The sequence below is a fragment of the Mesoplodon bidens genome, assembly GCF_964165515.1.
Source record: "Mesoplodon bidens genome assembly, chromosome: 16".
NCBI lineage: Eukaryota > Metazoa > Chordata > Mammalia > Artiodactyla > Ziphiidae > Mesoplodon > Mesoplodon bidens.
In genome coordinates, this window is record NC_138173.1 from 76,568,232 (window position 1) to 76,706,239 (window position 138,008).

The 138,008-nt window shown below is 63.2% G+C and overlaps 2 protein-coding genes across 4 annotated transcripts; one reads left to right on the forward strand and one right to left on the reverse strand.

Annotated features, from left to right (window-relative positions):
• Positions 1–23,765: 23,765 nt before the first annotated feature.
• Positions 23,766–93,208, forward strand: ADGRB1 (adhesion G protein-coupled receptor B1; the record flags this gene model as incomplete). 3 transcript variants are annotated; one of them, XM_081258445.1, is made up of 30 exons in its annotated part: positions 23,766–24,537; positions 34,992–35,153; positions 36,053–36,163; positions 36,518–36,682; positions 36,827–36,991; positions 37,351–37,515; positions 37,826–37,990; positions 38,204–38,305; positions 39,872–39,978; positions 40,184–40,378; positions 40,522–40,590; positions 41,279–41,387; positions 44,387–44,530; positions 44,990–45,065; positions 45,170–45,272; positions 46,158–46,201; positions 64,758–64,899; positions 70,982–71,085; positions 72,350–72,452; positions 73,191–73,341; positions 73,788–73,857; positions 75,305–75,371; positions 77,529–77,614; positions 82,781–82,952; positions 85,866–85,961; positions 87,613–87,667; positions 89,749–90,437; positions 91,903–91,938; positions 92,121–92,228; positions 92,797–93,208. In XM_081258445.1, the coding sequence occupies 30 exons, from the start codon at positions 23,766–23,768 to the stop codon at positions 92,992–92,994; spliced, it is 4,731 nt and encodes a 1,576-aa protein (XP_081114571.1). In that variant the 3' UTR covers positions 92,995–93,208. The 3 variants fall into 3 exon arrangements, with proteins under 3 accessions (XP_081114571.1, XP_081114570.1, XP_081114572.1); XM_081258444.1 differs by having other exon boundaries at positions 87,613–87,652; XM_081258446.1 differs by having other exon boundaries at positions 73,788–73,839; positions 87,613–87,652.
• A 38,083-nt stretch (positions 93,209–131,291) lies between these two features.
• ARC (activity regulated cytoskeleton associated protein) lies at positions 131,292–132,503 on the reverse strand (the record flags this gene model as incomplete). The annotated part of the gene is made up of 1 exon (XM_081258617.1): positions 131,292–132,503. Exon 1 carries the CDS (start codon positions 132,480–132,482, stop codon positions 131,292–131,294), a length of 1,191 nt encoding a protein of 396 aa, XP_081114743.1. The 5' UTR covers positions 132,483–132,503.
• Between the last annotated feature and the right edge of the window lie 5,505 nt (positions 132,504–138,008).

The following is a 138,008-nucleotide window of genomic DNA, read 5'->3' on the forward strand; positions in this document are numbered from 1 at the left end:
TTCAGGAGAACAGACCCCCGGGCTGGCTCTGCTCTGCCTGGCAGCGTGATCTGGGCCTGCGTGCTGGGTCGTGTGTGGATGTGGGTGTGTGTGCACAAGGCTGAGACCAGCAGTGAACCTGGGACCAACAGAGCCCTGCGGGCCCTGTGGAGCCAGGTTCTAGGACGAGGGCAGAGAGGGGCAGGAGCAGGTGCCTGCCTGGCCCTGGACATGGTCATGGGCAGGGTAGGGAAGAGGGCCACAGAGTGATGGGAGCTCTTGGGGTCTAAGGAGCTGCTCCCTTGTCTTATTGTATCTCCACATCTGGACTCATTCAGGCATGTACTCATCACACATTGGCCAAGTAAGGCAGCTCCTCGAGCTAGGGGCCAAGATGGATGAAGAAATAAGGATGCCCAGGCCATGCCACCCGAGTGCTGAGAGAGACAGCACAGCCTGAGGGGGCTGCCTGGGAGAACAGGATATGGGGAGAGCCCTGAGAAGGGAGCAATTACCCCCCCTCCCAGAGCTCCAGATGAGGAGGGGATGGTGGACTAGCCACAGGCAGGACAGAGGCATTAAATAAGCCAGCCACTGGCTCCAGAATCTTCGAGGAAAGAGGCACACAGACTCCTGACTTCGTCTTCATGAGTCATCCACACCAGGCAGACCCATTCTCTTCAACATCATCAGAATCAACACTGTCCTTACCATCACCATTATGATCACCATCACCACCACCATCACCAGCACCACCAGCACCATCACCACCATCACCATCACCATCATCACCATCACTATCACCACCATCACCGCCACCACCATCACCACCATCACCATCATCATCACCGTCACTATCACCACCATCACCGCCACCACCATCACCGCCAACACCATCACCACCACCACCATCACCACCATCACCATCACCACCATCACCGCCACCACCATCACCGCCACCACCATCACCATCACCACCACCATGACCATCACCACCAGCACCACCACCACCATCACCACCATCACCAGCACCACCAGCACCACCAGAACAAGAACCATCTCCACCACCATCACCATTACCACCAGCACCACCACCACCATCACCACCATCACCAGCACCACCAGAACAAGAACCATCTCCACCACCATCACCATTACCACCAGCACCACCACCACCATCACCACCATCACCAGCACCACCAGAACAAGAACCATCTCCACCACCATCACCATTACCACCAGCACCACCACCACCATCACCACCATCACCAGCACCACCAGCACCACCAGAACAAGAACCATCTCCACCACCATCACCATTACCACCAACACCACCACCACCATCACCACTATCACCATCACCACCACCATCACCATCACCACCACCACCACCAGCACCACCAGAACCATCTCCACCACCATCACCACCGTTCTCCTCCCGCATTAGGTTCTGGGTAGAGGACTGTGTAAGTCAGAGCAGGCAGCTGAACAGCCAGGGCTATTGAGGAGTCGGCTGGGAAGAGCGGGAGAGGATTTGTAGGATCCAGATCCTTGCCGGGGTCCTTGCTTGTCATGTGACCTCGCACAACTGACTTGTCATTTCTGAGCCTCAGTTTCCCCCCCCTTTAAGAGTAGAATTATGCTCCATGACCCCTCTACTTTTCGATGTTGTTTTGAGAGTGAAATAAATTGAACTATTTGAAGGTGTTATGTAAATTTGAAAGTGGTGAGCAAATGTTATGCATTCTTCTCAGCAGGTAGAGTCCACTCCCAGCTGAGCCCCTCTCTCTGCACCCCCTCCCAGCAACCACACACTTAGCAGGTCCTGGGGGTGTGCGGTTCCAGGAACCAACCCCAGGAGCTGGAAGATTGACGCCACCTTTGACTGGAATGCAAACAACATGCAAATAAACAAGCAAATTCCCTCTCCTCCTTTGGGAGAGCCCTACGGGGTCCTGGTTGGGCTGCCCTGCCCTGGCTCTTGTTCAGGACAGATGGTGGAGGGACAGGGCTGCGGGGTCTGGGCGGAAGGAGAGGCTTGGAGACACCACACGTGACGGAGCACCCGGCAGGTCAGTGTTCCCACCCTGTCTCTGCTCCACAACATACCCAGGCATCTTCCGGAGCTGCAAGCTTCCCTCCCTCATCTCCAACGTGGCATCCGTCCCCGTCACTCCGCCCTCCTCTCTCCTCCCTTCCGTCCTTCCTCCACCTTTCCCTGGGGGCCCTTGCAGGCCCTGGACTTGGCGTCCACCACCGGCACTTGGGCTCCAGGAGAGAGACTAACAAGAGGCCATGGGGGCTGCCCTGGTGGCGCAGTGGTTGAGAGTCCGCCTGCCGATGCGGGGGACACGGGTTCGTGCCCCGGTCCGGGAAGATCCCACATGCCGCGGAGCGGCTGGGCCCATGAGCCATGGCTGCTGAGCCTGTGCGTCCGGAGCCTGTGCTCCGCAAAGGGAAAGGCCACAACAGTGAGAGGCCCGCGTACCGTAAAAAAATAAACAAATAAAATAAAAATTAAAAAATAAAATTAAAAAAAAGAGGCCATGGCCCCGCAGTCCCAGCTCACAGTCCAGTGTCACCCTATGGACCCCCGGGGGTCTGAGGCCACTCCTTGAGAAACCCTGGCATGGAGCTCTGTGTCTACCACCCTCCACACGTCTGTCTGTCTGGCCACCCACCACCCAGGCTGTGCTGTGTCCTGGGGTGCCAGCTAGTGAGACCTCCCGGTGGGGCCGTGGGGATGGGACATCAGAGCCCAGGGGGCGGGGGAGGACCCATGTGGAGGCCAAGGTGGTGTCCAGGGTCCCTGTGGACACCTGGGGCCTCTTTGGCACTCAGAGGTGGTGAGAGTGGGGTCGTGCACCTGTCTCGAGGGCCTGGGCAGGGCACCGGCTCGCGGGGGAGAACTCGGCCTGTGCCTGCAAGGGGGCCAATGCCTCATCCATGCCACTTGGAGCCCGCTGGGCGCCAGGTGTGGTGGGCAAGTGTGCAAAGCCGGCTGGGCCGTCTCGAGCCTCAGCTCCCTTGGCTCTGTGATCCCTGCCATTGTCTGCACTGATTTTCACTGCACGGTTTATTCAATGCTTAATCTCCCTCCACTGAAAGCTCCCAGAGCGGAGCGGCGTCCTCACTCCCAAGGGCCTGCTAAGCCCAGGGGAAGGCCTGACGGAAGCCGGGCGGCTACTGGCACAGGCCCTGAGTCTACATGGCCTCTGCTCTGGGAACCGGGGCGGCAGGAGAGGGGTGGGGACCGGCCCAGTGTCAGCAGGTGCCAGGCCCATGGGAGGCACCCAAGGAGGCCGGTCAAATGGCTGCAGTCGATAGTCATCCTCGGGGGTGACTGGGGAGAGTCAGGGCTCAGTCTGTGAGTATGGATTAGGGATGAGTACGCCCAGGATCAGGGCTCAGTCAGGACGCCGTGAGGACTGGAAGTGGCGCTTCAGAAGTGTCCAGGGCCCGAGGCAGGAACTACATGTAAGGATCCCAGCTTCCCTTTCTGCCCTGTCCATCTTGAAGACCCCCTCTGAAGAACCAGTCCATGACTCTCGGTCGCACCTGGTCGGAGTGAAGGCTTTGGTGTCAATCCTAGTCCCCGGCTGTGTGAGCTTGGGCAAGTCACATCGCCATTCTGAACCACGAGATTCCCAGCTCCAGGATGGCACCATGCCTTGCAGCCCTTGGAGGTTACAGATGGAGATGGGGCATGCAGTGGGCTGGCCAGCACAGCTGCTGAGGACATGTCAGGAGGATGCCCTTCAGGCTGCCCACTTGCAGGGCCGTGAAGGCCCTTGGGGGTGCCCAGTCGGCCCCCACCCTGGACCCCCGGAGCAGCAGCAGCAGCAGCAGCAGCAACAGTGCCAGTTGTGAGCTGGTGCCACCATGCCTCTCCCTGACCTGTATTTCCTCTGCCGGGCCCCCTGCGGGGTGGGGGGGCAGGGAGGGAAACCCACCATTCGTGCCTGGTTCTCACCCAAGCGTTGTGACAACGAGTGGTTGAAAATAGTCTGAAGCTACCCCGGCCTCCTCCCCAGGGAGGGCAGGGCGGGCGAGGGGCGCCGAGGAGTGGGCAGCACGCTCGGGTTACATGAGCTCGGCGCCCCGGGCTCCCCCCGGGAGAAGGCAGAGGACTCAGCCCCATGGCCGGGAAGCCAGGTGTCCTGGGCCTGCGGACGGGTCCTGCGGGCAGGGCATGGGCTGTGGGCCCTGAGAAGCTGCGGGGGACGGTTGGCCGCGCAGACTTTCCCGGGCCTGAGGACCAGGTGGACGAAACTCTCCGAGCCCTTGGTCCTGAGTCCCCCAAACAAGTGCCCCATTCCTCCTCCTCCTCCCAGAAGCCCACCTGAGTCCCGCCCGATGGAGACCAGCCAGCGCCTTCGCCTCTCTGAGCCTTTCCCGAGAGCTCAAAGAAATGACGCCGCCCGGCTGACAAGGGCAGCCTCGGCCGCAGAGGCGGGCTCGGCAGAGTCCAGAGTAAGACTGGCCGATCTGCCCCTCACCTCTGCCCACCTGCTCCCTCTCTCAGGAGGCATGTCCCTCTCCTGGGTACCCACACCCCAGTACCCCCATGGCTTCGATGCCATCCGCAGAAGCAAGCGCCCTGCCTGGCTGAAGGGAACTCTGTCTTTCCAGGCCTGGTGTCTCCCCGAGTGACGCGCAACCTGAGATTTCTGCATCAGGTAGGCCTGGTGTTCTCCAGGGCCTTAGGCAGAGGTGGTGAGCAGGGATCAGATGGAGGTCAGGGGCCCACGCTGTAGCAAGAGAGCTTAAGGTCAGGCATAGGAGAAACTTCCAAGGGGTGAGGGTTGTAACAGCTGGAATCATGGGGCAGCTCCTCCCTCCTGTCTCCTGCCCTTCCACTCCTGAGGTCCACCACTCAGCCAGCCAGCCTGGGCGTGGGTGGTGGCCCCGGAGGGGCCCCGGGGCCAGGGCCACACTGAGGGTGTGCACAGTGGTCCATGGGAAACTCGTTCCTTGGCACTGGGGGCGGGTGGCAGGAGCTCAAGGCCTCGGGGCCAGACAGGGGACAAAGCCGTGGGCAGTCAACCGCCATCTGCTGCCGTCATGCCGCCTGACCCCAAGGGGCTGGAGGGAGGGGGTCCTGTCCTGTGGGCTGGGCTGAGTCAGTGCAGGGAGGCAAGCGGGAGTGGGGCAGGAGCTGGGCCCCAGCCAGGAAGCTTGGCACCAGAGAGCAGGAAAATTGGGGCTCTGGCGTGGAGCCCACACCGCCATTGGTATCCGCCATCTGTGCCAGGCCCTCCTTGATTGACTCATTTAATCCTGACAAAGACCACATAGGTGGTACTATTATTGTCCCCATTACAGATGAAGCAGGCACAGAGGGGGTAAGTTGCCTGAGGTCACACAGCTAGAAAGGGGAGCAGTCAGGACACAACCCAGCCTCCGGTCTGGCTGCAGCCATTGCACCAACACGCCCTGAGGACACCCCACTCTCACCTGGAGCCCCGATGTGTGGAGGGGAGTGGTGCTGGGCGGCTCACCAGCTCTGCGGCCGAGCCTGGAGCCGCAGGTCGTGTGCTCGCCAGCGTCCAGTTAATGACAAATCTCAGGCACCCTCCAGCCCAAGCCCTCCCAGGGGAGCCTCAGGACTCCTGGATGCCAGACCCCGGCAGGGATGGCCGGCCACAGCAGCAATAGGGCAGCCACCAGCCACATGTGGCTGTTTAAAGGGAAATTAGTCTAAAGTAAGTAAAATTACAAATTCAGTTCCTCAGGCACACAAGCCACATTTCAAGGGCTCAGGAGCCACACGTGGCCAGTGGTGGATGTGTTGGACAGTGCAACACAGAACGTGGCCACCATCCATTCTATTGGACAGCTCTGTAGGGCCATCTTTGGAGACCAGCCTTCTCTGCCCTTTGCCACTCCTGCCCCTGGCCCAGGGGTGGGCAGCCTGGGGAGAGGGGCAAGGGGAGGGTGGGAGGGGAGGTCAGCCTCCCTGGGCCCTCTCACTGCCCACCTCCTGGTAACTCACCCTAACGCTGGCCCTGAACCTAGTCTGCTAGAACACAGACCACAATTGGGTCGCTGCTGTGTGTCCAGGCCTGGCCTGGGCTGGTGAAGGATGATGGTCCACGCAGGACTGTGGACTTCACGGAATGGAAGCTGGCTGCACATCTGCCCAAGACCCACCGTGTGCTGGCCCAGTCACCCAGCTCTGGGCTGGCCCTGGGGTGCAGAGCCCCCTGTTGAGGGTCCCGTCACCGTCACTGGGCCCAGGGAGGGTCTCGGACTGTCTGACTTTGTGGATGGGCTGAGATGTGTCTGGTGTGTTCCCGGGATACAGCGAGGGGCCATGCCTGCCAATGAGGAGGTCAACGGGGAGGATGGAGGACTTCCCGGAGGAGGGGCCCTTCTGAGCTTCATCCTTTAGAACCCGTGTTTAACCAGAGGAGCTGGGAGCCCCTGGCCTTGCTGTCCTTCCTCCCCAAGCATCCCCACTCTTTTTCCTCCCCTCACAGTAGCACAGCCTGAAGGGACCAGGGCTGAGTGGGGAGGGAAGGAGGGGGGACCCAGAAAGCAGAGCTACCACAGGGCGGGGCCTCGCTTCTGCTGAGTGGCAGTGCAAGTCCTTTGTGTCCTGGCTGGGAGGCTAATCATGGCATGTTGCATCCACAACTAATTATGTGCATGTGAATCAGCTAATTACTCACCATGCTCAGCGCCACCCCCCTCAACTCTGGCTGGCAAAGTTCACGGAGTGGTTGGAGAGGACCACGAATGTCCCCAGGCTGAGAATCCTGTGCAGTCCCCTCTTGCCCAGCCCCCAGGTGGCCTCTGAAGGCCCGGAGAAGGGTTGCCAGATGCTAAGGGCTCTCGCTCCACCTCTGTGCCAGAAGCCAGGAGTCAGAGAGCTTGGTTCTAGACCACCCTGCTCCGCACGCGACCGCAGGTGGACCCCCTTCTCCCCTGAGGAGAGGACTGTCCTATATGAAAATGCTTGGAAATAGACAGGGCCTCCAGGTATGCTTCCTGCTGCTCCACTGGGGGTCCTCCCAGCCCCCAACAAAGTTCCTGTTTCTCATCCCTCAGGGATGCCTTAGCGTGTACACTCAGGCCTGGGAATAAAGAACTGGATGGGTAAGACTGCCATGAGGACAGGGCTCAGAGTGGGACCAGGGTCGGGGCTCAGAGTGTGACCATGGTCAGGGCTCAGCGTGTGAGCAGGGTCAGTCAGGGCTCAGTGTGTAACCAGGATCGGGGCTCAGAGTGGGACCAGGGTAGGGGTTCAGCATGGGACCAGGGTTGGGGCTCAGCGTGGGACCAGGGTCGGGGCTCAGCATGTGACCAGGGTCAGGGCTCAACGTGTGGCCAGGGTCAGTGATCAGTGAGTGAATGGCTGTGGTCAGGGCTTGGTTTATGGCCATGAAGAGGGCTTTTAATGTCATGCTCTCTCTGAATCTGGGTAAAGAAGTTCTAGAACCTGGATAGGGTTGACCTGGCAGGGGATCATCAGTTTCAACCTCCTGTGCTAAGGCCACCCAGGGTTTCTTCAAGCTGTGGCCCCGCCCTCAGGTGGCTGTGAGATGGTCAAGGGTTTGCACAAGCTTTGGTGGAGGGTGCTGGGTAAACTGGTAGCAAATATCTGGAAGAGTGGCCATTGGCTTAGAGTTCTAGAATCCTGGGGTGTCTGGGCTGCAAGAAACCTTCAAAACCCTTCTGTCAGGGGCTTCCCTGGTGGCGCAGTGGTTGAGAGTCCGCCTGCCGATGCAGGGGACACGGGTTCGTGCCCCGGTCCGGGAAGATCCCACATGCTGCAGAGTGGCTGGGCCCGTGAGCCATGGCCGCTGAGCCTGCGCGTCCGGAGCCTGTGCTCCGCAACGGGAGAGGTCACAACCGTGAGAGGCCCGCGTACCACAAAAAAAAAAACACCACCCTTCTGTCACAGTACTCATGTACCCATAGGGACACTGAGGCTGCAGCGGGGCCAGTGTGACTGTTTATTTCAGGGCACTCAGCTGGGTGTGGGCCTGGGGCAGTGGATAGAACCCCTGCCCTGGAATTTCAGGGGCCATGCTGACTTTGCTCCCTCCTCAAGGAGGAGCACGGGGGCAGTTAGGCACCTCTGCTTCTAGGAGGGGGAACTGTCTGGGGTCTGGATCAGGAACTGGGGCAAGGGGACACTTTTCTAAAAGGGGCAAGTAATGGAGGGCGGCAAGGAGTCGCAGAGCAGGAAGGGGGAGGCATGGCCCTGCCGGGAAGCCCCATCTGAGGGGACACCACCTTGCGCTGGATGGCCTGGGTGGAGGGGGTCCCAGCCTTGCCCTGGGAACCCCAGGCGGGGGTCCCAAAGCAGAGGAGTGGGATGGCTGCTATCCTCCCCTATCCACGGGAGAAGGGTTGGTGGCAAAGCAGCCGCTGAAATCCTGACTCAGAGCTAGCGGCACCCTTGGCGGGGCCTTGTGGCCTAATACCAGAGGACCCCTGGTGGCCACGAGCTGGTAGTGCAGGGAGGAGATGGAAGCAAGGGCAGCGGTGGAGAAGATCTGGGCTGGGAAGGGTGGGCGGCGCACACGGGGCAGCCCCTCAGCCCCACCCCGCCGGGGGCACCACCTCCACCTCTTCCCCCAGTTCAGAGACTTTGGGAAGAAGGTCCTTTCCCCGGGAGGGAGGGGGAGGAAGAAGGCTGCCCTGGAGGTTGACTGGAAAAGGGGCCTCCCCTGCCCTCCCAATTGCCTTGGGATCTGTGTCTCCCTAGCTCTTCCGACCAGCCCCCTCAGGACACCCCTAGAGGCTTAGGCCACAGGCTGGCCTTTCGAGAGGGACTGGTTTGGACGGAGCTCCACCTGATGAGGGGAGCAATGTGCGGTGACCAGAGATGGATGGTGCTGACTGTGATGGTGCTGTAGTGGCACTGTTTGGGGGTTACGGCAATGGTCGTGGGGAGAACAGTGTGGGAGTGGCTGCTGACATTCAGGTTGAGAATGGTGACAATGATTGCGAATTAATGTTTGATGGTGACAGTGATGACACCCTGATGGAGCCTCCTGGGAAGAAGCTGAGAAAAGCAGACAGTTGGACCAGATGCTGGGCTTGGGCAGCAAAGGCATTGGTGGACTGCTAAGATGATAAATGTGTATAGTATTGGACATTCAGGCAGACCCAAAGAAGATTTTGCATTCAGAGTGGACCACAAGTTATGAAAAAAGAAGCAAGGGGCTGGGAGGCATAAACATCCCGGTAGAGAAGGACCCTGAAGTAAGTTCCCTGAGGTCATTCCTCCAAGATTCTGTATTTCACTCTAGGGAGGCCCCCTATGGGTATCCGGCCAAAGGTCTCAGAAGAAGAGGGGCTGTTGTCACCTTAAGGTGGGAGATGAAGCAGCTAAAGGGGCCATCTCCATCAGCTTATGGAGAACAAAATCTAAATATGGGACTGGGATGTCCTCACTGTCACCAAGTCAAAGGAGGATGCCTGGAGGATGTGAACGTGGATGGAATGGCTGAGGCAGCTCCACAGGGTAAGTGGGGGTCTGGACCTCACTTCCAAACCCTTGGCTCTTCTCCCAAGCCCCTCCCTCAGCATCTCTCAGAACAGAGTGCCCCTGAGGAAAGACTGGACAAATCCAACCTGGGCAGTTCAAACTGGCCCTTCCCACATCGGCCAACCTCTGATCCTCTCGGATGGGGTCCAGAGTCTGTGCCTCCGACTCTGTCTCTTGCCCATCACTCATTCCATCTTCCGTCCAACCCGCCCACCCACTCTCATCCACCTATCCATGCATCATCCTTCCAACTGCACGGCCCACCCCATCTCTTCAGCCCTCCACTCGTGTGCCATCCATCCATTTATGCACCCACCTATCCTGCCCATCCTCACCCGCCTCTTTCCTCCATCCATCCACCCACCCTCCACCCTTCCATCTACCGTCCCACCCATCTCTCTAGGCATCTGTCCATCCACCCAGCCTCCGGAGCACCTCCTCAATCTACACCCACTTACCTCATCCACCCTTCCACACATCCCATCCTCTCATGGACCTTTGTGCATTGTTCACGCACAACGCCCTATAACTTCCTTCCCTCCATCCATCTGCCCTCTGTCTACCCATCCATCCCCCTGTCCACCCATCCACCCATCCATTTATCCAGCCGGCCAGCGGCAGCCACTCCTCGGCTCCTGGAAGAGGCAGAGAGCTGAGACCCAACTCTTGGTTTTCCTGCTGCATGGGGCAGGAGCTGGGCTTTCCTCGGTGTGCGCGCTTGTGTGCGTTTTACCCGTGCCCCCCACCCCGTTATCTCTCTCCCCTCCCCCACACCCCGCCCCCCCGCTCGCGTTCCCCTCTAATGTGTGATCTGGAAGCTCTATAAAGCCTGATGTAATCCGTAATGCAGTCTCTGGCTCCCGATTCGGGATCCAGTTTCAGAGAGGGAGAGATTGGGGAGCGCCGGCAGCCCGGTGGGGGGAAGCAGCTCGCCTCTCTCCTCCTCCTTCTCGCCGTCCTCGGCCTCCTCCTCCTCCTCCCCGCGCCGCCCCGCCCCCGGCTCGGCTCGGCTCGGCTCGCCCCCCCCCCCTCAGGAAGGGGAAAAAAGGCGAGAGGAGCGGGGCAGGCGAGAGGAGCGGAGCGGCGGCGGCGGCCGGAGAGGGAGCGGCGGGCGCAGGCGGCGGCGGGCGCGGCGTTGGCGGCGGCCCCGGCGGAGCGAGCGTGGAGCCGGCGAGCCGGGAGCACAGGCGGCCGCGCCGCGTCCTGGCCGGGCCCGGGCCCGCGCGCTCCGCATCGCCCGCAGCCCGGGCATCCGGACCTCCCCGGCGCCCGGGGGGCGCCGGCAGGCGGAGGGAGGGGAGGGGGCCTGCGCGCGCCGGCGGGTGCGCTCCCGGGGGCGTCGCTGCTAGGCCTGGAGCGGGCCGGGGGCGGCGGAGGCAGGAGGACCCCCCCTCCGCCCGGACGCCCGGCTCGGCCGCCGGCGACGCGGGGCGCTCCTGGGTATTTGCAACTCGCCGGATCAAGTCTTCGCCAGCGGGGCCGCTGCTGCCGGGAAGGTAAGGAAGGCTCCGGCGGGCGGCTAGGGGCTGGGGGCGCGGCGAGAGGGGGCGCAGCGAGGGTGGGAGGGGGCCGGGGGAGGGGCGGACGCCCGGACTTCTTAACTTCGCCGTTTGGAGCTTCGCAGCTCCGAGGTTTGCGCTCGGAGCTCGGGAGTTTGGACCCCCCCATCCCCCCGCCCCCTGCCTCCTCCAGCGGCCGCGACGGAATCTGGCAGGTCTCCGCGCGCCCGCACTGGGGGGCTGAGGAGGGGGCGACCTGGACGTGGGAGAGGCTCCTCGGCGCTGCTCACCTGCCCCCAGTCCACACACACGCAGCCTGGCCAGGGTGGCAGGCCGGGCTGGGGAAGACACCCCCTCCCCGTCACAGGCACAGACCCAGGGCAGGCTGGGGAAGGCGTTCCCGTTGTGTCCTCACCACATACGGACGCTGGCAGGGGCCTCAGGGAGCCCCAGATGTCCCCACAGCCACACGCAGACCCAGGTAGGTTCAGGAGGGACACCCCAGTGTGTCCCCCTTCCCCTCATCACAGCCAGTGCCCCTACAGACCTTGTAGGGGCCCGAGATGTCCTCCCCCACGCACAGTGCCTCCCTCGAAGCCTCACAGTAGACCCGGCACTGGCGGTGGACACTCCCCGGAGGTTCTCTTATCCCCAGATCGGGCGGAGGGCTACCCTAGCGCCCGTCCGCCCCCTCCACACACACGAACGCCCTGGCTCGTTCCGTTCTCGGCTTCTTTTCCGCTCGCTCACACAGGCCGCGCGGATAAGCCGCTCCGAACTTTGGGTCGGCCCTGCGCCCTCTCCGCGGGAAGCGGGGAGGCCAGGCGCCGGGCACTCCTCGGTCCCCATTCCCAGCGGGGCGAGGCCGCCGGCCCTCCGCGCTCGCTTGGAGCCGCGCGGAGCTGCCTCGAGGAATGAGCCTGGCCTCCGCCCCCTCCCGGGCAGGCTGGGGCTCTGGGCCCGGCCGGGTGCCCTCTCCCACTAGTCTCCGCGGCCCCCTGGGCAGGGCAGAACGCGTCTCGGGCCTGCCTCGGGAGGGGGCGGCGAGCTGAAAATCGCCGCGAAGCAAGGTGGCCCGGAAGGCTCGTCAGATGCGGCTCCCAGCCCCAGTACCTCTGCCGAGCCGCAGCGGCTCCTGCTGGGGTCACTTCCCAGGCAGCCTAGAGAGAGCGCCCGTTCAGGCACCCGAACCCCGGCCCGCTGGGCATCTTATCCTCCCCACTTTTATTTTCGGCTTCCAAGTTTCTTGGAGCGCAAGGAGCCAGGATGGGACCGGACGAGTCCTAACCCGCTCCTCCTTCAGCACCCTTTCCCTCCGCGCGCTCCCCAACACGTCCCATTCCCCCGGGTCTGGGTCGAGGATTCCTTAGCGGCAACTCCCGAGGAGTTGAAAGGTGTGCAGGTGTGTGGGTGGGCAGGGGGCGCGCTCCCACGCGCCAGAGGAGCGGATTGGCGAACGTGTTGGGGAGGGGGCCGGGAGGTCTGCGCTCCCAACCCACCCTCGGGACCTAAGGGGACCCCCAGTGCCTTCCGCCGCGACACAGACACACGCCCCCTACGAGCAGCGGCCGCGCGGGCGGTGTGGAGAGGGCAAACGGGAGGCTGGGGTCCCTTTTCACATGCGGAGGTGGCATACGGTGTATCTGGGGTCTGAGGAGGCGGCCAGAGCGTCTCCTAGAACCCTAAGCCTTCCATTTCTTGGCGACCCCCGCCGCCGCGGAGGCAGCGAGGGAGGTCGAGGGAGAGAGCCGCTCCCTCACCACCGCAGGCGGCAGCGAAACTCTGCGTCCGGACGCCCGGGTGCCGCCGGGTCCGGCTTTGAGTACCCGAGCAAGGTCAAGCAGGCGAAGGAGGGGGCGGAGGCTCCGGGGCGCGCCCCCGCCCGTGCAGAGTCGGGGCCTTGGGAGGGGGTGTGGGCAGCCCACCGAGTCAGCCCCGAGCGCCCGCCGCCCGCGCCCGGTCCCCGGAGGCGGACGTTGCGCGCGTTCCGGGATACCGGAGCGCCCCGCGCCCGGCCCGGCGCCCTTCCTCCCGGCTAGCTTGCTGGCGCTCGGCGCTGCTTTCAGACTTGTTGCTCCCGGATGCGGGGGGCGTGGGGGGGCCGGCCTGGGAGCACCGGAGCCCGGGCGGAGGGGGGCCGAGCGCGAGGCCGGCGGGAATGCGCCAGGGCGGCGCGCGGCTCCGCGGGCGGGCGCGGCGCGGAGGCTCGAGCAGGGAGTTTGCCTCCTCCGATCCCGGAGAAAGGCGCTTGTCCCCGCCATGCTCCCGCGCGGGGGCGGAAAAGACGATTCGTCGCCCTCGGCATAACGCCGCTCTCCTCCAGACCCTGGGCCGGGAGGGGACGCAGCCAAGTTGTAGAGCCCTCCCTTGTCCGCAGGCTCCGGCCCCTCTCGGACCTCTGCGGCCGCGTCCGTGAAATGGGGGCGAGGGTGGGGGTCTCGGAGCCCTTCTGGCTCAGGCCCTCGGCGCTCGTCCCGATGTCCAGCGTGCTGAGCCCGCAGCGTGCTGGATCTGCGGCGTCCCGACCGGCCGGGTCCGGAGGCAGCTGGGCGCCTGCGGACGCGCGGACGCGGGGACGGGCACGAGGCGGACCCGGCAAGGCCAGGCGAGCAGCGGGGCGCGAGCAACCTCCGGTGAAGTCCTCGCCCCCTGGCCGGCCCGCCCGGCCCGGCCCCGCCTCCGGAACAAGTCCTGGGGCCTAAGCCCGCCCCCTGGGGAAGCCTCCAGCTCAGGCAGGGGCGGCGGGCGCGGGGCTGCGGTGGCGGTGGCGGTGGCGGTGGCGGAGGGCGGCGCGCTGTCGCGTTCGGCCGAGAGAGGGCGCCCGCGCCGCCGGCCGCCTGCCCGCCCCTTCCGTCTCTAACGTGGCCCAGGCGCCCGCCCCATCCTGGGGAGCCCTGGCCGCCCCCGCCCTCTCGCCGGTCCCTGCGCTCTCGCGTCAGGGCGGGAGCGCTGTCACCTGTGTCTTCCCACACTCCCCTGGCCCCCGTACCTCCGTGCACTGTGCACGGGCGTGAGGAGCATGTTTGTGTACATGTGTGCTATGTATGCATCTGCGTGTCCGGCCGGCAGGCTGGCGGCATGTGTGGGTAGGCATGCAAACTGCCCCATGTGTGACTGTGTGTGGCGCGGAGCAGGTCTGTGTGAATGTGCGCCCTGGATGGCAGTATTTAACTGAACCACATTTTACCTGTGGCAGGTCCTGTAACTGGCTGTGTGCAAGAGGTGGACCCCTGGGAGTAAAGCTCTAACCCCGCCCCCCAAACCCCAAACCTGGAGGGTTTTGTTAACTCCATCCGAGGCAGCAAACCCACACTATCCCATTGTCCTCTGGAACCCTCTGGCCTCCAGCCTCCGTGGCTGCAGCTGCGCCATCGGTCAGAGCTGTGATTTCTGTGTAAACACACACGGCCCGGATACCCTGTGCACAGCCTGCGTGCACACACATACTGAACATGTGGGTGCCCACGTGTACACACTCGCACTAGTGGTGCAGTGTGGACGAGGCAGAGGGCATGCCCCCCACCCGGTGTGAAGGCTGGTGGGAATGCAGGAGGAAAGAGACCCTGCTCGGCTCAGTGAATGGACCCTGGGGGTGGAGGACAGCAGCCTGCAGGAGCCCAGAGGTGGGGCTCCCCGAGAGCCCTCCACAGGGACGCAACAGCTAAGCTGGGAGAAGAGCGGTGGTGGTGAGGATGACGAGGGTCTCAGTATGGGGCCAGCCATACAAAGGCCCTGTGGCAGGTGTGAGGCGTAGACAGGAGCTGGAAAAGAGGTGAATGGCAGGACCAGGGCTTCAGAGGGAGCGGGGCCAGACCGCAGATCCCTGTAGGCCTCGGGCTATGTCCTGGCAGTGGTGGGGGCCACAGTGGGGGGTGTAAACAGAGGTGATGACTTGGCCTGATGGACACGCCAAAGAGATGGCAGGTGCTCCTAGGGGCAGCCAGGTTGCATGGGGCTGCCCCGCCCACAACTGCACTGGACTCCAGACTTCACTTGTCACCACAGAACGGCCATCACCCTGACACCACCCAAGAGCCCCATCAGTGTGCACCACAAACAGACCCACAACACAGCACAGAATGCGAGTGTGCGCTACCCTGGAATCTGGGCCCGAGGTGGACATTCATGTCCGGGGACATGGCGTCGCTCCGAGGACCCTGGGGCCGCAGGGCACCGGGAGAGCCCCTCTTCCTGCCCACTGCCCATTTACAGTTGTTGGAAAAGTAAGGCCAGAGAGGCAAAGAGCTTCCTGTTGGAACTTTGATTCCAGGCCTTTGCCTCGGCCGCAGCTGCAGGTGACGGAGGCACAAGCCCTCCCCCTGCAGGGCGGGACTTCGCAGGGAGACCCCAGGGCCTGTGGCCTCAGCTGAGTGTAAACCCCTGGTTTCAGATCTCTTAGGGAGCCGTCCCTGCGTCCCAGTGTCCTCCTGGCTCCCAGGGTAGGGGAGGACCGGCGCTGCTGGGGAAAGCACACAGCAGGCGCACACAGCAGACGGGAGGCTCCTTCCCAGCTGCAGCCCCCGCCCCCTCCTCTTTCTCTTAGTTCATTTCTACTCATTGGAAAGTGAACTGCGATGGGGGCAGCACCAGAGGACTAGAGCGCAAAGGGAGTCTCCTTCCCTCCCCAGACCCCAGGTCCTCCTGTTAATGGGTCTGTGTTATCCTTCCACAATGTTCTGTGGCTCCACAAGCGTAACTGTGTTTGTCCTGTAAGTGCTTTGGACAAATGGAGGCGGTCTGTGTGCGCAGGGGCACCTGGCTCACCACCCACCGTCACCCCCCACCGTCTCATACCCCCCACTCCCCACCACTGCGCCCCATCCCCCCCAGCTCCCCCACCCTCACCTTTGGATCCGCACCAAGTTCATGCTGATCCCACCACCCACGTCCCTGTCCGTTGGGGTCTGTGGGCGTCCTCGACGGCTCACTTGGAGGGGGTGTAGATGGGGTCCCCAAGGTCCGCTGGGCCCCGCTGGGTGACTGTGGGACCGGGAGAGGCCTGCAGGGCAGGGGGTTTCCAGGGGCTCGGGCCGAGGTGGACAGTGAGATGAGACTCAGGCTGACCCCATCCCCTCATGCTGTGTCCGGTTTTGGGGGTGCTGACCCTCAGCTGAGACGTGGGCTGACGGGTCCCTGAGGTGGGAGGAGAGGTGGAGGCATGGCTGCAGGAAGAGGAGCTGAAGTGCTGGTGAGCAGAGGCCTCAGAGCTCTGCGCGCGACCCAGGTGGCCTGGCCGAGTCACTGAACCTCCCTCCTGCTTGGCCTGGGGACTTTGGACAGCACTTGCCTGAGGCTCAGAGACTTAGGGTAGGGAGTCCTGCCCAAGAGAGGGGCTGAGCGGGCGCCGGGCACGTAGGTGCCACCCTGGGGGGCGGGGCTGCCAGTGCAGGTCTCCGGGAGGGCCCAGTTGTCCCAGCGGGATGCAAGTGACTTCAGAACAGAGAGAGCACTGTCCCTGCTCCCCGCCAGAGCCCTGACCGTCTGAGTCCCAGCGCGCAGGGGCACCTCCGGAAAGCCTTCCGCTCACACACGTGCACACCTGCACACATTCACCCCGTACACGGCGACCCTCCCCACTGCCGCGCACACGCTCCCTCACGCACTGCACACGCGTGTGCATAGGTGCCCCCGCACGTGCACACTGGTCCCTCCGCAGTCCTGTCCCGGTCTCGGGGTCTGCCTCCTCCCCGGCGCTCACCCTGGGCCGCAGGTTGCCTTGCCCTGTCTCCTCCCGGCCCGCCCTCTGCCACCCTCGCTCACCTCGGCCGTCCTGGAGAGAGGGGAGAGGACACCCCGTGGGTCTCGGGGAGGCCCAGGTCTGGAGCCTTGATACTTCTGGGCACCAGGTACCAAGGTACATCTTGGGACGGCCAGTCCTGCCACAGCTGCTGGCACCATTAGGGTGGGTACAGGGGGCGTCGGGAGCCAGGAGACCTGGGTTTCCTGAAGCACGTCCAGGCTAAGCACCCCCTTCCTCTGTTGTCATCCCCCCTCTCCCCACTCCATGCTGTCAGGACCTCTGCGTCCCCACCTGGCCAGGCCTATCCGGGACGTCCCTGGGACCTCATTGTTGTCTGCCGGCCGCCAGGGCCCTTCCTGACAGCCTCTTCCGATCTTGTCACCGTCCTCACACCCTCCCCATGTGGCCTTGGACAGGTGACCTTGGATGAGCCCCTCTTCCTGGGAACCTCAGGAACGGATCCTGGCGTGGGGTGTGGGTGGGCATCACTTGTAGGCCAGCCGCTGAGCGGACGTGGAAGGTGTGTCTCCCTCTCCGGGAGCAGGGGCTTAATCTGGGTACCGAGCAGGGGGACACAGAGAGGAGAGGGCAGTGACGTATGTCACACCCAGAATTTCAGGAGCCTCCGCTCCTCAGGAGACTTCCCCGCTCCGGTGGGATGCCCCAGCTGATGGGGCAGACGCTCTCGCTGTCCCCTCCTGGGACTCTGCAGAGAGCGTGTCTGTGTGCACGCAAGGGCATCGTGTGCGTGTGTATGCAACCATGTGTGTGCATGCCCGGGGCGCAGGACGCAGTGGGAGCTCAGAGGGGGAGGGGTCCGGCAGGCTCAGGTAAGGCTTCTAGGGCAACCACCTGGCCCATGTCCTGAAGGACAGGTGGGTGTCTGCTGGGCAGGGGCCAAGGCAGCAGGGGCAGCCCGGGAGCTTCAGGGCACAGGGTGTCTTCAAGGCCTACAGGTGGTTTGGGTAACAGGCTCCTGGGCAAGAAGAGGTGTGATGAGGGTGAGGGTGTGTAAGGGGGGCCTGGAGCAGAACCAGAGGGCCCTCCCTCCACCCCCCGCAGTGGACCTGCCGGGGCACCTTTCTTTTTCCTCCTGGGGAGCTCTGCCTGGCCTCCGGCCAGATTCCCCTGGCAGCCCCTGTGCCCAGGCAGGCAGGCAGGCAGGGGAAGGAGGCCTCCCTGCCGGCGGCAGCCCAGCCCCGCCCAGGCGGCCCCTCCCCGCCCTGCAGGGATACCTCACTGGCGGCTCCCACCTCTCTGCTGTGAGTGGAACATGGCCGGGGCCTCCTTGGGGAAGGCCTGGGATGCGCCACACTCAGTCAGGAGGGCTGGGGGCAGGATCTCCTAGCGGCGCCCCCAGCTCTGCTCATGAACGGAGGCCTGCCTGGCTGCCTGACCTGCCACGGCCCAGGAGGGCGGCCCCCATCGGGTGGGCAGGCTGCCATGAGCAGGGCGGTCAGGTGCCCCCGGGGGGCCTCTCCTGCGTGCTCTCCCAGCCCCACCCGGCCGCCGGCCCCTTGGGCTGCCCTCTGTGCCGCGGATGCCCACCCGCCCCTCCCCCAGTACAGCCTTCCCCAGGACACACAGGCGGGCACTGTTTGAGGGCCGGGCAGGACAACAGAGTGCCTTTTGTAGCTGGTGTCGGGGGATGCCATTGGCGGCCTGGGGTGGGTGGGGAGGGAGGGAGGCAGGGCCTGGGTCAGGCCTGGGTGTTGGACAGTTGCAGGGGGGGATCCCACGGACTGAGGTGAGGCTGGAGACTTCTGGAGGCTGATGGGTGGGCGTCCAGCCCATGCCCCTGTGTGGCAGCGATCCCGAGGCACCCAGGGCTTCTGATGGAGGCCAGGGGCTGGATGGTCCCCCCCTGCGCAGATACGTCTGGGACGGTGGTGGGAGGAGGGCGCGTCACCCCTCAGCGGGTGACAACCCTGCCAGCTGCGAAGTGGGGCCGCTACTGCTCCTGCCTCCTGGGGTCCCGTGAGGTCTGAGACCGGTCCTGTGTGCGGTCAGCGCTCAGTAAAGCAGTCATCGTCTCCCTCTCTCGTCGCCGTGACTCCAGGTCCTCGTCCTCCGCCTGCCGTGGCTGGCTCTCTGGGGTCCCTCACCCCGAGGCCACCCTGCAGGCTCTGAGAGGCCGCGTGGTAGGTTCGGGGCAGACGCTGGCCAAAGGGATGGGGGCCAGACACCAGGAGGGTTTCCCTGCAGCAGGGCAGTTTGGCCCTGAGAAGGTGATGGGAGAGGCGGGGGCCTGAGGGGGCTTGGGTGCTAATTGGCCACCGTCCTTGGTAACCCAAGATGGGCAGGGGGCGATGGACGCTGCAATGACCCAGGTTGGGATATGGGAAGCCAAGACCAGACAGGGGGTCTGCAGCCCCAGGGAGACAGTTCCCCCGTGAGCACCTCTGGAGAGGAGCGACCAGCAACCTCGCTGGACCCCGGCACCGAGGCCAGGAGCCTCTTCCACCCCCCTCACCTGTGGTCGCCAGGCTTGTAGAGTTTGACCCCCAGCGGAGGCCTGGGCGCTGGGTGTGGCCGAGGGGAGGAGGCGTGAGCCGGCCCAGGGGAACCACAGCGCCAGTCACCTGCACCCAGTGTGGAGCCAGCCTTCTGCTGGTCTGGCCCTTCTCTGAGGCCCTGCCTTGGCCTCCGTGGGGCTCCATCCTGGCCATGGGCTCCCCCTCCAGGCAAGCACTCCTCTCCCAGCCCCAGTCCCTGTCCCACTGCCCTGCACATCCCATGATTACACGCTGAGCCCTCCTCCTGCTGGGAGCCTTGTACAAGCGTGCTACTACACGTGTGCGTGTGTGCAGACACAGTGCAGGCACGCACACGTGCGCACACAGAGACATAGGTGTTTGCACACGCATGTGCGTGTACATGTACGGGCACACGTCTGGTACCCCCAGCTCAGCGAGGGTCCCCACCGCCCATGGCCCACATGCTCAAGCTGGAAGCCTGGTCACCTCCATGACCCTGTTTGTCCTCTGACCACCCTCCCAGCCCAGACACCACACAAGCCTCCCTCCGGCTGTCCCTGCCTGTGCCCCCTCCCCCGTCAGAGGAATCGCCCTGGTGAAGATCGATGCTGTCCCCCTCATCCCAGGACCCTTCCCCGGCATCGCCCCCTCCAGGACACTATCCCTGGGTGCCAGGTGGGGTCAGGGGCTCCCCTGCACGCCCCACCCCATCTCAGCTCTGCTTGCCCGGGCCTGGGATGGATTCAACTGGTCGGCCTCCACCATGGCTGGGTGAGCTGGGGCCTGACACGGGTGTGCCCCGGACCAAGGCTAGAGGGGACCTCTGAGCCATTTATCCAAGGCCTTGTTGGAGTGTTTCAGGCAGGCAGTTAATGGGGATGGAGAGGCCTCAGCCTCTGGAAAGCATCTGTGGGTCTGTTGGGGGCGGGGCAGAGGGCAGGGTGTGCGGTGTGGGCAGGTGGAGGGTGAGTGACCGCTGGCAGGCACAGGAGCTGTCCGTGCTGAGGGCCTGGGCCTCCTGCCCAGCTCTGCCCCAAGACCCAGCCAGAAGAGGCAAGGCCAGGCCAGTTCTGCGGCACTCAGACTCAGAGCTGGGACAGCGTTCTGGCCGGCAGAGCCTTTCCCAAGGCCCAGGGCGTGGAGCTGTTCAAGGTGTAGAGGATGCCTGGCCCCCTGGTGGCCCGAGTGGTCCGCCCTGTGGAACCCTGTGTGAAAACCCCATGGGTGGGCTCTTCTAGGCCATCTCCTGGCCCCAAGAGCCTGTTGAAGGCTCACACCAGAGCCTCCGTCCCGGGGGTGTGGCGTCCTGACCTGCCACTTATCCCCCGTCCCCATGGGCACCTCCCGCCTCCCCAGGGTCCAGGCCAGCAATGTCCCCTCCACATCCCACTGCCCAGCCTGGGCTGGGGCCGGGGCCGCTCTCTTCTGTGTCCTGAGCGTCTTCGCCCCGCCTCCTTCCTCACCCCCCAGGCCAACCCCCGTGTTGCCACCCTTCTAAGGGGCAGTTCTGAATGGGGCGCTGCCCTGCATCTGATCCTCACTTCTCCCTCTTGCCCGCTGTGCGGGACACTGGGGTGGGCCTCGCTCCCCTGACAGGCCCTCAAGGAGCGGAGTGAGCTGGTGTGGATGAGGGCCAGCCGGCAGGGATGCTAGCAGGGCCCCGGCTCGGCCCAGCTCCCACGGTCCCCGGGACAGGGGCAGGATTAGGGCCAGTTCTGCCGGGCCTAGGGCAGTGCCAGCTCTCAGAGGGCAGAGGCTTTGTGCAGCAGACCTGGGCCCGGATCCTGCCTCAGGCACCCAGCACCTATAGGCCCCCACCAAGGTTGTTCGTCTGTGGCCCCCATGTGCCCATCGGCACAACTGCGCCATAGCAGGGGCCCCAGGATCGCTCCTGCGGAGACAGTGCCCCGCGCAGGATCGAGCCCAACGTTGGTCCCCTCCCCGCCACGAGCCCTGCTTCTCCTGTGCTTTCCCTCCACGCTGGGCCTGGCTGGGACGCCCCACCAGGCCTGCGAGCCCACAGGGTGGTGGAGGCAGGTGTGCAGCCTTGAGGCTGAGTGTCTGAGACACCTGAGGCCGGGTGTCTGCGCCAGGCTGTACCCACTTTCCAGACAGGAGGGCTGTGGTGTGGGCCGCCAGGGGCTGGGGTGGGGAGGGGAGAGTGTGGGCCCGGCCTGGGCCATCTCAGGACCCGGCAGGCCCCTCTGGGGGAAGGTGCTGGGTTTTGGGGTGGCCTTGACCCCGGGTCAAGGGGGATGAGTCAGAATGAGTCGGCTGTCGCAATCAGAGTTTCTGCTGGGCTTTGCCGACTTCCACCTGGGATTCTCTGGGGCATCGGAGAGGGTTTGTCCCGGGGCTGGGGCCCCAGCTGGGGGCCTGGTGGCTGCATTAGGTCCCAGCCTGGGACCAAGGGAGGGGGCGCTGCAGCTGGGGCTGGGGCTCAGGTGAGGTATCGGATGCCATGGCCACCCCTGCAGGCAGCCTCCTAGGTCTGGGATTGACTGTGGGACACTGGCCCCAGCCTCTCGGTTCCCACACATGGCAGTGGGTGGCCAGGGCAGGCGGCTCTGCTATGCTGGCGTCTGAGGCTGGCCCCCGGATGGCCTAGAGGCACGACCGGAAGAGGGGCTTCCTGGAAGCAGGGGCCAAGTGCAGGGTCTGCATGAGGGGTCTGCAAGTCCTTTCCTAAGGGGACCTGAGCGTTGGCCACTAAAGAGCCCCACAGGGCCACCCCTGGTGATCCAGAGCCCCTACCGCGGTTGCCTGCTGCTCCATCCCTGGGTAAACCCGCAGGTCCAGCGCTGACCTTATGCTGGGAGAGTGAGGCTTCACCCCCCACTTTACAGGTGGGGAGGCTGAGGCTGGGAAGTGAGGGCCTTGGCCGAGTCCACACAGCCATGAGTGGGGCAGCCCGTGTCCAGCCATCCTGGCCAGCCCGAGGCTGCCCACGCCCAGCTCCCTGCCCTGCCTACAAGGCCGGCCAGGAAGGACGCCAGGAGGGGACTGCAGAGCAGTGACCGACCTTCTGTCGCCGGCCAGCCGGGCCCAGACAGCAAGAAGCAGCGAGTCCCTGTGGGCAGGCGGCCGGCGTGTGCACGGTCGGCAGAGCCGAGGCGCCGGCACCAGGCCAGGCGGGCTGCGGGGGGGCTGCTGTGGCTCCCCCTCCTTTGCCCACACTCTCCGCTGCTGCCGGGACGACGCCCAGCAGGGGCTTTGGGGAGGGAGGGTGGGGAAGCTGAGGTTTAGGCAGAAGGAACTTTGCAGGGTCCACGTGGAGGCGCATCAGGATGGGCAGCGTGGGCTCCCTGGGCCCGGGACGGCTCTGCTGTGTCCCTGCTGACCCGGGCCGGGAGCTGCCCCCCGCCAGGTGTGAGCGGGCAGCACGCAGCCAGCGCCCACTCCTGGTGCAGTGCAGGTGACCCCAGGGCCACAAGGCGGGGGTCAATCGGGGGGAGCAAGTGTGGGTACTCCCGCCCCCGCCCTGTGACCCCGTCTGAGCCTTGATTTCCTCATCGTGAGATGGGAGGCGGGGAGCAGCCTGGCTAAGTGGGGAGGGGCAGGCCGAAGCCTGGTCCCGGTGGCAGCAGGTGACTCCGGGGGCGGGGAGACGGAGGCTCCCTGGCAGGAACATGGCTGGGAGGCCAAAGGGGGCACCTGAGTGGCTGTGTGGGCAGGAAGGGGGGGCAACAGGAGGTGGGTGGATGTCATAGTCACAGCCAGAGACCCAGAGACGGGGCACCAACCCTACCCTCACCCCCCAAAACTGGTCACTCCTGCTGTGACGCAACAGAAGTGGGAGGGGTCTCTGCACCCGCACCGGGCAAGGCCCAGAGGGGCGGGGTTGCCGGGAGCAACCGGGAGTGACCTGTGTCTCCTCTATTCCCCTGCCCTGCTTCCCCTCTGGCTGGGTTTGCAGAGTCTTCCCTGAAAGAGGGCTGGAGAGGCGTACGGTCAGAGAGGCCACAGAGGCCCAGGGGCGGAATGGCCTCCGTGGCCGTGCCAGGGCGGGCGGGCGGGCCCAGAGCCCGTGGAGCCACACCAGGCTGCCCAGCCAGACGGGCACAGCCTAGGCCCCTGTGGCCCCTGTGGCCTGCGGCCCTGGCCAGGGCGGCCCACCGCTTCCCGCTCAGGCCTGGTGGGGGAGGAGGGGCCCCAGCCCCTGGCTCCTGCCCCTGCAGGTGGACATGCTGGCAGGTGGCAGACAGACAGGTGGGCAGAGCAGGTGCCTGAGAGTGAGGCCAGGGCCTGTGTCGGGGCCCAGAGCCCCGGGCGGGCACTGCCCCCAGCGTGCCGAGTCCCAGCCTCCCCCAGGGGCTTACGTGTCCCCTCTCTGCTCTTTCTCTTCCAGCTGCTGCTGGCGGCCACAGGCGGGAACTGCGGCCCCGGATGTTAGGAGCCGCCCCTGCCCACTCAGTCGCCTGAAGCCATCTCCTCCTCCTGTCCTCGCTTGAAGGCCCTGCCCCTGGCCCCGGCCCGCTCTGCTCGCTGCCGGACCCTGGCATGTCAAGGCCTGGCCCGCGCCTGCCTGCCCAGCCGGCGGAACCCTGGCGGCCCCGCGAGCTAGGATGAGGGGCCAGGCCGCCGCCCCGGGCGCCCTTTGGATCCTCGGGCCACTGCTGCTGCTGCTGGGGCACCAGGCGGGCACGGCCGCGGGGACGGCCGCGGGGCCCGGGGCCGAGCCGTGTGCCACGCTGGTGCAGGGCAAGTTCTTCGGGTACTTCTCGGCAGCTGCCGTGTTCCCGGCCAACGCCTCGCGCTGCTCCTGGACCCTGCGCAACCCGGACCCGCGCCGCTACACGCTCTACGTGAAGGTGGCCAAGGCGCCCTCCTGCAGCGGCCCCACCCGCGTCCGCACCTACCAGTTCGACTCCTTCCTGGAGTCCACACGCACCTACCTGGGCGTGGAGAGCTTCGACGAGGTGCTGAGGCTCTGCGACCCCTCGGCGCCCCTGGCCTTCCTGCAGGCCAGCAAGCAGTTTCTGCAGATGCAGCGGCAGCGGCTGCCCCAGGACGACGGCCCCGCGCCCCAGGACGGGCCCCCCGGTCCCAGCGACGACTTCTCCGTGGAGTACCTGGTCGTGGGCAACCGCAACCCCAGCCGGGCCGCCTGTCAGATGCTGTGCCGCTGGCTGGACGCCTGTCTGGCTGGCAGCCGCAGCTCACACCCCTGTGGCATCATGCAGACCCCCTGTGCCTGCCTGGGCGGGGACACCGGCGACCCTGCCTCCGGCTCCCTGGTGCCTCGCGGGGATGTCTGCCTGAGGGACGGCATGGCTGGTGGCCCCGAGAACTGCCTCACCAGCCTGACCCAGGACCGGGGCGGGGATGGCGCTCCAGGTGAGTGACTGCTAGGAGAGGCCCTGGGGTGGCTCTCTGGCCATACGGTGGGTGGGAAGGGTCTTCTCTGCAGGGCTGCGCTGGCCACCCATCCCCCGAGCACTTCGGGGAAGCCAAGTGCAAAGAGAGAAGTTCTCTGCAGGCTCGCTGAGAATGGGCAGCCTGGGGTGCTTGCCTCTAGCCCCCAGGGTGCTGGGGTGCCTGCCTCATGGTGCTTGCTAAGTGCTCAGGGAAGGGAGGGATGGAGGGAGGGAGGGAGGGAAGGAAGGAAGAATGGGTCTGATTTCTCCCAGGATGAGGGAGTTTTAGATTCCTGGCTGGGGGGAGGGTCCCTCCCTTTTCGCACAGGACCATTCTCATGGGCCAGCAGGCTGCTGTGGCCTGTGGCCGGGGTCTGCAGGGGCCTCCTGGGACACGAGAGAAAAAGTGAGCAGAGTGGACTCATGTGGTCAAGGAGATGCAGCGTGGGGACTGCACGTGGTTACAGCCATGCAAACCATCGTGCAGCAGTTAGTTACCCAGCGCCTGTGAGGTGTTCTAGGTGCCGGGGACACGCAATGAAGACAAGAAACAACAAAAACAAAACAAAAAAGCCCCACTCTCTTGGAGCTGCCTTCTGGGTCTGGGTGGTGTTAAACGGCAAAGCACAAGAAACAGGCATGTCAGGTGGTGATGAAGACATCGCAGGGTGGGGGGGACCCTGGTGGCGGGGCTGCATGTCACCTGGAGGTCAGGGGGTCACTTGGTCAGGGGGGCTGTGTTCGAGGTTCTGGGAGGGGTGCGGGTGAGCCCCGTGCGGGTCAGAGGGCAGGGCAGGGCAAAGGTGGGGGTGGGCGTGTGCTCGGCTGGTCGCACCTTCTTAGCAGTTTGGGTTCCTCGGTGAGACGGCCACCTGCACAGGAGGGCGCCATCAGTGGGATGGGACACCTAGCGGGCCCCCTGGCATCGGGGCAGGAGGGAGACCCTGCGTGTGCTTGGAGCGGGACACCCAGGGTGTCTCAGGAGGCTGGGGCTGCGTCAGGGGACAGCTCTTCACCGAACGTGGAGTTTGAGACACCAGACAGCGTGCCGGGCGTCCGGGGGCCAGGCTGGGCTGGGCGTTCATGCGGGCAGGTCACCGTGGGACCAGGTGACGTGGTCCAGGGCTCTTGGTGTCTCCGGAGCCAGTGAGGCCGATGGATTCCTCCGAATAACGTCTGTAAAGGCATCAAAGAAGCTACGTGGGGTGACAGAGGAACCCAGCTATCCTGGAACATGGTTCTATTCATGGGCCCCGGGCCATGGATCCCAGATTAGAAACCTCCATGGAGTGGTGAGCATAGCTGGAGAGGATCAGGAGAGGAGGGAAGAGGCGGGCAGAGCCCCGGGAGGTGGAGGCGGGGTGGTGCCCAGGAAACCATCAGAAAACCCCCATCTTCTATCAGTTGTGCCAGGGCCCCCCAGTGATGGCGTGGGAGGCTGGGAGGGCTGACCTTCGGGCTGGGCAAGGTAGAGGTCACTGTGACCTTGGCGTGGGCAGGCCCCGCAGCGTGGTGGTGGGAGTGGTCCTCAGGGCATGGGGAGGAGGAGAATGGAGCAGAGATGCCGGGCCGGCGGCTAGTTTGGGAGGTGGGTGGATGCAGGAGGACCAGGGGGGCAAGGGCCTGGCCGGACATGTCGCTCAGCCACTCCCAGTGGCCACCTGCCCCTGTGCCTCAGCGTCTTCGTTGGCAAAGTGCTGACCGCTTTGAGGGACTATTCAGTCACCTCAGACCTGATTGCCCTGGGGCCTGGCCCACACTGGAAGCCAAAGCGCAAGAGCTGATCTCTATTAGCATCTCGGGGCAGTGACCGTGCCGGGTAGATACCTGGTATAGCTGGAGCCGTGTGGAGCTTACGGGAGAAGGTCAAGGGGACGGGGCTGGTGTGATACATGTGTGGCAAGTGGCAGGAGCTTGTGGGGCTGTGACATCGGTGCTGGAGGGGGCGGGGCCCGCTGCTGGAGTCGGGTGCGGTGGACAGGCCTCCCGGCCGGAGTTTGCATGTTATCATGAGAGCTGAAGGGCCATGGGGGGCTTTAAGCAGAAGGGTGACATCGCTGGGGCTGTAAATGCAGTGTCTGGCTCAGAGGGGGAATCGGGGCAGGGACAGGGCACTGCAGGCATCCAGGAGGGAGCTGACGCTGGCCTGGATGGGAGGAAGGGGGAGGATCTTGGGGGGGCGGGGTGTGGAGCTGACGGACTTGCTGATGCAAAGGATGTGGGCGTGGAGGAAGGAGATGGCTGGACCGCTGCCAGGTTTCTGGCCAGGAGTGAGGGCCTCAGCTGAGGTGGGGAAGTGGCAGGGAGGATCGGGCTGGGGAGGAAGATCCAGAGGGCAGAGTGGGACCTGACCGTGAGAGGCCCGTGGGTCATCTGCTGGGAATGTCGTTTGAGAGGGAGCCTTGGGACCTGGCGCCCCATGATAGGACCAGGTCGGGTTCAAATCCCAGCCCGCCCCACACTCGCTGTGTCCCTGGGCCTTGTCTTTAAAATGGAAGGAGTAAAAACATCTTCTTTTCTTGATTGTTATGAGGAATGAGAACTGGGGTGCAAGTGTTTCTAAGCAGAAGCAACGTCAGTGATGAAATGTCAATCTCTGTGTTTACTATGAGGTAGAGAATCTAGAGGGCTTGGGGGGCAAAGAGACAGATTGGAGGAGCGGAGCTGTTTGGAGACCATGGCTGGGTGCTTTGGGCTTTTGCACAGAGATTCTGAGAGTGGGAATGTTTGGAACTGGTGCTGGAAAGGGGGTGGGCAGGCGTGCGTGTGTGTGTGCATGCTTGTGCAATGCTTGTGCTCATGCATCCATGTGCATGTATGTGTGCAGTGTGTTACGTGAGCATGTGTGTGTTCATGCATCCATGTGTACAAGTATGCATGTATGTGTGCATGTATGTGTATGCATGGCATGTATGTGTTCACATGCACGTTGCCAGTATGTGTGCTGTGCATGCACAGTGTGTGTGTGCGTGTGTGCAGTGCATCGGGCATGTGTGTGAGTATGTGCATGAGTGTATGGCTGGTGTATACGTGTGTGCGTGCCTGTGTGCAGTGCATCGGGCATCTGTGTGCATCGTGTTTGTGCGCGTGTGCATGTGAGCATGTGCAGGTGTGCACTTGTGGTATGTATTTGCTGTGTGTGTGTGTGTGTGTGTGTGTTTAGGCTGGCTCTGCGCAAGCCAATTTCAGCAATCCTGACAAAGCACAAGTCAAGGCTATGTGTCAGGGCTGGCAGCCTCGTGGAAGACAGTTCGGAGGGCATGAGGGCTGGGGCTGCCGCCACGAAGCGAGGAGTTTGACTCCACAGGGCGGGGGGCACAGGACGTGGTCGCCCAGGCCCACTGGCAGCTTAGACCCCATGCCCGTGCCCTGGACTCAGAAGGTCCTGATGCTTCTGAGACCTTGGGAGTAAACGTGACCTTAGTAGTGGCAGTCGCCGCGTTCTGCGTGTTTCCTTTGTGCAGGAAGCACCCACATCTTCACCAGTTAGCTCTTGCCAGTTTCCCAGAGACGGGCTCCCCAGCGAGGCACCTACCTCCCTGCCCAAGGCCTTTGCATGGGCTGTCCCCTGGCCTGGAGCACTCTCCCCGCGTGCCCACAGGGCTCCCTCCCTCGAGTGCTTGCCCCGATGGCTGTGTCGCCTCACACTCTCTCTCCCCCTCCTTCTCTCTCTTCCCACACGGCATCGCCTGGGAACACTGGAGAATTTCCTGTGTCCTCATTCCCTGTCCCTGCCAGGACGTACCCACCACAGGGCAGGGGAGTTGGCCCTGCTCTCTGACGAAGCCCCGTGTGTGGACCAGTACCTGGCACACAGCAGGCCCTTGATTAATCGTTGCTGAGTGGAAGGAGGCACAGAGACGTTAAGGCAGCCGCCAGGGTCACACAGCTTGTATGGGGGAGACAGAGAGCAGAGCCAGCCCTTGGTCACCTGGTGGTCCTGCCTGGGGCTTCTCCTGCAGGAGCCCTGCGGGGAGGGTGTGTGTGTGTGTGTTCATGTGTGTGTAGGGGTGGGGTGGTATATGGACCAGAGAGGTCCAGCAGTAATTCAGAAGACACACAGCAGATCCAGACCCCATATCTTGCCTCCGCGTCCCCTCACGCATGCCAGGGGAGGCTGGCTCAGGCACGTCCCTCCATAGCCGTGGAGCCGGAGCCGGAGCGAGCAGGAGGCCCAGGCCAGGCCGTGGCCCATTTTCAGCCCTGCCCCCGCCCGGCCTGTCCAAATGCCACATGGCCACGTCACGCGTCCGACTGGCAAGCGTTCCTCAGGCCGGAGCAACTGTTCCCTCTGCCCCGCCGGCTGCCCCTCTGCGCTGCCTGCCCGCTCCCACCTGCTCTCGGGCTGTCCCTCCTTCCCCCTCCCAGAGTCTCTCTGCGTTTTTCTGCCTCTGGTGAGATGGTGCCATTTCTCTCAAGGGTTGTTTTAAATATTCATGTTTTAATTAAAGAATTTTATTGCAGAAGTGACATGTAAGATAATGAAAAAGCGGCATCCTGAGGGCTGGGGGCGAGAGTGCGTGTGTCTCCTTGTGTGTGTGTGTCCCTGTGTGTGTGTACATGACACTGTGTGTGTCCGTGTGCCCCCTCCATATGCCTGCATGGGGCGGGGGGCTGGAGCCTGAGCGTGTGAGTGTGTGACATCCCCGGCGTGTGCTGGGCTGCGATGCCGGCCTGGGGGGCCGTGACCTGCCCAAGGCCACACAACCAGTGGAGAGGCCGCGTGCTCCACCGCCACCTCCAGGCCCGTCACCTCTCAGCTGGGGCGCCCCCTGCCCTGACAACCCCCCCAAGGGCTTTGGAGTCTTTCCAACCCTAAATGCCCCACAGCTTCCCTCAGGGAGGCTGCTGAGCCCTTTCTGGGGCCTGCAGGGTGTGGAGAGGGGCTGGGCTAGGGGAAGTGGTGAATTCCAGGGGGATGGGCGTGTCTCTGGAGTTTGGGGGCAGCTGGGCGCATGGGGGTGGGGAGCAGGGGCGGGGCGGGAGTAGGAAGGGTGAGGGCCTCCCTGCCAGGCCTGGGTTTGTCATCCCAGCCGGGGGAGCTGCACTTTGCACAAGGGCCAACTTAGAAAAATCTGGAAACCAAGGTTTCAGGCTCCATTGTAGACAGCCCCCATTCCAGATGGAAATAGCAAGATGTGACCCCACGAAAACAGTAAGTGCACACGCGGGGCATCACCCACAGAGGACCTGCCACGAGAGGCCAGAGCTCACCCCACACCACCCGGTGGCGGGGGAGACCGGGAGTTGTGGCCCTGCTGGGGTCCCACTTCCCTAAAAGATGGGGAGAAGGGCTGTCGGTCGCATAGCCAAGGCTCAGGGAGGAGAAGAGACCTGCCCAAGTCATCCAGCGCCGAAGGGCAAAGCCGGGTGGGACCCAGGCCTTCGAGCTTGTAACGGGCACCCTTCTTGGGGGGCACCTGCCTGACTCAGGGAAAGCAGCATTGAGAAAGTGAGTAACCCTGCAGATGGGGCCAAGTCACCCCCCAGTTTCCCTTCTGTGAAATAGGGATGGGGCAGTACCTGCTCATAGGGTCTTGGCGCCTCTACCATGCTTGGAGGAGCCCTCCTTGTCCTCCTTCTCTGGCAAGTGGCCCCGTGGGCAGTGGTCACGGCTCTCAGCCCGTCCTGAGATCCAGGGGTGCCTGCGGCAGCTGGGCGGACTGCTGGTCACTCGGGCCCCGATAGTGGGAGCTGCAGGCCTTGGTGAAGGATGCACCAAGTCTGGACCTGTGGAGCCAGGGGCGCTGTGGACTGGGGATTGGGTTGGAGAGGGGCTTCAGGGAGCTGTCCAGTTTCCCTGTGGTCCTCATTTGCACATCCATGCAGGGGGCTGAGAGGAGGAGCCTGCATGCCGCAGTACAGACTTTAACTCGGCGTGGGGTAGGGGTCCGCACAGGGGCTGGACTTCGCCGAGGTAGATGTGTATGGAACCCAGCCTGACGGTCACGGTCCGGGGCGGGGCGGGGCGGGGCGGGGCGGGAATGGGCAGGGGCTGACCGCCCGCCCCCAGCCGGGTGCTGCCTGACCTGCTAGACTGGGGAGACCTCTGCTGGAGGAGACGGGAAGTGCACTGCTCCCCTCCTCCAAAGGGGACCCAGGAGGCGGGAAGGCCCAGCGGGAAGAGGGCCTCCCCCAGCGCCCTCATCCCAGCTGACTGGGGGCGCAGGGACCAGGGAGGCCATGGCCTGCAGGCTGGGGCACCAGGGTGGGAAGGGGGCCAGGAGCCCCCCTCTCCGTGTGCTCTCTCTCCTGGGAGGCCAAGGCTGCCTGGCGGCCATTAATTGGCTCTATTCATCCCTTAATGAGATGGAAATGAGGCTTCCAGACAGAGGGGGCATTGAGCCCGGGAAGAATGGCGGCTTCTTTCCGGGCCTGGAGGGGCAGCCCACCCCCCAGCCTTGCCCACTCCTCTGCTGCCCCCTCAAAGCCCACCCAGCCCAGGAGCACCGTGGCCACCCAGGAAAGGGTGGCCTGAGTTCCTCTGTGCCCAGCTCTGCGGGCCCCAGGAGCCCTGCCTGGGTAATTCCCTGGTCGTGGATGCATTTGCTTGACAAACATTTATCAGGTGTCAGCCGTGGGGGGGACACACGTTAAAAATAAAAATGGTAACAAAAATAGCAGCTACTATTAACTGAGTGTCACCAGTGGTGGGAGTGTGGCCAAGGTCAGGGTCAGTCTGTGACTGGGATCAAGGCTCAGTATGTGATAGGGGATCAGAGATCCTGTGTCTAGGATCAGAAGTCCATCTGTGAAGAGGATCAAGGCCCAGTGTGTGATCAGGGTCAGGAATCAGCATGTGACCAGGGTCAGGGCTAGGCCTGGGGGGCAGTCTGTGCTCTGGACCTCCTGCCTGGCCTCTCCTGATATGACCCCTCCTCTCCTCCCCCTCCCCCCACCACATCCCCACCACCTGGGTCACCAAGGTAACCAGCCTTGAAATTGTGGGTGTTTTGGCAGCAGAGGCCTAACCTGAGTCTATCCTGAAAGACTGAGCTCTGCGGCAGTTGCCATGGGAACCAAGTGGCATCCTCTGATTAGCCAGCTTGGACACCCTCTCTCTCCCACCCACTTCCAGCTTCCACGTCACTCAGGCTTCCGCGCGGGGGCTGGGCTGGGGCAGCAAGGGGGGACAGGCAGGATGCGCCCACCTTGTCCCTGCCGGCAGGCCTGTCTCCCTGGACTCCAGGCCTCCCTGTTCCTTTGTCTCAGTATGATGGGACAGGGTGGCTTCAGCAGGTGAGACCACTGAAGCCTGGAGCGCCAGGCTGGGGGTGGTCCTGGCGGACAGCCTCTGCCTGGGGGGCGGTGTAGGGGGGGGGCGCTTGGAATCTGATCATGAGTCCAGTCCCAGCTCCTCTCCTTGTCAGCCCGGTGGATAACTCGGCCTCCCTGTCTGCATCTGCCAAATGGGCGTGGTTGCGGGGCTGACGGTCCACACCTAGAGTGGCGGCAGTGAGGGCCCCATATCTGCGCAGCCTCGCCCCGTCACACCCTCAGAGCCGAGCCACTCACCAGTCCTGCCCACCAGTCCTGCCGTGTGCACCTGGAGGCTGCCCTGGGGGCTCCCCACCCCCTCCCCCCGGGGCCCTGGCCTGCTTGTCTCTCACCCCCAGGGCACGGACATTTCTGTCCACAACGAAGTCGTATTTGTATAGCGTCCTCCATACTTCTGGTTCTTACTCAGCCCTGGGGACCCTGGCCCCTGCCTTCTGAGGCTTGGGCCGCCATGCCTCCTCAACTCCAGGGCAGATCCTCCTGCAGGTGGCGGCGGGGGGGGGGGTCACCAGCCCCTGACTGTCTGGACCACCCCTCTTTGAGCCTCAGTTTGCTCTGCTGTAAGTGGGGTGAGCATCTGGTTCCTGGGTGGACTGGGACTCGAGGTTCCTGAGGCATCTGGCACAGAGTGAGGGGAGACAGGGGTGGGGGAGTCAGTACTCGCCTGCCCAGGATGCCGCCCTGAGAGCCGGCCTTGAGGGAAGCAACCGTCCTTGAAGGGTGTATGGGCCGGGTCCAACAACCTGGGCGATTCCTGGTCGGCCCCCTCGTAACTGGGGGAGCACGGGCATCCCGTCACTAGGGCAGGCCTCGGTCTTCCCATCTGAACAATGGGAGCAGAAAGGCCTCCCTTGTGGGAGCACAGGACGTCACGCCCAGACCCAGGAAGGGGCTCAGAAGCAGGCCCCTCGGCCCCCTGAAGCGAGGGTCCCTGCCAAGCTCAGCCGGGCTCCCACAGAGTGAGAAGCTCCTCCCTGGGCCGCCGCTGCACGGCTAGGAACCGTGTTACTGCGCGTGCGCGAGGGGCAGAGCCGGGTCCCCGCCCACCCACAGACGACAGCGATTAAGGTCCGAGCCGGCCCCCGCTACAGGTCCCTGTCTGGGTGCGTCGGCCCGCCCACCTGCCCCGCCCACCTGCGTGACCCACCAGCATGGCAAGTCTGGAGGACAGGTGGCCTGACTGTGCCCTCGGCCCCTTGATGCTCTCTCTGCCTCTCTGGGCTCAGGGGGAAGTGAGACGTATGGGAGAGTGGGTTCTGCAAGGGGAAAGAAGATTCCTCAAGGGCTTGGGGGCGTGGAGGGAGAAATGAGCCCCGCCTTCCAAACTGGGGGAATTGGGCTCCCTCCCCCGCCTCCCGTTCATTTGCTTCCGGCGCCCCCTGCTGGTCGGTTCCCAGCACAGGCGCAGGGAGCACTGGGAGGGGCTCTGGCACCTTTCAAGCGGCCCTCCACAGAACAGAGCACATGGACGCCCAACTTGCTGCAGATCAGAGCGAGATCTCTGGGATCGACTCCGACCCCAGTGACGCCCACACCTGTCGTCTCCCAGCCATTTCCTGCTATTTACCCTCACAGGCCTCAGCCCTAGGAAGTAGTGCCCTCATCCTCTGGTGAGGGGTGTGAGGCCAGGGCAGGGTGGACTTAACCATCCCACGGTCGTGGGTGCTGGGGCCACCATGTGAACCTGGTCTTTCGGCTCCAGTGCCCACCCTCCAGGATCTGCACAGTCCTCATTCTCACCCTATGTGCTCCCCAGATAAGCCAGGCTCCAGGAGGCATCAGGGACGCTCCTGCTGGGCAGGTGTGACCTGCCCTTGGCCAGCCTGGCTCCCCTGCTCCAGCCCCGGGTGAGCAGGCAGCATGGGGCAGTGGCCCAGCTCTAGTGCAGCTCCCAGTGCTTGGCAATGCCATCTCCTCGCCTCCTCATACATGGGTGCTGTGTCAGGGGGCTGTGTGCAGGGTGCCTGGCCCAAAGTAGGCGCTGGGTGAGGCTGCGTGCCCTTGTTGAGTCTGCCCTGACCCTGCTATGCTGGGAGTGTAGGGGCCCTGGGGTTCCCCAGGACAAATGGGGTGGCGGCACCAGAGTCCCTCGAGGCGGGAGTGATCTGGGCACCTTAAGCGTGGCCTTTGAACGGAAAGCCTGGATGAAGCAGCCCCTTCCTGAGCGAATCAGTGCGGCCTCCAGCTCTGGCCCAAGATGTGTGGCCTCCCTGCTCCTCACTCCTCAATGGATCCCCAGTACTTCGAGGCTGTTCCTCTTAGTGTCCTTGGTGGCACTGGGGCCACCAAGGGGCTCAGAACTTCGGGGGCACGAGGTCATGATGGTTGGGGGGCTGGGGCCGGGATGGAGAAGACCCTTGAGAGGGCTGAAGGAGGGTGGCCGTAGGGGCCTGGAGGCCCTCAGCAGCCAGTCTCTCCTGGGCCTGGGGGAGGCTCCGCCTGGCGGGGCCCTGGGTGTGAGACCCCACTCGGCTACCAGGGGTGGGACCTCAGTCACCTCTGGTGTCCCTGCGTGTGGTGGGGGAATGAGCACATGGGTCATGGAGGGTGATGGGGGGATGAGCAAACTGAGGCTCAGAGGAAACTGGACTGAGGACCATGGGGAGGGGGTTCAGCAGGGCATGAGGCTCGGTGCCAGGCAGGAGAGCCCTGGCAGGAGAGCCCCTCTGCCCCCAGCCCATCACCCGGCCCTCAGTATAAGGCGGCCGTTGGGGTGGGCAAGGGTGTCATTCATTCATTCATTCATTCATTCATTCTCCAGACCCACCTGGGCCTCCAGCTCTGTGTCCAGCCCCACACTGGGGACCTGGATTCAAAGCCAGTGGAGACCCTGGCCCAGGTGCCTGTAGACAGAGCCGGAGAGCACAGAGACTCCAGAGAGAAGTGGGGTGGGCCCCGGACCCCAACTTGCCCAGCACCTCTGCCCCTCCCTGCCCTGTCGGCCTCTGCTTCACACCCCATCACGAACCCCGTCCAGGCCCACACTTGCCTCCTAGCTGACCCTCCAGGGTGCTATGCTGGTTCCGACGCGGAGGCCTCTTCGCAGGGGCCGCTGTGCCCCAGATCCCTGCCTGGGAGACCCCTAGAGGTCACTCCCCGAAAGACACCGCAGCCCTTTGCCCCTGGCCCTGACCCCTGCCCTCTGGTCCCCACCAGGCGGCTGGAAGCTGTGGTCCCTGTGGGGCGAGTGCACGCGGGACTGCGGGGGAGGCCTGCAGACGCGGACGCGCACCTGCCTGCCCGCGCCGGGCATTGAAGGCGGCGGCTGCGAGGGGGTGCTGGAGGAGGGCCGCCTGTGCAACCGCAAGGCCTGCGGCCGTGAGTGCGCGGGCTGGCGGGTCCCGGGCGGAGCCGGGGGAGGGAGGGGCTCGGGGCGGGGTCAGGTGGAGGCAGGAACCCGGGCTGGGCCGGGCCGGGCGGGGAAAAGGGCGGGGAGGGGGGGGGGCAGGACCTGGCCAGGTGAGGGGCGGGACCTGGGGCAGGGGCGGGGTCAGAGGGTGGAGCCTTCCAGGGGCGGGACCAGTAGATGTAAGGGCCCAGGAGGAGGGGTGGGACCCGGTGTTAGGACTGGATGGGCCTTTCTTAGCACCTGTGGATTGGGAATTCTGGGGTGCACGTGGAAAGCCGGCTGTGGGGCTTGTCCCGCCACCGCCATCCCTAGCCCTGGCCAGACCCGACTGTCCCAGCCGGATGCTGCCTCCGGGATGTATTTCTCTAATAAGGCTCTCTAATGACCTCATGCATATTTTAGCTGCTTCCATAAAATTAAATCAAGTTATAATGAGATTGTCATTCTTCGGGTTGTTTTTTCCCCGACGAACTTTCTTGGGGAGAGGAGCTCATCTCAAGCCTGGAGAGGGCCCTGGGGTGTCGGGGCTGGGCCGTGGGGGGCAGGATCACTGGCGGGGTGCTGAGCTGCGGAGAGCAGTAGCCATTCAGACGTGCTGCCCCGCGGGTGACTCCTGCGGGCCCCGGAGGAAGAGAGGGACGGGCGCAGGGCAGGGGAGACTGGACCAGACAGGGATTGGCGCCAGGCCAGGGTGCCCTGGTCCCGAGTTTCCCACCTGTCCAGTGCGGCCAAGTGGCCCTGGTGCTGACAAGCCCGGGCCCCGCTGCGGCTGGGGACCGAGGGGCCAAGGGCCGAGAGCGCCCCTCTAGAGCTGCAGGGCGGGGGCTGCAGGCCACGGCCTGGACGCTTACCTGAACCTGCCCTGCAGCCGCCGGGCGCACCAACTCCCGGAGCCAGTCCCTGCGGTCCACGGATGCCCGGCGGCGCGAGCAGCTGGGCGACGAGCTGCAGCAGTTTGGGTTTCCTGCCCCGCAGACAGGTGAGTGGCAGCGGCTGGGCGGGGCTGACACGCAAATGCACTAAAACCCTGGGAAGTGGGGAAAGTTGGTTTAAGGGGAGTAGGTCTTTGGGCAAGTACTCTACGTTATTAATTGCTGTTGCTTCTAAGTAATGACTGTGATAATTTTCCATAATTAGACTAACCTCTCAGGTGCCAGGCGCTTGTCTCCAGGCGCACTGGGTTTAGGGGAAGTGGTGTGAGGAGAAGGGGACTGTCGAGAAAAAAAAAGGGGTGGGGTGCTCAAGGGCTTTGCTGCGGCCGCCTGAGGGTCTGACCGTAGCTCGGGTGCAGGGGCAGCAGCAGGCCTGTGATGCTGTAGGTCTGGGCCCACAGGTGACCCCGCGGCCGAGGAGTGGTCCCCGTGGAGCGTGTGCTCCAGCACCTGCGGCGAGGGCTGGCAGACTCGCACGCGCTTCTGCGTGTCGTCCTCCTACAGCACGCAGTGCAGCGGGCCCCTGCGGGAGCAGCGGCTGTGCAACAACTCCGCAGTGTGTCCAGGTGGGCGGCGCGCCGTGGGGGGGGGCGGGGATAACGGGAGCAGGGGGCGGGGCGTCAGGGGCAGGGGGCGGGGCGTCCGGGGCGGGTGACCGGGCTGCGGGCTCGGGCAGGCGGGGGTCGCAGAGTGCTCTGATCCTTCCGTAGTGCACGGCGCCTGGGACGAGTGGTCGCCTTGGAGCCTGTGCTCCAGCACCTGCGGCCGCGGCTTCCGGGACCGGACGCGCACCTGCAGGCCACCCCAGTTTGGAGGCAACCCCTGTGAGGGCCCGGAGAAGCAAACCAAGTTCTGCAACATCGCTCTGTGCCCTGGTAGGTGAGAGGGAGGGCGCTGGGTGAGGTGGGACAGGGGCGGGAAGGGAAGGGCCCAGTGGGCCACCGGCCAGCCCCGGGAGCCCCGCTTTGCCCGCTCAGACCCACCTGCCGGGGGGCTCAGAGGTTGGAACCTCAGGCTGTGATCAGGCTGAAGCTTGGAGACCTTGGGGAGTTCTCACTCGCGTACCGTGGCCGTTAAGGTGATGGGCCCTCTTGGGTGTCACACCCATGCCTCAGACTTCGTGGGGGTGTGGTGGGCCACACCTGTGGGGTGTTCACGCCTGTGCCCCAGGCTGGGTGTGGGCCCTGGGTGTTCACGCTGCCTTCCTGTCCCCTTCCTCCCCTGGGCCGGGCAGTGGATGGAAACTGGAATGAGTGGTCCAGCTGGAGCTCGTGCTCCGCCAGCTGCTCTCAGGGCCGGCAGCAGCGCACGCGCGAGTGCAACGGGCCTTCGTACGGGGGCGCCGAGTGCCAGGGCCACTGGGTGGAAACGCGAGACTGCTTCCTGCAGCAGTGTCCAGGTCAGGGCCGTGCTCCGGGGCCTGCGGGTGGGGGGATCTGGTGGGCGTGAGCCACTCGGGAGGGGTGAGACCTCGGGAGGCTCATGGTGGGCCCTTGTACACGGCCCTGGGGATGTGGGGGGCCGGGGGGGGGGACCGTGAGGGACCAGTGCACGTGAGGCATTTGTCTTATCCTGCATCAGTCTGGGCTCTGGCTTCCCCTCCCTGGGTCTCGACTTCTTTCTCCTCTTGGCTTCCTGCCCCTACGTCCCTGTGTCCGCACCCTCCTCATCCCCATCTTCGTGGCTCTGTGCATGGCCATGTCCCACAGTGGATGGGAAGTGGCAGGCCTGGACGTCGTGGGGCGGCTGCAGTGTCACGTGTGGAGGTGGCACCCAGCGGCGGGAGCGCGCCTGCTTGGGGCCCTTCTTCGGGGGGACAGCCTGCCGGGGCCCACAAGACGAACACCGGCAGTGCAGTGCCCAGCGGTGTCCCGGTGAGCGTCCCACACTCCCACCCCACGGCTGGACTCTGGGGAGGGGCCTCCTGAGTGGCGGGGGAGGGAGCTTGGAGCTTAGCTCTACTGGGAAAAGACTCCCCCTCGTGAGAGTAGATGTCTTGCAGGGGTCTTGGCCTTCCTGACCCTGCTGCCAGGTCTCGGTCCACCCCCCGTACCCCACCCCCACTCACATTTCTAGCCCCTTGGCAGAGCCCCATGAGATCTGTGATGAGGACCACCTGGGCACTGTGATCTGGAAGGAGACCCCGGCGGGAGAGGTGGCTGCAGTCCGGTGTCCCCGCAACGCCACAGGTGAGGGCCGACGGGGCAGGGGTGGTGCGGGGCCTTCCTCTCCGAGGTGCCCCTTCAGGCCCGCCCACGGAACTGTCAGCCCAGGGCCCGTGGCCCAGACCCTGCCCAGGCAGCCCTGTGCACACAGAGGCTGGCGCAGTGCAGGCGGGGGTCCGGGGCCGCCGCGTCCTGAGAGCTCACCAGGAACCAACGCCAGCATGAAGCCCCTTAGTGCGATGTCCCACAAAGTCCCCCATTTACACGCAGGAAACCGAGGCACAGAGGAGTTAACACACTTGCCCTGGGCTGGGGGGCCATTAAGTCGGAAGTCGGCTTTGAACACGGTCATCTTAATCCCCGTGCAGCCCTGTGGAGTGATGAGAGGTGTGGAAAAAGCAGGGTGCGCTCCCAGAAGGGGCCCGGCGCATCAAGCTTGGCTTGGTTTTCTTTGCCCCTCTTATCTGAGGAGTGCATGAAGTTTTGTACCCCTGTTTGCTGTGTGACATACAGGAAGTGACTTAACGTCTCTGAACTTTGGTTTTCCTTCAGTAAAACAAGTGTGTTGTGAGTTCCCCACCACCCGACAGGGCTGGTCCACGTGGTGGAGGCTGTGTATTTCCAGCTGTGGTTGTAGCCCCCCTTCCCAGAATAATACATGTTCTGGGTAGCGTCTTACAAATACAGGGAAGCCAAATGAATAAAATACAAGTCACAGAACGGTGTGACTTCTTTGGCCTTTTGTCTGCATGTATGACCTCTCATTTGGATTTTGCACCATGCTGTGGAGCAGGTGTCCTGTCCTGCCCCGGGGCACCTGTTGGATGACAGGCTTGTGGCAGTTCCCCAGGGTCATCACCGCTGTGTGTGTGCACAGCTGTGCCTGGCTCCCTGGGAGTAAGTTCTGAGTCATAGGCTGTGCCCGTGTTCCAGGCCGTCGACACCTGATGCCAGTCAGCCCCAAGGCTGCCCGGTGTCCGCAGCACACCCGGGCCATCGGGGGCCCCTGATCCCAGGGGCGAAGCTAGGCAGGGGCCAGGCCGTTGGTTCTCCCCAGGGCTCCGGATAGGAAGGGGCCCCAAGAGAGGCCCTGGGCTGAACACTGAAGCCCCTCACTCGGCCCAGGGCTCTGCCTCCACGCCGGGGGGATGCCTGCAGGTTTGGCTCCTGCCAGGTTCCAGTGCTTGGCCTGTGGCATCTGCTCAGAAATGCTTTGAGTGAGGGAATTCCCTGGTTGTCCAATGGTTAGGACTCCAAGCTCTCATTGCTGAGGGCCGGGGTTCAGTCCCTGTTTGGGGAGCTAAAATCCCACAAGCCACGCGGCCAAACAAAACAAAACAAAACAAAAACAACAAACAAACAAACATTTAAAAAAAAAATCTTTTGAGTGAAAGAAACTAAGGGATGCCTGGCCCCCACGCCAGCTCTGCTCTTGGAATGAGGGCACAGGCGAGTGCCTGCTTCTAGGGCTGTAGGGTCTCATCCAGAGGGGCTTGTGCCTGGGAGCCGGGGGTGGGACTCCCACTCCCACCCCGGACGTGGGCATCTACCAGAGAAGTGGGAGAGAGAGCTGACCCACCATCTCCCCAGGCCTCATCCTGCGACGCTGTGAGCTGGACGAGGAGGGCATCGCCTACTGGGAGCCCCCCACCTACATCCGCTGTGTCTCCATCGACTACCGAAACATCCAGATGATGGTGAGGCCGGCCCCGGGGTCTCCCGCCCCACCCATCCCTCCAGGGCTCACCTCTGCCCTCCGTCCTCAGACATAACCCTGTGTCCCCGGTGGCACGCTCTGTGAGTCAGCCATGGCCACTGGCTGCGGGCTGCAGAGGACCCTCTGGGCATGGGAGGTCCTTGGTACCTGCAGAGTCATGGCACTCATACCCTCCACCTCCCCAGACCCGGGAGCACCTGGCAAAGGCTCAGCGCGGGCTGCCCGGAGAGGGGGTCTCCGAGGTCATCCAGACACTGGTAGAGATCTCCCAGGACGGGACCAGCTACAGCGGGGACCTGCTCTCCACCATCGATGTCCTGAGGAACATGACAGAGATCTTCCGGAGGGCGTACTACAGCCCCACCCCGGGGGATGTACAGGTGGGCGCCCAGGAGGGCGGTCCTCCACCCCAGCCTTAGACCGAGCCCAGATCTCAGATAGAGCTCTGACCCTGGTCACATTCTGAGCCGTGATTCTGGTAGCTTATTCTCTGCTCACTGGCCTTTCTTCCTCTGCCTTTCAGAACTTTGTCCAGATCATCAGCAACCTGCTGGCGGAGGAGAACCGGGACAAGTGGGGGGAGGCCCAGCTGGTAAGGACGCCAGCCTGGGACCCTTGCGGCCAGAGCAGCAGGGGGGCCGCGGGCGTCTCTGGTGGCTCCCTGGGCCCCAGGCCAGCTCAGGGTGGGGTCTTGGGTTCAGATCTTTGAGGAGGTCGCTTATCCTTCTGAGCCTCGGCTTCCCCGCCCGTCGGAGGACAGTGGCTCACCACGTGGGGCTCGGGGAGGGGTGTGAGCAAACGTGTTGGCCGCGGGGTACACACCAGGACGTGGCGGTTCTTTTGCATCTGGAGAAGTTGGTCTGCCTCCCTCCCTCCCAGGCTGACCTGGAACCTGCCAATACTCCTGTGCCCAGGGCAGCACCCGGAGTGGGGACTGCAGTGGCCAGAGGCCCTCCGCTCTCCTCCCAGCTGGACCCCTGGCCCCCGGGCTGGAGTGCAGCAGCCCCTCTGGGCCCAGCGTTCTCGTCCACACAATGGCGATGAGACTCAGGTCCCCATCTGCTTCCCAAGTCAGGTCCAGAGCCCTGTGGGGCTAGAGAGTGACCGACAGGACCCTGATGAGGAGGGAACAGATGAGGGAAGGAGGCCGGCGGAGGCAGAGCGGGGAGAGGGCGTGTCCCTGCTGGGCGCAGGGGCCTTCGGGGACCCTGAACTCCGGGGGTCGGTGTTCTCGGCGGGGCCGCTCCCCACCATGTCCCCGACCCCCGCCTCCCCTCCAGATGGGCCCCAACGCCAAGGAGCTGTTCCGGCTGGTGGAGGACTTCGTGGACGTCATCGGCTTCCGCATGAAGGACTTGCGGGACGCGTACCAGGTGACAGACAACCTGGGTAAGCCCAGCCCTCGCTGCGCCAACCTCCAGGCCCCTGCCCCGCAGCCCTGGGCAGGGCGCTTCGGCCTCCATCTCCTTGTCTATAAATGAGCAGCGCCAGATGCCTCCTGCAGGACCCCCGGGCCGGGTTCTAAGATGATCTCTGTATCCTCAGGTGCACAGACCTGAGTCTTCTGATGATGGTCTGATGTGACCCCGGGAGGGGGTCGGCGTAGGGGCTCTCAGACCCAGACAAGGTCCTGGAGACCTCGAATCGTGGGACACACCAGGAAGTCCCAGCCACGGCCAGCCCCTTGCTTCCACCTCCCTGGGGCTGGGGGCCCACTTGTACTTGTCCCCACCCCGCCCCGGTGCCCCCGGTGCAGGGACCTTGAAGGCAGGACTACATAGTCCTCCGCTCCCAGAAGTGCCTTGTCACACGGGGCCTGGCTCCACCCAGCTCCATGGCGTTGAGCGACTCTCTCAAATGGGAAGGCAGGGGCGCTGGCCTTGTGGGTCCGAAGGAGCAGTAAGTGGGCCTGGGACCTGAGAGCTCAGTGGTGACCGTCGGCACAAATGCTACAGCAGTTACATTTAACGATTGTCATCAACGTCCTCTTAAATAGCTCTCTTGGGCCACATTTGTCAAGTCCTCCCTGTTTTGGGGCGCCTCCCCACACAATCTCCATTGTCAGGGTCCCTCCTCACAGTGGGGAACCAGGAGCGGGCGCTGGACCCGGCTGTGCTCCTAACAGCACCAAGGAGGGACATTGTCACATCCCTTGCAGAGACCCTCGGGCCTCTAGTGACATATCCTAGCTCAGCTGTGCTGCATCAGCACACACCTGGGGACCTGCCTGGGCCGGGACAAACGTTCGCTAAGCTGCAGGTTCCCAGAGTACTGGCTGGCCCTGCCTTTCTGCCTTTGAGCTCAGGACCCCAGAGCTGGGGAGACCTCTGAGGCCAGGGGATCAGGGACAGCCGTCATCTCGCAGGTGGGGAGACTCAGGCCTGGGGGTCAGGTGCTAATGGAGGTCACCTGGCAGGTGGGATCAGTGGTGGCACCAGGCCGGCTGGGACTTCCTTCCCTTCCTCGCTGGGCTGACTGGGCCTTTCTTCACGGTGAGATGGGAGTGGCCCAGAGAGGGGAGAGCTTTTATGCAGCCGTGCGTGAGTGGGCATGGGACTGGGTGGCTACTGCAGCTCTCAGCCCCCCTGGCCCAGGGCCTCACTGTGAAGTCTGGTTCCCCAGCCGCCCAGCCCCACCCATGGCCCCTGGAGAGGCGCTCAGGGCCCACCCTCTGTCACCAAAGGAGGCCCTGGACTCCTTCCCATTAGTCCTCATTAGCCATCCCACCCCACGCACCCTCACACCCCCAGTTACCTCCTAGCCCCCCCATATACTCACACACCCATGTACCCTACACGCCTACACACCCTACACACTGTGCACCCCATGCACCCACACACCCCATGCGCCCTGTGTACCTTACACCCCCAATTCACCCCCTACACCCCTCATATACTCACATACCCATGTACCCTACACCCCGTGTGCCCCATGCACCCCACACACCGTGCACTCCATGCACCCCCATTCACCTCCTAGACCCCACGCATATACTCACACACCCCACGCACCCTGCGCACCCATGCGCCCTACACATCATACACTCCCTACGCCCTGCTGCTGGAACACTTACCCCAGGAATCCAAGCAGCCTAACCTCCTCCAGTGGCCTCCAGAGGCCACCTCCTCAGGGAGGACTTCCTGACCACCCTGTTTGGAAGTGCCCCACCCAGGGGTCATCACTGCCCAGCAGACCGCAGTCCACCTATTTCTTCTCTCCTCGGGTCACTGTCTGTTGCCCCCGCTCCGTCAGCTCTGGGAGAGGGTCTCGCCTTCCTCTGCACCCGCAGCGTTAGAACGGTCCCAGGCACATGGTTGGGGCTCGGAAGCGTGTGGCGCGGATGAATTTGTTTATTCGTTCGGTCCTTGGTGAGGGCCTCAGCCACAGAGGGCCAGCCCCAGGGTTGGGGGAAGGCCAGGTGACAGCCGGGCAGGCGAGGCTGTTGGTTCCTAAGCCCCTACCCCTTCCCCCTACACCTAAGGCCGCCCCGGCGCAGACCCCGACCCAGGCCGCGGGTGCTGGGTGAGGGGAGCAGTGTCTGCCTGGAGTGGGTGGGCCTGGAATGAAGGGGCTTAGAGACGATGGGACCCCACCCCACCCCCTCCTGTCCTCCCAGGCCCGTCTGCCGCTTCACCTCTGGGAAGCCTGGGGCGGGGCTGGACAGAGCCCACTGGGGCTGGTGTCTTCAGGAGGCCTGCCGGGCGCCCACAGGGAGAGCTCGGGAGAAACGGCTACAGGCTGCCAGCTCTCCCTGCCCTGGCCTCTCCCCATACGTGCTGTGTCCCCACAGCCCGTCCCCCTCCACCCTGAGTGGAGCCCTTCCCCACACCCAGCGCCTTCCTTCCCGGGTCCCCGCTCCACCTTGGTCCATCTGTTGGCCCCTTTACAGTCCCGGCCCTGTGAGGGGGGATCTGTCCCTGTCCCTGTTACAGAGCTGAGCCCAAAGGGGGAGGGCTGGGCTCCAGTGTCCCAGGGAGGGGCACCAAGGTGGACACCACGCCCTGTGGGTCCCTCTGTGGCCACAGACCTGCCCGCAGAACCCGTCTCTGGCACCTCTGGGGCCACGGGGACTGGGTCCAGGCCTGGGTCCTCATAAGGGCCATAGGGCTCCTGCTGGGGTGGGAGTGTCATTTGAGGGCTTGGAAGGAACCAGGAAGCTACCCGTGCCCTGGACCTCGTGGAGAGGCTGGTGTCAGGCTCCCGCCTGGCTGGGTGGCCCCATGCGTGCTGCACCCACTCTGAGCCAGGAGCACCCCCGTGTCATGGTCCTGGGCTCTGGGGCCCACTCCCCGTCCCAGGGCCGAGGCTCCTCTCGGGAACCGGCTTTGCATCTCACTGTCTCTGTCTCCCTTTGTCTCTGTCGTCTCTTGCTCCATCCCAAACCCCAGTCCTCAGCATCCATAAGCTCCCGGCCAGTGGAGCCACGGACATCAGCTTCCCTATGAAGGGCTGGCGGGCCACGGGCGACTGGGCCAAGGTGCCAGAGGACAGGGTCACTGTGTCCAAGAGCGTCTTCTCCACGGGGCTGGCAGGTGAGGAGCCTCGGGGTGTGGGAGGGGCCCCCCAGAGACTGAGGCTCCCCCCGAGGAAGTTCCTTCTGGAGTGTGGCCTGCTGCTTCAAAGGCTAAGGTGGCGTCCGTTTCTTCTCAGTGTTCCCCAGCTTGCCCCCTCCTCCAGGAAGCCCTCCCTGCCCTCCCTGTGTTGGGAGGCTCCCAGGCAATCTTGGCTGAATGGACCAATGGACGCCCTCACCGCAGGGAGGGAGAGGGTCTTGCCTGGAGTCACATAGCAGGTGACTCTGGTTCCCAAGAAGATGAACTGTGCCCTGCCAGCCCCCGGGTCTCAGGAGTCACCCAGGGGGACCCAGGCAGTCCCCCCAGCTCCAGGCAGTGCTGCGTCCGCAGTCAGGAGGGACACACACTCCCCTTGCCCAAGCAGGGTCCCGGTTTGTGGGTGGCCGGGAGGAGGGTGACCGCGGTGCTCTCTTCCAGAGGCTGATGACTCGTCTGTGTTCGTGGTGGGCACCGTGCTCTACAGAAACCTGGGCAGCTTCCTGGCCCTGCAGAGGTGGGTGCCGTGGGCACGCGGGGTGGGGGTCAGGGAGGCCAGGCCTGGGGGAGGTGAGGGCGCAGGGCTCCCGACCCCGACACGGCCCGCCGGCTCTCCCCCAGGAACACGACCGTCCTGAACTCCAAGGTCATCTCGGTGACCGTGAAGCCCCCTCCCCGCTCCCTGCTCACACCCTTGGAGATCGAGTTCGCCCACATGTACAACGTGAGTGCCCTCCGTGTGCACGTCTGCGTGTGTGTGCCCCTCTGCCTGATCCCACGTGTGGTGTGTGCTCACACGTCTCCACCTCGCATCAGCCTTGAGAGAGGGCTCCTTTACGCCGAGTGACAGGTGGGGATGCAGGCTGGCAGAGCTGCGGGGACTTGCCCAGGGTCACCCAGCAGGGCCGTGTGGGAGCTGAGGCTCAACCCAGCCCCGTCAGCCTGGCCGTTCCCTCGGGGGAGAGAGAGTCATCCTCTGCTGAGAAGCGCATCTGCCCCGGCCTCACGGACCCTCCACACCCTGCTCCTTGGGGCTTTCCCTCGGGCCTCAGAGCAGCTGGAGCCACGAAGCCCTCGGACCAGCCGAGAGCCAGGAGCCGCCCCGGTTACCCAGCCGGGACAGGGCAGCGCCAGGCCAGGTTGGGGGAAGAGCCGGGCCTTCCTTTCCTGCTGTGTGGCCTTGGGCCTTGCTCCACCTCTCTGTGCCTCGGCTTCCTCCCTTACGAGTGGGAACCCTGCTCTTACCACACCACAGCCCTCGGGACAGGGGTGTCTGCTGAGCCCTACCTGTGCCCCCTGACCCCAGGCTTTCCGTGTCAGCCCATTTTGCATTCAGCTGGACTGGTCACCTGGGCATCTAGAGTTGAGCTTCGGCCGCTGCTGTCCAGCCCTGCTCAGAGAGGGGACGGAAGATACCCAAGGCCACACAGCAGGGGTGGAGGCTGAGCCAGTCCCTTCCCCGCTCTGGGCCTCAGTTCCTCCTCCTCAAACTCTGTCTCTGGGGGACAGCGGAGGGAGGGCGCCTGGCACGTCCACGGGTGGACCCCACAGTGACCCTCGGGTGCGGCTCATAGGGCGGCAGGTGGCCTGACCCCTCCCCTCTCTCCAGGGCACCACCAACCAGACCTGTATCCTGTGGGATGAGACGGATGTGTAAGTTCATCTGGGCTTTGTGGCCTCGGGCCCTCGGGGCAGACTTGGTGGGGGGATGGGGGAGGAGGCTGACCCAGTAAGGGAGGCACGTGGGCTTCAGGTTCAGGGCCTCCGACTGTCACCCCGACCCCGACTGTCAAGCACGGTCTCTCCCCGCCTAGTTCCGGCTCTGAAGGAGCAGGGGCCCGCCCAGCCGGCCTCGCGCTCCTCCCAGGGAAGTCCACGGTCAGGGGTCCCGAGGGCTGTGGAGGTCCCCTGGAGACCGCCGCGGACCGGGGCAGCTGGGTGACACCCAGAGGGGTCAGAGAGGAAGCAGAGGTGGGGGCTTCTGGGGTCCCAGGCCCAGTTCCCTGTGCAGCATGTGGCGCCAGCCTGTGCTTCAGCACGGCGAGTACAGGTGGGCGCCAGGCATTGGTCTAGACTGGCCGGGCTGTGATTCGGGGTCACGGGCCGTGTGGGCACCCAGAGCAGGGTGTCCTCCCAGACACAAGGAGGCGAAGGGAGGGGTGGGTGGGGTCTCGTGTAGTCCCAGTGAAGAGTTTGTGCAAAGGCCCTAAAGTGGGGGCGGCCCTCAGAGGTGAGGAGGGTCAGAATCTGGGGAGACTGGGCAGGAGAGAGCTTAATGTCTGGATCCTGATGGGCCAGGTGGGCCTGGGGAGGGCTGGGCCTTCCCCCCAAGGGGTTTGCTATCCGTTGAGGAGGGGGTGGTCAGAGAGCTGCATGTCATTGTCACCACCCGCCTCCCTCAGCCCTGGCACCGCCAGTCTTCAGGCCAGCACCTAGGCCAGGGGTACATGCGGCGAGTCCCTCGTACTACGGGCAGCGCAGTGACGGAGTTGCGTCCCGGGAGGTCAGGGGAGGCTCCGGAGTGGCTGACACTCAAGGAGGACACCTTTTCCCTGCAGAGAACGCGAGGGAGGGTCTCGGGCAGAAGCACAGTTTGAGCAAAGGTGTGGAGCTCGGAAGGTACAGGGGGAACATGAGGCGTGGCCGGGAAGAACAGGCAGCTAGAGAGGCACAGGGGTGCGGGGAGGCTGCAAGGGCCATGGGGCCAGTTTGTAGGGGCAGTGTGTCGGAACTATGGAAACTGCCAGGGAGGGATGTGATCATCATGTATCCATCCATCCTCCACCCACCCATCCACCCACCCATCCATCCACCCATCCCCCATTCATCTATCCATCCACCCACCCACCCTTCTATCCATCTATCTACCCACTTACCTATCCTCCCACCCACCTATCTACCTATCCACTCACTCATCCATCCATCCACCCCCCATCCATCCACCCCCCATCCATCCACCCACCCACCCACCTATCTACCCACCCACTCACTCATCCACCCGTCCACCCCTCATCCATCCATCCATCCACCCATCCACCCATCCACCCCCCCACCCATCCATCCACCCCCCCATCCATCCATCTATCCACCCATCCATCCATCCACCCACCCACCTATCTACCTATCCACTCACTCATCCATCCATCCGCCCCCCCATCCATCCACCCATCCATCCACCCACCCACCTATCTACCCACCCGCCCACCCTATCCCCCGGTGATTACTGACCACTGACAAGCACTCCTCTACAAGGTCCTGGCCCTCAGCCTCCTCCTGTGCCTGATGAGTAGGAACAGGAAGTTAGGAACGTATAGATCCCTGTGAAACTGTCAGGGCGTGCCACGTGCCAAGAAGTGGAGGCAGTGGATCTAGTGGCAGGTGGGGCGAGGTGCCTTTCAGAGCAGGTTCACAGAAACCTCTCTAGGGTGGTGTTTGAGCAGAGGCCTGACACAGCACTGTACACGTGGGTGTCTGGGGACAAGCATTTTGGCAGAAGGAACAGGCAGTGCAAAGGCCCCGTGTGTGCAGGGAGTGTGCAGGGCCATAGGGCAGACTGCACTGCCCTTTCCCACTCTGGCTCTGAGGGTGTGAGGACAGGGTCTGGGGCCGGGAGCTGGGCTGGGGGAGAGCTCGGGCGGACCCTGTAACCCTGGGAAACTGGCCCTCTGGCTTGGGTTGTTGTTGACTGTTTTTCTCTGGATTTCGCAAGCGGCATAAACTCTTCGTACAAAATGGGGTATCAGAAAAGGGTGAAAAAAGAAAAAACAAGAAAGAGGGCCCACGTTCTCACAGTACCCAGGCTGGCCCCCCTAGCCATCGTGGGAGGTTGTGCAGCGGCTGCAGTCCATCCCCGATGTCAGCACAAGCCCCTCCCCACAGCCCAGAAACCCTCCCAACAGGCTGTTCAAAGGCTGCCCGCAGCTCCCTGGCGGTGCCCGGTTCACCCAGTGCCCCAGCATCCTTGCTTGGACAGCGCTGCTCACATTTCTGGTTATTTCCTTGGCTTTGAGTCCCCCAGACCGTTTCAAGGTCTTGGTAGTAAATTGCTTTCCAGAGAGGTGGACCCATCCCCTTTGCTCTCCCAGGGCAGCAGGTTGTGAGAGGTCTGGCCAGCCCAGTGTCAAGTTCACTGTCCTTTGGGGCTGCATAGTCTGGGGCAGATTCCACCCTCCAGAAGCCTCAGCCTTCCATCCCCGTGGCGGAGTCTGCCTGCTTGCGTGTGAGAGCAGAGTGGGGGAAAGGACAGCGGCCAGGTCCATGGGGTGCTCACCCCTGGCTGTGGCCTCCACTTGCCCTTCCTCTCTCAGGTGTGGGGAGCCCACCCACTGCCCCAGGCCTGCTTTGCCCACTGCTGGTCACCTCTGGATAGATGAGATTGTAAGGTCTCTGCACCTCGGTCCAGGGCCCCGAGGACAGTGGGAAGGTGACAAAAGCTGTGCTGTGTTTGAAGCCCCCTGAAACGCATTTTGCCCACAAGCTCCCTGTTCAGTCCTGGGTGCAGCCCTGGGAGCCCTGCTGACTGTTCGTATTACCTCTGGGGAATCTGAGGCTCCAGGACTGTGGTCCAGCTCAGAGTGGGGACTGAGGCATCTGATCCAGAGCTGGACAGCCTGGGACCCCGAGGCTGACAGTGGGAGAGGGGCCACGGGGGGAAGGGGGCTGGCTCTGTCCCCCCCCCGCCCTCCCCCCTGCTCTGTGCGGGACAGCACCTCCTTCCACCGCAGGGCGGGGCCACTTCTCACGTAAATGGGCTCAAAGGAGCCAAGGGTTTCCCAGGTGAGCTGAAATGGAGACCAGGGACAGGGCTCCAGGTCTGTTTCCACCAGTGTGCCCAGAGATCAAGTCTGTGCTGGTGTGGGCTTGTGTTTGTGTGTGTTTGGATGAGAAAGGGTCTCACGTGGCTGAAGAATTGTGTGTGGAGGTGGGGAGTGCCAGTGGGGGGTGAGAGCCATCAGTGACCATCAGCTGAGAAGTAGTGATCTTCTGACCCATGACTGGGCCCTGGTCACTGAAGGAGCCTAGATTCCCAATCCCAGACTGAGCCCTTGTCCTGGTCCCACGATGAGCCCTGACCATGGTCACACGCTGAACCCTGACCCTGGTCACACGCTGAGCCCTGAACCTGGTCACACACTGAGCCCTGACCCTGGTCCCATTCTGAGCCCTGATCCTGGTCACACTCTCAGCCCTGACCCTGGGCAAACACTGAGCCCTGACCATGGTCACACGCTGAACCCTGACCCTGGTCACACTCTGATCCCTGACCCTGGTCCCATTCTGAGCCCTGATCCTGGTCACACTCTCAGCCCTGATCCTGGTCACACTCTGATCCCTGACCCTGGTCCCATTCTGAGCCCTGACCCTGGTCACACTCTCAGCCCTGACCCTGGTCACACCCTCAGCCCTGATCCTGGTCACACTCTCAGCTCTGACCCTGGTCACACTCTCAGCCCTGACCCTAGTCACACACTGAGCCCTGACCATGGTCACACGCTGAACCCTGATCCTGGTCCCACTCTGATCCCTGACCCTGGTCCCATTCTGAGCCCTGACCCTGGTCACACTCTCAGCCCTGACCCTGGTCCCACGCTGAGCCCTATCCCGTGTCTCATCTGGAGTCACTCGTGCATGTTCACATATAGTTGTTCACGTGTCATGTGTGTGGAGGGCTGCCTCCTCTTCCAGCCACACGTAACAGTCAACCATGTGACACAGGCGTCTTGGAAAGTCTGAGTCAGAGACTTCCACCCACAGGGCAGACCCTCTACTGCTTCGCCCCCAGTTGTACACACACACACAGACTCAACATCTATAGCGACTGCTCACAGAGAGGCTCAAGGCCGCCCCCTCACCCCCACCCACCTACGCCAGCCTGACCAGTGGCAGTGAGGGCCTTGGGAGCAGGGCTGTTGAGGAGGGAAAGGGGGACTTTGCAGAATTCTCAAATGTTTAGGGGGGTGGAGGATGGGTGGGTGGATGGGGGATGGGTGCAGGGAGGATGGGCTGGTGTGTGATGGGGGTTGATGAAGGCCAGGAGCACATCCCTGGAGTTAAGTTCTGTGGTTCTGAAAGGACAGCTCCCTGGATCTTTCACTCGTAGAAGCTGCAAATGTTTTGCAGTTTCTTTTTTTTTTTGCGGTACGCGGGCCTCTCACTGCTGTGGCCTCTCCCGCTGTGGAGCGCAGGCTCCGGACGCGCAGGCTCAGCAGCCATGGCTCACGGGCCCAGCCGCTCCGCGGCACTTGGGATCTTCCCGGACCGGGGCACGAACCCGTGTCCCCTGCATTGGCAGGCGGACTCTCAACCACCGCGCCACCAGGGAAGCCCTGCAGTTTCCTTTTTAAAAACAGCCAAGAGTTACATAGAGCATAAAAGTCAGAGCTGGCAAGATCCTCAGAAATCATTTGCTCTGCCCTCACTTGAAAATGGTGTAGCTGAGGCCCAGTGTGGGGACGTCAGGCCAGGCCAGGCCTGGGCCAGATGCGCTCCACGGTGCTCGTCCTGCTACGCCAGCGTTTCTTTTGGGAGGTGTTTTGCCCGATACCAGTCCCGCGTGGGCTCCAGGGAGGGCAGGGTTCTATGCCCACTGTGTCTGGTGCTCCCGGGTCCACACTCGAGTCAGCTATGAAGGCTCTGAAAAGTCCTGCAGCAGCCTCCTCTCCAGTCGGGTTGGGGTGCTTGGCACCCTTACTCTGTAACTTGATCCGGCAGAGCAGACGCTGGGACAGGCTGGTGGAGGGCGTGATGTTGCCACAGAGTCTGTGGGGTCCTTTCCTGAAGCCTGAGCCCACTCCAGGCACCCTTAGAACCCTCTCATTTACTCACACAAGCTTTCTCAGTCCGGCTGAGGACCGGGGCCCAGAGTGACAAGCCCAGGGTCGCCCCGTGGGTCCTGCGAGTCTGCGCTCTCTCCCCGCCCGTGCCGACCCCCAGCCCTGCTGGGTGCAGCTGTCCTGGGGGACGCTGAGGACCCAGGTCCAGCCCCCTCCCTGGTGTCCTTGCCCAAGTACATGTCCTGGTCCCTTTAAGAGCCTTGCTCCTCCCCCATCCTTGGTTTCCTAGGAGAGGGCAGTGAGGGGCCAGGCCGAGGGGGGCAAGCGGAAGGGAGTCTTGGCAGGGTCCCCAGGTCGCTGTCAGCGCCGGTTCCCAGCCCAATTTCTCCCACGCCAGCTGGTTCCTGATGGGGGCAGAGGAGGCCGGCTGAGGGGGACAAGGAGGGGGATAGGGTAGGAGACGGGCTCGACACAGAAGGCCTCCCTGGCGGCCTGGGTAGGGCCTCGGGATCCACGTCATCAGGGAGCACGGGAGGGAGGTGGGGGGACATGCTCTTCTCCCCCCACCTGGATGGGGGCTGGGGCTGGGGGAGGGGTGCAGAGCTGCTCCCAGAGGCGAGACCACCCACCCGTCCTAGCCTCTGCTCTGGACTCAGCCCAGCCCCTTCCCCAGCGCCCGTCCCTTCTCTGAGCCGCCCCCTCCTTCGTCCTTGGGCAGCAGGGGGGCTGGCAGAGGCCCACGGTGGGCCTGCCCTCTCTTCGAGGGGCGTCTGAGCCCCGGGCCTGCCTGTCCCCTGCCGGGTTTGGGAGCTGGAAGGGACAGACAGCCATGAGGTCACGGCCCAGGGACAGCAGCGGTGCTCTGAACCTGGGGCCGTGAGCGTCCCCACTGCCCTGCTGGCAGCCCAGCTCCGCAGCCACCGCCGGCCGCCCCACGGGCCCCCTCGCCACTCCCCTCTTTGGTGCCAGCTGGAACACTTGGCGCCTTTGTCCATGGTCCCCGTGCCCTCTTCTCCAGCCTCAAAAGCCACCTGCTCCTGGAGGCCTTTCTGCCTGTTTTTCTACATCCCCAGCCCTGTCCCCTTCCTCCCAGCTCTGACCCCCATTTGCAGCAACTCCGTGTACCTGCATGTTTGTTCCCCCAGCAGAGTGTGAGGCCCGCGGCGTGCAGGACCTGGGTCTCCTCATCCAGCGTGCCACCTCCCCCCCCCTCGCTGGGTACACAGGAAGCCCTCGGGAGAACTTATTCTAACGGCCCCTGCCCTCTCGCCCTCTTTTTCTTCCTGCTGGAAAGAGCACTGCTTGGCCAGTGGCGCCCTGGTGAGGCGCGTCTGGGGAGGGGGGCAGGGTCCGGTGCCAGGAGCACGCTGGGGGCATCACAGACAGGTGCTCGAGGGTCGGGGGGGGGCGCCTGAGCGTGGGGGGCTTTCCAGGGCGGAGTCAGGGCCCACGATTCTCCCGCTGGGCGTGTCCAGCTGCGTCCCGTCCCTGTGCTTTCCCACCTCTGCAGGGCCCCGTGTGTCTGGGTGCCCCTGTGTCAGAGGTGTGGGTGCGCACCCCTAGGAGTGTGGTGTCCATGGAGGCACAGGATGTGGCCAGCCCTGAGCTCCCGGGGGCTGCTGGACGGGAGCGGGGGCCACGCCGGGCAGTGCTGGGTGGCTCGGTGTTGGGAGGGTGCCAGGGTGCACCGGGCAGCTGCGGGTGGGGGCAGGTTGAGTCAAGCACGTTGTCTTCCCTGGTCAAGTGGCCGAGGGGTCAGCAGAGTGTGGCACCACCAGGGCCCCTTCAAGGCCTTGCCTCCTCCTTGCCTCCTGTGCCCGCACTGGTGATGGTGGCATTGGGGGAGAGCCTGGCATTGCCCTCAGGGAGGAGGGGGCGCCCACGGGCCCTGAGCGCATGGGGCAGTGCCAGGAAAGGGGGAGGGTGCTCAATTCCCTCCTCCACTGAGACCTGGGGGCTCCAAGAGGGGCCGCCTAGGGGGAGGGGGACAGCTGCCTCGTTGGGCCACTTGGTGCAGGGAGGGCGCAGGTGAGGACAGCGCAGGGGCCTCTCCAGGAAGGACCAGGCCTGGCTGGACCAGAAGTACTTCAGGCCGCTCCTGGCAGGGATTTCATGTCTGTCTGTCTGTCCTTCTGTTTTCGACGTTCCCGAGCTCTGTGTCTTCATAGTGACGTCAGCCCTCGGTTGAGCACTCGCCCGCGCCCGGCGCTGGGGCCCCCTTCGTCCTCCCAGGAGGAGGGGTCAGTGCGGGGGCTGCCCCTGCCCAGACCCTGCCACCTCCCGCAGGGCCCCGTCTGCCTCGCATCCTCCCGGGGTCTCACTCACCGCTCCCCGGGCTGCCAGGCCTTTGCCCTGGCTCCTCCCACAGTGTCACAGTGTCGTTCCCTCCGCTCCCTGCACGGTTGTGTCAAACGGGGAGGTGCTTCACCTGGCACATGTTCCGGGCCCTGTGTGACATGGGGGGCGGAGCAGACCTCTGACCTCCAGCCTGGACGCCAATCCTGGCCCTGTTCTCACTGACGGGTGACTATGGGCAAGCCCTTTAGCCTCCTTGAGCCTCAGTTTCCGCATCTGTCCAAGGGGCGGCTGTGATTCCTTGATGAGATGATGTGTTAAGGATCTGGACCAGGAAAGGCTCAGCAAGTAGATGCTGTCGTTACCTCCCCCCACCCCATTCCAAGAAGCCTGCGGGGGGGACAGCAGTGAGCCACTCAGGCAAAGCATGTGCCCTCAGGGGGCAGGGGGATGGAGCACGGCTGCCCCACGTGCTGGGAATAAGGGGCCACCTCTAGGAGTGGGCTTCCTGGGGAGGGGGAGCTTGGGCTGGTTGTGAAGGGTGAGCTGGAGTCCCGGGGCAGGAGGGTAGTAGAGGCCCCCCAAGCCCAAGGCACAGTATGTGCAAAGGCACCGAGGCAGAGAGCATTTGGGGTGCTGGGGTACAAGTGGCCCAGTGAGAGGTGGTCCTGGGGGCCTCCGCCAGCTCCTCTTTTTAGGAGCAGAGAGGGGTGAGCTCTCTGGCCTTGAGGTAATCAAGCACAGGCAGAATGGGGCTGTGTTTTGGAACAACAGAGTGACACTTCCTGGGCACCTGCTCTGGGCCTGGTCCTTCTGCCAAAAGCTCATTCCAAGTTCAGACCAGGCCCCAGACCTCACACAAGAAGCCTGAGGCTCAGAGTGGTGGAGAGGCTTGCACGGGTCACACAGCCAGCTTGCGGGTCCTGACCCTGCAAAGCCCTGAACCTGGATGGCCCCAGTGATCTTGAAGAGGCTTGGTGAGGACAGGGCTGGGGGATTGCGGGGTCCCTGCCACTGGGACGGGCCTGGAGGGCGCACGGTGACCCTCCTCCCTCGAGACACTTGCTTCCCTCCACTCGGGGTGTGCAGTCGCTAGTTTCCTGAGGCAGAAAAGTCTTAATCAAAACCCCAGCTTGCCAGGCGGCTCGGTGGTTTGCTGGTGTGGTATTGGGAGGGCAGGGACTAGTGTCCTCATCTCTGCAGGGAGCTGCCTAGGGATGCGGGAGGGCAAGATGTGGGGTAGACACAGGAAAACTCGGCAGGGAGGGCAGGGTGACCGTGGGTGTCCATTACCCTTTCTTGGCCTTGGTGCAGAGGCACCTGGAAAGGGGGGATGATGAAACAAACTTGAGGTTCATCTTGGGAGGCAGGTGAGCTAGGAGATGCCTGGAGGGTGGGGTGTGGTCAGGGGTGGGATGGATAATGGCGATGGCGTGGTTGCCTGGGTTCAGCCCATCATGATTGATGGGGTTGGTGGTGAGGCCTCCTGCAAGACGGGCTCCACCTACATGGCGCCCTGAATGTTGGTGATGGGGGTTACCAGCTAGTGTCGGTCCACAGACATGGTGCTGGTTCAGAGGTGATGGCAATCATGGTGATATTGCTAACAGCGGAGGTGATGCTGGTGACCATGGTGATCATGTAATTGTGGTGACCCAAAAGATGGAGAAATGGTGGTGACACGGTAGTGATGACTGTGCTGTTGATGGTGGTAGTATTGGTGGTGAGAGTTATAGCACTGGAGATGGTGTGTTGTTGATGGTAGTGATGATGCTGATGGTGGTGGTGATGATGATATTGGTGCAATGGCAGTGTTGCTGATGGTATGATTGGTGGTGGTGGTGGCAATGGTGGTAATAATGGTCGTGTTATTGTTGCTGCTGTTAGTGTTGGTGATGATGATGGCGTTGGTAGTGGAGATGATGGTGAGGGTGGTAGTAATGATGCTGTTGATAACATAATGGTGGTGGTGGTGGTGATGATGGTGGTGATGGAGGTGGTATGACTGTGTCATTCTTGATGCTGACGATGGTGGTGCTGTTGATAATATAATAGTGGTGTTGAAGTTGATTGTGTTGGTAGTGGTGATGGCAGTGATGTGGTAATGACGGTACTGATGATGGTGGTGGTGATGGTGGTAGTAATGGTTGTGCTGTTGATGGTGGTGGTGCTGGTGTTAATGATGTTGCTGATGGTGGTGACACAGTTGTAATGGTGGTGCTGATGGTGTTGGTGGTGGTGGTGACGATGGTGGTGTTGGTAGTGGGGATGGTGGTGATGGAGTGGAAGTGGTAGTGGTACTGATGATGATATTGGTGGTGTTGGTGGTGGCAGTGGTGGTGATGCAGTGGTAATGATGGTCTGATGATGTTGATGGTGGTGTTATTATTGTGTCATTCTTGATGCTGGTGGGGGGGCTGTTGATAATGTAATGCTGTTTCTTTTTCAATGTAGTAATTGTATTTTTTATTAGTTTTTATTGGAGTATAGTTGATTTATACTGTTGTGTTAGTTTCTGCTGTACAGCAAAGTGAATCCGTTATATGTATACATACATCCCCTCTTTTTTAGATTTCCTTCCCATTTAGGTCACCACAGAGCACTGAGTAGAGTTCCCTGTGCTCTACAGTAGGTTCTCATTAGTTATCTATTGGATACATAGTAGTGTGTATATGTCGATCCCAGTCTCCCAGTTCATCCCACCCCTTCTTTCCCCCTTGGTTTCCATAAGTTTGTTCTGGACATCTGTGTCTCTACTTCTGTTTTTGCAAATAAGTTCATCTGTACCATTTTTCTAGATTCCTCATATAAGCAATATTATATGATATTTGTTTTTCTCTTTCTGACTTACTTCACTCTGTATGACAGTCTCTAGGTCTATCCACATCTCTGCAAACGGCCCTATTTTTTTTTTAATTTTACTTATTTATTTATTTTTGCGGTACGCGGGCCTCTCACTGTGTGGCCTCTCCCGCTGCGGAGCACAGGCTCTGGACGTGCAGGCTCAGCGGCCATGACTCACGGGCCCAGCCGCTCCGCGGCATGTGGGATCTTCCCGGACCGGGGCACGAACCTGCGTCCCCTGCATCAGCAGGCGGACTCTCAACCACTGCGCCACCAGGGAAGCCCATGCAAACAGCCCTATTTTGTTCCTTTCTATGGGTAAGTAATATTCCATTGTATATATGTGCCACATCTTCTTTATCCATTCCTCTGTTGATGGACATTTATGTTGCTTCCATGTCCTGGCTATTGTAAATCGTGCTGCAGTGAACATTGGGGTGCATGTGTCTTTTTGAATTATGGTTTTCTCCAGGTATATGCCCAGGAGTGGGATTGCTGTGTCATATGGTAGTTCTATTTTTAGTTTTTTAAGGAACCTCCATACTGTTCTCCATAGTGGCTGTATCAATTTACATTCCCACCAACAGTGCAGGAGGGTTCCCCTTTCTCCACACCCTCTCCAGCATTTGTTGTTTGTGGATTTTTTGATGATGGCCATTCTGACCAGTGTGAGGTGATACCTCACTGCAGTTTCGATTTGCACTTCTCTAATACATGGTGCTGGTATTGATGTTGATGGTGTTGGTGGTGATGGCGATGGTGATGTTACTGATGTTGGTGGTAGTTTCAGTGACGGCCATGCGGGTGGAGGTTGTGCTGACAGTGAAGGTGGTGGTGGTCTCAGCTCTTTGGGGTATTTGAAGCCCCCCCATGGGAACCAGGGCGCTCCCATGGCACAGTTTTGGAGGTAGACTGCAGCAGACAGGGTCAGATGCCAGCCCGAGGAGATGAGAGGGTGGGGTGGAGGGCAGAGGGGAGCGCTCACGAGGCCACGCAGTCTGGGAGGGTGTCTTGGAGTAGGCAAAGCTGGGCCAGCTGAGGGTGGTGAGGTTTGGGATCTCCTGGAGCCAGGGGTGTGCTTGTGGAGGCGCCCAGTGCCCAGCACAGGGCCTGAGCAGGCGGGCGAGGGACACGCTCGCTGAATGAGTGAGTGATGCACCAGCCTGGCCCCCAGCTGCACCAGCGGCTGGAGCGTGAGGGGGTGGGGTGTCGAGGCGCTGGCCCCTCAGCTGGCAGGGGTAGGTGAAGGCTGGACAGAGCTGGGCCAGAGGTGCACCAGGCGAAGGTCTGAGTGAGGGGCAAAGGGCTCAGGTAGGGTTCCTGGGGTGCAGGGCTCTGAGATGGGAGGAGTTGGCAGGTAGGCTGGGCTTTAGCGGGACCCTGGCCCTCCCAGGCCAGATGACTTCCTTGCGAGGCTGGGGAGCTCAGGGTCCCAGCCTCTCCAGGGGCCCCGGTGGCCTTGCCCAGCTGGGTGGGGTGGGTCAGGCGAAGAGCTGCTGAGCCCTGAGGATGGCCAGGTTTCTAGCCTGGGGGCAGTCCTGCGGCCGGAAGCCCTGACTCAGAGAGTGGCTGGTGCCAGGTGAGAGCCAGGAGATTGGCATCGTGGGGAACGTGAGAAGCCCTGGAGGCCCTGGTCACAGCCCCACAGATGCTGAGACAGCCTGAGACACTATCAGTGCCACAAGAGCCAGCCCCACGCGGGCAGGGACACAGGCCTGAGGGGGCAGGGGTCTCACCTGGTGATGCACTCAGCAACACCCAGGCCAGGCAGATATCCATCCCCCAGGGTCCCCAGGGCCACAGGCATTGCCCCCAGGCCCTGAGCCAAGAGGGGATGGAGCTGACCTGGGCTTGCCCTGGGGGTTCTCACAGGCCAGTGACCAGATGGGGGTTGGGCACAGAGCAGGGGGTTGAGGAGACTTCCTGGAGATGGCAAGGCCCCGGGGGAGCCCTGAAGGACGAGGCTGAGTCAGCCAGGGGGCAGGCGGGTGTGTGGTCAGAGGGACTGGTCAAGATCAAGGCCTGGAGGCAGGAGAGGGCGCCTGTGTTCTGAGTCACCGGTGGTTTCTCTGGGCTGGCACATGCAGGCAGGGCTGCCAGGGCTGGGATAGTGGGGGTGAGGGCGTGCTTGGGAGTCATGATGAGCTCCAGCCGCTGGGTGAGGTAGGACCCAAGAAGGGAGCACCAGCACGGCGGCAGGGTAGGACCTGTTGGAGGAGCCAGGTGCAACGCTCAGGAACTCATGGCTTATCCAGGCAGGCTCCCTGGAAGAGGAGGCTCAGCACAAGCCTTGGTCTGTGGGTCAGAGGTCAGTAGGCGGAGGTGGGAGGTAGGCACCCTGGATGTGTGAAGCGTGATTCAGCAGGGCTTGTGCCTGGAATGCGTGGTTTGGGGAGCATGACGGCCAGTCTGAGGAGTTTTCAGGGGCTCCTAGAAGCCCCTGCCTGCAGAGGCACCTTGCCCACTCCCTGTTCCCTCATTGGGGTGAGCTGTGCCCACTCTGGCTTCTCTCTGCTGTGTGGGGGGACACCTGTGAGTCACTCACACTCCAGTGTGAATTAGCCCATCAAACCCCAGGGGACCCCGATGCACACAGTCCCATAATAGCACCTGCTTCGTGGGCCAACAGGAGGCATCCTGAATGCAGCGAAGGCCCTGGCTCAGCGGGCTGGCAGGGCGCTCTCCACCCACCCTCTGTTACTGTCCCCTGATGTCCCACGAGTGTGCCAGGGCCTGTGCTGGGCATTGCGTCCCTATGGTCTCCCTGGACAGCATGTGGGGGGAGGATTTATGCCCACTTCACAGGGGAGGCAGCTCAGCTCTGAGTGGCCGGTAGGGAATTGGCCCAGAGGTGGGACCAGGCCTCAGGGTGGGAACATCCCCCTCCTCCCGGGGCAGAGATGGACGAGCACATCCGGGCACAGCAGGGACCGGGACGGAGGGGTGCCATAGGCCGAGCCTCCTCCCAGGGCCTCCGACATGCCTTGGCCCCCACCCACCCTGGGCCCCAGGGGAGGTCCCCTGCGGGGTCTCCTGAGCTGGGTGGGGGCCAGGCTGCCTTCTCTGAGCCACCTCACCTGGGCACCAGAATAAGGTTGTGGCTCTGGCACAGGTGCTGAGTGAGGCGGGTCTGCACCGGGCGGGAGTTGCGGAGAGCTGGGCTTCACGGTCTGAGTGTGGCTGGAGGGGAGGCTCAAGGCGGAGAGCGGGGAGGCTCAGGGAGGGGGTGGCCAGTCCCCAGGGGCTGTGGGTCCCTGAGTGAGGAGGGAGCCGGGGAAAGGTCTTGAGCAGAGGATGACGCGTCCTGGCATATTTCAAATGGTGGCGCGGGGACAGGCGGTGGAGGGCAGGGCGGAGGCTGGCAGTGGTTGGTCCCACCAGGGTGGTAACCACAGCATGGGGAGCAGAAGTGAGACTCTCAGTGCGTTTTGCAAGGAAGGTCAGTTGCTGATGGGTCTGTAGGTATGAGAAGGAAGGAGGGAGGGAGGGTCCTGGAGGCCGCCGCCAGGTTGGAGCGGTAAAGAGGGGCCTTGCTTGTCCACCCATAGCAAGTCCTGGCTGAGCACTCCGACCCCACTGGGGTGCGGGCAGCGGGGTGAGCCAGCCAGGCCCCGGTCCTGCCCTCCCAGAGGAGGATGCAGGTGGGAGCATCAGGCCATCACACGTGGCGGGAGAACCGGGCCGAGGCGGGAGGACCCGCGGATGGAGGCCACGGGTCAGGGACGGCCTCGCCGTGAGAGCCAGGGCGCTGGCCCATGGCTGTGGCCGTGGAGGCAGAGCCGTCCAGGCCGGGCCCAGCTGGTCGGCGTGCAGGACACGGACAGCCACCGGAGGGGCCACGTTCACCGTGGCGGTGACTGGCCTAACACTTTCTCAAGGAGCACTTGGGGCCGGGGAGGCCGGAGCAGGAGGCAGCTGCCCGGGGAGCGAGGTGGGTGGATGAGGGTGGTGTGGTGGTGGAGGGAGGATGCCCGGTGTATCCAGGACTGACCCCAAGGCGTCCAAGGGGTGGGGGGCGGCAGAGGCAACGCAGGTCTCAGCTCAGGGTCAGGACGCACAGTGGGGGCCCGTGTGCAGGGGTGCCGGCTCAGAGCTCAGAAGTGGAGCAAAAGGGATGGGAAATTGTCCCTTGGGTTTGGTGACTTGGGGGCTTTGGTAGGAGCAGGGTGGGAGGAGCCTGTGTTGAGGAACGGGTGGCCTGCAGAGGGGTGGGCAATGGCTGGACCTTCCTGGGGGCCCTGGTCGATGGGGGAGGCACAGCCTTTCTCTGGGAGCTCTGATCTGAGGGGCCCAGGGCCCCCTGCAACCTCCCGTCAACTCAGGCAGGGAGGGGCTCCCACCCTCCTCGTGCTGGCAGGGGCCCCGGCTCCAGCTCCTTCTCTCGCCCTGGACCTGGGGGGTGGGGAGGCGCAGGTGGGTGTCACTGACCCAGATTCCTCGGGCCTGGGCCTGGAAGGGGGGCGTGGCTCTGTGACCCAGATATTCCACGTTTCTGAAGCTGAGTCAAGAGGCGACCAATGGTCTCCCACATGTGGGAGTGTGTGTGAGGAGGGAACGACCCGCCTGTGTTGCAGAGATGGTAACAGGTGTCACCTGCAGCAGGAAGGATTTCGGTCAGACATGGTGAAGAACTTCCGGATGTGTGGGTATAAGAGGAAACGTCCTAGAGGTTTTGTTGAAGAAAGAGGGCTGAGGGTCCCCTGACCTTTCCCAGTTCAGGGTGTGCCTAAGATGCAAGCGAGGGTCCACCGGTCAAGGACCACCGCCCACCTGTCCTGCTCCAGCCAGCCCTCAACTGATGCCCGGCGCAACACAGAAAGCTCAGCTGATGGCCTGGGAAAGCTCCACTGACCGAGCTCTGCCCTGGTGTGGGATGGGCCTTAGGCAGGCCCCCCCTCCACCTGGTCTGGGCCTGGGGCCATCCTTGAGGGTCCCTTTCAGATTTGCTCCACAGAGTTCAGTGGTTCAAATACTGTAGGCCTTGTAGGTTGGTCAGACAGATAAAAAACTGGAATCCTGGCCCTCCTGCTGTCTTGCTGCGTGGCCTCGGGCAATCATACCACTTCTCTGAGCCTCAGTTTCTATATCTACACAGCTGAGTTGAGGAATATTGCAAAGATTAAATGATAAAATGCACAGGAAGCTATTAATACTGAGGTGAGGTGGGGGAGGGGACGAGGAGAGGGTCCCTGTCCCTGTGTCGCGTGTCAGTGGCCGGCCAGAGCCAGGGGGACCGTGGAGTGGGGAGAGGCCAAGGCCAGGGAGCCTGCAGAGGTCCTGCAGGGTCTGGGTGAGCCCAGAAGCTGCCCACCTCCCAGGCTGCCAGCCCCAGCAGTTGGTTCCCCGGACCAGGGGCGGACGCCTCCTCGTGCCCTCCGTGGCCTGAGGCTGCAGGGGCAGGCCCTGGCCGCACCCGTCAGCAGAGCGCGCAGTGCTCCTCGTCGTCCCCTCCCCGGGAGGCTGATAAGCTAATTAGTGCCCATAGCAGGAGTCTTGTGGGGCTAACCAGCAGCCTGGGCTGGCCTTCTCCCAGGAGGTGGCCAGCAGCTGTCAGCCTGGCGCCCTGCAGACCCGCCAGCGCTGCCTGGGAACCTGCCAGCCTACCGGCCCCAGCCGGCCTGGCTCCCCTCACCCCGGCCCGCGGGGTGCTGTCCCTTGCCAACCCTCCCAGCAGCCTGCAGCGGGCGGGAAAGATGGGTTCGGGGTCCCCCCCACTCCGCTCGGAGTAGGAGGGCTGAGGCAGCGTCTGTGCCTGGACTGTGAGAACTAGAGCTGAGATTTGAACCCAGGACCGGCCGGCCACAGACTCCTGCTCTTAGGAGCGGGCACGGGGCCAATGTCGTGGACAAGCCTGAGAGAGAGGGAGGCGCTGTCTCCAGGCCGGAACAGCCTGCAGGCCTCCTCCCCGGAGCGTCCTGGGTCTTGGGGACTTCTGGCCTGCACTTCCTTGGCCGTCTTGGCGTCTGGTCAGTGGCTTGCATGTGCACCCCAGGCGTGAGGATGGGGTGCTCTGGGGGTGGGAGGGACCAAGGGTAGCTGGGGCTCAGCACTCTGTGCCCATTCTGCGTGGTGCTGGGGGATGAGGGGAGACAGGAGTGTGATGTGCCCAGCACAGCTGAGTGAGGCCTTGATGAAGCCCCGCTGAGGGTGCGGGAGGACCAGGCTGGATCTCCCAGGACTCTCCAGGGCCCCGCACTGCCTTTCCTGATCCTTCCGTCCCCCAGGTCTTGTTTCTGGTTCTGCGGCTATTGGGGTCTTCTTTTCTAGAGGAAGGCGGGGGAGAAGGGGTCTCTACCTGGGCCTGAATTGGTTTTGACTTCTGCTCCACTCCACACCAGGGACGCCGGGTGTGCAGGACGGCGGCCCGGGAGGTGGGACCACACAGGCAGCCGAGCCCCTGGCCTCCATCCCAGGGGCTGCGGTCAAGGCTGTGGCCTTGGCCCTGGCCCTGCCTGGGCCCTGCTGTGCTGTGTAGTCAGGCACACCTCGGCTCCTCCCGGGGCCAGCACGGGTTCAGATGGGCCAAGGTGGGAAGGCTCAGGCGGAGGCGTGGTCAGGAGCCAAAGAGGTGGAAGCTCTGGGGGCCTTCCCGTGGCATTCTTTATGAGGGCCCCTAAGATGGATGAGCTTTGGGCCCCCCAAACCCTGGCTCCCGTGGACTCAGGGGCCAGTGCTAGTGAGCGGGATGTCCCCTGCACTTCAGAGGGCAGGAGACAGGCGTGGGGGAGGGGGTATTCTGGGGCCACAGAGCCTGATGCACCCCACGGAGCTAGGGCCTAGCCTCTGCCTAGCTGTCACCTTGGGCCTCAGTTCTCCTCCTCTGTAAAACAGGGGCAGGCCCTTCCCCGTGGGGGGAAAATGAAGAGAGAAAAGCAGACTCGAGGGCATCCAGCGGGCCCAGAGTGTGTCCCTTCTCCCCTGAGGCCTGAAGCTCAGAAAGGAGATTGTATAACATCTCAAATTCAACAGAAGCAGCTCTGGGTTCTGGGATGCCCAAAGCTGAGACCCTAAGCTTTCCTAAAGACGTTCTTGCAGGTGCTGGGTTGGGGGGCGGGAGGGCCTTGACGGTGTCCCACGTCATCCTCCCGACCGTCTCCTCCCCATTTTAGAGATGAGGAAACTGAAGCTAGGGCTGGTAGCTGACTTCCCAGGTGACACAGCCAGGAGGTAGCCCAGGATGGTTGCTTGCAAATCCAGGTGTTGAGGAGATGCCCGCTCAGTGTGTGGGGGTCAGGGCTCCCCTGGGAGTGCACAGGGTGGGAGCCACTCAGCCCCCAGCCCGCCTTCCATACAGAGGGGCTGGGATGGGGGAGACAGGCTGAAGGCTTTGGAAGGCACCTTGCAGCTCCCTCCTTCTGGGGCTGGGGCTGAGCGATCTAGGGCCGGCCGGGGGTGGACCCTTGCCGCAGAGACCTGGAATTTCCCCCCCAAAGTCCCGGGGCAGACACCAGGTCTGAGTTATTTGCGGGGCGAGGGGGCTTTTTCGGCCCTGGGGGCAGAAGGAGACCACTCCCAGCTGTGGCTCCCGAACGGCGGTTCAGGCTCGACTCTTCAGCCTGGAGCCCTCCAGCCTGCAGGCCCAGGGCCCTGGGGAGGGCACTCCATGGGCACCTTCTGCGGGCCTGCCTGGCTGGACGCTGCCAGACAAGTGGGCCGGCATGGGGGTGGGGGACTTAGATCAACAGCGACTGGTTCGCAGAGTAGTTCAGTCCGGCGCACTGAGGCCCTAACAATCGCTGGTTTCAAGGGAACCAGAGCCACCCGAGCGGCAGACAGCAGGAGGGCCCTGGGTCAGACGGCAGGGGGCACGCTCAGGCTGCTTCCCCGACCCCGGGTGGGGGGGGGGGGGAGAAGGCCTATCGGGGCCGGGGGAGGTGGCTGTGGGAGCGGGGCGGTCCCAAGGTCACCAGCGCGACGCGGCGGCTGGGGGCGGAGGCGCAGAGGCGCCCCTCATCCCGCCCCGGCCCGCGCGCGCACCGCAGGCTGCCGCGCCCCCCAAGCTGGCGCCCGGCTCCACGTGCGCCCACGCGCCCCTCCCGGCCCGGCGCTGGGGCGGGGCGCTCTCCGGGCGCGGGGCCAGGGCTCGGCACCCCGCCGGCCCCGCAGGCCCGCGCTCCCGCGAGTCGCTCTCCCGTGGCTCGGCGGCGGCCATGGGGCGCGGGGCTCCGGGGGCCGGCGGGACGCGCGCGGCGGCGGGCGCAGGTGCGGGCGCGGGCCGGCGACGCGGGGCCCGGGCGCGGCCGGCAGCCGCTCACGCCGCCCCTGTCTCCCCTCCCCCCGTGTGTCCCGCCCCCCAGACCCTCCTCCCCCGCCCCCCCGCAGCTCGGGCCCTGGTCGTGGCGCGGCTGCCGCACGGTTCCCCTCGATGCCCTCCGGACGCGCTGCCTGTGTGACCGGCTCTCCACCTTCGCCATCTTAGCCCAGCTCAGCGCCGACGCGGTGAGACCCCAGCCGGGCGCGCGGCGGGCGGGCGGGAGGACGGGGCGGGGGCGCGCGGGGCGGGGGCTTCCGGGGCCGGCGCGGGGAAGGGCGGCTGCACCCCGCCGACCCCCGTGGCCTGGCCGGCGGGGCCCGGGCCTCTAGAGAGGGCGGGTGGGAGCTGAGTGGGTGGCGGTGTGGAGTTGGGCACTGACCTGGGAGGAGCCGGGCCGGGTCCCCAGAGTGACTGATGGGTGAGTGGGTCCCCCCCCCACTCTCTTTGGGGGCCTAGGACCCTGGAGGCAGCCGGTCCTCAGGGGAGCCGGGCAGTCTGGGCCCTGGCCCTAGGGGCTGGAGGAAGGCTTGGCCTGGCAGAGGCGGGTAGACACCTTCACTTGGTGGGGTTCCTTCCCCCAGCTGGGGGCAGGCTCCTGGCCTGCCTGGGAGACAGAGGGGGAGGAGCTGCCACCCTCCTTGGAGTCCTTCCCCACCCACCCCAAGTGGACCCTGGGCTCTGGAGGCAGCTGCGTCCCCAAGTAGGGGTCCCGGGGGTGGAGAGGGTGCTGGGCTTGGCCCAGGTTGGCAGCCCTCCCCGGGAAGGCCCCATCATCTCAGGGGCCTCCTTTTTGTTCTCGTGATTCTTGTGGGGGCTGCCAGTTTCTATGGCGACAGCATCTGGGGCCAGCTTGCTGGCTGGGGCCGGCCAACTGGGGCTGGTGGGCGCTCTTGCCCAGGGCCAAGCTGCACTTGCTGGACCTAGGAAAGCCGGATCCCCCAGCCGGGTCACTAGGCCCCCCGAGGAGGAGGGAAAGGGTAGGGGTCTTTGCTCATTGAGCCCCCTGGCCCCGGCCTGGTGTGGAAGGATCCTCAGGCAGCAGATACGGAGGACGGACTGGGAGTGGGACACCGATTTGGGGGTGTTTGGGGCGGCTGGCCCTCGTCAGATGGGGGTGGCACAGCTCTCTGCTCATGGAACCCCCGTTTCCATGTGGAAGATGGTTCCAGGCCTCTCTGAGAACAGTCTGCCCCCCTCCTTTGTCCTCTGAGACGTGGGGAGAGAGAGCGATATTGACCGCCAGGATCCCCTGGAGGGTCAGAGCTGGACAGGACCTTAGAGGTCATTGCCACTAACTCTTCTGTCGACAGGCAGGGAAATCGAGGCTTGGGGTGGGGGGCTTGCTCAAAGTCTTGGGGTGACTCTGCTGGACAGGGGTCTGTGGTCTTGGCCCTGATCCCAGTGTGCCCTCCCCCTCAGGCTGTCCCTGTGACAGGACTGTTGGTGTTGCTGATTCTGGGGGCAGGCCCCTGAAGGCAGCAGCCGGGGCCATGCTGGGGGCTCCCCAGAAGAGACGGCTTTCTGCACAGGGGAGCAACCAATGGGGCTGGGACTTCCTGGGTCCCCTGCGAGGCCAGAGCAAGCAGGGCAGGGCCCGCCTTGGGGGCTTCCCTTCCTTGGGGGGCAGGGGGGGCTCCAGAGCGGGACGCGTGCCCAGATCCCCTCTCCCAGCCCAGGGTCTGGCCTGTAGGAGGTCAGTGCCAGTCGAATCTTGAAATGCAGGGTTGTCCCTTACACAGGGTGACCCTAGACTGGCCTTCAGTCTCTCTGAGCCTTGGTTTCTTCACCTGTAAAACGGAAATGGCCCCATGCTGCTCCGGGTGGCTGCGAGGGCTTCGCCGGTTGACAGGGACCCTCCTGGACGGGGCCTGGAGCATGGCAGGGCCACTGCATCCTCGAAATGTGGCATCCCGCTCGGGGGCTGAGCCCGGGGCCACCTGGCATGGAGAGCATGTTGGGGGAGGGGTGGGCAGCTGAAGCTGGTGGAGCTCCGGGGGTGGAGGAGTGGGATGCCCAGGGGGCCTTTCTCGGAAGAGCTGACCTGTACTGGTGCCTGTGAGGGTGCGTGGATGGGAGCCCTGTGCCAGGGTGGGCAGGCAGAGCTTTGGTCTCTGAAGGGTTCAAGGCTTTGTTTGGCAGGGGGCTCAGCAGCTGCAGAGGGGCATCTGGTGTCAGCCTGATATGCACAGGAGGGTGAGACGCAGGCTGGCAGGTCGGGGCACCCCATCCCCACATCCCAGAAGAGGCAGCTGAGTCCGAGGGATCGGGAGCTGTCAGTGGCCACAGAGCCACCCACTGGCCATGGGACTAAGGGCAGGCTGCCTGGCCGCTGGGAGCCTCAGTTTCCTCCTCTGTCAGATGGCATAGTAGTGGGCTCTGGCTGATCCTGTGACCCCCTGAAGGCCTGGGCGTGGCTCAGAGGAGCATGCTGGGAGGGCGCGGGGGGCGGGGGGCTTGGCTGCTCCCCTGTGCTCACCTTCTCTCAGAGCCATCACCACCTTCCTCTCTTCTCCCAGCCAGCTCTGGCCCCAGAGATGCTGAGTGGGCAGGGGCCGAGAGGGAGAGGGAGACTGCTGTCCTGCAGCCCATCATGCTGTGCCGACCCCTCTGAGTGCTTGCAGCTGGGCCCTCGAGGGGCATGGGGTCTGACAGGGAGACCAGCCCAGGCTGGAGGGAGGAGGTGCTCTGGGGGCTCAGCACCAGCCTCCTTCCTTCCAGGGGTAGCTTGGGAGACGGGCGCGAGGAGGAGGTGTGGAGGAGGGCCCTGAGGGCTGAGCAGGAGTTCCCAGCAGGCTCGGTGGGGAGGAGTGATGGTCGCCCCAGGGAGGGTGAGAAAGGCAAGAAGCAAGCGGGAGATCGGGTGGAGCTCAGAGGGCAGGCAGGGCTGGGGCGCGGACGCTGCAGTGAGGCCAGGGCCCGGGCGAGCTAGAGCTTCAGCTCGAGGTCTGGAGCTGGGTGGCTGGGAGGTGGTGGGCTTGGGTCCTGGAGGGATCCCAGCAGGCGTGAAGGCGGAATAACCCACCAGCAGGTGGGGTGGTGGCAGCGGAGAGCTGGGCTGAGGGTGGGGGTGGATGCTGCCTGTCTCCACCCGTGGAGTTGGGTGTGTGCGTGGGGCGTGGGCATTCGGTCTGAGCGGGCAGAGGTTGCTGGCATCTCGGGGTATGGCGTGGTCTCGGGACCGGAGTCCAGAGCAAGGCCCCCAGAGAGGACGGAAGAGAAGGGGTGCTGTGGTCACACCCCAGGAGCCAGGGAGGGGTTAGATCCCGGGGGGCATGGAGTGAAGGAAGATGAGACCCAGGCATCCCCCCACCCCCTGTGTGCAGCCAGAGTGTCAGGTCCCGGCTGTGCCGCTGCAGGCCTGTGACCACGGAGGGTTGAGTAACTGCTCTGAGTCACATCTGAGGGGGCGAGGCCACCTGCCTCAGAGCCTGGTGGGGACTGAACCTGTTGAGGTATTTACAGCATCTACACAGCCTGGCGTGTAGTAAACAGTCTGTAAGGCATAGTTGTTGGAGGCGTCGCTTCTGTGATGTGCCCAAAACTGGGCTACTAATCTGACCAGAATCAAGGCTCAGCGTGTGCCCGGGATCAGGGATCAGGCAGTGTTGGAGTAGGGCTCGTTCGCGTGGGTAGCTGTGAGCCACGTGTGGTGTTGGAGCGGAGACAGGATAAAGACAGCGTCATAGAAAGGAAATCAGTGTTGAGGGCACATGAGCCATGTAAGAGTTGGGAGAAGATTGCAGGTAGGGAATTCACATGGTGGAAACGGACAACAACTACGTAAATGACAAACAAGTAAAGGTGTGGGGGAGAGGGGCTGGTGCCCTGAAGAGACTCAAGACAAGGTGACGGGCAGAGAGATGAGGGGCTGGCTCAGATTGAATGTCCAGCGAGAGCCTCTGTGCGGAGGTGACAGCCAAGCCGAGAGAAGAGCCAGCCGTGTGAAGGTCAGGGGAAGAGCGCTGGGTGGCGGGACCAGCGTGTGCAAAGGCCCTGGGGTGGCACGGAGCCTGGCTGGGGAGCCAGTCTCCAGCAGGAGGCTGGCCTGCTTCTGCCTGATCTCTGTGTGGATTGGGACTGGTCTCACACCCTTAAGGTCTCCGGTCCAGCCCTCCCAACAAGACCTCGAGATCCCTGACACCCCTGCCCACAATTCTGTTACCTGTTCCCTCCCCCACACTGTTGAGAACCTGCAGGGCTAGGGCTGTCAGAAGTGACGGATGAGCCAGGCGGAGAGGAGGGGGAGGGCACGGGAGGGCAGGTGGGCGAGCTGGCGGGCATGTGGCTGCCAGGCCTAATGAGGGCAGATGGAGGCAGATGGCCACGGAGGTCGGGGCCGGAGCCAGCCACGAAGCAGGCCTGAGCCACTTACTCGGCCACCCATGACTTGCGTGGCTGGCCAGGCCTCCGAGGTTACCTGGTGAGTTCAGGGGTGCTGGCCGCAACCCGGAGCCCCCCTCCTTCCCCGGGGCCCTCCAACTGCCCGTATGAAAACACAGAAGTCTGTGCTGGAGCCTCACCCGGGCCAGGCCCCCAGGGATCGCTGACTGCCTGGGTGACCTTGAACGGCTTTCTCGATTTTCCTGGAGCCTGCCTTCCTGGTCTCCATTCATCCAGCCAGTCACGTTGACCGAGCGTCCATGCTAGGCCTGGTGGAGGGGGGCTCACAGACATGAGGAGACCGGGCTGCAGGGACAGACAGGCACCCCCAGCCATGGCACAGGGCAGAGGGACAGCAGAGGGGCCTGGGGGCGGGAGGTGGTGCCTCCGGTGTGGGGAAGGGCGGCCCAGGCCTCGGATGGAGAGCACAGCACGGTCACCATGGGGGTGGGGGGGGCAGCTGTGTCAAGTGGGGTGGGCCCTGGGGTGCCGTGTGCAGGAGCCCCGGGACCTTAGGCTCCCTAGGAAGGTGGAAGGTCCCATCTGAGGGCGGAAAGGGCCACCATGGCTTTAGGAAGTGGGTGGGAGTCGCGCTCTGCCGCGTGCTGGGGTCAGCAGGGGTCTGAAGGGTGTCGGCCAAGTTAGACTTGGGACGGGCAGGAGGGCGTCAGCTCTGGTGGGGGGAAGCCCGCGAGAAGCCCCTTGTCCCCTGGCCGAGCTCTCCCGTCATCTCCAGCCCCGGAAGCAGTGGATGCTCGCTCTCCCAGTCCCTCCGTTTCTCTTTGGGTTTTGGACACAGAGGGACCTGGGTCATTCCTCAGCAAGCACACGTGGTCCGCCGGCCGTGTGTGCTGGGCACTGGGCTGTGGTGTGGCCGTGGTTCATGCGGTCACGTCGGGGGGCACGCAGGGATGCGTAAGCAAGGACCAGCCGGTGCTTAGGGCTGCACTGGGCCACGTGGTGGGGAGCGGTGGGGTCCGTTGGCCCCTCTGAGAGGGGACAAGTGAAGACCAGAATGGCCCGAGGCACTGCCACGCGGCGGCTGGGCAGGGCATCCTGGCAGAGGGAATGGCTGAGCCAGGCGCTGTGTGGGGACGAGGGGGCAGCCCGGTGCGGGGGGGTGGTCTCACGAGCTGAAGGGGGCGGGCCAGGCCTGGTGGCCTTTGGGGCCTTCAGACACAGCTTGGGCCGTGGTGGGGTGGCATGGGAGACTCTGAGAGTGGCTGCTGCTTGGGGAAGAGCCCGGGGGCTGGCCTGGGGGCGAGGGGGGCAGAGGGCCAGCCCAGAGGAAGGGGCCTGGTGGAGGGAGGAGGTGGACGAGCGCCTGGTGCAGGCTGTGGGTGGAGCGGGTGTCAGGGAGGGCCCAGGTCTGGAGGGGTGGGCGCTGAGTGCCCCGTTAGATGCAGCTGGAGCTTTGGGCCCCTTTCAGAGAGCGGTGGCTTCTGCCCGCGGCTGGAACTGCAGGGCCATGGAGCCGGGGAGAGCTGTCCGTGGCGGGGCGCTGGGCCTGCCGCCTTCGTGACCTCACCTGTGACTCAGGCTGGGGGAGTCCTGCCCTGGGATTGGTGGGGGGCGTATTGCCAGGCTGGGCACACAACTGTAATTCTACCAGTGGGCCGGGGCGGGGCACAGACAAAGACCCTGCCCTCAGCAGGGGAGGAGACCCCTCCCCGGGGACAGCCCAGGCCAGCACGTGCTGGCATTGGGGGGCGCTCAGAGCGCTGCAGGAGGGCGGCCGAGGGCTGCTGGGCAGGGGCGCTTACGGAGGAGGCAGGGCTGGAGGGGGAAGGCTCCCCCGGCGTCCCCCACAGCCTGCAGGGCCCTCAGTCTGCACGGCTGCCTGGGCCCCTCACCCTGTTCTCTGTCCCCGCCCCTGGAACCCGCCAGAACATGGAGAAGGTGACCGTGCCGTCGGTGACGCTCATCGTGGGCTGCGGCGTGTCGTCCCTGACCCTGCTCATGCTCATCATCATCTACGTCTCCGTGTGGAGGTGGTGCTTCCAGCGGGGCCGCGGGTGGGGAGCGGACGATGCAGGCAGTTCCCAGGCCGGGGCTGGCTGGGCTCGAGTCTTAGCCCTTCTCCCATCAAGGGCAGCCGTGGGGGGCGGGGACCCAGCATCCTTCCTCCCCAGCTTCCCAGTTAGCAGCGCCTGTCACTCCGTCGTCACCACCACCCCGCCCTCCCTGGCGGCTGTTCCGTGGAGGCTGCATGGCACTGATGGTGCGGGCACAGGTGCAGGCCAGCGATGCCAGGCCTGCCGGCTCCTGCCTGGCGCTGTGCCCGCACCACTGCTCACAGGTGCTGGCAGCTGCGCCCCGAGCCCACTCCCCAGCTGAGCACCCTGCCCTGTGACCACGGGGACCCCAAGATCACGACTTGCCTGCCTGTTGTCTGTTCTGTTACGTGGACATGCAAGGTCACTCCCCAAGCCCGGGGTCAAGTGTCAGGATGGGGGCCTCTGCTGGGCCGCCTGCCCCACACCCCCTCCCCCAGGCCACAAGGCCTCTTCACAGACCCCTGTGCCCTGGGTGCTGTCTGACCAGCGTTGGCCCCTGGGGTGTGGGGCGACCCCGTCCCTGCCGGTCACCAGCCCTGGGGCGAGGGACACGTGTGCACAGACTCCCTTCCCCCAGCGTCCCACTTTGGGCCCGGAGGAGCAGGGCTTTGGGACAGTAGGACAGGGAGGGTCAAGCCAAGGTCACCCACCCAGCAGCCACCCTCTGGGCCCAGCCAGATTCCCAGTGTGTCAGCTCCAAGGGCAGCACTATGTCAGCCAGAGGCCAGCGAGGAGGGGTCGATGTGGCCATCGGGGGAGGGGTGGCCTCTGCTTTCCTGCCCCCCCCACCCCATCCTGCCCAAGGGCAGAGGCACTGGAGGGTCAGCGACTCGGAAACATCCAGTGCCCCTCCCACCAGCCCCCACCCTGACCCTCTGTCCTGAATCCCCTGGAGGCGTGCTTGGCCCCCTGGCCCAGCCCCTCCCCCGAGGCCGCTGTGGTTCTGAGGTTTTGGCCCACGGTCTTCAAAGCACCTCCTTCCCTGTGAGCTGTGTTCAGGACCCCATGGAGTTGGCGACCCAGAGAGGGAACGTGGTGGTGATGGAGCTGGAGATGGTGGGGAAGATGACGGTGCTGGTGCCAACAGCGGTGCCTGCAGGGAGGAGGTGGCGCTGGCCGTAGTGGCCACAGCACCCCGGTTCTTGTGAAGCTGAGACCCTTTCGGGCGCTGATCATGGCCGCCCACCCTCTCCCACAGGTACATCCGCTCAGAGCGGTCTGTCATCCTCATCAACTTCTGCCTGTCCATCATCTCCTCCAACGCTCTCATCCTCATTGGGCAGACCCAGACCCGCAACAAGGTAAGCGGCCTCTGCTGTGCCGCGCGCGTCCCAGCGTCCCAGGTTGGGGGGCGCTGATGGCGGTGATGGTGATGCTCCACAGCAGAAGCCTAGACCCTGGGAAGCTTAGGGAGGAGGGTGCCAGAGCTATGCGGACCCCTTTGCTGTGCTTTGGCCGCGGCAGCCACGTGGCTCGGTCCGGAGAGGGCTGTCACCTGGCCAGGGCGTGGGGACTTGGTGTCTGGAGTCTCCAGCTGGACTGGCACTTTGAGATGAGCCAGCTCAAGCCCCGGCCCTGGCCCACCATTGGTACCAGGCTGTCTGAGCTTGTCTGTACCTCCCTGTGCGGTCTCCGGGTGATCAGCTGCTGAGCGGGTGGGCTCAGACCGGGGCCTTTGGGTGGGTTCCTGCGGCATTTGGTGCATGTGTGAGTGGGTGAGGAAGCTGGGGAGAGGGGTGTCTGTCCCTGGCAGTTGGTGGGTAGAGTCGCGCAAGCACCCACCAGGGCCGCGATGTACCACAGCACATCTCAGGGTGGTGGAGCCGGTGAGCGCTGGCTGGCGTCCTAGCTGGGGAGTTGATTTGGTCACTGCGCGGACGCTGGGCTCGGGCCCTCGCTGGGGCTGGCGGGTCGGGGGGCAGGCGGGGTTGCCGGGGCAGGCGGGGTCGCCGGGGCAGGCGGGATCGGGGGGCAGGTGGGGTCGCCGGGGCAGGCGGGGTCGGGTGAGCGAGCGCCTCTCCACCTCTCCCGCCGCGCAGGTGGTGTGCACGCTGGTGGCCGCCTTCCTGCACTTCTTCTTCCTGTCCTCCTTCTGCTGGGTGCTCACCGAGGCCTGGCAGTCCTACATGGCTGTGACGGGCCGCCTCCGGAACCGCCTGGTCCGCAAGCGCTTCCTGTGCCTGGGCTGGGGTGAGCGCCATGGGGCCGGTGGGCGGTGGGGCGCCCCTCTCTGACTCGGCCCTCCTCGCAGCCCCTGGCAGCTCTCTCTTCTCTAAGCTTCCCTCCAGGCCTCCACCCCAAGGGGTTGCCTCGTTGTGTTTGAATGTCAGGTGAGGGAATAACTCTGTGGTATGAGGACATCCCATCCAATATTTGGGCTACACTTATGATAGAAAGGTTTTCCTTTTTTTATCTGAAATTCAGACATGGCTGGGCATCCCGTTTTATTTGCTGATCCAGCACCCGCCCCCATTTCTGTGGGTCCTCATCCTTGTCCACCTCCTGTCCCCTTTCTCACATGCTCAGTGTCACCCTCTGTTCAGGGGCTTCAGAGGTGCGTTTTGTTCCCCTTCCTGAGACGGGCAGGGCCTTGGATGGGGGGGGACCGACGCCCTTTCTTTCTGCTCCTCCCCTAGGGCTCCCTGCGCTGGTCGTGGCCATTTCTGTGGGATTTACCAAGGCCAGAGGGTACAGCACCATGAACTAGTGAGTCAGGGCGGGGTGGGGACGTGGTGGAGGCCACACGGCTCCCCCAGACCCTCCCACTGCCCTAGAAGGTGAGGGCTGGCTGGGCACCCATCTCACAGATGAGAAAGTCAAGGCTGGGCGAGAGTGAGGGCCCCGGGAGCTAGAGGCCGGGCCCTGGGGAGGCACCCTGCCTCCCATCAGCCAGCTCCTTCCGGCAGTGGTCAGCGGGGTCAAGAGAAACAGGGCTTGGGGCGGTTGGAGCCCTCACTTCCTCCTTCCATGGCCTTGGACAGGTGCCTTAGCCTCTCAGAGCCTCAGTTTCCCCATCCGCACGATAGGGGATGCACCCCTGCGCCAGTGTGGGGATAAGGGGGGCTGTATGGCCCCTGGGCAGGGCAGGGCAGGTAGGGGTGCCTATTTCACAGATGAAGTCACTGAGGCCCTGAAGGGTCGGCTGGGCCAGGTCCAGGGGCCTTGAATGCCAAGCCAGGAAGCTCGGGGTTATCCTGGAGGCCATGTGGCTTCCCAAAATGGGGGGAAAGGAGCCAATGCCTGAGGAGCCATGGATGTGGATGTGGGGAAGAACGGGGCAGCGGGAGCCAGGAGGAGGGGCTGACAGGGCTGTGCAGGCCTGGCCCACTGCGGAGCCCCAGGGGGACAGGATGTGACCAGGCCCTGAGGCACCCCCCTGCACTCGAACGAGGACCCGTGGGGTGAGTACTGGGAAGGAAGTGTGAACACCATCCCCAGGGCTGAGAGGAAGGAGCGCCCAGCCTGCCGGGCTCGGGGACACATCAGGAGGAGGTGGGGTGTTGCAGCGGGATTCTGAAGGGTGGAGAGCTGTGCACTTGGCACACGGCGTGGCACAGGGAGCTCGGGGCAGAGGACACAGAACGTGCAGGAGTCAGAGCAGCCTTCACTGGGCTCAGGGCTCCTGTGGACTGCCCTGGGTGGTGTCCAGGAGATCTGGGGAAGTAAGGCTGGGGCTGGTGACCGAGTTCGGTGGAGGGCCCAGGACATCGTGTGAGCAGGGGGCCTGATGCAGAGGGCCTGGGTTGAGGGGGTGGGTGGAAGTCCAGGCCGGGGACCCAGCCCAACATTTCGGCATGATGTCAGGAAAGAGGGTCTGCACGTGAGGTTGGGGAGGGTCTGTGAGGCAAGTGGGGGAGCCCAGGCCTGGGGGGAGAGTCGGGGGAGGGGGACGGTCAGGGTACTTTCCTCTGGCGGCCTGGCCCTCTGCTGTGTGGTCCCCGGCTCTGGACCTGCTTCTTCATCCGTAAACTTCATCTGTCAGCTGCCTGGGGGCTCCCGTGGGTTCTGAAGCTAAAGAAGGTGCGGTCACCTGGCTGTCTTCTGCCACTTGTCAGCGACACACTGCCCTCCTGGGAAACTAGTGGTGCCCAGTGTGTGTGTGACTGGATGGGGGCTCACGCCTGGCCGCTAACCAGCCTGTCTCCCTCCCCAGCTGCTGGCTCTCCCTGGAGGGGGGACTGCTGTATGCCTTCGTGGGACCGGCCGCGGCCGTCGTGCTGGTACTGACCCCCATCCCGACATCCCAGGCTGAGCCCCTCGCCTCCCCCTGGCTCGGACTTGGGTTTTACCTGCTGCCCCATCAGGGTTGCCCTGGTCACCAGGGGTGGGTGGTGTCCACAGATCACCCCCCTGACCTGCCGCAGGGGTGCAGAGGCGTGGCTGGGCTGGCGGCCTTTTGTTTCTCTGAGCACATTTTGCCTGATTGCTGGACACCGGCTGTGTACCTGCCAGGAGGTCTTGCGGATTTGATGAGCGAGTGACCATAGGGCAGGGAAGGCGGACAGACGGATGCCCGGGGCAGCAGGGGCGCGGCTAGGCCTGGGGCTTTTCCCTCAATGGGGCCAGCCCGTCACCCCCTGGAGGAGGGAAGCACCTCCCCTTGCTTGACCCTCAGTGGGTTTTTTTCTGCTGTGCCCACGTCCGTTTGGTGAGGGTTGAGAGTGCCACATGCACACAGGGTTATTGTCCCCCGGTTACGGATGAGCAGAGGGAGGCTGGGGGGTATCGATGGCTTCTGCCAGGCCTGGCTCGGGGCCCATCTCGCCCTCCCCTCCTGCCTGCCCCCAGGAGAGGGCATCGCGTCTGCAGAGTCCTGCTGTCTGGGCAGGGCCACACCTCCTTGTTGTCATATCCGAGCCAGGCTCGGGCGCAGGCTGGACAGGGCAGACGAAAGTGAAGCCCAGGGCACCCAGGGGAGGCTGAGCCTGCAGGGGGCACGAGTTGGGGGAGCCAGTGGTGGGGTGGAGTTAGTGGGCAGAATCCGTGGGCCAGCCCCAGCCAGAACCAGCTCCTTTATTCCTGGAAGACAACGGGCAGGGAAGCGGCAGCGTGCCGGGCATTTGAATGCCACTAGGCAGTGGGCCGGGCCTTCTAAGGGCAGGCACCCCAGGAGGGGCAGGAGCGGGGGTTTCAGAGGCAGGAGCCCCCCAACGGCCCTTCCCACAAAGCATCTGGAGGGCAGGGCCGGTCCTGACCCGCCGTGCGCTCCTGCCCGGGGCTCCTCCTGTAACATGGGGACACGCCGGGAAAGGCAGGCACAGAGCCTGCTGCAGGCGGGGCGGCGGCCACTGATGTCCTGCCCTCTCCCGCCCCAGCGCTGTCACCCTGGAAAGCTGCTTTCGCCCGGACGGCGGGAGGCAGGGCTGGGGTGTGTGTGCGGCCACGAGCTTGGCTCTGTGGGGCTGCGGGGAGTCGGCCTCCCCAGACCTCCGGGTCCAGGGACCCATGGAGTCCCAGTCCCCGCCTGAGACGCAGGAATGTGGCTGGGGGTCAGGCAGCCTCTCTGCAGAGTGGAAACCCTAGGGGAGTGAGGATGGGAGCTGGGAGCCCCCTTCACCCAGGCGAGGAGGCCAGAGGGGAGGGGAGACCAGGGCCTGCAGGCCGTGGAGGAGGGGGATGGCTGGGACGCTGGGGCAGCTTCTCTTTGTCTGGCGGCAGTCTGAGGAGCAGCAGGAGAGTAGCCTCAACGCCCAGAAGCACTTCCAGGGCCGGGTGCCCAGCGGTGGGGGATTGAGGGAAGGCACCTGTGGGGTGGCGGCCCTGGGTTAAGGTCCCTAAAGGGCTGCGCGGTGCGGAGAGCAGTGTGGCTCAGGCAGAGCCAGGCAGGAGGTGTCCCGAGGTGGCGTCAGGTCCGCCTTGAGCTGGGCGAGCTCGTGTGTGGAAGGCACACGAGTTGCAGGGACGCTAAGGAGGGGACGCGGGGCGAGCCTGGGTGTGGGCGGCGGCTGGGCTGGAGGTCCCCCGAGGTCCCCTCTGTGGTCTGAGTGGGACAAGTGCCCCGGCAGCGTGGTTCGGCCAACCCGCTCGCGTGTTTGACTGCTCTGGTCAGTCCCGCTCTGGACAGGGACAGGCTCACCGTGACCCCAGCCCAGATGGAATCCCAGCTTCATAAACTGCCGACCCCAGTGGGGATGGCCATGGGCCTAGGGACCCGTCACGTGGGAGGCTCGAGCTGCGGTGCCCAGCCCTGGGCGGGGTGGGGGGGGCCGTGTGGCACGGAGAACCCCACCTAGTGGCTGGGGCTCTGGAAAGAGACGGCGGGGTAAAGGGACAACAGCGTGAGGGCAGCCGGCAGAGCCCCCGGGGTCTTTGCCTCCCGCCGGAGCCCCCCTCCTGACCTGGGGGCCCCCCCACAGCCGCTCCTCCCCGCCCTGCAGGTGAATATGGTCATCGGGATCCTGGTGTTTAACAAGCTCGTGTCCAAGGACGGCATCACGGACAAGAAGCTGAAGGAGCGGGCAGGGTAGGACCGGCCGCCACGCCACCCCCCACCTGGAGTCTAAATGACCCCGAGCCCAGCTGCCCTCGAGCCCCACCCGCCTCCTGAGCAAGTAGGAAACAGAGGCGTGGAGGGCTGCGTGGCCAGCCCCGCGTTGCTCTGCGCCTCAGTTTCCCCATCTGCCCCATGACAGAGCAGGGGCTCCGTAAGTTCTCAGAAACGGTGGAACTGATCGCTTTTGGAGACCCCGGGCCCACCAGAGTGGTGGGAGGGTGCCCCGGGCTTCTCCCCTGGGGTTGGGTGACCCTGAACCAGGATGTGGCCTGCCCATCCTTGTGATGCCTTCAGCATGGGGACAATGCAGGGGCCGGGCCGGATGTTCCTCCCACCTGGGAGCCTGAGCTCAGAGAGGGCAGTGCCTGGCCGGAGGGCACACAGCACTGCAGGTGGGCGGTCCTGAGTGGCTGTGGTGCCCAGCCCTGGGTGAGGAGCAAGCTTGGAAGGGTGCTTCTCCTCCGGCTGCCAGGGGACAGGAGCACCCTGGTCTCGGCAGCCCTGCCATCACGGATGGGGGCCAGCTGTGGGCTGGGACAGGCCCCCTCTCTACTGCCCCAGCACTGAGCCGTCCTCACCTCGCCTCTGCCCGCTGCTCTGTCTGTCCCTCTGCCCTGGCTGGTGTCTGTGTGGGGGTCCCCACCCCCTCCTCCACCTCCCCTCTGTGCCAGTCCTGCTCGGTCTCTGTCTCTCATTGTCTCTCTCCCTCCCCCTCTCTTCCTGCTCTTGCTTTTCCCTGGGAACAAAAGCTTCTGGAATCCTTCCCCTTGGGTCCCTGGTGGGTTCTGTCCTGGTTAGAAACTTGCTTTGGGGGAGGAGTGTGACCCTGGAGAGCCTGCAGTGGCTGGGAGCCTGTCCTGGCCGTCTGCGGGCCTGCGTCCTACACTCTCTGGGCCTCTTCTCTGCGTCTGTGAACTCGGGGTTGGCAGGCTCGTCCCCCCAGCCCAGCCCACACTGCCACCCACACGTGCTCCCAGAACAGTGGGTCACACACGGAGGAGGCCCCGGGGTGCGCACAGGGTCAGGGCACCAGTGAGGCGCGGCGCGCCCACCCCGTGGCACTGTCTGATTCGCTCCCTGCAGTAACTCTTGAGGCAGGGTCTGCTGTCTTGTTCCCACTTCACAGCGGAGCAGACCAAGGCTGAGGCCTGGGAGTGGCTGGTAGAGCAGGGCTGGGCTGCTAACTTAGAGCCCAGTGTGGCCGGGCGGCCGCCTGCCCCGTTGGGCCCCTTCCCCAGGTGCGGCGGTGCCACGGCTCGGAAGCTCGCGCGGACCCGCCTGTGTGGCTGCAGCGGCCCTGCCCCCACGCAGACGGGAGGCCCCCCGTGGTCTCTGTGCCCACGCGCACGGGCACACGCGCAGGGCTGGCAGGGAGGCCGCTGCCCAGGTAGCTCACAGACGCCACCGTTGACCATCTGGCGAACCCCTCGCTCCTTGGCGGGGGCAGTGCCTGGTCAGACCAGATGTGGGCGGATCAGAGGGAAGGGACAGTGGCTGCGCCCAGGTGTCCTGCTTTTTCGTGTGAATGTGGGCGGATAGTGTCACCCTCCCACTGGACGTGGACGCACATGGTCCCAGCCCTGCGCTGCCCTCAGGCCAGCAGCGTCCAGCCACAGAGCCAGCACCCCGCTCTCCACCCCTGCCCCCGCCGGGCTCCGGGTGCGTCAGGTGGAAAGAGGCCCGAGGACCCCGTCCCCGCCCACAGCGCCCCGGGACCCTGTCCCCGCCCGGGGAGGCTCGGGTGGGACGCCATCTGGTTGCTTTTGCTGTCCCCGCCCCCAACCCCCCCCCCGCCCCCCCAGTATCTGTGAGAACAATTTTGCTTTCGTTTCAGTCTTTTAATTTCACTTGCAGTCAGCTGCCCCGGGCCCCCCTCGGGCGCGCCCTCACATGTGCCGAGTGTGGAGCCCTCTCTGCGGCCGACGCCACCTCCGAAGCCGCCAGTAACGCCATGTTAGTGCCGCCCATCGCCCGCCCGTCCGCCCGCCCGCCGGGCTCTGCTCGCCTCAGTCACATTTTGTTTGTTTTCAGCTTTTTCTGTCATTTCTGTCCTCTCTGCCGTCCACCCTGGGGGGCCTAGGCAGCCCCTGCCCGCCCTCCCCGTGCTCTGGCACCTCGTTTCCTGCCCTGACCCCAACCCTCCCCGGCCAGGCTACCCCCGTCCATCCCCCGGGGCCTCGCAGTACCAGACTGACTGGAGGGCAGGGAGCCGGGCCAGGCCTCGGGCCGCGAGAACACGGTCAACTGGTGGCCGTCGTCAGCGTGTGGTCACGCTGGGGTCGCAGCGCTCCGCGTGAGTGTGCAGGAGTGCGGCGTGTGTGCGTGTGCGTGTCGGTCATGAATTTGAACGTGAGCGCAAGAGGCAGGCGCGGCCTTGGAAACAGGACGTGCTGGGGCAGCTGGCTTGTTCGCTGACCCCGGGCCGCCACCAGGGGTCTGTGAGCGGGGCAGGGCCAGTGCGGCCTGGGGTCCAGGGTGGATGCCAAATCCGGAGGGACCTTGGCTCAGATGACCCGAGAGTGGTCGTCTTGTCCCCAGACACACAGGTCCCCTGGGACCCTCCTGTTTGCTTCCTGGGATTCAGGGGCCCCGTGGAGAGGGCACTCCTGGCCGCGGGGAGCGAGTGAGCAGAGGTGGACACGGTTCCGGGGTGGGGACTTGTCCGGTGGAGCCAGAAACCTCCGGGAGGGCGGGCTGCTCCTCCGTGCTGGAGTCCACGGCCCAGACGCCCTGGGTCTCCTTTGTTACACACGCAGGCCTGTGGGGTGGAGGACACAGTCTCCCAGTGGCCCTGCCTGCCCCCCGCCCCCATCCACACTCAAAGCCCCTCCCCCAGAGGCATCTGAGTTTCCAAAGGGGGCGGGTGGTGCAGCTGCCAGGCCTCCCCCCACCCGCCTCCTGTCCTCCCCAGCAGTCACGCCTGGACCTGCATGACCCCTCCACAAGGCCCTCTGCAGAAATGTTTCAGAAACTGCAGAGGCTGGGCTGCAGGAATTTGAATAATTTACGGATCCCCAAGCCCCGGCCATCTGCCAGCCTGCTGCAGCATCAGGCAGTAAATGCCAGGCCTCGGGCCCAAGGGAAGATGACTCACAGTGAGATGAGAAGTTTTGGTGGGGGAGGTCTGCGCCTCTTGCTCAGAACACGAGGAGCTGTGTCCAGGGCTCTGGCTAGAGCAGGCCCACTTTGGAAGGGAGGAGACAGACTGCAGCGCCCCACCTGCCATGGTGGGGACACTGAGGGCCGGGCTGCCGTCACGGGAAGGCTCCCTTCTCTCAGGCCCTGTGCCAGGTGCGGCACAGCAGGTATGGAGGGGAGAGTGCCCGCAGGTGCAGGTACCCCACCCAGGAGGCCTCCGCCTGGCTCGCCTGTCATCAGTGCCGGGGGCCAGCAGGGCCCTGGGAGGGGAGGCGAGGAGAGCGGTCCGAGGTCTAGTTCTGGAGCCCGTGCTGTGCCCAGGGAAGAGGCGTGGGTGCTTCAGGGTGACCCTCGGCTCTGGCCTGAGCCGCCGGGCAGGGGGCCCGAGAGCCATCCCCTGAGCTGGGGCAGGCCTTGGGAGGGGCAGGGTTAGAGGCTGCGTCCTGGAGGAGATACGGGGCTGGCCCTGGGACGGGGGACCCCGGTCACAGAGACGAGCTGAGGAGGAGATGGAGGGGGACGTGGAGGCCCAGGGCCCTGCCTGGGGGGCGTGAGGGCAGAAGTTCCCCACGGGGCTGGGCCCCTTGCAGGTCCAGTTGCAGAGGTGAAGCGGCTTCAGTGGCTGAGCCAGGCTGGAGAGGGTGGAGAAACAGAGCGTACAGTCTGGGGGGGACCTCTGCCCCCGCCCCGGTCAAGGCCCCACTGGTCTGGGGGGTCCTTGACCTGGCCGGACCCCCAGCCCCGGTGCCCCCAGCTCCTTCCTGGTGGCCTCCCCGAGTTTCTGCCCCACCTGTTCCTGCCTCTCCTTTTGACCAGGGTGATCCATGAGGGAGGAGGGGGTCCTGATGCCCCCGCCCCTGGGGATAGTGGCAGGAACGCCAGGAGCCCCTGCAGGTGGTCACCGGCCCAGGGGGCAGAGCTGACCCTGGCTGTGGTCCTCAGGCCGCAGTGGCCCTGAGAGTGGTGGTAGCGGCGGGGACGGGGCGGGGGTGGGTCAGGCAGGTTTTCCGACACTGTACTCCGGGCATCCTGCTGGTGCGCTTTCTGTGCCCACGCAGCCCCTTGACTGGCATAGTGTCCCTGCTGTGTGGACCAGGAGACAGGCTCAGAGTGGCCACGTGTGTAGGTGGTGCAGGGAGGGGCCGGCTGCAGAGGGCCATGCCTGCCTTGGGGGTGCTCCTGGAGGACTCCTTGGAAGAAGAGGCGAAGGCTTCGGAGCAAGGGCAGGTCCTCCCCGGGGGAGGGCAGAGCAGGGCCCGCCAAGAGGAGGAAGCGCCTGTCGTCTCTGTTCCTGTCTGTCTGTCCGCCCCATGCCCTCCCCGCCTGGCCCTGTCTGTCTGTCTGTCATCTGTCTTCTCTCCTCACAGGTTTCCTCCTTCCTTCTCCCTGTGGAGTTCTCTGGTTTCCCCCCCACCCCCCCTTCTCTCTGTCCAGAGCTCAGAGGCCTCACCAAACGCCCTCCCCTGTGGCCATCTTGCAGTTCTGGCCCTGGACCCCTGGCTGGGGGCCTGCGGGCTCTGGGAGGAGAAACCTCTTCCCCCTTCCCCCAGCTCTCCCCCCTCCCTCCAGGGTGCCTCACTCCCTGGGGCCTCCTGGACAGTCAGGAACGTTCGCCTTCCAGAGATCTCGCCCCCACCCTCACTGTTGCCCAGCCCATTGGGACCAGCGTCCTGAGTCCCCAGCCGCGCTGGGAGCCCTCGGGCTGGGGGTGTTGGCGCAGAAGTCTGCTCCCCGGGAGAGGCGGCATCGGGGCTGAGTGGGAGACGGTCTCTAAGGGGATGGGGAGGAGAAGGGTGCAGCCCAGGGCAGGGAAGGCCCAGTGGGGCCCCAAGGGAGACGTGCCCCAGGTGGGACGGGCAGCCTGGCCCCGGCCCCGGCCCCGGTGAGGGAGTTGGGCTGAGGCCAGGTCCCGGCCTGGGTGGCCCCTCCCAGGGGCAGGGCGTGGGCGGCAGGGCGCAGGGCAGCCCTGATGCCGCCCGCCCGCCGCCCCGTCCGCAGGGCCTCGCTGTGGAGCTCCTGCGTGGTACTGCCGCTGCTGGCGCTGACCTGGATGTCGGCTGTGCTCGCTGTCACCGACCGCCGATCCGCCCTCTTCCAGATCCTCTTTGCCGTCTTCGACTCGCTGGAGGGCTTCGTCATCGTGATGGTGCACTGCATCCTGCGGAGAGAGGTGGGCCGGCGGGTGGGCAGTCAGCCTTCTCCAGGCGCCACCTCCCCACGTGCCGCGGCGGGAAGGTTCTGGGAGGAGGCCGGCCAGCGGGGAGGGGCCGCTTCCTTGGCCTGGACTCTTCCGCAAAGCTGGACTTGGGTCCAGCATGCGGCCAGGGCTGCCAGGAGCGGTCACTCATTAAGGTGACAGCTTCTTCTAGAAGACGCCCTGGTGCCCCGCACTGGCTCAGACCGAGGTAGTGGGTGGGCTCTGTCCTCCCAGGGCCCAGGGGCATGGGAGCCGCCGGAGGTGGGAACAGCTCTTGTGGCAGCTGAGACCCCCGTTCTGGCGTTTTCTGGGCTTCTCCAGGAGGTGCAAGAGAAGGTTTTTACCAAACCGTCCCAACTGCCCCCGACCGGTAGCAGTGACTCCGGATGGGCCGCTATGTGAGGCGGGTGGGAATGCGAAAAACCACGCCCCTGGACGTCGGCGCATGGGAGTCCACTTAGAGGTCGTGGGGAGAGCAGGGAGGAGCACAGGGCAGCCGAGGGGCGTGAGGCCGGAGCGTCCCCGGATGCCGAGGAAGAGTCTGGAGTGGACGACTGGTCATCTGTCTGCTGAGGCAGCGCTGCCCACCCAGCCTCCCCTGCCTGGAACTTCCCGTCCAGGGGGTGGACACCAGGGCCCTGGCCTGGGGGCCTGCACCGCTGAAGATGGGGATGCCACGCTGGGAACAGCTGGGTCCCCCCGGCTCACAGCTGGAGGAGACGGGCCACCCCTCTCCAGGGGCTCCCATTGCAGGAAAGACAGGAGGAGTGAAGACCTGGCGTTGCTCACGTGGAAACGGCGTTTCCACCACCTGCAAATGTCCAGCCGGTCCCGAGCCTCCACTCTCAGGTCCTGAGGGCCTGAGGACCGTCTCCCCGGGAAAGCCGCGGATCCACCAGCACCGGAGCCACGGGGACGGCCCGGGAGGAGGCGACCTCACAGACCCACGTGGACGCCCTCGTGCCCCCGGCCCCCAACCTCCTCGCGTGAGGGAGTCTCAGGACAGCCCCCCAAAGCAGCTACTGCCTGCTCCCCTTGGACAGACGGGGCAGGAGGGGGGCTGACCCAGGCTCGTGGTTCTCAGCTGCCTCGCTTCTGTGAAGCAAGACCCACAGTCGGGACAAAAGGACACCCCGAGAACAGAAGGAGAGCCTGTAGGGATTACAAACACAAGAGCAGAAATGGAAATGCTCAGTAGACGGGGCAGACAGGGGCCGTGTCCCTGAAAGGAGGGAAGGTGCAAATCGGAGAGCGATTAGAAGGTGGAGTCGGGTGGAGGAGCCCCGAGTGCGAACAGGAGGCGCAGAGGGAGGGCTTGCCGGGTGCCAGCACGGACGCGGGGGTGTCTGGAGCTCCGGGCTGCTCCATCGGGAAACGAGAAGGTGGGGTCGGGATAAAGACCCCAAGCACGCCCGCGGAGGCTGGGCCAGGGGACACGGGGGCCAGACTTCTCCGTCTGCCCTCTATGAGCTCCAGGGTCCTGTGTGCAGGGGCTGCGCTCAGGGACCCTGCCACCTGGGCCAGCTCGGCCGTGCTGGGGAAGACGGGCCATGAGGGGCAGACAGAGGCTGGCCCCGTGGGCACGGACCGTTCCAGCAGGTGGACAAGCAGGGTCCTCGTCTGCGCCAGAAGAGCCTGGATGTCCTGAGGGGGGCAGAGTGGGGACACTAGGCATCGGGGAACCTCAGCTGCTGTTCAGGCCAGCGGAGGACGGTCTGCCGTCCCCTAGGTGGAGGCCCACCCCCGCTGGGCACGTGGCAGGGCTGAGCAGGCGTTTGCCAGCCGGGTCAGCAAGTGCAAGGATGGGAGGCAGGCACACCTGTGGTGGGTGTGCTCTGAGTGTCTGGGGCTCTGAGGCCAGCAAGACCCTGGCCCTGCCTCTGACCAAGTCCCTCACAGCAGCACAGGCTCAGGGTCCGGGGTGGGTGGGAACAAGTCCGGGGGTCCATGGTGGGTCTACTGGGAGCCCTCCTCTCAGGTCTCCCCACCTTCACTCAGGACGCCTCCTCCAGGAAGCCCTCTGTGCTCAGCCCACCCCACCCTCCGTGCTTTAGCGGCCTGCACCTTCATTTATTCCCTTTGCTTCCCTCCGTGACCTCTGAAGCGTCGGCTCCCCGAGGACAGGCACTTTGCTCACTGCTGCCCCCGGTGCCTGGCGCTGTCCATGGCAGGTGGAGGTGCCGCCCGTGGCTCTTGCCCTCATTGACCAGCAGCGTCCCTGGATAAGCGGGTCTCCTCCTCCTCCTCCTCTGGCGGCTCCTTTCTGTTGACCAGCTCTGGGCTGGCTGCTCGCGTGGCCCCTCGCTTGGAGCCTCCCTTACTGTCCCCTCTGAGAAGTCTGAGGCTGTCATTGTTCATTTCCCTTTGATGGAGCCCGCTGCTCTCAGTGATAAGGGAGTGGGGGCCTGACCCCAGCTTGCCCCAGACATTCAGGGATGTGCAGGCCACGGAGACTCAGGACAGGTCTGGACACCCGGTGACCCACTTAGGCCAACGGTGGGCTCTTAACGACAGATTCCAGCTAGGAGGGCCTGCAGCATATTCTCAGGGGCTCAGAGCTCCATGTTTTTGAGTTTTCACCCAAAACGGGCATAGAGAGGATCTCAGAGGTCAGAGGAGAGGCTGGGCCCAAAGGCTGGCTGCTGGCAAGGCTGCCCTGAGCCGCTGTCCCTTTTCCAGCTCGCAGATGAGCCTGTGCCCTTGGGAGCACCTCCTCCCCCACTGCAGGCCCTTCCCCACGGCCTGTGGGCCCGTGGGCCCGTGTGCATCCGGGGCAGGGCTGCCCCTCGCTGAAATGCCACCCTGGTGGGACTCGGCCTCACCTTCCTGGCATTGCGGTCACGGGGGGCGGGCTGGCCGTCGACCGCCTCTGCTCTCCCTCCCTAGGTCCAGGACGCTGTGAAGTGCCGCGTGGTGGATCGCCAGGAGGAGGGCAACGGGGACTCGGGGGGCTCCTTCCAGAATGGCCACGCCCAGCTCATGGTAGGGCTCGGGGCCGGGACGTAGGCTGCCCCTGTTTGGCACCCCCACTGGGCATCTCCACCAGGCCCCAGCAGCCCAATTAGGAGGACCTCCAAGCCCAGTTTAAGGTTGGGGAAACGGAGGCTCGCCAAGGTGAAGTCCCCGGTCCAGGGTTTGGGGATGGGCAGGGTCCAGTTGACGAGGGATCTGGGCGGGGCTGGCATCCACCCCAAGCTTACCCCCTGGTACCAGCTGTGCCCTTTGGCCAGACACCACTCTCTGGGTGTCCAGCCCTCATCTCGGCTCCTGCCCCACTCTGTATGTCTTCCACGCTTCTCCTTGCCCTCCACCCGGGATGGGCCCTAGCTTGTCCACTCCCCACCCCACCGTAGCCTTGTCCTCAACCAGATCTCTAAGTACCTGACTCCCTGGTCTTCTGGCATTACACACACTGTCCAGCCCCAGGCACAGCACACCCTTGTCTGCTCCTGCTGCCCACTTTGTAGGTGTCACCTCCTCCAGGCAGCCCTTCCTGACCCCCATCAGGCCACCTGTTCAGACCTTGGTAACGTCCTGGGGGAATTCCCTGTGCTGTCATTTGATGCCTGCTGCCCGCTGGGTGCCCCCTGGCAGGTGGGAGGTGCTCCTTCAGTCTTTAGGGTGCTGGCCACCTCATGACGGTTGTGAGGGTCACAGGCAGGGCCTTGGCAGAAGCCAGCAGCCAGGCTCAGGGAGGCGTTTTCAAGGGTGAGGCAGGGGCCCACGGTGGGAGGAAGCCAGGTTCTGGACCTCCTGACACTTCTCCTGGCCTGATCCCTGACCTCTGGGCAAAGATCTTGTGATCTTCACGACAACCTGACGTCTGCGTTTGCCAGGAAGGAACTTGCAGGCTTGACTAAGGGCCCCGCCATCCCCTGAGGCCCCACAGTCCCTGGAGGAGGCCACCGCCCAGCCTGGGGTGGCCCGAGCTGGGTTCCCCAACCGGCCGAGCTCCCTGAGGGCGGGGCCGAGGTCACCCACTTGCGCCTCCCCCAGCTCCTAGCCTGGGACTGGGCAGGTGCTGCAGCAGGGACCACGGCCACTGCTCCAGGGGCAGCTGGTCCCGCCCTGGCACTGGACATTTGCGTCCCGACCCCCCTCTGCCTCTGCTGGGCCAGCTGGCCTCCATTTCCTCGTCCCCAGGGCTGTGGTGAGGACCAAAGGGGTGACGTGGGACATGCCCCCGTCCCGGCACATCAGTGGGTGGTGGTGGCCTGGGCAGCAGGGGCTCTGGCGTGGGGCCCTCTGTGTGTCCCGTCCCATTGGAGGGACTCGAGGCCAAGGGCATGAGTGAGCTGTGCCTAACCCACGGATGCACTGGAGGGAGAGCGTGCGCACACGTGCGTGCACATTCACATGCCCACAGCTGTGCACACGCGGCACACGGGCACACGGGGGTTCACCTTGGGTGAACACGTCAGCCCATGGGCACCCTCGAGCCGGTGGACACCCTTGGCCCTCAGGAGCGTGCACGCGCGCGCGCACACACGGCATCACACGCGCCCCTCCGAGGTGTGGCTGCAACTCCAGGGCGGCCCTTGCCCGCAGCCTGCAGGCAGCGTGGTGCGCGGGGCAGCAGCCCAGCCCTGCCCGCTCGCCTTCGGGCTCACCCTGCCCCGTCTCTGCCTTGCAGACCGACTTTGAGAAGGACGTGGATCTGGCCTGTAGATCAGGTGAGCGCCTGACAGGTGAGAGCGACAGGTGGCCCTTCCCCGGGCCCACTGCCTTTTCTTTTCTCCGTGCGTCTGTCTGCTTGTCGGCTCGTTCATCCTCATCAACACCCCCGCCAGCCACCTCCATGCCTCCCATCCCCCAGCCGCTCCCCTAAGGCTGCAGGCAGGTCTGTGGGGGCAGGAGCAGAAGCCTCCAGAAGACTGTCCTGGGGCTCAGGCCTGGCAGGTGCGTAGCACGTCCAGTGGTGGTGGAGCCCTTAGCACTGGAAGGAACCACCTGGGGCCTCCCCCGCCCCAGCCCTGGCCCTCTCCTCTCCCTCAGCACGCCCCTGTCCCTCAGCCCTCCAGCCTCCTTGTAGGGACAATGAGACTGGGCCAGCTCTGTGAGTCCCGCCTCCACCCCTCCCCCACCCTGCCTGCCCTCCCTCAAGGGCCCATGTTCTGTGTTGCCTCCTTTTCTTCACTGTTACTCCAACCATGGAGGAGGGGCTGGTCGAGCTTTCAGATTGGGGGCTGTTAGTGGAAGCAGGAGGAAAGCAGTGAGAAGGACCCACTGCTGAGCCCTAGGCTAGCCATGAGCTTCCTGGAAGCAAGTGCAAAAAGGGAATCAATTGCCTAATAAAAGGAAGCTGTCCAGGCATCATTTTTTTATGAGTCAGGTGTTTGGGGCAGTGAAAGGCAGCGTCTGGGGCTGTGGACGACTAACTGGTTTTGGTTCCTCTGGTCTGTCAGGTATTTGTGGAGCATCTTTTCTAGAGATAGCCACGGGGAGGGGCTTACAGCCCTGGGTGGGGAGTGTCTGCTGCTGCCAGGTGGACCCCAGGAAGCCTTCCTTGAGGAGGTGACCTCTGGCTTGGGCTGGACAGGAGGTCAACAGAGCGTCCTTCCTGCCCCATCTTAGTCTTGTGTGCTCTAGCCAACCCCCCTGAGAGGAGAGGTGACCCCAAGACCTAGGGGCCTTTGGGGGCTTGGGCCCAGCCCTGTGTAGTACCAGCCTCCCTGAGCCTCCAGTTCCTTCCTCATTAGTAACATGGCCCAGCCTGGCCCTTGGCCTCGAGAGGAGCAAGCGGCCGGCAGCTCTGGGTGGGGACCACAGACACAGCCAGGTGCTGGGTGGACAGAAGGCAGGGACCGGCACAGGGCAGCTGGGGGCCCCGGTGAGCGCACAGGAGGCCTCCTGCAGCTGGATCTGAGCAGGGAAGGCCCGTGGGGCTCAACACTGGCTCTGACATAGACAGCCGGAGGGAAGGGACACACAAGGGAGAGGCACCGAGGGAGGGAGCCTTTCCTGACCCTGACCCTGACCCTGACCCTGATGCGAGAGGCGGGAAGCAGGTTGGCAGGGAAGATGGTAGGTTCGTTGGGCCACGGGGACTGGGGGCAGAGCAGGACTGCAGACCTGGGTGCTGGTGTTCGCATCTGAAGGGTGGAGAAGAGAAGGGGCCCGAGACCCCTGGCCATCGGGGAGGCGGAGGAGGAGGACCAGGGCGGGCAAGTGACCAGCGGCCTGGGCAGCTCGGAGGGTGTGTGCCGAGGAGGTGGGCTGCGGGGAGCAGCTGATGAGCGCTGGAGGCCGGGTGAGGGTGTGACGTGGGAGCCTGTCCACCCAGCAGTGCCAGCGTGGGGAGGGTTTCCAGAGGATCGGCCCTGAGTGGGCTGTGGACTGCAGCTCTGGGCCCTCTGCGGGCCAGTGGAGGCTGAACTGACTGGCAGGGGCGAGCCGGGCGGTGCACAAGCCCGAGCCCAGGTCAGAGGTCCAGGCAGCCTGGTCCCCATTGCTGAACAGAAGAGAGGCTGGGCCCCCGGGAACGGCTGTCCCGCCCGCAGCGAGGGGCTGGGTCCCCACACTTCCAGGCGGCCCGGGCCGCCTCTCACTTGCCCTTCCCAGCTACTGTGGGTGGAGGTCATTTGTTCTCTTGTGGGGAGGACAGGGAGGCGCCCCTGCGTCCCAGCCTTGTTTGAAGGGACAGAGAAGCACCAGCTGCTGCAGCACCGAACACAGGGCGGGTGCCCAGATCCGCCAGCAAGTCAGAGACAGCGGGACCCGGAGCCCCTCCGCCTCCGGCCGCCCTGACCCCCCTCGCCTGTTCCTACAGTGCTAAACAAAGACATTGCGGCCTGTCGCACGGCCACCATCACGGGCACGCTCAAGCGACCGTCTCTGCCCGAGGAAGAGAAGCTGAAGCTAGCCCACGCCAAGGCACCCCCCAATTTCAACAGCCTGCCGGCCAACGTGTCGAAGCTGCACCTGCACGGCTCGCCCCGCTGCCCGGGCGGCCCCCTGCCCGACTTCCCCAACCACTCGCTGACCCTCAAGAAGGACAGGGTGCCTAAGTCGTCCTTTGTCGGCGACGGGGACATCTTCAAGAAGCTGGACTCGGAGCTGAGCCGAGCCCAGGAGAAGGCCCTGGACACGAGCTACGTGATCCTGCCCACGGCTCCATCCGTGCTGCGGCCCAAGCCCCAGGAAGAGCCCAAGTACAGCATCCACATCGACCAGATGCCCCAGACTCGCCTCATCCATCTCAACATGGCGCCCGACGCCGGCCTCCCCGCCCGCAGCCCGCCCTCCCGCCAGCCCCCCGAGGCGCCCCCCACCCAGCCCCCCCCACCCCCGCCCCCGCCGCCCCCGCCCCCTCAGCAGCCCCTGCCCCCGCCCCCCACCCTGGAGTCGGCACCCCCCAGCCTGGCGGAGCCCGGGGAGCCCGCTGCCCACCCGGGGCCCAGCACGGGGACCGGGACGAAGAATGAGAACGTGTCCACCTTGTCCGCGAGCTCCCTGGAGGTGAGGGCAGCCTGGGGGGCTAGCGGACAAGGGACAGGTGCATTGTGGGCACTGCGGGTTTGGGCGGTGGCTCCACAGGTGGGGCTGGCAGCCAGCCTCAGGGAGCCCAGGCCTGGGAAGCCCGGGGTCCGGCATCACCCCTGTTGGAATGAGTCCTGTTGGCAGGAAGGGAACCTGAGGCCTGTGTAGGGGAGGGCTTGCCTTCCCCTTCCCTTCCCTTCCCTTCCCTTCCCTTCCCTTCCCTTCCCTTCCCTTCCCTTCCCCTTCCCTTCCCCTTCCCCTTCCCCTTCCCCTTCCCTTCCCCTTCCCCTCCCCTTCCCTTCCCCTCCCCTTCCCCTCCCCTTCCCCTCCCCTTCCCTTCCCCTTCCCTTCCCCTCCCCTTCCCCTTCCCTTCCCCTTCCCCCTCCCCTTCCCCTTCCCTTCCCTTCCCCTTCCCTCCCCCTTCCCTCCCCCTCCCCTCCCCTTCCCCTTCCCCTCCCTTCCCCTTCCCCTTCCCCTCCCCTTCCCCTCCCCTTCCCCTTCCCCTCCCCTTCCCCTTCCCCTTCCCCTTCCCCTGCAGGCAAGTGGCAGGGCTCTGCCTCGAGGGGGCAGCATCTACCTGTCCTCCTGCCATGCTCCCCGCACCCCCGGGCCTGCTGGGCCACCGTGACTGGGAGCTTGCGCCTGTGCTGAAATGGCCACTTGTCAGGTGGTTGCCCTCGGTGGTGGTCTCACCCATCACATAAGGGCTCAAGAGCTTTCGGCCTGGACACTGAGCTGGACTTGAAGCTGCTTGAGTCTAGTTCCTTCCGTGGTTGGGCAGTCAACGGCAGCCAGGCCCCTTAGACCAACCTAAAACCTGCAGTTGACCCCCGAGCCCTGCTCAGCCTGTAGGACAGGGGCTCAGAGATGGCAGGGGTGGGGAGCAGCCAGGCCCAGCACCCTCGGGGAGCCCCACCCTCCCCAGGCTGGGCTCCCACCTCCTGGCTCGTAGCCTCTGGTGAATGCAGCCCCGGGTACCAGTTCTGTGGCCGGCCAGCAATGCCACGGCCCTGTGTCCAGGTCTACTCATCCCTGGGAGCGTGTCCTGGGCCGCCTGAGCTGGACACACTTGCCCAGCCCTGGCACTGGCCTCAAGGTGGCACAGTAGGTGAATGAGGGCTCACCCACAGCCTGCCCCTGCCTTCTGGGTCCTTGGGCTTCTGTTTCCTTACGTCCAGTGGCCCTTCCTTCTATCCACCCTCTTCCTCCAGGGCCCCCAACTGGGCTCCCGGTGTCTCCGGGCGGGGGTGGCCTACAGGGGGCTTGGGCACTGAGACCGATAGCTTCAGTGTAGTCAGAGGTGTGTCTCCCGGGGCTTGGCCAGGACCAACGGTGGGCAGGGGCGAGGGGGTCCCGGGCCTCCCTCATCCTCAGGCAGGAGCTCGTGGTCTGGGGGATTTGGGGGAATTGCTTGTGACCGTGCACAAACCCCTTCTCCCCACAGCGGCGGAAATCGCGCTATGCGGAGCTGGACTTTGAGGTGGGTCCTGGTGTCCCCTGTCCCAATTACCTGGGCCCAGCCCTTCCAACAGGCAGGGAGGGGCTGGGGAGGAGGACCCTGCCCTGATGGGGAGGCCAGTCCCCAGGAGCCTACGCTGGGCGGGGGCGGGGCAGGGCAGCCCCTCTCCTGGTTCAGGACCGCCGCCCCTCCTCCCCCTGCAGAAAATCATGCACACCCGGAAGCGGCACCAGGACATGTTCCAGGACCTGAACCGGAAGTTGCAGCATGCCGCTGAGAAGGACAAGGATGCGCTGGGCCCGGACAGCAAGGTCTGGAGGGCGGGGCTGAGGGTGGGGAGGGGTGGGGGGCAGGGTCTCAGGGGCGGAGCCTGGGCGGGGCTGTGGGACAGCCCTTAGGTAAGCTCTTCTCTCCTTCCTCCGGCCCTACTTCATTCATCCATTTGTTCCTTCACTCAACCTTTCCCAAGGACTGGGCTGACCCAGCCCATTGTAGACCCTGGAGGGACAGGACAGGTGGATGGGTCTGTCCCAGGGGCCATCTAGAAGCTGGGTTGTGGCTGGGCTGGGGGAGCCTGGGTAAGGCCGCCCTCCAGCGGCGGGCAGCAGCCAAGCGAGGGTTGCTGGGTGGGAAGGGCCCCCAGCTGCCCTTCCCGCAGGCCACCCCAGCTCACCCAACGGCAGGGGTCACAGCCCTCGCGCGGTCCAGGAAAGGCTCTGCGCCCACGCTCACCCGTCTGTGCCGGGGTCTCCTTGCCGCCCTCACCTGCCTGTCTGGTCCCTTCCTCACTATCCACCTTCTTTTCTCCACTCCCCATCGGTTCTGCTCTGTGTCTCTACGTCGGGGCCCTCACCCCCTCCACTGCCCGCCGGCCAGCAGCCAGAAAAGCAGCAGACGCCCAACAAGCGGCCCTGGGAGAGCCTCCGAAAAGCGCACGGGCCACCCGCGTGGGTGAAAAAAGAGCTGGAGCCGCTGCCGCCTTCACCGCTAGAGCTGCGGAGCGTGGAGTGGGAGAAGTCGGGCGCCACCATCCCGCTGGTGGGTCAGGACATCATCGACCTCCAGACCGAGGTCTGAGTGGGCGGGCGGCGGCCACGCACCGGGCCACGGAGGAGGGATGCTGCTCTGCTCGCTCCTGCCACAGGACGGGCACAGACACGCTCACGGGCAGCGGGCAAGGCCCGCGCCCCAGCCTCAGGGCGCTCGGACGGCGGCCAGGCAGAGGCCCGCAGTGCTGGGACCAGAGCCAGACGGGACAGGAGGCGGCAGCCCCGGTGGGCACAGGGCTCCAGAGGCCCGAAGGTGCCTCAGACTCTGCCCTCCTCCGGCCCAGCCCCGGCGGGCGGGCAGGCAGCCGTGGACAATGGCCAGGCCGGGTGCGGCCAGCATCCCTGGGATGCCCACCTGAGCTGCTGCAGCAGAGGACCAGCCTGCTTGGCCTGACCAGCCTGGCACCGTTTTTTAGACCCCCCCCACCCCTCGGGAAGCAGCCAGCCCCCCCCCGCACCCTTCCAGGGCCCAGGGGCCCCTCCCCAGACCCAGGCGGAGAGCACAGCCCTCCCACCTATGCCACCCCAGGGGCAGGACCAGAAGCCCACTCCGGGAAGAAGCAGGGGTGGGGAATCTATTTTTTCTCTCCTTTTCTTTTCTTCAATAAAAAGAATTAAAAACCCACGTCCTCACTGTGTGGCCCTCCTCTGTGCAGCACGCGCCAGCACCCTGGTGGGCTGGGGGTGGTCTTTGCTGACCTCGGTCCCTCCACCTGGGTCGGGGAGGGCTGGGGAGGCCTAGTGGGCACCACGCCCTGCCTGCGGTCAGGCCCGTTTTCTGAGCCTGAGCTCTGAAATGCTCGCTCAGAGTGCAAGTGCGGGATCCTGCCTCTCCTCCGTGCTTCCAGCAGGGGGCACCCGGAGCTGCTGCAGGGAGCTGGCTGGTGAACTGCCAGGCTGGGGGGTGGAGGGCGGCTATGTAGATCCCCTCCCCGCAGGCTGTGCACTCCACCCCTGGGAGCCCCAGGGCCTCAGCCGCCAGACAGAACCCCTGGGCTCCAAGAGGCAACAGACAGAGGCCGCTGTCCAAAGAGGAGGTGTGCAGGTGGACCATTTGGAGGCCCCAGCACCCCGAGATTATGGGTCCCCAACCATGTGATCCAAGATGAAACCGATGGCAGGCCCAGCTGAAAGGCCGGGGGCACTGCCTGGCATGGGGTTCCCGTGGCGGCCTTGCTCTCCCCCTTCAGGGCTCAGCTTGTGGGAATCTCACCGGGCGTGGATGCGCCTGTGACCCACCCCCCATCCAGAGTCCTCACCAGCAGGTGGAGGTGGGACAGGGGAGGGGCTTGGTGAGTGGTGCCTCCCGTGTGCGTGACCGCAGTGACCGTGGGTGATCTCGAACGACCGAGCATGGAGAGACACGCTGGTGACCACGCATGCCTGGGAGGGGCTGCGTGACCGTGACCGTGAGTGACCACAAGTGGCCCTACATGAGTGGACAACAGCCAGGGAGGGAGGTGTGGCCACAGCAGCAGCAGCAGGAGGATGTTATGCTAAGCCCTCCGGTCACACGCGGCCAGCGCTCGAGAACCAGCGCTTCACGAGGGCACATAGTGTCTCAGTCTGATTCTCAACACTTCAAAAAGCCAAAACTGGTGAGATATAGCAGCAGGACCTGACCCCAACTGAAGCTTGTTATAGCTCATCTGAACCACTTAACGCACATATGCACATTTTAGCGTGTTCCCCCTGGGGAGTTCAGTGAACTCTCACACATGCACTGTACTAGCTCTAAACCCAGAGAGTCCCGAATTCCAAGGCCATCTGGCCTGGGGTATTTAGATGAGGGCTGTGGCCTGTGCTGGCTTCCTCATCCTCTGGCTGTTAGAAAAGGAAGCCAGAGGGTACCTAGGAGCAGAGGGTCCAGGTGGACAAAGTCCCGAGCCCCCAGCGACGCCCCCTGGTAAAGGTAGCCCAGAGCACCAGGCCAGGGTCTGGAAGGCTGGCTTTCTGCAGAGGACTCACCACTGTCCTTGTGGAGTGACCAGCACGAGGTCTTGCCAGCTCCCTGACCTCCCTTGCCCTGTTCATGCCCAGCACCACATGCAAAAGAAAAACTGAAAGAAAAACTAAAAAGACAAGATGCACCCAAACCATACACTCCCTGCCTACAAAGGGAGTGACTCAGGTGGTGTGAACCGCTGGTGTCAGGGCTTGGCGTGGGACCAGGATCAGGATTTAGTGAGAGGCCAGGCTCAGGGTTCAGTATATGACCAGGGTCAGGGCTCAGCATGTAACAAAAGTCAGGGTCAGCATGTGACCAGGGTCAGGGCTCAGGGTGGGACCAGGGTCAGGGTTTAGTGTGTGACCAGGTCAGAATCATCCTGTGATCAGACTCCAATTTCCCCTCCATCCTAGGTCCTCTTTCCAAGAAGCCTGTGTCTTTCTGAGATAGGCCACACACTTTGTTCTGCCTGGGCCTCACGTTCACAGCGGTTCAATGTTCTGTGACAGGCTGGCATGGTGACCAGTCACAGAAGGTGCTCTCTGCTCCCTTGATCTCCCTGCCAGGGATGTTCCCACAAGACTTGCCAAAACCCTCGGGCCCTGCCTTGGGTCCTCCATCACCTTCTGGTGGTGAGCCCTGTGCTAGGCAGCGTTTCAGACCAGAGACAGTGAGGTGCTCAGAGCTGGGGCAGGGACCACTGCAGGTTTAGGTTTGCCTCTGTATTCATCCAGCTGTTCAGACTGCTGGGGTCCCGATGCTTCTTGGTCCTGATGGCATCTGCAGATGAGGAAACTGAAACTCATGGTGGCAAAGCGATGCTGCCAGTGCTTCACGTGTAGTGAGGGTGGGACTGCATCTGAACCCAGCTCTCCTGGTTCTAATTCCTGGATCCTCCCCTCCATGGGTAGATTACCCAAGGGCAGCCACGCCACCTGTCACTGGTGAAGCTGAGAACACGTCCTCTGCTACCCTTCATCTGCCATCAGCAGCACCACCATGCGGGATGGGGGGTGGGCTGAGCATGCTGGTGGTTACCATGACGAGCAGGAACATGTGCAGCCCAGGGTGGTGGTAACAGTTTTGTGGATGGAGCTGGAGGTCTTGGTGGTCATGATGGTGGTGGTGATGCTGCTGTTGGTGGTAGTGGTGGTGATGGTGGTGGTGGTGATGATGGTGATGGTGGTGGTGGTGATGGTGGTGATGGTGGTGGTGATGGTGGTGATGGTGATGGTGGTGGTGATGGTGGTGATGGTGATGGTGGTGGTGGTGATGATGGTGGTGGTGGTGATGGTGGTGGTGGTGGTGGTGGTGATGGTGGTGGTGGTGGTGGTAGTGGTGGTGATGGTGGTGATGGTGATGGTGGTGATGGTGGTGGTGGTGATGATGGTGGTGATGGTGGTGATGGTGGTGGTGGTGGTGGTGGTGGTGGTGGTGATGGTGATGGTGTTGACGCTGGTGGTGCTGGTGGAGCTGCAGATGGAAGTAGTGATGGTGCTGGAGAGTGATTTTGGTGCGATTATGCCTAAGATGGCAGCCACCATGATCTATGTTGCTGATGATGGGACTTCTGGGATTGAAAATAGGATCTCACCAGGTCACCTTGTCCCCAGCGCCCACAGACTGGGAGCATGTGGAGGGTGAATGGGTTAATAGATGGAAGGAGGGATGCATAAGGACAGTGACTAGAGCCTCTGAGTCACCTTGGGGTGGAGCCACCAGGAGCAGCAGCTGCCAGGTCCTGGCATTTCATCAGCACCCACACTCCTGAGATGGGAGGCAGCTCCTCCTCACCTGGCTCCACCTGCTCACTCCCTTTTGTGTCACCAGCGCCAACAGTGCAGGAGCAGAGGGAGACCCAAGAAGTCCCCCACCCTTCCCTGGGGCGGCCCTCCCTCCAGGTAGGTAGAGGCATTTTCTGGCCGAGCCTGGTCACCCGCCTCTCCCCACCCCCTACTTCCTGGCCCCAACGCAGTCGCAAACACACTCTCTGTCGGGAAGTCCTTCCTGTGGTCTAAATTCATACCGCAGTGGGAAAGCTTCGTGTCCCCATTAGATGACATGCACTCAGTTCTCACCCTCCCCCCAGCCTGGCAACCAGTCCCTCAGTGCCGTCTGGGCTGTTCCATGACCACCAGTAGGGCACCCCACAGCCTCAGCTGGCTCCTCTAGGTCTCATTCAAGAGGAAAGACAGAACCCCCAAGGCTTCCCACAGCAAATCCACCATGTGCTTCATGCTCCAGGACTTGTTCCAGAATCTTCCACTAGCTGGGAGTGTCCTTCCCAGCCCTGCTCCATCCGCCCCCAGGTCACTGTGACCTCCTGAAACCAGGCCCTGTGTCGGAGAACGTAGGACTGGGAGAGCTGCCACCTCCCTGCACCTTCGCTGTGTGACACCCCGAGGTGACAAGGCAGCTGGGGTCCCACTTAAGAAGCCCAGAAAGTGCCACATCTCGGCCATCCTGCCGCCCTGGGAGGTGACCAGGCCGCCCTTTCTGATAAACGTAAAATTGGAGGGCCTGAGCTACCTGCGGTCCTCCCCAGGCCCCAAAAAGAGTCCTGGCTCAAGGCATTATCCTCTCACTCCCAGGCCCTGCGGAGGGCATCAAGGCCCTGCCTGGAGCTGCCCCCAGACCTCAGAGTGCACCAGTCAGGGAAGTGAGGGTTCACAAGGCCCCCCCGCCTACATTCATCTCTGCCACCTGCTGTCTGCCGCCGGGGAGGTCTCTCATGCCCTGCAGAGTGGGGATTCCGCAGCCCCCTCCCTGCAGACCCATAGGAGATGGTGAGGGTGATTCTGGCCCCTGCAGGACGTCCTCTGATGCGTCCCCACTTGCTGCACCTCTGCCCACCGGGGCGTCCGTTCCCCTGGCCGGGTCGGCTCAGAGAGGCCCACAGAGGGGCCCCAAGGCGGTGAGACCCCCGCGCAGGGTGAGCCGATGGTGGCCCCTGCCCCCCGGCTGCGGGGCTGGCGGGGGCAGCAGGCCTTGACCTCGGGCCAGCCCTCCCCTCTGGGCCTCGGTCTCCCCCGCAGCGCAGGTGTGGGGAGCAGGGCTGAGTGGCTGAGACCCCTCCGGGGCCCGCAGTCTGACTCCATGCTTCTCCGCGCGTGGGGAACAGCAGCTCCCCGAGTTATTTTGTCAGGCCCTAAAAATAACCAGGAGAGGAGGGGTGTCTCTGAACACTCTTGACTGTGCCAGTCGCTGCCCCACTCGGAGCGGAAGCGCCTCCAAATAAGGCCTCGGCAGAGTCGGAAGCGAGCCCCAGCTGGCACTGCTCACGTCAGCTCCCAGCTGTGCAGCTCCAGAAACTTCCTCCCAGGGATGCCAGCCCCGGGGCTCTCCCAGAGGGCGGTCGGGCCTGGGGCGGGGTGCGGCCCAGGGGTCCTGGAAGTCGGGCTCAGGCTGGATGCGCAGAGCCTGCCTGGGCTGGGCACAGCTGCTCCATGAAAGAGCACTGGCTCCCGGAATTTAAAACACAGAACCTACGACTGACTGCTCTGGAAACCTGCCTTTACACTGTGGAATCTTAGCACCATCAAGTTCAGACCCCTCCCCCCAGCTCAGGGGACAGGAGGGCCCCTCTGCTGCCCCCTCCCCACACCCGCAGCCTAAGCCCCGCCTCCCAGCCAGCAGGGACCCGACTAGGGATGGGGACTGTCCGCCGCGGGGGAGGGGGCCCAGCCGGTCCAGGAAGGCGGAGGAGGTGTCGCTCAGAAAGCACTCCGGGAACCATGTGGGCCCCGCCCCGAGGGGAGTCGGCCTGAGGCAGAAGACAGCGCCCGACAGCTCCCTCCTCCTTCCGTCACTGCGAGTTCCTTGGGTGGCAGATGGTGGGTGGGGGTGGCCTGGAAGTCTCAGCTGCCTGTAACCTCAGGGGCCCTGTGCCCTCGCGGTTGTCCTCGTCTGCCAGCCCCACGCCTCACCTCCTGTGTCCTTCTAGATCCTTTCCAGGCTAAGGGTCCCCCAACCCGTAGAGGGGAAGCAGCTGGCAGACTCCACCCCTCCTAAAGGCAGCCTCTGGGCTGGAGGGGGTGGGCAGGGGTCCAGGACAGGAAAGAGGAGGGACGGAGAGGCGCTGGGGCGCCGATTCTTTGGAGGAGAGGACGGGGAGGCCGGCTGGTGATGGGACCCTGAGAGCCGGCGGGGGCAGCCAGGACAGGGACGTGAGCCACCAAGGCTTCCTGGAGGACGGGACAGGCTGAGCGGTGGGGGCGGGAGCTGGGCACCCAGGTGGGCCACCTGAACACAGGCTTGGGGCCCGCTGATGGGTGCAAGCACTTGGGAGGACAGAGGGTCCCCTCTTGGACCCCGGCCATGGGAATGAGGAGCCTACTGGGGCCCATCCCAGGTCACCACCTAGTGGCTAAGAGGGAGGTGTGGCCAGGGTCACACACTGGGGCCAGGACTGCTGCTCGGCCAGCCCTAGAAGTCCTGAGTCCCGGTCCCCACCCCGGCCCTCGCCAGCCCCCAGCAGTCTCGGCCCTCAGCTGCCAGACGCTCTCCAGGCCCAGTCTCGCTGGGGTTTCCCGTCCTTGCCCCTCCCTGGTCCCGAGTCTCTCCAGAGTCCCGCATCTTGCGTCAGGCTTTGGCCTGGGGGTCTGGTCCCCCTTAGGACAGGAGCCAACCCAAACCCCAGCAGGCACCCGGGGTCCGCTCTCCCGACAGCTGCGGCGGCCTGAGAGGACCTGGGGGAGCAGGCCCGCTGGAGCCTGCTGGGGAGGATCCCCAGACCACCTTTACTTGCCTCCAGGCGTGTGCCACAGGAGGGGGACAGCAGAGTGAGGCAGGACAGGCAGAGGCCGGCGTCCAGGCTGTGGCGCGGAAGCACACGCCAAGGGCATGGGCTGTTCTGGACATTCGAAGCCAAGGCAGCCTCAGTCCAGGCAAATTGCTCTGCTGGTCTCACTGGCCCATCGATGCCTTGCCTGCTGTGCGCCAGGCCTGCAGGGGCGGTTACAGTGGGCGCAGGGCTCCTGGCAGAGGCTCCCGGAGTGGGTGGACCTCAGGAGGACCACAGCCATCACAGGACCGTCTGTTGGGACCGAGGGGTGGTGGCAGCAGGCATCTGTCCCGCTGCGGGGCAGGTGCTGCTCCTATCATCCGCCTTCACAGAAGACCGGCCCGCAGGTAGGGGAGCGACAACAGCGTGCTGGCCATCTGGGCACAACTGAACGTGCATTTCGCCTGCACCCAAGCCTGGCCCTGACACGGGTCTCAGGCAGGAGGGCAACATCAGCTTCTCTTCACTCCACCTACCCGCCCCGCAGCCCTCCCCGTGCCCTGACTCCCTCCACACCGCCTGGCTGTCCTTTACACCAGGGATTTGCCTCTATTGCCTCTCCCCCTCTCTCCCTCTCTCTCTCTCTCTCTCTCTCTCTCCCTCTCTCTTTCTCTCCCTCTCTCTCTCTCCCTCCCCCACCCCTTCTTCCCCATCTCTCTTAACTAGTCCTGCTCGTCAGCATTTAATGATAGAACTATTCAGGCTTTCTGGTTCTTCCTCAGTCACTTTTAGTAAGGTAGGTATTTTTAGAAATTCATCTGTTTCAACTAAGTTTTCAAATGTATTGGAATTAAATTGCTCATAATATTCTCATTACCTTTTGATTTCTGACGTACCTGTAGTTGGGTCCCCTTTGTCATCCCTAGTTGTTTGAGTTGTGCCTCCTCTCTCTCTTTTCTTTCATTCTTGTTTTTCAGTTATAAAGCACAAACTCTGGGCTTTGTGTTTCACTTATTTTTTTATAATCATGGACCTCTTTGGGCTTGTTTCCCATCTTCTTTAGTGCTCTATATTGGCCCTGCTTTCACTCTACCATTTTTTTTAATCCTCTTTCTTGATTTTTTTGAAGTGATTACATTTTTAAAATATTTAGTTTGAATCCACTTTTTTATTGGTCGGTAAACTATACAGATTCTTTCTATTCCCTTTCAGCTTACCTTTGAAATTTAACCAGTTATATAACTTAACAAGGACTAAAATTTCTCAATATATTACCCCCTTTCATACAATACAAGGACCTCAGAACATTTACATAATTTTCTTGGGGCTTTTACATGGTAACATTTTCTATGATTATCGTCCTGTATTTTTTTTTTTCTGTCATCAGTTAGACACTATTATCGTCTTTGTAAAACAATAGACAACATTTGGTTATATTTACTTATGTGTGTAACAGTTTCTTTGTTCACCATTTAACTGGGTTCTGCACCCAATTCGGATTTGGGGGTGTGTAGGGGGGTGTTTCCTCACACCACCCACAAGCTATGCTCCAGACACCAGCTGGGTGTCCTGATTCAGCTCAGTTCTGACCGTCTATCTGGGGTAGCACCAGATCCCACAGGCTAAGGGCCCAGGCCCACGAGGCTGCCCCCTCAACCCACACTTCAGACGCCAGTCTCACGTCCAGGTCATCACCTGTGCTTCTGACCACCGGCTACAGATTGAGGGTTGTCACGGTCCCCGCCTTGGGTTTGATTAATGTGCTAGAGCAGCTCTCAGGACTCAGAGAAACATTTTACTTGCTGGATCACTGGTTTGTGATAAAAGGGAAAGGCTCAAGAACAGCCAGATGGAAGATGCATAGGAAAAGTACGGGAAAAGGGCCTGGAGCTTTCATGGTCCCTCTAGACACCCTGCTCTTCTCAAACCTCCACATGTTCACCGGCGTGGAAGCTCTCCAAATCCCACCCTTTTGGGTTTGTGTGGAGGCTTCATTACAGAGACACGACTGATTAACTCTCTGGCCTTTGGCAGAAGATTCAACCTCCAGCCCCTCTCCCTTCCCGAGGTGGGGGTGGGATTGAAAGTTCCAGCCCTCTAATACCAAGGTTAGTTCTCCTGGCAACCAGCCCCATCCTCTGGTGGTCCAAAAGTCACCGCTTTAGCATACGAAAGGCTCCTTTAAGCTGTCATCACTTAGTAATTTCCAAGGGTTTGGGGAGCTCTGTGCCAGGAAAAGGAGGAAGACCAAATATATGTTTCTTACTATAAATCACCGTATCACAGCACGTCATCTTATTGATACATTTCATGCCTCCTTCCTTCTTCCTGGAGTACATTTTTCTAAGTCCTTCAGTCTGTTGATGGTAAATGCTCTCTCTTTTTTCCACAAGTAGAGGATTGAAGTCTGGCACGTTATCACCATTGGCCCACGCGTGTCCCATTCTGGCTTATTTACGTGTTTATTTATTCTCTTTTATCCCCGTAATCCTCCCACCAACCTATAAGCAACTATTCTAATTTAGTTAATGTGCTTTTTTTGGTTTGTAAGTGCTCTTGGGGAAAAAAGAAAAAAGTGTTTTCTGAAAGTTTTTTATTCTGAAATAATCTTAGCTTACAGAAGAGTTGCAGAGATAGGACTTCCCTGGTGGTGCAGTGGTTTAGAATCTGCCTGCCAATGCAGGGGACACAGGTTCGAGCCCTGGTCCAGGAAGATCCCACATGCTGTGGAACAACTAAACCCATGCGCCACAACTACTGAGCCCAAGCGCCGCAACTACTAAAGCCCATGTGCCTAGAGCCCGTGCTCCGCAACAAGAGAAGCCACCGTGATGAGAAGCCCATGCACCACAACGAAGAGCAGCCCCCGCTCGCCGCAACTAGAGAAAGCCCTCACACAGCAACAAAGACCCAACGCAGCCAAATAAATAAATTAATTCATATTAAAAAATATTCTTCTTTAAAAAAAAAAAGAAGAGTTGCAGAGATAGTATAGAGAGGTTCCTCACACCCTTTGCAAGCTTCGTCTAATGTGAGCATCTTCTATAACCACAGTACAATGACCAAAGGTATATATTTTAAATTTATTTAAATTATATATCTCATTCTGTTTTTTACTTTTTTTCCACTAAGCACTTTTTTTCTTAAAGATCCATCTGGGTTGCTATGTGTGCATCTGATCTGCTATTTCTTTTTCTTTTTTTTCTTGACATAGTTTCTTTTAATTAAAAATCCTGCCAAACATGTATCACAGATTCCATGAAGCTATACATAACGGCATTCTCTGCGCATAATAACTAATGTTGATGTATATCCTTGAATTTTACATTTTTTTTATTCAACTTTGTTGAGGTACAATGTATATATAAGAAGCTTCAGCCATTTTAAGGATTTGATGAGTTTTGACAACGTATAATTCTCGCAGCCACGAAGGACTGGGGTGAAGTCTAGAGGGAGACCCTCATAACCTTCACACAAGTGGGGCCCGGAAGCGTCAGTTTTCTCATTGTTGAGTTTGAGTTCCTCGTATATTTTGGACAACATTCTTCATCAGATATATGTTTTGCCAGTATTTTCTCCCAATCCCTGGCTGGTCTCTTCAATCTTCCAGCAGTATCTTTTGCAGAGCAGGATTTTTTAATTTTAAAGACAACTCTAACATCGTTGTCTTCTTTCATGGATTGTGCTTCTCGTGTTCTTTCTAAAAACTCATTGTCACATCCAAGGTCATCCAGATTTTCTCTATGTAAACTTCTAGAAGTTTTATAGTTTGGTGTTTTACATTTAGCTCCAAGATCCACTTGAGTTCATTTTTGTGTATGGCTGTGTCTGGATTCTTTTATTTCTTTTTTTTGCTATGGATGTCCAATTGTTCCAGCACAATTTATTGAAAAGACTAACATTTTTCTGTTGAACTGACTTTTCCCCTTTATCAAATATCAGCTGACTGTAATTGGGTGGGTCTATTTCTGGGCCCTCTGTTCTGTTCTATTGACCCATTTGTGTATTCTTTCGCCAATACCACGGTCTTGGCATTTTACTCTTGTCTGTCTTCCATTTCTCTGTTCTAGGTTTCTGTTCATGGCACTGCTTTTTAGATCATGGTTACAACAGTTGTTTTAAAGTCTTTGACAATTTCAACGTCTGTGTCATCTCTTAGTTGGTATCTGTTGAATGCCTTTTCTCTTGCAGTTGAGACTTTCTTGGTTTTTCATATGCATAGTAATTTTGGACTGCATCCTGGACATTGTGAATATTTGGTTGTGAGACTCTGGGTCTCGTTCAGTTTCCATGAAGAATGTTGATTTGGGGGTTTGTTTTTGTAGGCAATCAGCTGCCCATCCCACTTTCTGTGAGCTGTGGTCTCACTTTCAGGTCAGAGGGGTTTCCAGAGATATTCAGATGTGTCTTATGTATGCATCACCCACTGGCAAGTCTGGGACCCGAGCAGTGGTCTACCCTTTAGATCAACTCTGAAAGGCTATGGTATGTTGTTTAGGGTCGGATGCAAACATAGTGAGATCGGGGGAGCCCAAGGGTGCACATGCAACTTCGTGTGGTTGCTCCCCTGAACTCCACCCTCTGTGTGATTTCCCTATACTTTCTGGCTCTTAGAGGACCCCCTTACCCCCATCCTGGCCTTCTGGTTAGAAAGTTGGGCTTTTAGCTTCCCACCCTGATGTGCACCTTCTGCAAGTGGTTCTTTCTCCCACGCCAAGTGCCAAGACAATAGTAAGAGCAAAACAAGAAGGCCTGTACTGCCAGGGGCTCGGTCACAACCACTGCCTCCCTGCAGATTTGCTGGGGCCTGGGGCAGAGAACAGAAAACAAACAGAAGCCTAAGGCGTCCCCTCCTCTTCCCCTGCCACGTAGGAACCCAATTTCCAGCTCTTTGGACCGAAGGTCTTTCTGTCTACACCTGGTGAACGCGTCCAGGTCTGGAAATACCAGAGGATAAAACAGGACATTTATCACCAGTTCAGCGGTACTTTGAGTTCCATGATCCACATGCTGGTATTTACTTTTCAAAGTCCTCAGAGAGCTGCTCCATGCACGTGGTCCAGGAATTTTAGCTGCATTCACAGGACAGCAGTGTGGAGTGTGCTCACTCCCTCTTGCCCAGACCAGAGCTGGTTCTCGTGCATTATTTCTTACTGTCTCGGGCGGGGATCTACGTGGCAAGCTTGCCCTGTGTTCCGTCTGTCCACTTCTCAAACGCTTCACCATCACCAGCACTACTCTGGCATATATCCTCACAACGAGCCCCTTTTGGACTTGTACAGGGATTGCTTTGTTTTGTAAACACAGAAGTGGAATCCCTGGGTTATCAGATATGTGTATTCTTAGTTTGGTCCAGGGGCCAGATTGGTCTCCACTTGCCCACACCAGTGCTTTTGAGAGGCAGCAATACGTTAAAAAGTACAGTTATTGTACTTTATCCAAGATCTGGCTGTATTTGGGTGGGAGGCATCTTCAGAGCATCTAGTCTGTGCACCGCGGCGGTGGGAAACTTCTGTTCCCACCTGCTGACCCCGAAATGACCTCGGGAAGAGCTCAGCCCTTTCGCCTTCCTCATCCCCAGCCCCGGGAGCGCTCCGCACAGCCCGTACCCCCCCACCGTCTGTCTGAAGATGCGTCCATTCGGGGCTCCTGAGGCCCCACGCTGCCCCGCCCCCTCCTCTCCCAGGCAGGGTCCCCGCTGGGCTGCTCTCCTCCACCCCACCCTGACAAGCAGGAATTCCTCAGGTGCAGGGCCGGCCTGCTCCTCCTCGGGGGCCCAGGTGCACTGATGCTGCAGGCGCCTTGCCACCGCTCCCTCGCCAGGCCCACTCCTGCTGCCCTCGGCTCTGCAGCCCGGCCAGATGCACTGGTGCCCCCGCCCTGCCGGCCCTGCTGCTCAGCACCACCTTCACACAGAGCTTGGATGCCGCAGCGGGGCCAGCCGAGCCCCCGAGGCCCGGCGCTGTTAGGAGGAGCGCTCTGGCCTCCCGTCAGGGAAGGGCTGTGGGGGGTTTTCTCCTGCCCAGCGCCCGCGCAGGCCCACATTCTCAGCAGACTCAGGTCTAGACCCCCCAGGCGGGCATCCTCAGCTGCCAGCCTGGCCCCGGCCTGCCCTTCCGGCCGTCCTCCCACAGTCCACCCTCCCCTCCCCTCAAGCAGCACCTTCTGCCCAGACGGGCTCCCAGCTCAGCGCCTTCCAGCGCCCCTGTGCCTCAGTGTGGCCCTCCTCCAGGCCGGGGAAGGCAGGCCCTTCCCACCGAGCTCCCTCCCTGCCCTGGCTGGATGTGGAAGTCTCTGGGGATGCCGGGGCATCCCCACATCTGTCCGGGGCGCGTCTGTGCTTATCCCCAAAAGGGCCCGTGGTGCCCCGTGCAGACACGAACCGCGTCCCGGGCACCATCTTCACACGTTCACTGGATTCGTGTTCACTGAGGGATGACCTTGGGCCAGGAGCTTTCGGAGCAGTTGTAGATGCCATTCCCAGACCAGCCACGGGGAGCGCGGGGGCTGTGGGGCACTGCTCGAGGGCCCCCCACCTGGGCCTGGGGCACGAGGGAAGACTCCGAACTGGAAGTGGTGGAGTCTAGGTCGGGCAGCGGGACCGCTCTGGAAAGGGCCGGGCACTGCCCACTGGTTACTGGGGAGGCAGGGAGAAGACCTCGGGCCAGAAGGCAGTGGAAGTCGGGGACCAGATCGCCAAGGGTCCCAGGGCCATGTTCCAGAGTCAAACAGGATCCTGAGGGCAGGACAGGCGTGGGGTGGGATGTGCATTTAGAAATGCGTGGGCGCAGTGGGGGGAGGCTCGTGGCCCTGGACCAAGGTGAAGCATGTGGGAAGATTCTAGCAGTTGGGAGAAAGCATCCCTGGATCTGGAAAGGCCAGGGAGGGGCAGGGAGTGGGTGCCAAGGATGACCCCCAAGGCTCTGGGCCCAGTGCCCGCGGGTGAGTCCCTGGCTCGTGCGACCAAAGGAAACACCCAGCCGAGCTGCTGAGGACCGTGTGTCGCAAGGCCCTTTGGGCCCCAGAGCCAGTTAGTGTCTGGGTCTGGAGGGGAGGCCGCCAGGGTCTGGCTGAGGAAGGGGCGGCCGGAGGGAATTTGTCACATTTAATACCGAACCAAAGAACACAACGTGGGCTTCCCTGGTGGCGTAGTGATTGAGAGTCCGCCTGCCGATGCAGGGGACACGGGTTTGTGCCCCGGTCCGGGAAGATCCCACATGCCACGGAGCGGCTGGGCTCGTGAGCCAAGGCTGCTGAGCCTGCACGTCCGGAGCCTGTGCTCCGCAACGGGAGAGGCCACAACAGTGAGAGGCCCGCGTACCGCAAAAAAAAAAAAAAGAACACAACGCAACACAACGCAATCAACCGCCGCCGTCCGCAGCCGCGGACTCGGAAGATCAGCACATACTGGGACAGTTCAACAATGTCTTCGAAGAAGCTGGAGGCCAAGTCCACTGGGAATCTTCGGGGACAGCAGTCACCCCTGGGCAGGCAAAGAACACACACCTTGTTCCCAGAACGGGTAAGGCGAGGGCCAGGACGCTACCCCTCCAGCAACCCCCCAGGGCGCTCATGCTAAGTGGCTTCTGGCCACGCCCACCCCTGCTTGACCCCTGGCAGCCAGCTACCCATAGGACAGAGGCCCAATCCCTTAATATGGCTGGTGAGGCCGGCCTGGCCCTGAAGTATCTGCCGAGAGTGCTCCCCACCCTTCTGTGCCACTGTCTCGAGCCTCACGGCCTTTGCACAGGCTGTTCTCCCCACCCCGAGGCGGATCTCCTGTGCCTGGGTCAGCCGTCAGCCAGGTTCCCGGCCCCTGAGGCAGGGCAGAGCTATGCTTGGAGCCTGTCCCCCTCTGTAAGCACACGTGCCCTGCTGTGATCCCTCCCCATCGGTCCTGTCCATCAGCCCCAGACCCCCAGAGAATCTGGAACAGGAATGAAGCCCGGCGGCAGCCCGGGCCTTCACGCTGGACAGAGGGCCAGAGCACAGGCAGCGTCCCCTCACATCGGTCTGAGAGCAGTCGCAGGAGGCCTGAGCCGAGGAGTCTCCTGCACGCTGCAGAGGTGGGTCAGTGCCGCCCAGTCGTCGGGAGCCCCCAGGGCCCCGGGGACTCTGTCTCCAGGTGGCTCCCAGGTCCTCGCCCGGCTGATGGGCATCAACGTGTGGGGTCGTGTGCCCACCTGCCCTCCACTCATGCCCTGACTCCCTCCTACCTTGGGGAACCTTCCCTTGCATGTGCCAGGAGATCAGGGGCTTCAGGGACTACAGAGGCCAGTGGTAGCCAAGGGGCGGAGTGGACCCTGAGGCCCAGAAGACCCCACGCTCAGTGGCAGAGGGTGGGGTGTGAGTCTCTGCGATGGCACAGGCCTCTCTCAGAGGCCCACCTGGCCGTGCTGCTGGATGCAGCAGAGGCTGGACTCCAACACCAGGCTCCTCTCCACGGCTGACCTGGTCCTGATCTCGTTGACGAGCGCTTCCTCCCAGGGCGGGCTGCCACTCAGGGGCTTGTGCAGAGTCACCCTGCCTGAGTGGTCTGCAGAGCCCAGAGAAGCAGAGAGGCAGTGCTGGGGGCACCGAGGAGGAGCCAGGCCTTCCGGCTCCAGCTCCAGCTGGACCCCCAAGTCACAGCAGCACAGCCATAATTCCTAAGGACTCCCCGAAACTGCCCATTCGGCACATCCCACTGCCCCGTCTCTCCCAGGCCCCCAGGAGACCCCTGACACCCCCCTGACGCCACCATCCCATTCATTCTTGGCCCTGACCTCTCAGCTCTAGTACCCCAGCCTCGTTCTTCTCAGCACCTCCCTCCAGGTCCCCCACTAGCTGAGTTCCCACGGCAGGTGTGCAGTTCTCCCCACTGCCCACGCTCCGGCTCCCTCCCTCCCTCCCAAAGGACACCCAGAAGAATGCCTGGCACCGGCCCCCCCGCACACTGCCCTGCCCAGCCCAGCGCCCTGGGTGGGTGGGGCCCACCCTGGTCCTTGTGACCCCCAGTTCAATGCGCCCAACCTGCATCTCAGGACTCCTGCCAGCCTCACAGGTCTCCCTCCCCTCCCACCTCTCTCCCCTCATCCCAGCCCCACCCTCCGAACCCACACTTCTGGCCTGCCCTTCCTGTCCAGACCCTCCAGGGCCCTGTCCTTTCCAGGATCACACTCCGAGCCCCACCAGGTGCCAGGCCCTGCCCCACCCTCCTCCTCTCTCCCCACCGCCCCTGAGCTGGCCATTCCCCCTCAGTGGCAGCGTCTGCTCCTCCCTCGGCCCTGTTGCCCACCCAGCAATCCCCACTCTCATGTGACTCTTAGCGGTGCCCCCTCACCAGCCTCGCCCACAGAAGCGCCCGCCTCCACAAAGACCCTCGTGACCAGCACACCGGCTCTTGGCTTTGGCTGGGGGGCTGTTGGCCTATTTAGAGGAGACAGCTTTCTCCAGAGGTTGAATGCCCCCCCTTCTGCAAACTGGTCCCCCAAACCGCCTTCATGGAGGATGGAAAGGCCCTTGTCATCCATTCCGGGCCTGGGGTGGAAGTGGCAGTGGGCGAGAGTCTGCGGAGGTGAGACCCCAAGTCAGCAAAGGGCACAGTGAACCCAAGGAGGTAATGTTAGGGTGGCCCAGGGCAACTGAACCCCAGAGAGGATAATTAGGCCGGAGAGCAGAGGTCCGCTGGGAAAGCAGATGGCGGAGGAGAGAGTGTGGGCGCCTCGAGCTCCGCTGCTCACCGGCCCCAAAACCAGCACGATCCTCCTCCTCTTCCACCAGCTTCCCTCTGCTGTCAAAGCGAAGGAACCGCCTCAGCCCCACGGACCCTGCCCATCCTGCCGCCTTGGCCACTGCTGGCCCCCAGGGCCCAGCCACAAAGGCCTTCTTTTCCATTCCTGCACTCAGCCCTGCCACGGGGCCTTTGCACAAGCTGTGCTAATGCCTGGACCATTCCTGCCCTGCTGCCCCATGTGGGCCCCCCACCCCGTCCTCCCCATCCTTCCAAGCCTGGGGTTCCCTTTATCCCCCTTCAGGGTGTGCCTTCAGTCTGTCTCCCTGAAGCTTTGTTCCCAGCAGGGAAGAGTATCCCCAAACACAGGGTCGGGCACCTGGAGAAAGACTCAGCCCTGGACTCAGAAATGAGCCCCAGGCAAGCAAGGAAATCACTTACAGAAGATGTTATTCAAATGTAAAGATCGTTTAAAAGGTTATAAAAGACAACAACCTCCCCCAGAGGGGAGTCTCTGATAAGACCCCCGCAGGAGCACACACTAGTTGGCTGAGAATCCCACTTCTGGGAATTTAATCAATGGAATGAATGAGAAATGCATACAAAATTCACTACTCAAGGATTCTTCTCTGGTTTAAAATAGCCACGCATGTTCAAAAATACAGGAAGAACAGGCAGTGGTTAAAAATCACGTTTCTAAAGATTAATGAGGTGGGAAATTGCTCAGGATCTCACGTGGAATGAAAAAACCATATGATTCTAATTTAAAATTGAGTTATCTCTGGGTGTTGGGATTGGAGTGATTTTTTTTTTCCTGTACCCTTTTCAAATTCCAACTTGTCTGCAATGAGAATGGATTACCCTTATGAGAAAAAAAAATACTTATTTAAGACCAAAGATGACGTGAGGCTTAAGCAAAAAAAGAAAAAAGTCAGCAGACGCTACCTTAGGTCCTGGGGACGGGCTGGGCGGGGGGTCAGAGGGGGAGTTGGCACGGGGCTCTGCCCAGCTCTGAGGTCCAGAGGGCCTGGCAGCCTTAAGGGTCCTGAGAAGATGGAGAGAGCTCAGGTCTCCGGACTCGATGGGGGGCTCAGGCTGCGGAGGGGCTGGTGTGGTGGGAGAGGTTGGAGGGGGCAGGAACCCAGCTCCTCTGGCCGGTGGTAAACGTGCTGCCCACCCTGTGGACATCTGAGAGGAGGAGGCTGTGCCCGAGGTCACTCAGGACCCTGACGGGTGGCCTGGGTCCATGTGGCTGGGACTTCCGCTTGATGCTGGCGGCCAGCAGAGCAGCGAGGAAGGTATTCTCGGAGAAAGCCCGGCTGATGACGGCCAAGGCGGGAGGTTTTGAGGAGTTTTATGAGTTCACAGGGTGGGGGCAGAAACAGGCCACATGGTCCCAAGACCCAGCAGCCCCTACCAGAAGCAGTGTGTGCAGGTTCTCAAGGTCATTTGGAGGTCAGGATGGCCCACTGAGGACAATTCAAGTGGGCAGACCAAGGTCACGGTCAACGTCGCCAATGGTGGCAGGTGTCACTCTCTGAGCAAAGCAGCCGAAGGGGCAGCTGGCGGTGGGGGGCCTGGGGACGCTGGGAGCCCAGAAGGGGGCGGGCGACGGGGGGGGGGTCTGGCATGGGTAGGGTGGGTACCTCCCAAGAGACCCCTGTGTGAGTCGAGTCCTGTCCCAGGGCTCCTGAAGCCACGGTTCCTGCTTCCCAACGGCCGCCCTGCCTAAGGATTCCGTCCTCCAGCCGCTGCCAGTGACAGTTGAGGGGTCCTCCAGGCGCGTGGCCCTGAATTTGCTTCTCTGGGGCCCAGAAGGACCCGATCCGGTCACAGACAGTTCCCTGAGATGGTGGTGGCCTGAGGACAGGCCCTGCCGCCCCAGGCTCCGCTCTCCAGAGCCCCGTGCCCACTCCCGCCAGCCAGCAGGAAGGGCTGGGCTCATGTCCTCACCGCCAGCACTGGGTGCTGCCCGCCTGCATTCCTTCCATGGGTTTGGGCTCGCTGGGTCCTTCCAGAGTGTGTGGTTCCCCCCTTGCCTCCCTGACCTCAGCCTTGGCTCTCAGCCACCAGGAGAGCAGGAACCTGGCCAGACCCGGCTAGTGCTCCCCGCAAGACTGGCACCTCCACCGGTCACACCCCAGAGGGCAGCTGGGGGCGTGGCTATACCAGCTGCTTCCTCCCTCCTGGGGCGGGGCCTCTGGGTAGCACCCCATCCCTGCCTGGGCCCCCCAACCCCTCCAGGGAGCCGAAAAATTGGAGGAAACCCTCGTCCCTGCCCCACACCCCAGCACAGGGCAGCTCCGCGGCAGGGTCTGTGTCCCGTCGCCTTTCTTGTAACAGTCTGAAGGGATAACTCCTCCGGCACCGGTCCATTCAGAGAGGGGGTCACAGGTTTCCAACTGGCGTCTGGGATGCTTTGGAGGGAATCTCTGCCCGGCAGCGTGGCTCTCCGATTCCTGGGGCTGAGGAAACCTCAGAGCCACACACCGTTGAGATAAAACAGGGCCCCCGCCCACCCGCGGACAGAGGGCTGGACTGGGGTGGGCCCGCAGGTGGCTTGAGGCTTGGGGAGGTGGGTGGACAAAGAAGGGAGCCAAGAAGAGTGACCCCGACTCTCGGGGCCCCGCAGCCGCCAGCAAGGTCCCTGAGGAACCCAGGGAGCAACCCCACAAGACGATCACTTGGGCGGGTTTGTACCATAAGTACCCCCATGCCAACAGCACCTTGGAGAGGTGGACCCCGAGGCTCGAGGAGAGTGGGGGGCGCGGGCAGCTGGCCGGAAGCCTCAATCTGTGGGCCAGTCTCCCTGCAGCCAGAAAGCCACCATAGAGGGAGGGCCCACAGCACCAGGGCCCCTGGGAGTGGCAGCAACGTGGGGACATTTTGAAGGCTTCAGCCCTGCCCGTTGCTCTCAGACGAGGGCCCGCAGGGTCGCTCTGACCTCTGTGGGTATTTGGGGGAGGACAGACGACCCTGACACAGCCCAGTCCAGGCTCTGGGGCACTGGAGGGACACACGGGGGTCCCTGCAAACCCTTTGGACTTGCGGCATGACCATTTGCCACTGGAAGAGGTGCCGGAATGGGCCCTGACGGTGTGTAACGGGGGGACCTGTAAAGACCCCTGACACCCCTCAGATCCCAGCGGGGTGGAGCTGGACCCACCAGGCCACACTGGGGCTATGTGACCCTGGAGGATGCATGGTCCTCAGAGGCCCCAGATCTGAATCAGCACCTCCGTCCGTGGGGCTCCTGGAGGCTGGTGCCATTTCCACGGCAACAGAGGCCACTGAGGGGGAGGGGCTGAGCTGAGGGCCCTGGTGATACGTGGGCACTGGGGACCTCTGTTTCAAAGCTCTGAGCACAACGGCAGGTGGGGGGTGGGAGCAGCCCCTTTTAGGGCAAAGCAAGTTGCCCAGTGGCAGGTTCACCACAGAGGGGTCTACACCAAGGGGTACAGCCCTAGTGCTGAGCAGAGGGGGTCACTGAGGCAGAAGCAACACGACCCCTTCCTGGAGGAGAGTTAGGAAGTGTCCCTTGCCAAGTCTCCACCCAGGGCCCTGCGCACAACCCTGAGGGGCTCTGAGCCCTCAGGCCCTGCTCAGAACAGTCTCCCTTCCAAGGCCAGGGAGGAGGCCACATCTGCCCTTCCCCCAGAGAGCTCTGTCCCGAGCCCTCAACCAGCCTGGATGGAGGGGTCCTGGGAGGAGGAAGAGAGGGGAGATGGGGAAACTGAGGCCTGAGGCAGGGCCTGAGGAAGTGGGGAAATGGAGGCTCAGGGACCCTGAGATAGAGGTGACAGGGTCCATCGCAGTTGGGGTCAGACATTAGTGGGTGACCAGGGCTTAAAGGGCGATTCTTAGGAGAGCTCAGGGGCTTATGGTGTTGCCAGCGTGCTCTGGTCTGGGGACCAGTCACCACAAGAGCTGGAAAGCCCAGAGTCTGGCGTGTAGAAATCTGGATTACCACTGGGGAGAGCAGCGCAGCGCGATCACCCTCACAGAGGCTGGGGGCCTGGCAGTCCAGCCTGCTCCCCGCTCGAGGGGCCGGCTCTGCCCAAGGCACACGCTGTGCTGGCGGTTGGTGATTTGCGCATCTCACATGCTGTGCTGGTGGTTGGTGATTTGCGCATCTCACACGCTGTGCTGGTGGTTGGTGATTTGCGCATCGCACGCAATTACTTCGCTCCCTGCTGCCGACAGTCCACGTGGGGGTGGGGCAGGGCTGGGCAGGATGGCGGAGGCTGCATGGAACTCAAGCTTCAGATGGATCCCATCTTGGTGGGGAGACAGGATGGGAACGACACAGGCTCTTCTGAGTCCCGCTGCAGCCCACGGCTCCCCATGACAGGCTGTCACCATCTGACTCATTCATTTATTCAACATATAATTGAGCACCCAGAATGTACTGTCTTCCATCAGCTTGGAAAAGGAAGAAAAAGATGTGACCAAGGCAGTCTGTGCCCCCAGGGGCTCACAGCCTGGTAGGGAGACAGACTCATAAACGGACAGCCGCTCAAAAAGACAGGTGCTCAGTGGAAACAGTCCATTTCTGCCTGGGAAGTTCAGGTCAGGCCTTGCAGAGGAAGGGGCATTTGAGCTGGGGCTGGAAACATACATAAGAGTTTGCCAGATGTTGAGGAAAGGAGAGGAATCGCAGCAGAGGGAACGGCACACAAAGGCGTGGAGCTGGGAGAACCCAGCAGGTCTCAGGGCAGGCGGGAGGGGAGCAAAGGCAAGGCCCAGGGCTGGGGTGGGGGGATGTTTTTGCAAGGAGGTGCTTTGTGGGGGGGGGTCACATGGCCCACGTGGCAGGGGGAGTGGGTTGGTGTCCTATTAAAATGTAGGGCTTGGGATTTAGGTTCTGTCTTTGGCAGGAGGGAGCCTTCTGGGGTTTCAGAGCAGCAGTGGCGAATGGGGCTTTGATTTGAGGAAGGTCACATGGGGCATCCAAGGGGCGGCCCGATGGAGAAGGCCAGCCAACAGGGAGGCCAGGTAGAGGCCGAGACATGCTGGAGCCACCCAGCCACCTTGCTTCCTTCCGCTAGATTTGGCCAGTCACTCCGAGGTCACTCTAAGCGTCCACGTGGCCCAGGCCAGCAGAGAGCACGTGGCGTCGAGGGGCCCCACCAGACTCCAGGACTCTCTCCCACCTCCGGGCAGTGCTGCTAACACGCCTCCTCCAGCCGGGCTCTGGCCCATGCCAGCCCCAGCTGCTCCTGCGTCTGTCTCCCCAGGGCCCCCCTCCCACCTCACACCCCTCCCTCCTTCCCACCCCTTTCTTCCTGACTCTCCTCCCGGATGCCCAAGGGTAGGAGGGGGCCAGGTCAGGTTGGGAGGGGGAGGCCAGGCTGGGCAGAGACACTCCAGCGGGTGCTGGGGAGGGACCTGGGACGCGGGGAATGGGGGACATCAAGGTGCTCACGGCCAAGTGGCCCGGGCCTGGGCTGGCTCCTCCTGTGGTCATCCCAGCTGTGGTCTAGTCCCACAGGGCCCCTCCTGCTCCGAGCTAAGGCTCAGATCAGCTCCCCCACTACAGGCTGTGTGGCCTTGGGCAGGTTACTGAGCCACTCTGTGCCTCTGTTTCCCCACCTGTAAAATAGCACCTGCTATTTGTGATGATGGTGATGAAGATTAACTGAGCATTTACTTATAAAGCACAGGGACGGCCCCGGGCCCAGAAACGCCTCTGATAGAAATAGGATAGAAACACAAAACCAGAAGAGGAGCACAGGCCCTGAGTCACCGTCAGGTGCGGTAGGGGTGAGGGAGGGGAGAAGGGGCTAGAAGAGACACAGCCACTGTCCTCGGGTTTGGTAAATGGGAAAATGCTGTCTGAGATGGTGGCGTTTGGGCAGGAATAGGAAGGAGCCGGCAAGCACAGGCTGGAGGGCCCGGGCGTGCGGGTTCCAGGCAGAGACTAGCACGGGCAGCAGAGGCCTCGCAGGAGCCGGGCCAAGGCCTCAACCCCAGGACCGAGGAGGAGCGGGTGGGATCTACGAAGCGGAGCCACACGGCCAGATTGAAGCCTGTTTTGGAGAAGGGTTTATTGTCCTCACTCCAGTCCTGTCTCCCTCCCTCCCTTCACCTGGTAAATGTCAAATGAGTGCCCAGCACAGGCTAGGCACCGGGGTGGCCGCCCTGAGCACAGCGGGGGAGGGACTGCTGTCTTGCGGGGCTCCTGGTTTAGCTGCCACAGGTGCCCCAGCCTGACATCACAGCCAGCCTTCCGGTCCCGGGACGGAGACCGGTCAGCTACGGCCCACGGAGCCCACTCACCTGCAGTCGCGTGCTGGCCAAGGGAGTCCACCCCGAGGATGGACCACAGCGCCGGCCTATCTTTGCCTCCCTCTTCCACCTGCAGGGTCCCGGCCGGTCCCCACACAGGCCAACCGACAGAAGGCCAGTAGAAAAAGGGAGATCCTGGCCAAGTTGGGGAGGGGAGAAGCAAAGGAGTAAGCGGGCAGCAGGTGGAGAAGGGGTGCCGTCCACCTGGTGCCCTGCATGGGCCTCACCTGCCACCCAGAGCCCACTGGAAAGAGCCCCACCAGGTTCTCGGCTCTAAAGCTGGACGCTGGGGTCACACCGGCCAGTCCCATGGTTCACCAGCTGGGTGACCCAGGACACGGCCTGAGCGTCTGTGCCTGTTTCTGGTAAATGGGGTTCCTTGGTGAAGAAGTCGGAGGGTGCGGCCCGCGATGCACGCGGCTGGTGTCAATGGTGAGGTCAGCGGCTCCCACGTTGGGAGTTCCCACGCTTTCTGTAAGCCCTCCCCAGGGACTTTGCGGCCGCTGAGACTGTGTGCCCTGGAGGCTGGTGCAGGAGCAGCCACGGCCTGTGTGTCACCCCTCCCTGTAGACCCTGCTCCCAGGAGGCATCGTGGAGGACTGGACGCTGCCCGGCTCCCCAGCTCCAGCCGAGGGGCAGGCACTGTGTCTGCTGGCAAACCTGCTCTCCTTCCTCCACGGAGGCAGGGGGCTGGAAGTGATTAACTCGCAGAGTCAGGCATTCTCTGAGAGGTGGAGGCTGGACAGGATGATCTGTAAGAAGCCATGCTGCTCTGGCAGCTCAGGATGGTACGGGAGTGCGTGCACGTGAGTGTGTGTGCTCTCCCTGGCTCACGCGTCCAGGGCACGTCCAGCCTCCGGTCACTGCTCTCTCTGGGGATGACCGTCCATCCTGCTGCCTCTTCCTGCTGCGGAGTCCCATCCTCCGATCTGTGTCCACAGGAGGCGGAGCCAGGCACAGGCTCCTTAAGTGCCCTTTGGTTGGGCCAAGCCTTCTCGTCCCCAGCCCTGGCCTCTGCCGCACAGGATGTGGGCATCCCAGCCTGGCAGAGGCTGAAGGGCCAGGGTCAACCTCCTTCAGCCCTGGGCCTCCCCTCAGGCAGCTGCTCTCCCAGTAGGCCTTGGCCATCCGCAGCCCCCAGATGGCCAGACTGCCCTTGCTAAAGCAGCTGCACCAAGACCTCCCCTACCCCTCAGGGTCTCCAGCACTTCCGGGTGAGCCCAGGTGTGTCATGTGGGCCCCGGTAGCCCAGCCCTGACAGCCTGGCCAGCCTCAGCCCCACCCCGCCACCTCCCCAGTACCCACTGCACGAGTGTCAGAGGTCAGGAGCTAGACCTGCCTTCCAGCCGCAGACCAGCCCCGAGCCGTCTGCTCAGGCAGGACAACTGGCCCTGGAGCTGGCTCCTCATCAGTTAAGGACAAAAAGCTTACAGGGGACTGGAGCTGGGTGCTGTGGTCAACTGGTCACTCAGAGGAGAGTGGCCCATCTGTCCATCCACTGCTGCCTGCGTGAGTGCAGGCGGCCTCTGAAGGTCTCGACTCCTCTGCACTTCCCGGCCAGGCCTGCAGGTCCAGCCCTGCTCTTTGGAGGTAGCCTTGAGCAAGGAAGAAAGGGGAAGGCTTGAATGGAAAGTCATGAGCTTGCACAGGTGCTGCTGCCCACTGTAGCAGAAGTCAGAGGTGAGCTCAGAGTGTGTGGCAGGGGCTAACCCCAAGCCAGTGGTAGTGGATATTCTTCTCCTATAATCAGAAGTCTGGAGTGGGCAGCCCAGGGCTGGTTGGAAGCTCTGTGCCCCAACAAAGACCCTGCCTCCTTCTACCTTCTTAAAATGAAAAAAAAAGGGCTTCCCTGGTGGCAAGTGGTTGGGAGTCCGCCTGCCAATGCACGGGACATGGGTTCGTGCCCCAGTCCGGGAGGATCCCACATGGAGCGGAGCGGCTGGGACGGTGAGCCATGGCCGCTGAGCCTGTGTGTCCGGAGCCTGTGCTCCGCAACGGGAGAGGCCGCAACAGTGAGAGGCCCACGTACCGCAAAAAAAAAAAAAGGAAAAAAAAAATTTTTTTTATACCTCTTACCTCCAGTGTTGCTGCTTTGCCTCCAATCATCACATCACCACTCCAGGCAGCCAGAAGGGTGAAAGGGTCTGTGTCAGATGAAAACAAGAGCTTTCTGTAAGCCCTCCCCAGGGACTTTTTATTCCTCATCGGCAAGAAATGGGCCACGTGGCTAGAGATTCTGGGGAGGGGCTCTGTGAAGGGCCACATGGCCACCTCACACAGAATCAGGGCTTCAGGGAGGAAGGACAGAGGCGTGGATGTTGGGCAGGCAGCTGGAGGTAGATGTTATTATTTGTGATGATTCCTTAGACACCCCCTCTTCTCCCACTTCACAGCCTGACTCTGTCCTCACCTGCTCCCTGGGCACTGTGTCCACGTGGCTGCTGGAGCACCTTCCCCACACTGAGTTTGCCAGTGTGGCCCGTCCCCCCATTTGACTGTGAGCCCTTCAAGTCACCCCTGAGCCCCCAGCACCCCCCCACCGAGATGTTATGGCACGAGGTCAGTGACGGTGCCTTGTGTGAGGACTTCCATGGGCTGGGCTCCCACCAAGGATGTGGACTCTGGGGTCACATCCTCAGCCCCCCTCGACCTCAGCCATAGCACGAGCAACGTGGATGTCCCAGATGCCACAGGTAGGGCATCATGATCACTAGCAGTATATTAGGGCAGTGACGTTTTTGCTTCACACGCATAACCCACAAGTCCTTGCCTGAGTCAGCGTTGATGACAGGCGTTGTTTCTCCTTCAAGGACCACCTTGGTGACTGGGGACCATGGGAGGTGACAGTTATGTGAGGGGACGTAGTGGGTATTCCCTCTGGGGACAGGCTCCCACAGCCTCCATCTCCCAGGGTTGGACAGTCACTTGATTCCTTCACCTTTTCCTTGGCCACCTCTTGGACACTGGAATTGTCCCCACCTATCAACCTTGGAAAGGACTAGCTCACTTTGGGAGAAGCTGCCTCAGCTTCCCTAAACCTAGGCCTGAAGAGGACTTTCGTGGCCAAGCCCCCACCCTCCTTGATAGGAGTCCCTTCCACCAGCCATCGGTTGGTTACCTCCAAGGCTGGGGAGCCTTACTCTCTCCCCAGGCACATGAATGATGCAGGCAGGGAGGTTTGTTGCTAATACGTAGAAATATACAGTTGATTTTTGTGCATTGATCTTGCATCCTGCAACCTTGCTGAACTCACGTACTAGCTTTAGGAGATTTTTCTGTTGATTTCTTGGGATGTTGTACACAGACAATCATGTCATCTGCAAACAGGAACAATTCTGTCTCTTCCTTTCAATCTGTATGCCTTTTATTTTTCTTGCTTTATTCCAGTGGCTAGAACGTCCACTACTATGTTGAATGAGAGTGGAGAGAGAGACATCCCTGCCTTATTCCTGATCACAGGAGGAAAACATTCAGCCTTTCACCCCAATGGCATGAGGTTGGCTGTCAGGTTTTTTTTTTTTTTTTTGATGCTCTTTATCAAGTTGAGAGCATTCCCCTCTCTTCCTGTTTTTCTGAGCGTTTTTATCATGACTTGACTGTTGAATTTTCTCAACTATTTTTTCAGTATCAATCGATATGATCGTGTGACTTTTCTTTTTTAGCTTGCTGACATAGTGGATTACATTCCTTGATTTTCAAATATTGAGTCAGCCTTGCATCCTGGGAACAACCCTAACTTATTCTCTCCAGGAGAAGAGGGGCAATCCCCCCAGGGAGGCCTGAGGCACCTGAGGTTGGGGTACCAGGAAAGCTTGAGGTTAAACAGGGCCAGGTCTCTGTGGGTGAAAGGAAGCCCATACTCTGGTTTTCTGGCCATCGATGAAATGCACACGTGTCAAAGGTGTTATTTCCTTCACCAGTGAGGGACCCAGGAAAATGTTTCAACCAGTTCAAAGGAAAATCCAGGGAACACACATAAACAGGGAGGAAGAAATGCTGAAATGAACTGACAAAGAGATGCAGCAAGAGTCACGTGTGTCCCGTGGACCAGGATTACCTGTGTGATGGTGGTTTTCTACAACCGGCTGACATGTAAGTAGCTCTGAGTCAATGGAAGGCAGAGGCCACCTGGGACAGTGGTCCACCCTCTCTGGTGAAGTGGAAGGTGGTCCCTGAAGACAGAGGGTGGGGCTGGGGCCCGGGCACTGGGGACGTGGCAGCCTGAGGCTGGGTGCTCTGAACAGCTGGCATCTTGGGTACAGGCATCTGGGTTAGAAAGTTTCCCACAGGGCAGGTTGCAGAGCCCTCACACCAGGCCTGGTGTCCAAGGCCTGGGGACAGAGGAGGTCATGAGCAAGGGTCCACTCTGTGGGTTGGGCCCAGAGACCCCTCCCAGACCCCTCCTGTTCAGGTGCAGGGGCGCCTCTTTGGACCAAGTGGTCACCATCCAGGCGGAGGCTACTCCTGGCTGAGCCCCTCCTGGTCTTCTGGACCAAGCCCTTGGGCAAGAACAAAAGGGCCACACCACCCCAGGGGAGAGACCGGCCAAGACTGTCCATCAGGGTGCCCAGGCCAAGGGCATGGGGTCCCGTGGTTTCCTCCATGTGGAAGGGACAAGGCAGCCCCCACAGGGCCTGAAATTCAGATGCCACCCTCCTGCCCCAAAAAGATTCTGGTAGAGCTGGCCTCGGGCTAGGCTCTGGAATCTGCAACTTTAACCCAAACTCCGGGAGCTGAAGTGCCTATGAGGGGAGTCCCTATACATTTGGGGCCAGAAACCCCTCCCCATGGCCAGGAGCCCCTGGGTCAGGGAGACTGACCCCAGGGGCAGCTGAGCCCTGAGTGCAGAGGGGCCGCTGGGGAGGCCGGCCAGAGTCCAGAAGGCAGGAGGGCACGGAGAGGGAGGACCAGGTGTGACAGGACGGGCCTGCGGGCAGAGCCAGGGCTGGGCACCCCCTGTGCAGGTCGGCGAGGTGGCACCAGGCTGCCAGACTCCCCTCCAGCCCCACACCCCAGTCCAATCTGAGAGGGACACCTCTGCCAGACCGTGTGGAATTGGCCTCAGGCACTGGAAGCCAGGAGAGGGGGTGACCTGGCTGCAACCTGGCGCCCCAAGGTGTCCTCAGTCACTCACTGGCAATAAGCGTTCAGGGCCTCGGGCTCTGGAACGGCACCCCCGCGGAGATCCTGGCCGCCTTGGAGCCTGGGCAGGGCCTTTCCCAGAGCATGGAGCCCTCTGGGGTCCCCAGGTTGACGGGTGGGGAAGCCAGAACTCCAGGGACCCCCCAGTACTCAGCCCTCCCCCAGGGCCGTCAGGATCAGCAAACCAGGTGCCCCCCACTGCCCTGAGGTCTCCCCTGGACGGCCCTGCTCCCCACCCATCCCCAGCTTTCGAAGGAAGCTCAGCCCCAGTGGTGGTCCTTGCCCTCCCCACTCTGGGCGAGGCAGACAGCCCCGAGAACCAGAAATAGAGTGGGCCGAAACTGTGACTTAAAATTTTCTAGTAGTCACACAAAAAAATAAAGAGATGAATTCATTTTAATCACATTTTATTTAACCCAGTATATCCAAAATATTACACAGTGTAGGAAGTATTCCGTCCTCCAGGCAGATGCGATCAGGATGGCCCCTTGTCAGGTGTGCAGAGCTGGTGGGGGGAACATGGCTGATGGCACATAACAGGGAGGCACAGCCCTGCCGCGGGATGAGACCGTCTACTGGCTGGCTCTGCAGCGTCCCCACCAGCCCCTGCGGCCTGCATTCCATCCCCAAGCGCCCCATCCACGGGCTGGGTGGGCGGGGAGGGAGGCGGGGTGAAGGGAGGAGTAAGGCAGCAGCTCAGCAAGGCCCGGCCCCGCCCGGCCCAGCCGGCTCTCCTCTCCCACCCACGCAGCTCATCGGGACTCCAGGCACGGAGCTCCCAGGTGGGCGGGAGGCCAGATGACAGGCGGGGGCTGCTGTCAGCAGTGCAGGCACCGACCCCCGCTTCCCCCACCCTCATCCTGGCTGGGAGCCCCTCTCCCCTCAGCTCCCCTGAGTCCGGTGGCCTGTGCCCCGAGAGGGCCCTGGCCATTTGACAAAGGCCCCCTCCCCTCCCCGCCAGTGCTGCCGTGGCAGGGACGGGGAGACGGACGAGGGAGGAGGGGGGCCAAGGCGACAGCAGGGACTGGTCCCCAGCGAGTCTGTGGGGAGCCGGGCCAGCGTCCCCGCACTGCGCACTGAGTCTGGTCGTGACCATGGCCTGCAGGGGAGACAGGCCCAGCACCATCACAAAGCCACGAAAGGGAGAGGGCTGGTTCAACCAGGGCCACCCAACTCCCCCCAGAGGCCAAAGGAGAGGGACCTCAGCGAGAGCAGTGGGGACAGGGCGAAGCTGCTGCCGTGGCCTTCCTGGACAGTGATGACCAAGCTGATGTCAACCGGGGCCAGGATGGTGACAACCAGGAGGAGGCAACCATGAGGAAGGGAGGGTGGCAGCGACGGGGTTGTGCCCTTGGTGGGGATGCTGGAGAGTCACAGGAATGTGGTGTCTAATAGCCCCTCCCCGTCTCTGGGCCTCCTGATCCCAATCAGGAAACCTCAGGGACCTTTCTCAAACCCCGCCCACCATACCACCATACACTCACTTACAGACACACACATACACACACACACACACATACGCTCCAGACGCACACACACACACTCCACACACACACACGTGCATACCCACAGACACACATGCACACACACAGGTGCCCCGAAATCTGTCCATCACAGATGCTGTGGGTACCACAGCCCGGTTCCCATAGCAACACCTAGATGGTGGGGGAGGGGAGAAGAGTAGAAATGCAGAGAAACACTAAATAAAGAACAACAACTTTAAAAAATGAGCACTCAGGGAGAAATCATCTTGGAGGGATGGCCCAGCCCTGGGCTGAGGGCACCTCTGCCCCTCACTCACACAAACGCACTGGCCAGCGCTGGCCGCAGAACGGCACTGCTGGAAGAGGACAAGCTCATGCAACGTGACTGAGTCCATCGTGGGGGTGGCCAGGCCGGGTGTGTGGGAGGAGTATCCTGAGGGGAGGAGGGATTAGCTGGTCTCGGGGGCCTGGAGTGCCAGCCTGGGAGACCTCTGCTGTCCCTGCAGTGGGAAGACCGGCAGGACCGGAGCAGGGCTGTGATGTGAGTCGGTTGTCAGAGGTGACTTATTTGCTGGGCTCACCTGGATGAGAGCGTGCATGACGGCAGGCTTCCTAGAGGAGGCAGCCCAGGCGTCTGCCTGCAGAAGATGGAAGGATTGGAGCTGTGGTGGGAGCAGTGGGCTAGGGGAGGGCGTGACCAAGCGAAGCCACCAGGCAGTGCATGGGGTCTGCACAGGGCGGCGGGGGGATGGGGTGGAGCAGGTGAAGGGCCTTGAAGACCTGCCAAGGGGGCCCGAAGGAGGGTACCAGGGGTCAGGAGCAGGGCTACCAGACAATTTCAGGAGGCAGATCTGAGGGCATGCATTGTGGTCTGGGGGTCGGGAGCTGGAATCCTGGGCGGGTGCTGGCCCCAGATCCTTGGGTGTGTCACCTGCCCCCCCCCACCGGCTGAGACAGCTCATTCCATGTTCCCTTCCCATAGGTACCTCCAGCCCGAGGAAGGACTTAGAATCCCAGCCCCAGCCTGCAGTGTGGGCGCCCACGCCCCATCTGTTCTTGCTGGGGAAGCCCCGCAGAGCATCGGGTTTTCCCACACTTGCTAAAAGGAGCAAACCCCAGGTAAGGACGCCTCACAGGCTTCAAGGAGCAGCAGGAGCACAGGTGTCCTTCCTACCAAGGACAGGGCTCCAGGAGATGCAGGGGTCTAAGAGGACCACAAGATCTTGCTTCATCCAGGGGTCAGAGGAGAGCAGTGTTTCTGCTCCCCCAAACCAGGTCTGAATCCTCACTGGTGAGAATTCACTGTACAAATGGTCCCAGTGCACCTCCCCCACCAGCTTGTTTCTGAGGCTGTGGGGGCACAAGAGGGGCTCATCGTCTGGGACCCCCGGTGCCCTCTGATTGGGAGGGGTCAGAACTTCCTGTAAGGCCCTCCTGGCCTTTGTTAAGTGGAGCCAACGTCCCCCACAGCGGACAGAGCAGTGTGATCCGAGAAGGCTCTCTGACCGCCGTGCCTGACACCCTCCCTCCAGGGCAGGTGCCCCTCGTCCCCATTTCTCCTGAGTGCAGAGAGACAGACTCACATTTTCCAGGAGAAATGTACCAAGCACCAGGGCAAAACAAAGACAAGATAATTACGGGGATAACAGAGGCTAAAAATAACCTCCTTCACAGCCCAGACTCCTGGCACGGAAGATGCCAGACAATCCAGCAGCAGGAGCACGGAGCCCAGGGCCCTCCGAGGAGAGGAGGGGCAGACCCCCGGCATGCGCAAGGGCCAGGAAGGGGTGCGGGGCTGGCATGGGGGCCTCTGTCCTCAGGGAGGGACCGCCAGGACAAGGAGGGATGGGATGGGGAGGACCCAAGAGGTGACGTCAAGGGCGCGGGGCAGGGAGGTCTCCGTGGAGGCGAGGAGGAGGGCAGGGCTTTGGAGGATGAGTAGGAGTTCGGCAGACGGTGGCCATTCCCTGCAGAAGGCGTGGAGGCGGGAGTACCGTGGGCAGCTCCCAGTGGGACAGTCAGAAAGGCAGGCAAGGGTGGTGTCGGAGGGGGCCTCCGAGGTCCCTGGTCTGAGCCGTGTGGTGACCCTCAGCGTGGGGAGCTCACTCCGTCCTCAGGAAGCTTCTGTCTTTGGGGAGCAGCCTCTAAGCAAGACTTTCCTCCCGTGGGTGCCCTGAGCCAGGCTTGGCTTGCTCTGTACGGGGCTACGGCTCGGAGTCAGGGCAGCGGCTGGCCCCCACCCCGGCCCTTTCCAGCTGAGCCCCAGCTGCCTTTGAGGCTCCTTCATGGGTCAGAGCCAAGCTTGGGGCTTAGCCATGGACAGGGGAGGGGACAGACACCTGGCAGCCCTGGGCCTTTCTGGTGCTGAGCTCAGGAGGCTGTGCTTGGAGGCCCCTGAGGTGGGGCCGTGCCCGAGGTCCAGGGCTCCTTCACGGAGAGCAGTCAGAGGAAGGAGGCATTCTGCCGCAGGGCCTGGTGGCCAGAGGTGGGTGGCAGGAAACAGCTAACGAGAGCCAGGCAGCGGGCAGGGCCCTTTGGGAGAGAATGGTGGTGGAGGTTTGCTTCTAAGGGATTCTGGAAGGACAGTGCCTGGCGGGATGGGGAGGGACCAGAGGGCAGGAGACAGAGGAGGCAGAGGCAGAGGGGTGGGTGTAGAAGGAGGGGACACGGGGGGCGGGGGACAGCTGCAGAAGGGGGCCTGGGGAGTAGGCGTCACCTTCCACTGCGGGGCCCTGTGGGCTGGCTTGGAACTGGGGCTTCATCCAGAAGCCCTGAGAGACATTTAGAGAGCCGGGCTCAGGACCTTCCTGGTAGCGATTTTATTCTTTAAAGATCTTTTTATCCCAGGAAGGGGGTTCCGGGAAACAGAGCAACGCAAACCAAACGCACAAGCAGAGCCCAGTGGGAAGTCTTATACGGTGGCATCTCTGAGGGAGAAGCGAGTGTGTGGTGATGGTAGATAGAATGAGAGAAGCTATTCGAAATCCCAGGAAGAAACAACACGTTGTATAAGAAAGGAAAACAAATTCTCTGGCCAGGAAGATGCCAGGTTGGGATAACTGAACACGGAATATGAAGTTCGCAGAGATGACGATCTGGCCTCCTGGGGAGAGGCAGGAGGTGTGCTGCTCGGGGACGGGTTCCATGATGCCTGAAGCTGGCGGATGACTAGTTCTCTGTGGCAGGTACAGAGGAGACACGCAGCCTCAGCCAGCTTGCCCGGGAACAGGGCTGAGTGGGGGTGCGGGGGGAGCCTGGGGCCGTGGGCTGCGGGGAGGCCAGGACCTTCCTAGGATCCCAGCCGCAAGGGGGCCATCGTGAGACGGGGAGACCCAGGCTGGGGGCAGAGCCGCAGCTTCAGGTGGACAGGTGGGTGCAGAGAGAAGAGCAGGACTGGCCAGCCAGGGTGGGGGGTTTGGAGAGAGCACCCCTGCCCTGCCCACGGCTTCCCACTTCCACAAAGGCCACGCCGCCAGCTACTCCGCAGCCCTGGGGTCTGGCTTCAGCTCCTGCCCCCAGGCCACGCTGCTCTCCCGAGGTTCCCTGGGGGGGGCCCAGGGTCAGCACGGGCACTGTGGGGTCCTCTTCGGTGTTGGGAGTGGCTAAGAGAGCACAGCTGGTTTGGATAGGCAGAGTGACACCGGTTCAGGGTCACTGACAGAGGGCAGGTGGGACCCAGAGGATGGGGCCCACCCGAGGCCAGCAGAGATGCAGAGGAAGCCGTTTGGGGGACTCCTGCTTCTCTTGGGCCTCAGTTTCCCTGTCCATAGGAGAGGCCATTCCAGCTCTGAGGCTCCATCACAGACAGGAGTGGTAACTGAGGGCCAGAGGAGCCCCCTCCAGCTGCTGCCCTCACATCTGGGTCCCCCCAGAGCCGAGGGCTGGGCGCTGGGGCCACCCGGCCTCCTTCCTGGAGGAAACAGGCTAATGTATGCCACCCGCCCCGGCTGCCGCAGAAGTGGGGCGCCAGCTGGGAGCTCGGCAGGCAGCGTGGGAGAACCCCTGGTCGGTGCTGGCGGGTCTGCGGGGGCCCCTGGGCGGGTGGGTGGGGACAGGAAGAGAGGAAGAGGCACGAGGAGAGCCTTGTAATTTGGGCCGGTGGGCAGGCCGGGCCGGGATCAGCGACTGGTCAGAAGCAGGGGTCATGAGGGGCCAAGGGGAGGGGTCCATGGGTAACCAGGGTCAGGGGTTGTTGGGGACAGGGTCATTGGGACCGGGAAGCACATTGTCCTCCCGTAGACAGTCCTCTGACCCTCAGCAGGGCCACTGCAAACTCAGTGCCTGCCTCATTCTTTGTCCCCAGCAGGAAGAGAAGCAGGCTTTAAAGCAGCAGCCCCAGTGGTAGAACCAGCTTGGATCTCAGAGTCAGGCACATGTGGGTTCAGGAACAGGGCTTCAAGGAAGTCAGTATTTTGAGCATATTCCAGGAGGCGTGGAGGGCAGAGAATCCTGGGCAGGTCCCTGCATCTCCCCGAGCCTCAGTTTCAGCATTGGGAAGGTGGGGCTGTGGAAAGGGGCCCATCGTGGGCGACCCCGTCATGGGCGGAGCCCGTCGTCGGGGAGCCCCAGCAGCTCCTCTGTGCCACCTCTCTGCTGGCAGAGTTGAGTGCTGCACCCCGGCGTTAGCAGTAGGGGAAACCCTTGGCCTGGAGGAAGGCAGCTTCCTGGGGTTGGGGAAACCACAGACATCCCAGGAGGGGGCAGGGCCCATCCAGAGAGACTGCAGTGCCCTGGGCCCCTGAGCTCCACTGCCCAAGCCAGAGCTGCCCCAGTCCCCTGGGCCGGCGCACCTGGGGGCACCTGAGGTCTCACGGTGGGGAGTGGCTTTAGGTGTCCCCAGCCTCCTGCCTCCTGTCTCAGGCCCAGACGGCTGGGCGTGGGCTCACTGAGGCAGAGAGAAGGGAGAGGGCCGGTGGGAGGCTGGAGCACACGTCACACCTTGGACCCAGGGAGGTGGGCCTCTGGAACCCTCAGGTGGGCCAGCTACTGGCTATGTGCCCCCCACCCGCAGGCACAGAGAGTCTGTGACACCCCTGAGTGGCCAACCAAGTCACACACAATAAGACCCAAACTGACGGGCCGTGAAAGCCCACCGGGGGCACGGGGCCCTGCTGACGGCCTCGGCTGAGCCTCGGGGGCAGCCGCACGTGACATCCTGAGCGCCTGCTCTGGCCGGCACCGTGCCCTTGAACCCTTACATCAGCTACATAGGCAGACTTGATTTTATAGAAAGAGTGGCCCTGGGACTTGAGCCCAAGCCCACCTGGCTCAGAAGCCCCCTCCAAGCTGGGTGTGCAGGGTTAGCCTCTCAGGGCTTCCCGGCAACCCCAGCCCCAGTCCCAGCTCTGCCCTCCCAGGCCTCAGCTTCCCGGCCCTCCAGGGAGGAGAGGAGACCAGGTCTGTGATATGTGGATGGGCAGGACGGGGATGTCCCGGGGCTTGGGCTGTGGGCTTCATGATGTCTGTTGGGGGTCTGGCCTCCGGCCCCCGCCACCACACCCCACTCCGCCCTCCCACCTCTTTTCTCGGGACACAGAGACACAGACCTGCATCTCAGATTGCCTGCTCCACAATCATGCAATTACAGACGGGAACTTTTTATTAAAAGGAAAAGGCGTCTACGGCTCCCAGCTTCTCATGTGAGCGGTAGTAGTTCTCCCAGAGAAATGACTGCCTCTCAGGAATCACCATGGTGCCCAGCCTCCTGTGCCTGTCGGTTTCCTTCCCCATTCTCGTCAGCACTTTCATTATTTAAAAGGAATAAAGGAGAGCAGGGAAGAGGCGGCCTTCCACCGGGGAGCATCACACTCGGGCCGCCCTCTGCGTGGAGGGTGACGACTTTCCTGGCAGCGGGCGGTTCTCCGCGCCTGCTCGTTTCCTGCCTCCCCAGGTCCCCCGTGCGTCCCAGCTCCGTCCTCTCAGCAGGGGCAGCCCCACCCGTGCGAGGGGCAGGGAGCCTGAGCTGGCACCGCCTGGCCGGGCACCCCACCTAGCAAAGCAGCCCCTTCTGAGGGCAGGACCGGTGCCAGGCAGACGACAAGCACCTGTGGCTGACCATGGCGGCTGTGAGGGGACTTTTACCGGTCAGCCTGGCTAGGCACCGCCCCCAGGCATTCCATCAGACCGCCATCTACGTGTGGCTCTGAAGGTCTTTTGTGGGTGTGATTGATGCTAGATGGTCTGGGTGGGCCTGGGTCAATCAGCTGAAGGGCCTGAAAAGCAGAGCTGAGCCTTCACCGAGGGAGATATCCCACCTGTGGACGGCAGCCCAGCCCGTGCCTGAGAGTCCCACCTGCCCTGCAGACTGTGGCCTGGCCCCACCACCCCACAGTCACGCGAGCCAGCTGCTCGGAACAAACCTCTCAGTGTCTACCTCCCCGGGCCTGCTTCTCACTCAACAGTGGCTGGTATTGGGTCCGAGCCCCCTCCAGGCCATGTCTCCATCTCTCTCAGGGACCTGGCATTCCCCATGAAGGCAGGTGAGGTCGACCGCCCCCACCCAACGCGGACGGCTCTCATTTCTAAGGTCTTGGGCCCCAGCATGGATTATATTACTGATGGCTCGCCCGTTTTGCAGACGGGGAATGTGAGGCTCAGGGAGACCAAGCTTATGACCCTGCAGCCAGGACTCGCCAGGGTCCCCTCCCAGCAGGGATCTTTCCCCACCCTCCAGCGATCCAGGGCCTGAGAAGCCCCCCTGGGCCCACAGGCCTCTGTGCGGGCTGAGTCCTGGCAGCAGACGAGTGCCCAGCACCCCCGCCACGCCCACCCGGGCGGGCAATGGGTGGGAGAGTGTACAGGGGGTTCGGGGGGCCTGTCCTCAGCTCAGCATGAACAGCGGCCCTTCCCAGTCACTCCCACCGCTGGCTGTCTCAGGTCCCCAGAGACCCTTCAGTCTGTACTCATTGGGTTCTAGGAGCTGGCCGCCCTGAGCTGCTTCCCTCTACAGCCCCCCTCCAGCCAGCCCCAGCCGGCAGAGAAACAGCAGCACACACACGCCAAGAAGTTTCAGTGTTTTATTAACAAAATCTTACAAAAAGAGTTTGTCTTCAGGTAAGGTGGCAAGGGTGCACACGGCCTGGCCTGACATTCAGGGCTTGATCTGTTGGGGGGACGGGGAGTTGGCCACACCCTCTTGAGGAGCCTGGGGCCTCCCTGCTGCCTGCGCCAGCCTCGGAGTATGGGTTATGGCTTATGTGAAAAAATAAAATCTGGGGGAGCTGGAAGAGTTACCTGTGTCATTCCCCCGAAGCTGGGAACCCCCAGTGGACAGGCAGAAAAGGGAACCCCCAACCAGGCCTGCTTGGGCCGCAGACACGAGCAGCCGGCCAGCACCAAGGTGTTGGTGCCTTTGGGGAGGCGGGGGTCCAGGCCTGGGCAACGGCAGGGCCTGGTAGAGGGCCCACATGAGCCTCAGGAGCAAAGGCTGCCGGGTCTCCTGGGGCTGGGCTTGGGGCCGCCAGGCAGGGGCAGCAGCTCTGGTCTCAGCCCCAGGCCTCGTGGCAAGCTCTGGCAGGAGAGGATGGCCACGCAGTGGGCAGCGGTTCCTGGGCTGGAGCGAGGCCGGACCCGGGGCGGCGGCCCTGGGGGCGGGCGGGCGGCCAGCGGGGCGGGCATAGCGGCAGGCCCCGGCCCTCACGCTGGCCCGTCTTCACCACCAGCCTCTCGCCGGCCTCAGACTTCTCCTCTCATGCAGGCAGCTTGCAGGGGGAGAGGAGAGGAGGCACTGCCAGGCACAGCAGCAAAGGCTCTGCAGGAGCCTCGAGACCTGAAAGGAAGGAAGACGCGGATGGTCAGGGACTCAGGGACGGGCCAAGGCCGGGAGGGGCGGCACAGGAGGGACATGCGGTGGACGTCACAGGGCTGCTCTCCCAGGGCTGCTTCTCAGCCCACCCAGAGGACTGCAGGGGGGGCCTGGGGCCTGGGGGCTGGGAGGAGTTTGAGGGCCCCGTGTGAGGACAGCCGAGGGGCGGGGTCCCCTGCATCACCCGTTGTCACTCTCCTGGCTCCAGGGCCGGTTGCTGCCTCAGCCGGATTCGAGGACTCAGGCCCTGTGGGACCTTCCGCCTGCCACGGGTGAGTCATCGAGCGGGGCTCGGTCCCTCCCCAGGCTGGCATGAATCAGTGGTGCTGAGGCGAGAGAGAAAACACGGTCGGTGTGAGAGCTGACTCGTCGAACTCCCCCAGCCCTGCTCCCACCCCAGCTCCCTCTCCTGGCTCCCCGGGGTCTCCGCTCCTTCCCCGCCTCCCCACCACGTCACCCCCACCCCATCCGAGCAGCTAACTTGCTGGGGATGCGGAGGATGCGGATGACCCTGAGCCTCTCGGGCTGGCCTGGAAAGTGGGCTTGGCCCAGGGCCCTCCCGGCTCTACGGTGCCCCCTGGCGGTGGTGCCATGGGGCAGGGGCTCACCTGAGGGGCCAGGAGGCACCGGGACGCCAGGTCTGTTGCTGCCACTGCTGCTGCTGCCTTTATTGGCTTCGGCTCTCTTCCAGGGGGAGGGAGCCACACTGCCCAAGGCTGGCCAGCTGCCCTGGGCCATGGCAGGGGTGCCAGTCGGCTACGAGGTGACTGCCAGGAGAGGTGGCTTCCCAGAAGCCCAGGCTCCTGGGGCACTGGTTCCGCCAGAGCTTCTGCTCTGGGGTGTCCCTTGAGCTTGGTGCCTGCTGGCCCGTGCCATCTGGATGCTGGGTTTCTGAGTGCCCAGAGGGCCAGGACATTGAACAGGATGAGGAAGCTGTCCTGGCCTGAGAGTATGGAGGGTGGGGTCACTGGCCCAGGCCGGCCCATGCTGGGGAAGACAGACCGAGGGAGGGCGAGGGGCAGGGCCCTGCAGGGAAGGGGAGCCCCTCTGCTGTTCGGGGGACGCTGCCTACATCTGAATCACACGTGTCTGTTAGAGTCAGGCTAGGAGGCCGAGGTGGGTGTCCAGCTGCATGAGGACGAGGGCTCCTCCTGCAGGGGTCAGCCCACTCAGAAGTCCCGGGGGGCAAAGGCCACGGCGGGCAGGCGGGGGGGCCTGCGCCCTCTATTCGGGCTGGGTCCGGTCACTGGCTACAGACTCGCTGGTGAGGGCTGGCGTGAGGGCCTCGCTCTCCTCCTCGGTGGGCAGGCGGGGGCTGGCGGGCTCGGCCGCCTGCTCCAGGCCGTCCTGCACTTCCATGCCCTTCTGGATGAGCTGCTCCAGGGTCTTGGGCAGCGGGGGCCGCAGGAAGCGCTTGAGCTTGGGCTGCAGGGTGCCCACCACGTACTGGATGATCTCCTCTTCCTCGGCATCCACGTACAGCGTCTGGTACAGGTCCCGCTTGCGCCACAGGAACTGGTCCAGTGGCTCTCCCTGCTTCTGCGGCAGGTCCAGCTCACGCTGGATGGCCTCTCGTGACAGCGTGCCCTCGCTGTACTGCAGGAATTCCTTCTTGAACTCCACCCAGTTCTTCACTGAGCCCTGCTTGTACTCCCACCACTTCTTGGCCGGCCCATTCATGTGGTTCTGGATCTGTGACAGCCAGTACTCCTCGGAGCCGCCCACCTGGCGCAGGTACTCCTCCAGGTGGCTGAGGAACTCCCGCGGGTCCTCGAAGATCTGCGTGTCCACGCCAGGGCTTGGCTGCCCGTCCTCTCCCAGCCCCCAGGGTGGGTACTGCTGGGCCTCCACCGCCTCTTGTCCGGGCAGCTCGCCTGCGGCCGGTGGTGGGGGGATGGCATAGGGGCTGACGGTGTAGTCGTAGGTGTCAGCCTCCTGGCCGTAGCTCTCGGGACCCCCGACACCTACGGAGACTGTGTGGCGGGAGGGGTTGCTGCCAACCGGGTACTTGCCGCCCATGGACTCCAGGCGGTCGGCCCACCTCTCCAGCCGGTAGAAGACCTCCCGCCACACGTGCATCTCCCGCTTGACCCAGCGCTCCAGGTTGGCGATGGTCTCCTGGCAGCGGCACAGGCAGGCCTTGATGGACTTCTTCCAGCGCTGTGAGTCGCCCGTGGGCACGTACCCGTCCAGGTTGCTCTCCAGCTTGCCCACCGAGCGGTGCAGTCCCTTCAGCTCCCGCTCCACCTGCTTGGACACCTCGGTCAGCAGGTGCCGGTGGGTCCTCCGCACGTGCTCCAGCATCTCCGCCCGGCACTTCCCGATCTGCAGGATCACGTTGGGCTTGGCCACCGGCCCGCCGCGGGGCGCGGGGTAGGCGTGGAGGCCGCCGGTCGTCCTCTGGTCCAGCTCCATCTGCTCGCAGGTGGCGGCGGTGCTCGGACAGGCTGGGGGGCAGAGGCTGCAAAGTCCTCTTGGGGCCGACGAGGAGCTGTTGGGCGCCGGCTACGCCTGGCGGAGGGTCCCGCGGAGCAGCGGCTGGCCCCGGCTGCTCTCGGCGGCCGCGGACCCGGAGGACCCGGCACCCGAGCTCTGCGATCAGCCTCGGCCGCCGGCTCTTTATGCCGCCAGCGCGGGCCGTGGGCGGCCCCGTCGCCGAGCCGCGGCTCCCATTGGCCCGGGCGCAGGCTCCCCGCCCGCGCCCCCAGCCTGCCGGCCCGCCTCCCCGCGCCCACGCGCGCTCCCGGCGGAGAGAGGACCCACCCCCTGCACACCCGGCGGCGGCGGCGGCGGCAGCGGCGGGGTGACTAATGCGCTCGCACGCACCGCCCCCTCCCTGACCCATTCAACCTGTGGGACCCAGAGACGGTACTGGGAACAGGCCGGCGACGCCCCCCCCGCCAGCCAGCGCCGGGCAGGGAGGCCCGGTGAGCGCCCCGCTGCCCCCAGCCAGAGGTAAGGAGGAAGCCCCTCCCCCGGGCCTCAGGGTCAGCTTCCTCCTGTGTCTGCTGTGTCCTGACTGGGGCGGGGGCGGGGGTGGGGGGCGCTGGACTCTGCAATCCTGGGCCGCCGGCCGCAGACCTGATCTTGCCCAGTCCGGGGCTGCAGGATGGATGTTCAGCCACAGGTGAGACGTGGCAACGACCCCGGTATTCAGACCCTCTTTCCCTTGGGCTGGAGACCTCCAGGAGTTTTCATGTGCACACACACTCCCAGGTGTCGGGCGTGAGCTCCCGGACGTGGCCTTGGCCTTGAGCTTCTGTCTATCCCCGCCCCGGGCGCCCTTGCGTCCAGGCCCTGGGCTGGTCCTGCGCCCCGGGTAAGGGACAGGCACCCAGGCCTTGGCTCTCCCAGGGCCCCTGGCCTTGGTGTGGGTGTGTGTCGCCTAGGTGGCAGTAGCTGGACAGGACTGCCCCGTGCCCCCCTCTCCCAGGTCTTTGCTGAGGCCCAAGACTTCTCCACTTAATGCCTCCCAGGAAACCTGGCAGGTGCTCTCGGGGCGGGTGGGGGGGGCCGTGTGGAGGAGATGGAGGGGCCCTCCACCCACCACAGGGTCTAGGCCCTGAACCCCCAGGCCACAGCCCAACCTGTCAGAAGCTCCAAGGCCTCTGCTGGGGGGAGAGGGTGCTGGCGGCCTGATGCAGTCAGGAGAGGTAGAGAAGCAAAACACCATAAAAGGAATGGGGCTCCGGAAGCTGAGACTCCCGCGGGAGGGAGGCCCCTTCTGCCTCCCTGGCAACAGTGGTGGGGAGGGGCCCTCCCCCTGGGTCCCCGTCACGATGGGTGTGGGTCCAGGTCCTCTGCTGCTCCATGGGCACAGGTAGCACATACCTGCCCAAGGCCACACACAACCAAGGCCAGTCAAGACCCCCTAGCCCTGCTGCCGGTCTTCCGCTCTTAAACGCACACTGCACACTCATCCCCCTCCCCCACAGAGATACTCATAGCTCCCCACCCACCCATCCTCCCCCCCGTACAGTCATCTCCGTCCACGCCCACCCCCTCACACCAGGCCTGCCGGCCCCCGGGTCTCGTTAGCACACTCAAGGACACGCGAGTACCCCCACTCTGGAGTCCCCACTCCCTGCCCCCCTTGGAGGCCCCTTCCCTGCCACCCCCTGCCGCTCTCCTGGGAGCACTGCCCCCCAGAGGCAATCTGCCACCTCCTTTCCCTCTCTGAGCTTCCACCCTTGGTGGGGGGAATGTCTCTGGCAGAAACTCCCCCAAAATCGCTCTCCTGGCATTTCTAATTAAAGGCAAGTGGGTGAGCAGAGAGGGGAGGGTGGAGGGGCAGCACGGAGCAGGGAGGGGGAGTCGGGCCAGAAGCTGCGAGAACAGGAGCCCCGGAGCAGGAGACGGCTGCAGGCCCGAGCGTGTGAGCCTGTGTGTAAGATGCCTGTGCGGCGGCGAGCGGGCTGGTCACCGCGGGGCCTGAGTGGAGCCGCGAGCCCGCGACCGTGTCTGGGTGAGCCCAGGCCTGCGTCCGAGGGCCCTGCTCTGGAAAGGCACGCGATGAGCCAGCTGGGCAGGGACCGTGCTCGCACACCTGCGCTGTGTGTGCGCACGCGCGTGCACACGCATGCGGTGGGAGTGCCAGAGCCATCACTCAAGTGACCAGGAGCCACCCCTCCACTTCCTCCCACGGTTGACTAAGGCCATGTGGCCCCCGGGGGCCGGCACCCAGACCCAGGAGCCCTGACCAGTGGGCGGCCCAGGCAAGAGACTAGAAGGGGAGGCATCCCCTTTGTGGGGGGAGGCAGGCAGGAGAGGGGATCTTAGGGCAGCCCAGCAGGCAGGGCTGGTCTTGACCCAGACACTTGGTGGCCCGTCTGCGTGGCCAGCCCAGCCTGACGTGGGGGGTGGGGTGCACGGCCCAGAGGCTGCATTCTCAAGGCCACCGTGACAGGTGACAGGCCACAGCCGCTGCTCCCGGAACACCTGATCGCTGCCAGCTTTTGCCCCAGAAGCCCTCAGCACACCCCACACTGCAGCCTCAGGCTCCAGGTTTCCACCTCCGCGAAGGGGCCTGGCCAGCTCCCGTGCCTGAGGTGGGGGCTGCCCCCGCCCTGCTCCTCCGTGCCCCCTGCCCGCGGGCAGACTCACCCAGAGCAGGACGACTCAGGGCCACAGGCCGAGCGGGGCAGGTGGAGCGGGGAGCCGAGCCTGGGCCCGGAGGCAGGGGGCCTGGGCTTCCCCAGCTCTCAGAGCCGAGCTGGTCCGCTGCTCCTCAGGCCTGCCAGCTCCTGAGGCCTCGCCTGCCTTAGAAGATGGGGGCTTTGCGGGGAAGGGTAGGCAGGCAGGGTGACCACAGGAGGGTCTGCCCAGCGCTGGGAGCCACGCAGCCCCCATTCCAGCCCCTCTGCCCCTAGGGCTCCGGGCTCCCAGACCCCAGGTGATGCTCTCCTGACGCTAAGATGCTTATTTCGGGGGGTCTCCCCGCAAGTCCACAGCCTCAGGAAACCCACCCCAAACAGAGCCCTGGGTGTCTCCACTTTCCCCGCACAGCCCCCCCGCTCCCAGCAGCTGCTGCCTTCCCAGGGCTGCTCTGTGACCAAGTCCTCCGCGACGGGGCTCACACACCGGCCTCTGCAGACCCCTCGGTGCTGGCCCCTGGGCCCCCAGAGGTGCTGGAGGTACCCCTCAGCACGGCAGGACAGGCCGTGCAACCCGAGCTCCCTCCCCGGCCCTCCTGGGGGCCGGAGCTGGCCTGCCCTCGAGCAGGGCCCCGGCCAGAGTCCTGCAACTCCCAGCCTCACATGAGCACCCAGTGCTCGCAGGAGCGCCTTGGGGCAGAGCCCCCGCATCTCCCGCACTGGCGATCTCCCGGCCCAGCCCCACTGATCACAGCTGCCTGCCCAGGAGCCGCTGTGGCAGCTGCTCGCGGAGGAGAAGCTGGGCCGGGGCGGCTGTCCACCGCTCACTCTCACCTGACCCTTCCTGCCTGGCTTTGGCCTGGGGTCCCAGTGCCCACCCTCCACGTGTACCCACTGCCCGTCCTGCCGCCCAGCGGGACCGTCCTGGGTCACGTGACCTCATTCCATCTCCTCGTGCCCGCCGGCAGCCTGCCAAAGGCATCTCCGGGCCCAGGCGTCCCGGTGCTGCCGGATCTGCCCACCTTGGCCGCAGCTGCTTCTGGCCGCTCGCCTGCCCCGGCTCCCCGCAGCGGGCCGCTCCTCCCTTCGGCCCGAATCCAGGCCTCCCTCGGTTGCTGCTTCCCTCTCGCTGGCTGCGACTCTGGCACCAGGGCCCGTGTGTGCACCTCACAGCTGAGTCGCCGGAGCCTGGTACAGAGCACACATTCGGGATGAGCCGTGGGACGGACAGTTAATGGGCCCTCCTCCCTCCCTTTCTGGTTGGGGAACATTTGGCCGTTGCCCACCTGAGCCTCAACTTCCCACCTGTAAAATGGGGTGACAGTGCCAGGGCCTGGCGTCCAGCGAGGCCGAGTGCTGGCCCTCCTGCCTCACCCGGTCCCCGCCCGAGGACTTCCCCCACCTCGTCCTGCCGACAGCCTCCCGTCAAAGAGTGTCACTTCTGGGACCTGGGAGGTGGGACGTGGTCAGGAACCCCTCCCTGTGGCCCCTCGGGAGGGGCTGCAATGCTACTTCCTTGCTCTGCCCCTGAGGGACGTCTGCGCAGGTCCCGGTGATGAGGGGTGAGCAGAGGCGCTGGGGGAGCCACCGGCAGAAGGGGTATGAGCCCAGGCAGCTGGGAGGATGCCAGGCCCCCCGCAGGCCTGCCCCGCCCACGGCCGGAGTCCAGCCACCACCCTCCTCTGAGACCACCTGCAGCGGGGCCGGGCCTCGGGTAGGGAGAGACAGGGACGGCCGAGGGCCCGGGACACAGGAGTTAGAGCTGAGGTCGGGAAAGAGAGCGTCCAGGTGGGAAATGGAGGGGCAGCGAGAGGGAGAGACGCCAGGGCTGGCGGGCCGCTGTCTCGGGAGATGTTCTCCCTCATCTCACAGAGGTTCTGCGGGGTGGGGGCCCTCCCCAGGCCCTGAGCCGGCAGGTGACACAGCTGGGGTCCCTCTGCCACACCTGCCCGAGATGTCTGCTGCAGCAGAGCGGGCCCTGAGAGACTGCCAGGGCAGAACGGGGAGGGGTCTCGGGAGACCCCGCAGGGCAGGGCACGCGCTGAGCTGAGACGGGAGCTGACCAGGGAGGGGGCTGGGCCCGCCTCGGGGCCATGGGAAGCGGCGCTGGGCCACGGGGAGGGCTCTGAGCGCCCGGAGCCGCAGGGACAGTGTTTTTCCCATCCTTGCCCCTCCTCCCGGACTTCCTCCTCTCTCCCGGTTTGGCAGGGTGTCTGCTGCGTCCTGTCCCTGGAACAGGCAGCCTGTTCATTCCGGGCCTCCACACTCCAGACCGTCCTCCCTCCTCCCTCCTGCCTTAGCGCCTCCTGGTCCGGTCTCCAAGGAAAGTTTTGTATTTTTCCGATGATCCTGGCACGGCGGTACCCGACCCGGCTGTTCCTTGCAACCTCCCGGCCAGGGGGCCGAGCCGCGGGGCCCTAGGCACGGGGGTGGGAAGCCCATCCTCAAAGGACCTTCATTCCTCACCACCCCCAGCCATGGTAGAAGGGAAACCAAGGCCCCGAGAGGGTCTGGGGCTGGTCCGAGCCCCTCAGCCGGGAAGCCAGAGCCCGGAAAGGCTGGTGAGAGGATGTGGAGATGGGCCCGCCAGCTCCCGGAGGCGTCGTGAGCACGGTTCACCTCCTGCGTGACTGTGGGTGAGTCCCCTCTGCCCCACCCTTCCCTGGCCTCAGTTTTCTCGTCCATAGAGTGGGTACAGCCACAGCTCTGCCCTGCTCAGCCGTGAGGTGAATCAGCCACTCAAACAGTTCCGGAGCCCGACTTGGCAGGTGCTGAGCAAGGTGCGGTAGCAGGGAAGTGCAGGTCACCCCATGAAGTAGGGCCGTCGCCGCGACCCCACACAGTCCCT